Below are 144,179 nucleotides of genomic sequence, written 5' to 3'. Positions count from 1 at the left end.
CTCATACATGTTAAACATGTTAAAGTATATCTTAAATACAATATATGTGTACATATTTGTACAGTTCTCTTGTTGTGCAAGAAAAATTGGATTCAGAAAGTAAAAATAACCTGGGAAAAAAAACAAATATGCAAGTAGTTCACATTCATTTCTCAGTGTTCTTTCTCTGGGTGTAGCTGATTCTGTTCATCATTGATCAATTGGAACTGAATTAGATCTTCTAATTGTCGAAGAAATCCACTTCCATCAGAATACATCCTCATACAATATTGTTGTTGAAGTGTATAATGATCTCCTGATTCTGCTCATTTCACTAAGCATCTGTTCATGTAAGTCTCGCCAGTCTTCTCTGTATTCATCCTACTGGTCATTTCTTACAGAACAATTATATTCTATAACATTCATATACCACAATTTACTCCGCCATTCTCTAATTGATGGGCATCCATTCATTTTCCAATTTTTAGCCACTACAAACAGGCTGCCACAAACATTTTGGCACATACACGTCCCTTTCCCTTCTTTAGTATCTCTTTGGGGTATAAGCCCAGAAGTAACACTGCTGGATCAAAGGGTATGCACATTTTGATAACTTTTTGAGCATAGTTCCAAATTGCTCTCCAGAATGGTTAGATTCATTCACAACTCCACCAACAATGCATCAGTGTCCCAGTTTTCCTGCATCCCCTCCTACATTCATCCTTGTCTTTTCCTGTCATCTTAGCCAATCTGACAAGTGTGTAGTAGTATCTCAGAGTTATCTTAATTTGCATTTCTCTGATCAGTAGTGATTTGGAATACCCTTTCATATGAGTAGAAATAGTTTTAATTTCATCACCTAAAAATTCTCTGTTCATATCCTTTGACCATTTATCAATTGAAGAATGGATTGATTTCTTATAAATTAGGGTCAATTCTTTATATATTTTGGAAATGAGGCCTTTATCAGAACCTTTAACTGTAAAAATGTTTTCCCAGTTTGTTGCTTCCCTTCTAATTTTGTTTGCATTAGTTTTGTTTGTACAAAGACTTTTTAATTTGATGTAATCAAAAATTTCTATTTTGTGATCAATAATGATCTCTAGTTCATCTTTGGTCACAAATTTCTTCCTCCTCCACAAGTCTGAGAGGTAAACTATCCAATGTTCCTCTAATTTATTTATAATCTTGTTCTTATGCCTAAATTATGAACCCATTTTGATCTTATCTTGGTGTACAGTGTTAAGTGTGGGTCCATGCTTAGTTTTTGCCATACTAATTTCCAGTTTTCCCAGCAGTTTTTGTCAAATAGTGAATTCTTATCCCAAAAGTTGAGATCTTTGGGTTTGTCAAATACTAGATTGCTATAGTTATTGACTATTTTGTGCTGTGAACCTAACCTATTCCATTGATCAACTCATCTATTTCTTAGCCATATCAAATAGTTTTGGTGACTGCTGCTTTGTAATATAGTTTTAGATCAGGTACAGCTAGGCCACCTTCATTTGTTTTTTTGTTTTGTTTTGTTTTGTTTTTTTTCATTAGTTCCCTTGAAAGTCTTGACCTTTTTTTCTTCCATATAAATTTTGTTGTTATTTTTTCTAGGTTATTAAAATAATTTCTTGGGAGTCTGATTGGTATAGCACTAAATAAATAGATTAGTTTAGGTAGTATTGTCATCTTTATTATATTCCCTCGCCTATCCAAGAGTACTTAATATTTTTCCATTTTTTATATCTGACTTTATTTGTGTGGAAAGTGTTTTGTAGTTTTGCTCATATAGTTCCTAACTTTCCCTTGTCAGGTAGATTCCCAAATATTTTATACTATTGACAGTTATTTTAAATGGAATTTCTCTTTGTATCTCTTGCTGTTGGATTTTGTTGGTGACGTATAAAAATGCTGAGGATTTATGTGGATTTATTTTATATCCTGCAACTTTGCTAAAGTTGTGGATTATTTCTAATAGCTTTTTTGTAGAATCTCTGGGGTTTTCTAAGTATACCATCATATCATCTGCAGAGAGTGATAATTTGGTTTCCTCATTATCTACTCTAATTCCTTTAATCTCTTTCTCAACTCTTATGGCCAAAGCTAGTATTTCTAATACAATATTGAATAGTAATGGTGATAGTGGGCAATCTTGTTTCACTCCTGATCTTATTGGGAATGGTTCCAGAGTATGATGCTTACTGATGGTTTTAAACAGATGATCCTGCCTATTTTAAGGAAAAGTCCATTTATTTCTATACTCTCAAGTGTTTTTAATAGGTATGGATGTTGGATTTTATCAAATGCTTTTTCTGCATCAATTGAGATGATCATATGGTTTTTGTTAATTTGATTATTAATATGATCAATTACACTAATCGTTTTCTTAATATTAAACCAGCCCTGAATTCCAGGTATAAATCCTACTTGGTCATGGTGTATTATCCTTGGGATGATTTTTTGTAATCCTTTTACTAATATTTTATTTAAAATTTTTGCAACAATATTCATTAGGGAGATTGGGTCTATAATTTTCTTTCTCCGTTTTCAACCTACCTGGTTTAGGTTTCAGTACCATATCTGTGTTATAAAAGGAATTTGAATACCTTCACTATTTTAAGAAAACTGTAATCACATTGATTAGTATTGAATAGTAGAGAGGGTCTTCCTCCTAGTCATCTGATGAATTTTGATATTGCTATAATCTTAAATCCCAGCAGGAAAGAGGTCATCATCATCTTTAACATGAATCAGCAAAGGAATCAAACAAATGAGGGTTCTGGATAATGAGTATAATTACAATTTCTTTTAACTTGTAGTGTGTGGAGTTTGTTAAGAAGACAGAGCTTTGAGAAGTAAAAGGGATCAAGGGGAAGACTGCTTCATGGCAGCATCTCAGTTATTTCTCCAGATAGAGAATTTCCTCAATGGGTTCCTGACAATGCAAAGTTCACTTTAAAACAAATTTCCCAGAATAGAAGCATCTACAAATGTAGAATACAGAGAGGACAATTTCAAATTAGCTTGTACTCTGTGAAATATATATTTTAAATACAGAAAGTTGTCTCTTTGAAAGTGAACCATTCTGTAAACCTTTACATAAAGCAATTTTTATTTAATGTGAATTTACCTGTGAGATAGGGAAAGGGAGAAAGCAGGAATGGTGGGCCCAGGACAGTCATGCAGTACTTGAGCTGTTATTATTACTGTTTATCCTTCATTCTAGTTTTTTTTTTAATAATAATAGCTTTTTGTTTTTCAAAATATATACAAAGATAGTTTTTAACATTCACCCCTGCAAAAACTTGTGTTCCAAATTTTTCTCCCTCCCTTCCCCTCATCCTTCCTAGATATCAAGTAATCCATGTTAAATGTATGTAATTCTTCTATACATATTTCCATATTTATCATGATGCACAAGAAAAATCAGATCAAAAAGAGAAAAAAAATAAGAAAGAAAAAAAGCAAGCAAACAACAACAAAGTAGGTGAAAATACTATGTTGTAATCCATATTCAGTCCCACATTCCTCTTTCTGGATTCAGAAGGCTCACTCCATCACAAGTCTATTGGAATTGACCTGAATCACTTCATTGTTGACAAGAGCCAAGTCTATCAGAGTTGATCATCACATAATCTTGTTGTTGTGTACAATGTTCTCTTGGTTCCACTCACTTCATTTAGTATCATGTCTGTAATGTAAGTTTCTTCAGGCATTTCTGAATCATCCTCTTCATCATTTCTTACAGAGCAATAATATTCCATAACATTCATATACCATAACTTATTCAGTAGCCATTCTCCAATTGATGGGCATCCATTCAATTTCCAGTTCCTTGCCACTACAAAAAGGGCTGCTACAAACATTTTTGCACATGTGGGTCCTTTTCCTTTTTTTAAAGATCTTTTTGGGATAAAGATCTAGTAGAGACATTGATGGAGAAAGGACACCACTGGACAAAGGATCACAGTTTGATAGCCTTTTGGGCATAGTTCTAAATTGCTGTCCAGAATAGTTGGATCAGTTCACTGCTCTGTCAACAATGTGTCCCTGTTTTCTCAAATCCCCTCCAATATTTATCTTTCCCCATCATCTTAGCCAATCTGAGAGGTGTGAAGTTATCCTACATTCTCATAGAGTACCAATGACATTAGAAAGGTGATGTTTTAACTTGCAGGTGAATAGAATTTAAATGACACAGAGCTGTGTAATGTCATTAGACTCATTCTCTCCTCTAGAATTATCAGAGTCCAGTGGCAAGCCATGAGTCAGGACAATTGGCAATGGCCCAAGATACAGTGGGAGACCTTGGCCTTTTTAAACTAAGGTCGTTTCCTGGTTTTAGTTTGTCTGGGCCAATACCCATTCAATAAAGACTAGTTAAGAGTTAAGTCATAAGATAGCCATAGTTTGCCTTCAGAAAAAAAATCTGGGAGGTGAAGTGTTTATGAACTCACATCCAGAGAGTAGAAGCTCACACCTGTTACATGACTGGGTTGACACTTTTCATTTTCTGAGCTGCCTTGCTTGATCCAAAGAAATCTAAGTTTCCGTAAAAGAATACGAGGATACAGCTAAATTCTCTCAGATTCTCCTGCTGAAAGAGAATAGGGAACATGACATACAAATATTATATACATATAGATTATATTGCAGATAATCTCAGAGGGAAAACACTAACATTGAATAGGATAAGGAAAGTTTTCTCACAGATGTTGGGATTTTTGCTGAAATTTGAAAGAAGCTAGAAAGCTGAGATGAGCAGGGAGAGAGTTCCACAGGTAAAGAACAACCAGTGAAAATGTATGGAGTCCAGAAATAGTGTGTGACAAACAGCAAAGAGTCCAGTGTCACTGAAACCTAGGTATATGGAGGAAAATAAAGTATAAGAAGACTGGAAATGTAGCAAGAGGTCAGAATGTGAAAGATTTTAAAACTATACAAAGGATTTTATATTTTATCCTGTAGGTAATAGGGAAGTTTATTGGATATGGGGAACAGGAAGACCACATCATTACTTTAGGAAGATCACTTTGGTAGCTGAATATGGATTAGAGGAGGAGAAATTTGATTCAAGGAAACCAAACAAAAGGTGTTACATTATAAAAATATCATTAGTGATTCCATTTTGCCTTTATCCACCATTTTGTGAAGTGAAGTTTCAGCTACTTGTAAATGACCTAATTTTGGAGAAGTCACAGTATTGCTCCTTCTCCCAAAGATCACTTGATTTAAAGAATGTCACAAAACTACCCTTCTCCCTCTCACCTGATTGTCTCTCAATCCCCTCCATTAACCAGAAACCTCACCGGATATTTCAATCCCTATAATCCTATATTTTCTGTTTTTCACTCTCTCCAAATTGTATATTAACTATATAGAAATCAATGGTCAGTATCCTTGGCTACTGAAAGTCTTAAATTCAGTTTGTTTTTGCAGCCACATGAATTGCTAAATAAATTATTGTCTGGATGTTACTAATCAAGTTTCTTTATTACACCATAATAAAGTCTATTGTAATACTCAAGGCATGAAGTGATAATGAAGCAGGTTGTGGTCCCTTTAAGAAACTGTATTTCCTATTGATTTGTGATACCTTTCAGCTTATTCCCAGCCCCTCCTGGCTGAGGCATTTCTGTTCAGGAAACCAGGACCTTTGATTCACAAATCCTGGTCAAAAGCACTCCTTTGAATTCCAATAGGAGATCAGAGCTTGTCCCAGCCCCCACCAGATCTGAGCCAACTTGGGCTTTTTTAGCCCCGACCAGTTCTGATCTGCTCTGGCTATCCCAGCCCCCATTCTGATGATCTGCTTGGGTTTCCCAACCCCCACCAGGAGAAGCAATATAATGAGCTTCCATCAACCAAGGTCTTGGCAGATGGACCTTGACAATTCCCTTTACTGTCAGGATCTTTCTGCCCACTGAGAACTACATTCTCGGTGCAAAATTCCATTTTCCATAGATCTGCCCATTGGTAATATTATTTTCCAGTGCCAGTTCTCTTTATCCTCACCTATTTCCCTAACCAGACTTTATGCTTCCAATCCCCATAATAAACCTCTTTTATTAATCTAGGTTTTCGGGTCTGCAAATTCCTTTACAAGGAACTTCTGCGCCACCACAAGGGAGTCCCCAAAACTCCCTACCCTTGCGCCGAAACCTACCCTGAATCCTGAACTTGCCACTAGCTCTCATTTAACTCCCTGACCACCAGAAATTTCATTTGGATTCCCCAGATCTAAACCTCATCAATAAGAGTTTTAAGATATGTTATGAAGACAGAACAGACAGATTTTGATAACAGATTGGATATGGAATGGGGTGAGAGAAAATGAAACATTGAAAGCATCATGTAGCTTCAAGCCTAAGACAATGGAAAGATAGTGGTCTCTAGGACAGCAATGGAAACATTTTAGAGTAGGATTTAAGATGAGAAAATAGGGAGTTCAGTTTTAGACATGTTGAATGTCCATAGGACACCAAGTTTAAGATGTTGAATAGGCAGTTTGAAATGTGAGACTGGAGGTCAAGATAAGGCTATATAAAGATATCTGAGGGGCAGCTAGATGATACAGAGGATACCCTGTTGTTAGCCCTGGAGTCAGGAGAATCTGAATTCAAAATAGGTCTAGAAGCTTGTGTGACTGGCCAAGTCATTTAATCCCTAAAATAAATAAAAACTAAATTAATGAATAAATACAGCTGAGAATCATCTGCACTGAGATGATAATTAAATTTGAGGACATGTTATTATTGTTCAATAACAAGCAGTCACCTTAAAAACCAAGAATTTCCAAGCTCAATGAATCTGTTCTGGGACCAGCAACCCCCATGAGCTAGGGAATCCCTTATTAATATAAAGCAATGGGGGAAGGGAGGTCCTAGGTAGTTTGGCAACAATTGGCTATAGCCAGTCGGCTGGCATTCAGGCCAGGTTTATCATGCCATTCTCCAACAATAGAAGGAATGTTTCTGTTTTCTAGGACTTATCTGCCTCTTGTAATCCTAGCTAGGTTTGTTGTCCCCTTGAGGAAGATCAAGCCTCCCCTAATTACACAAGGATGAGCATGAACAGGCAAATAGTCAGTTAGGTGGATAGTACTGAGTTAAAGTGGTTGAAACTTACAGACAACAGATGTCCCCGGGACAAACTTTAAAAAAAAAAACAGTTTTAATTTAACTCAGAGAGAAAACTACATTTCTGCACAAGATAACAAGGAAGATATTAAGTCTAATATAAAAATCAATACAACATAAAATCAATTATATTGTAAAATCAGTAGAAATCAGAGGTAATAGTAATAAAGGAATAAACTCTGTTAGCTCTCTGCAGCAGAATTCGGTTATCCTCCAATTTGCCAATTAAGTTCTCAGAAAAGCAGTGACTGTATTCCAAGTATCAATGCTCCCACCAAAACATTTGCAAAACCTTCCTGTCAGTTCAGTTCCTATCAGCTTCTGTATTTTCATCTTGATAAGAAGTTTTTTTGTGGCTTCTGATTTCTGTCCTCAAGTTTTCCTGTATTATTTCTTTTTTTTTTTTCTGTGCTTTTTCTTACAGCTTTTTCCTGTAGCTTCTTATGCCTCAAATTTGTGCCTTTTAATTTGGTTGTGACATATTTCTAATTTATGACATAAACTCAACAATTCCAACTTTCTAGTAGGCATGACCTATAATAAGAGTCCTTGTGTAATCTTTCCAGTTTCCCAGTTGTCATTTGTTGTACAATTTTTCCGGTATAATCTTTAGAACTCTGAAAAGTTAAATAACTTGCTAATTAATACTTATGAAACTTTTCCACATATCAATTAAGTATTTAAGTCAGGTCTTCTTGAATACAAGTCCATTGATCTATCAACTACTCGCCTTTCCAATTGCTTTTGACTGTAAAATATATCTATATTAATTGTATTGGCAGTACATCATAGCTGAAGGCCTTTTTTTGTAAACTTAAAATTTTTATTATCTATTAAAGCTTTTGTAAAGGTTTTTTTTTTAATTTTATAATCTATTAAATTTTTTTGGTAAGCTATCAAATTGTGATTGCTATTAAATTGTGAAGGTTAAGAAGTATATAACTTGTACTTTTACATACAGATTTTTTGGGGATAGCAATCTGTGGACTCAATTGATCAGTACTTTGTTGTCTGTTTTAAAAGTTTAAAAGGATACTTGTTATCACCACTATTATTTAATATCATACTAGAAAAGTTAGATTTAGCAATAAGAAAAGAAAAATAAATTTGAAGCAATGAAGAAACAAAACTATCACTCTTTGCAGATGATATAATGGTATATTTAGAAGATCCTAGGAAATCAACTGAAAGCTACTTAAAATAATTAATAACATTAGCAAAGTTATAGGATATAAAATAAACCCACACAAATATTCAGCCCAGAAGCAAGAGATAAAAAGAAATTCCACTTAAAATAACTATGGACAACATAAAATTTGGGGAGTACATTTGCCAAGATAAACACAGTAACTATAAAAACATAATTACAAAACACTTTTCATACAAATAAAATCAGATCTAAACAATTGGAAAAATAACAATTGTCCATGAGTAGGCAGAGCTAAATGTAATAAAAATAATAATTCTACTTAAATTAATTCATTCAGTTCCATACTAACCAAATTACCAAAAGTTATTTGATAGAGCTAGAAAAAATGATAGAATTCCTCTGGAAAAACAAGAGGTCAAAATATCTAGGGAATTAATGGGGGGAAAAATGCGAAGGAAAGTGGCCCAGCCATACTAGGTCTAAAATTATATTATAAAATGGCAATCATCAAAACTATTTTGTATTAGCTAAGAAACAGAGTGATAGATCAGTGGAATAGATTAAATACACACGACACAGTAGTAAATAAATAAATATAGTAATCTACTGTTTGATAAACCCAAAGACTTCAGCTTCTTGAACAAAAACTGACTATTTGACAAAAACTGCTAGGAAAAATGAAAAGTAGTATGGCAGAAATACAAACAGACCAATATATCACACCATATGTCAAGATAAAGTCAAAACAAGTCCATGATTTATAACTTAAGAGTGTTACTATAGGCAAATTAGGGAAACATAAAATAGTTTACCTGTCAAAACTAAGGCTCTGAATAAATATAATATCATATATAAATAGAGCATTATGAAATGCAAATTGGATACTTTTTAATTACATGTAAAAATTTTTGCACAAACAAAGCCAATGCAACCAAAATTAAATGGAAAGCAGAAAGGTGGGAAATAATTTTTATAGCAAGTGTTTCTGATAAAGGTCTCATTTCTCAAATAGAAAACTGAGTCAAATTTATAAGAATACAAGTAATTCCCCAATTGATAAATGGTCAAAAGATATGAACAGGTAATTTTCTTTTTTTTTTTTTTTTTTTTTTTCAGGTAATTTTCAAATGAAGAAATTAAAACACTCTATAATTATTGATTAGAGTACCACCACATACCTATTGGATTGGCTAATATAATAGAAAAGAATGTTGGCAAATATTGGAGGGGATATAGGGAAATTGAGATACTAAGGCATTATTGTTAGAGTTGTAAACCAATATAACCTTTCCAGAATGTAATTTGGAACTCTGCCCAAAGGGCTATAAAACAGTGTATATCCTATGATCCGGTAATACAACTACTAGGTCTATAACCCAAACAAATCATAAAAAATGGAAAAAGACTTACATGTATAAAAACATTTATAGTACTTCTTTTTGAGGTGGCAAAAATTGCAAATTGGGGAGATGCACAAGAATTGGGGAATGATTGAATAAATTGTGGTATATGAATATAATGGATACTATTTTGCAGTAAGAAATGATGAACAGGCAGATTTCAGAAAAAACTGGAAAGACTTATATGAACTGATGCTGAATGAAGTGAGCAGAACCAGGAGAAAATTATACATCCTAAAAGCAACATTGTGCAATGATCAACTAAGATAGACTTAGCTCTTCTCAGTAATATAATGATTCAAGACAAATGCAAAACATCTTGATAGATAATGATATATACATCCAAAGAAAGAACTTATGGAGGCTGAGTGTAGATTGAATCATATTATTTTCACTTTGTTTTTTTACTATTTTCCCCATCTTTTGTTATGTTTCTTCTTTTACAACATAGCTAATGTGGAAATATGTTCATCATGATTGTATATATGCAATCTATATGAGATTGCTTGTTGTCTTGAAGTCAAGAACTATTGAGAACTCAAAATCTAATAAAAATGAATTTTAAAAACTATTTTACATGTAATTGGAACAAAATAAAATACAATTTAAAATAAATAAAAGTTCTGTGTAATTTAATTGTATTATTTCTATTCACATTCATGTTTTTTGTTGTGTCACATTTTTCTGATAATCTATTGTGTTATACATCTGTAATTCATGTCTTCATGGTCAGTCACTTTGGCTTGTAAAGACTGAATAGAGAGCAGGTAGGTGGCAGCTAGGTAGCACAGTGGATAGAGCATCAGCCTTGAATCCAGGACAACCTGAGTTCAAATCTGGTCTCAAACACTTAACACTTTCTAGCTATGTGACCCTGCTCACTTAACCCCAACTGCCTTATCGATTAAAAAAAAAAAAAAAAAGACAATATATTCTTTAGCATTTCATTGTTTTTGTTTTTCTAATGTCAAAATATATTCTGATGTTACTGCTTTTGTGTTAAAAAATCTTTTATTCTTTCTCTTTCAGAGCTTCTACCTCTTTCCAGAGGTTCTCCATTGTGTTTTCTACCATACTTTTGGTGGATTAAAAAAAAAATTCTTCAGTGAGGGGAGGATTCTGGGAAGAAGGTTAGAAAATTTCAAGCTCTCCAATTTCCCCCACAAACAAATTTGCACCTCAGGGAGAACATAGAGATAAAAAGCAAAAAGTCCTCCTGGGATAATCTGAAAAGACCTGAAGAAAGATGCCAGGAAAGGGTTTAACCAATATGAAGTGCAACCACTGCCAGGTTAGCTCCACAGAAAGAGCAAATGAAGAGCCATGTGGTTAGCTGAATTTGGCTGGAGCCTCAGCCTGAATCACAGGAACTTTCATCTTCTGGACAGCATGGGGAATTGAGGTCTGAGTTCAAGAAGATGAAGGAACCTCTGCTGATTAGGAATACCAGGCCTACCTGTACTGCAAAGATGCAGCCCTGGGAAAAAAAGGAATCAGTATACTCAGTGAATGCAAAAGCAGTGGGGCAGGAATGCTCATAACTGTGGGCACTTGCAGAAGAGTGGAGCTTTTGGTTTGGGGTTCCAGGTCAGAGGGGAGAGCTGAAGTGAAGCTAGATGCACCATCCATCTACCCTAGGATCAGAGGTGGCTACACTAATAGTTCTTATTTGAAAAAAAAAAAAAACTGATAAAGAAAAAAGAGACCAGTCATAAAAACTCACAATGAGATTAGGAAAAATCGGGGTTTATCTTCAGAAGAAAATAGTGAAGTAAAAAAAATAAATAAATAAATAAAAATAAAAAAAGCCTTTTCTACCCCAAAGAGTAACATTAAATAGCTATCTGCACAGAAATAATGTATAGAAAAAAACTCAAAAAAAAAAAAAAAAAGACTTTAAAAATTAAGTGAGACAATAACAAGATTATGTGATGATCAACTGTGATGGACTTGACTCTTTTCAATAAGGAGGTGATTCAAGGCAATTCTAAGAGACTTATGATAGAAAGTACCATCTGCATCCAGAGAAAGAATTATGGAGGCTGAATGTAAATCAAAGCATAGTATTTTTACTTTTTGTTGTTGTAGTTGCTGGCTAGTTTTTTTTTTTTTTTTCTTTCTCCTTTTTTTCCCCTTTTGATCTGATTTTTCTTGCACAGCATAATGAGTATGGAAATATATTTAGAAAATTTGTACGTGTTTCACCCATATCAGTTTGCTTGCTATCTTAGGGAGGGGAGAAAGAGGAAGGAGGGAGAAATTTTTGCAATACAAGATTTTGTAAAGGTGAATGTTGAAAACTATTTTTGCTTGTATTTGGAAAAAAAACCAAAATACTATTAAAGATCTTTAAAGAAATATTTTTTAAAAGTCAAGTGAAAGAGACTGAGGGAAAACTAAAAAAAAAAAAAAACTAAGAAAAAGAAAAAGAAGATTATGAAAAAAAGTTAATCAACTAGAAAAGGAAATAGAGTCTTAATGAAGAAAATAATTCTTTGAAAATTAGAATTGTAAAAGGGGAAGTTTGTGAAATTATAAGAAACAAGAAATAACAAAATAAAATATAAAGAATGAAAAAGAACACAAGGTGAAACATCTTATAAGAGAAATAGAAAATCTGGAGAAAATCTTCTATCAAGAAGAGAAAATATAGGAATACTTGAACTGACTAAAAGCTGTAACCAAAAAAAAGCTTGTGACCTTCATACAATAATACAAAAAATAATTAAAGAAAATTGTCCTGGAGTGATACAACAAGAGGGAAAAGAAATTAAAAAAAAAAAATCCACTAATTACCACTTCACAAAGATTCTTTGTGGAAAAAATATAAAATATTATGACCAAATTTCAAAAACCCCAGATCAAGGAGAAAATTTAGCAACAAACAAACAGCAATCAAAAGAATTAGGTTTGTGGCCAAACATATCATATCCAGCAACATTATCCATAACATTGAACCAAAAAAAAAAAAAAAAAAAAGAACATTCAATGAACTTGCAGCTTTTCAGAACTTTGTCTCAACCAAACCTTAACTTAATAAAAAATTTAACATAAAAGAGATGAAAGATTAATTTCAAGGAACTCAACATGGACAAATTATGTGTTGTGCATGGAAATATATATACCTAAGACTGACATCAGTAAATGAGTAGCTTAAAAGAAAGATTGGGACAGAGTTTACTATGATCTGATTTTAAAAATCAATATTGTCTAGAATAAGGTAAAAATAGTAATTATGTAATACAAATGAGATGCAGAAAAAGAACCAATAGAAAAATGTTAGAAGGGAGAGGAAGACTCATAGTTATGAAAAGCTACTTACACTGGGAAATTGGTAAAGTTTAATATTACATGTATATACCATGAAGGGTATAACACCCTCCAAAATCTACAAAGAAATAAGGGAAGAGAGAATAGGATATGGTAAGATATGGAAGGGTGTGAGGAGTAATGGTAGTGGAACAAGGTGTATAGATTAATGGAAATGGAATAAAGAGGGAAGCAAAGAGTGGGAGAAGAAAAGGAAGGGACCCATGAGTGGGGGGAGGTTATATAATAGCGAGGCAAGTTAAAGAGTAGAATTAAAGTAGAAGAGTTAGCAGGGATAGGAAATAAAAAATATACAAAAACACTACAACAAGGATCAGGAGGAAAAATTATTAGAAAAAAAAAGTAAGGCTTGTAATTATTGATCTTAGACAAAGTAAAACTTAAAGATTCAATCAATAAAAAAAAGCTACATTATATGACAGTCCTATTATTATTGTATTAGATGCATGTTTATATTTGGGTAAATGCATATGCATATATTTGGATGTTTATGTATGTGAGTATAAGTGGTATGTATCCATGTAGATCTATGTATGTGTGTATATAGATATATGTAAATGTGTGTGGGTCTGTGAGTGGGTGTGAATATATATATATATACATATATATATATGAAATTTTATTTTTATATATATTTTGAATCCTCCCTAATGTTCTGCTAGACACATAAAAATGTTTTGGAGGGGTTAAAATTTTCCTTTTCTTATTTTTTCTCATTTTGTATTTAATTCAATAAAAAATTCTTCAATGAGAGTTCTGAATTTTGACCTAATTCTATTTCTAGCAACTTCTTTTAAAATTTTAATTTCTTCAGACACACTGACTAAAAGCTTACCTAAGCTCTGCCCCACTACCAAGTAGTAGGTGCAAGAGAAAGTATTTGAACCTAAATTCTCTAAGTCTAAATTTTTTCCTTCTGGCACAGTGCTCCTTGTTTCAGGAAGAATATTGGTGTAATTAAAAGAATGAAAAATGTATACAGAAAAATAAATAGGCAAGAATATTAATGAGATCTTAGAGAAAAAAATCTTTGTGCAAGATTTCAAAATAACCCCTAAAACAAAAAAAGTATTAAATTTACACAGTAGTAAATAAAAAGTAGAAAACACAAAACAGAGTAGAGAATCAAAAAATAGAACAAATGTTTTCAGTTCAAAAATTTAGTGTTATGTTATATTTATGGATAAAGGAAGAATTGAGGACCAAACAAGAAAGAGAACATTATAAAATATAAAATGATAATTTTGATTATATAAAATTAAAATGGTTTTCCACAAACAAAATCAATACAACCAAAATTAGAAGGAAAGCAGAAAACTTGGAAAAAATCTATAGCAAGTTTCTCTGATAAACTCTCATTTCTCAAATATATAGAAAACTGAGTCAAATTTATAAGACTACAATTTATTCCCCAGTTAAAATAGTCAAGTAGTTTTCAAACAACAAAACTAAATTGACTAAAGAAACATGAAATGTATAAAAAATGCTCAAATAAAATGAGCTCAAATAATAAAATGACCCTGGAACAACTTGCATGAATTGATGTTGAATGAAGTGAGCAGAACCAAGAGAACATTGTACACAGTAACAAGATTATGTAATGATCAACTATGATGGACTTGGCTCTTTTCAATAATTCTAATAGACTTCTGATGGAAAATGTCATCTCCATCTAGAGAGAACTATGGAGACTGAATGTGTGTCAAAGCCTAATATTTTCATCTTTTTTGTTGCTGCTGTTTGTTTTTTCTTTCTCTCTTGATCTGATTTTTCTTGCATAGCATAACAAATGTGAAAATATGTTTAAAAGAATTGCACATATTTAACTTATAACAGATTGCTTTCTGTCTTGGGAAGAAGGGACATAAGGAAGGTACAAAGAAAATTTGTACAAAATTTTGCTAAAATGATTGTTGAAAACTATCTTTCATGTACTTGGAAAAATAAAATATTATTGAAATAAAAACCTGGTCCAGCAACTGGAAGAAAAATTGAGTGACTTGTGCCAGGGTACCTATAGAAATTGTTTTAAAGACCAGAAAGATGGCTATTGAAAAACTGAAGGAAGCTAAATGAGTCAGGCAGGCTATCATCACAGCACTCCAGACTTCCTACTGAGCTCTTCAGGACATACATATTTATGGATAAAAGAATGTTAGATTTTCCTAGAGTGATTAAATCTATGTTGTGTTTTAAAAAAAAAAATCTGTCTTATATGGGATAACTCTTAGGGAAAGTGATATTAGAAGAAATTTTGGTGATTAACAAAACAAAAGGCAACAATAAATGTATATTTTTAAGATGTACAAAAGGGAATGAAATGAAGTTCAGAGGGAAACACAAACAAGGAAGCCTTTAAAAAGCAAGTGTTTATATGCTATTAAAAAAAAAATCAATCAGTCATGGAAAGAATGGATGAATAGTTTACTAAGATCATACAGAATGCAGATTTTCTTTCCCAAGATTATATGAAGCATCTCAAGACAAGACTTGTGCTCGTTCAATTATTAAATGCATTCAACACGAGCTGCCAAAAAAAAAAAAAAAAAGAATGTCTGAGAATATCTGCTTTATCTGAAGAGGAAGAACATTTTTCATTCTCATTTTTCTCAATGTCTTCATCAGCAGACTGCTAAGAGTTCTGCTTAGAGCTAGTTGGTGATCTGGGCTTCATGATCCCAATTATATTTATGAATTTTCTGTCACATAGTGCTCAGAACTTTTGCAATATTTTTAGATCATTGAGATAGTCCTGCAGATGAACCACTATGTAGCTGTAGAATTGGGGCACACCCTCTTTGCCTAAAACACTCTTGGTCTAAAACAGAAATGAAAAACACTGGCAAATGCCTCAAATTTCTCAAAACATTTAGTGACATCCCAAATTTTCATGGCATTACAGATGTTTTGGAAAAAAAGGTTAGCTCCTCAAATCATTCATTTCTATGATTGTTAATAGTCTACAATGCTTTTAGTACTATTTGTTCATATCCTTTGACTACTTATCTACTGGGCAATAGCTTTTTGATTTTACAGATATTAACATATCTTGTATATCAAACCCATATTGGAGAAGTTTGATATAAAGGTTTTTTTTGTTTGTTTGTTTTTTATACTTTATCACTTTCCTTCTTGTCCTAGGTACATTAATTTTGTTTTTATGGAAGTTATTTAGTTTCATGTAATCAAAGTTATCTATTTTATCTTTTGTAATTGCCTTCATCTCTTGTTTAACTAAGAATATGTCTTTTGCTTACAGCTCTGACAAGTGTATAGATTGCTTATTTTCTATTTTTTATAGTATGATTTTTAATATTAAGATCACATATCTACTTAGAATGTATTGTATACATACACATATAAAGTATATATAGTATTGGCCTAATATAAAATATTGGCCTAAATCTAATTTCTGCCAGACTAAATTCCAATTGAATAGGCTAAATTGGGAAATTCTGTAGACAAAGAGAAGGTTTTTGAGTGTCAAGAGAGTATAATGGTTAGGTCTGTATAAAGATTTTTTATTATTATTATTATTTTTGGCAGTGCTATGCTTAATAGATCTGAGATGAAAAACAGAGCCCGGAGGCAGGGAAGAAGAAACATCTGCATTGTTGTTCACTGAAAAGAGTTCTAAAGTCAAAGTATATGTTTTCAACTCCCAGTTACTTAACTGTGAGTTCTTGGACAAGTTATTTTAAGTTTATTCAGTTTCCTTGGATTATGATGATTAGTTTGAGGATATATATCATGAGGATAATTTTCTAACTTCCATGTTAGTTATGAGAATAATATTTTTTAATTATAAAAATGATACAGATATTGAAATTACTATTACTATTATTATTATATGTGAAAGATCTAGCAAAGAGACTCGGCATAAATCTGCATATGTTAGCTAAAAGAATTGAGATTTTCCATTGTATAGTCAGTCAGATAGTTAACAAGAATTTATTAAGCACTCATTATCCATTAGGTACTGTGCTAAGTGCTAGTGATGTAAACTATGTCCCCCTAATCTTTGCTGGGGGGTGGGGAGGCATGGATCTGGGTTAGAGAAATCTTAAAATCTCAACCCCTCCTGACCTTTGGGAGGGGCTCCACCCCCCTGTTCTTAGGGGAAACTCCCATGGGGATCTCCACCTATAATTCCATTGGAGTTCTTGGCCTGGGGCATAATCACCATCCTTTATTGAATTGAAAATTAGTCCTTAATCTCCCTAGCCTCAAATCTTAAAAGATGACTCAGCACCCCAAACCTTTGCTAAAAATTCTTTCAGGCCCACTGGAAAGTTGTTTTTCAGTGTAATAAGCTCTTTTTTTTTTTTTTTTTTGCCAAAAACCTTGCCTGCAGTTTGGGACTGAGAATTCTTTTGCAAAAAAGCCTGCAACACTGGCCTGGGTAATCTCTCACCCCTTATTTCTCATACCTCAACATTTAGTAGCCCATTACCAGGATCCCCGAAATTTTGGCCAAGGTAAGCCTTTTCTTACTGTTAGTCTGTTCTATAGCTGGGACACCCAAATACCTGGGAAGATTTGGTCTGTCAGGAGCTTTACACTCAGGCAATTCCTTGACTGGAGTCACCCAGAATTGGAATTCCTGTGTCTTGTATCAGAAGTACCCTTAATCAGGGAACTTCTGTCACCTGTCTCCCACCTGAGAGGATGGGGCCATATAGAATCCAGAAAATCTAAGACTTGTGGCAAAAAAAAAAAAAAGGGACAATCCACCTGTGTCTCTATTCCTAGGATTCTCCCTTAAGCTATCTCTTAAACAGAGACAAATTTGGCTTAAAAGATCTCAAAACAAAAAACTTAAAAACAGCACTGCAGGATGCTAATAAAATTTCCTGGAGGGAAATCAAAATTAGATACTAACCTTTTAAATAACACCCTCCTTCCTACTCCTCTAGGTACACAGGGATCCTCTGAATCCCCTTCAGACCTACCTCCTTACCAAAGACAGGACCTTATGTCCAACAATATTTCTTTAACTCTGTCCTTCTTGCCTCCTGAATCAGATCCTGAGACTTCCCAGTCCCCACTTCTCATTCCCTCTGATACAAGGAGTGGGACCCCTTTTTTCCCCCTCAGGATACTGATTCAGCCACCTCTTCTAACCTCTGCCCCCTAGGTGAAGCAGCAAACATTCAAGATAGAGGCACCTCTTTCAATGTCAAATCTCTTCTGAGATTAAGGAAAAACCTGGCCATTACTCTGAGGACCCTATTCACTTTTTTGAGAGGTCCAGCGCCAGTGCCCTTCTTGATCTTTCCTGGGGATATGTTAATATTAAACAATCTGCCCCATATATATGGAGGAAGCTGTAGAAAACAGCTTTGGTTCTTCTCCAACTCAGCTGTTAGAAACAGCTTTTGGAGTCTTTAATAATAGGGACCAAACTGCAGCAGAAGAGGAAGTCCGCAGAGTCAGGGCAAGAAACAAAGAATAGGCCCAAATTTTAGCTGCTGCCATATCTGGGAAACATAGGGGTTCATGCTTCAGGTATCATGGACTGGGCCCAAACTGTCCTTGGAGGAAACTCCCCAGTCCTTACCCAGAGAACAACCAGGAGGGGCACTGGAGGAGAAACTGCTCACAGGGGACAAGCTGCCCCCACGATGCCCTGCCCTCCTGCAGGAGTTTGGATCTTGGTCAAGCTCCCCCTCGCTCCATCATGACAGCGGAACCCCGGGTATCCTAGGATGTGGCTCCCTCCAATGTGGCTGGTAAGACTATTGAATTTCTTTTTGATACAGGGACTTTTTTTTTCATCTTGCTCTGGCACTCTGGTCTTACTCACCCCTCCCCCCCATAGGATAAAGGGAAACTTAAGAATTGTTTTGAAATTTTCCCTCTGCCTTGCCAGTTTGGTGAACTGATATTTAAACTCTTGTTTCTTATTATTCCCTCCTATCCTGTTCTCTTATTGGGGCGTTATTTAATGGTGAAATTGGGGCCCAATTTTCTCTTCTCAGACCTCCAGATGATGTTTTTGTGCTGCTTTCAAAACCCTCCCCCATTCCCTCTGAAATCTGGGAGAAAATAGATTTCTCTCTCTGGGACCAAGGAATCCCTGGTTGAGCTAAAGATTTAAGAGATTTGGAGTTGCTTAACAGCAGTCACATCTTGATCTGCAGCTCCACAAGAGAGGCTTCCTTAGACGCAGCCATAAAAACTTAAATTTTCCGACCTCTAGGGGCTAAAGGCTCTCCTTATTTAAAGCCTACATTACCTGCCAGTCTGCCCTAAAAGCCAAACTGATTCCTGTCCCTGCCCTGGCTCTACCCAATTTAGAAAAGTCTTTCACTGTGTATGTAGATGAAAGCCGGGGCCAGGCCCTGGGGGTCTTAACTCAGGCTCTTGGACCTGATCCCAGCCTGGTTGTCTACTTCTCAAAGAAACTGGACTCAGTTTCCCTAGAATGGCCCTCTTGCTTTAGAGCAGTAGCTGATACAGCCCTTCTAATTGAAGAAGCCTCAGAACTTACCTTAGGGCATCAGACTCACTCTCTGAGTGAGTTACACTCTTAACCCTGCCACTCTGCTCCCTGACAAAATTATTCATAATTGTGAGGAAGCTTTAGATTCTGCCTACTCCAGCTGATCTGACTTGAGGGACATTTCTCTTGACAACCCAAATGATGAATGGTTTAAAGATGGGTCGAGCTTTCTTGAAAATGGGGAAAGAAAGGCAGATTATTCTGTGGTCACTCTCAATGGCACCACTGCCTCCGGGGACTTCTGCCCAGAAAACTGAACTCATTGTCTTAATCAGAGTTTTGGAAGTGGGGAAGGGAATGAGAGTGAACATCTATACTCACTCCAAGTATGCTTTTCATATTTTGTATGCTCATGGGGCTATATGGAAAGAAAGGGGATACACCCTTTCTCCTTCTGGCTGGTTTCAAACACCCTCAAGCCAAGTTTTAATCCCAGAAGCAAGTCAATGGATCCAGAACAGCATCTGGCCACTCAGTTTGCCATACAGCTTGGTGCAGTCCAGAAAGCCTTTTCTGAATACGCAAAGAGCATCTCCCTAAACCTACAGCCATCCCTATAAAATGGAAAGGACAATATAAGGTCATTTTGACTACTCCAACATCAGTCAAACTGGGAAGGATTCCCCAGTTGGACTCGTATTTCTAGGATTAAAAATGCTGCTTCTGTTAGCTCTCCCTCAAATATTTCAGAATATTCCTATATAGAGGACCTAAAGCTACTCTTCCACAGGACCCTTGAAAACACTCTGGAAAAAGAAGGGTGAAATTGTCTGTGTCCTTCTTTCCCTCACTTTCACTCTTCTTCCTAACTCCTCCCCACTCCCCACCCCCCCTCCGCTCCCAAGGATGAGAATTTTGCCCCTAGCATTTTCTCTCCAACTTTCTTGATGTCATTCTATGGTCCCTGCCAGTAGTTAACTCCTTAGCTTTTCAGCTAGAGAGATTTGTGGGCAGTGGGGGTGATCAGGATTTTCCGATGGGCCATCAGCATCCTCAGTACAGCCCACAGGTGGGGCCTGATGCTTTATTTGCAAAGGTCCCATTCCCAAATGTCATCATCTCCACCCTGGATACCTTCCCACCTGCTCCTGAGATTTGTTTCCTCCAGGCCCTAAGCTATGAACTTCCAGCTACTTGTTCAGTCTGAAGATCATTGGACAACTGACTTGGACACTCAACATCCCCTGGATGTTGCTGCTGCCACCTTCAGATAGCACTTCTCCTCTGGCCTGAACCCCCATTGAAAATAAATTGAACATAAGGACAGCTCTATGGCCTTTGTCAGCTTGAAGCAGCTCCAGAAGATAAGACCTTTTGCCCCAAATGAATTTGGGGTGACTGAGGGGGGAATGATGTAAATTGTGTTCCCCTGATCTTTGGGGGGTGGACATAGGTTAGAAAAACTCTAAAATCTCCACCTCTCCAGACCTATGAGAGGGGCCCTACCCTCCTGTTTCTAGGGGAAACTCCCTTGGAGATCTCACCTACAATTTAATTGGAGATCTTGACCTAGGGCATAATCACCACCCTGTATTGAATTGAAAATTAGCCCTCGATCTCCCTGGCCTCAACCTTGGAAGGTTAATAAAAAACTGAGTACCTCAAACCTTTGCTTAAAGTCCTTTCAGAATTTAGTGCAAGGAAAAGTTGTTTCTCAGTGTAATAAATCCTTTTTTTTTTTTTTTTTGCCAAAATCCTTGCCTGCAGGTGGGAATACAAATTCTTTTGCAAAAAAGCCTGCAATACTGGCCTGGGTAATCTCTCATCCCTCATTTCTCATACCTCAACACTAATAAATATAAATAAAAAGACAGCTTGTGTCTTTAAGAAGTTTACATCCTAATGGGAAAAGTTAACATATAATAGGAAGTTGAAAGAAGATAAGGGAAGGTAGAATGGAGGCATTGTGGAGAGGTTCAGGAGAATATAGCATGGTGGAGAAAAAAGGAATAGCAGCCAGACACTGTTCTTAAATAGAGGTTTAAATAGAGTTCTCCAACCTCTAATCACAGGGAAATACAATAGAAAGAATACTGGATTTAGACTTAAAGGATGGAGATTCAAAACTTGGTTGTGTTATTTAATAACTGAAATCTTGGGCAAATCATATCATCTCTATGAGCTGCAATTTATCTGAAAAGTTAAGGGTTTGTTTAAATGGTATTCTAGTTCTTATCCTTTTCACTGCTATGCTGGAATGATCGCATTTAGCCTATTTTTACTAGAAATGGGGAGAGAAATATTTGTCAAGAAACAAATGTTATTATCTTTTACCATTTAGTACTGGCTAAGAAACAGAGTAGTAAATCAGTGGAATGGCTTGGTTCAGAAGAAATGATAGTCAATGACTATAGTAATCTAGTGTTTGATAAACCCAAAGATTCCAGTTTCTGGGATAAGAACTTAGTATTTGACAAAAATTTCTGGGACATTTTCTTGGTCATATCTTGACATAATCCACCACCTGGTGTCTAGTTTGAATATTGCATGTCCTGAACTTGATGCACTAGATAACTTAAGACATTTTATGGGGTCAAGTATACTTGACAATAAATTTATCAATTCACTGAACAAATATTTATTAAATATCTACTGTGTACAGAAAATTATACTAAGTGTTTGGGGCAGATAAACTTACATAATACAAAATCCTTATCCTAATCTAGTACAGAAATACAACTAACAGCATTGCAAGGGAGGAGAGGGGGGGAAAGTCTAGTAGATAAAGCACTAACCTCAAGAATTAAGAGATAAGTTTAAAAATTACTTTGCTTTAAGAGTCAACATGGGCCTGAACTAAGGTGGTAAATGTGGCAGAAGAGACAATGGGTACAATGCGAGAGAAGCCATGGAGACAGTAATTGCAGGATCTGGCAATAATTACGTAGATGTGTTAGGTAAGAGAGAGTGAGAAGTTGAGAATAATGCTAAAATACAAACTTGAAAATCAGAAAGAATGGTGGTACTTTCAATAGAAACACCCAAGTTTGTAAGTAGAATGCGTTTTGGGGAAAAAATAGTTATTTCTATTCTGAATATATTGAATGAAGATGTCACACAGGTTGAAATTTCCAATTTCTAGGCAGATTATGTTGTAACACTGGTTTGAATGAGAATGACAGGCAGAATATAGAAATCCATGAATTATCTGCATAGAGATATAATTAAGTCCATGAAAACTGATGAAGCATGTGTGTGCATGTATATGTTTCTATATGTGAGAGAGACAAAGACAAAGATAAAGCCATAAAGAAAGACACAAAAAAAGAGAAAGGAGAAAAGAGAAAAGATGGTACTAAATAGACCCACTGGGATACATCAAGAATTAGAAGGTATCATAGGTCTGATAATTTATGAAAAGAGACTGAGGAGGACCTTCAAGACAGATTAAGTGAGAACCAAGAGACAACAGTACCACAAAAACCCAGAGGAGAAGGAATATAGGAAGAAAATTGGTCAATAGTGTCAAATGCTACAGAGATGCCAAGAAGAACAAGAACTGAAGGGAGAAATCAGATAAGACAATTAAGAACTCAATGATATTTTCAGAGAGCCTTTTCAAATTAGTAATGAGCTCATAAGCCTAAATGTCAAGGAACTAGTGAGAGGTGAATAAGACAATTTTTTAGTAGTTTGATCGAGAAAGAAGATATATGATGATAGCAGAGGATATAGTAAAGTCTAGTGAAAGTTTTTTCAAGGATGAGAAGATTTTGAAGGTAGTGGGGAAAGAACCAGTAGAGAGGGTGAAATTGAAGTTAAGATGATGGTAGTCATGGTTGTAGTGAGGAATCATGATACCATGGGTTCATGTAGAGGAGTTAACTAGGAAAGGAAGAGTCTTCTCATTACTCTAGTAAATGGAAGAAAGGACATTAGAATGTAGGATGTTGAATGAGATTTTGGGATGAAGAAAAAGAGAAAGGAATTACAGTAAATAGTAAAAAAAAAGTAAAAAAACTTAAAAAAAACCTATCAACTAGGGAGATGTTAAAGGATTGCCTTGGTGAGATGAGGGCTAGTTGGCATTCAAAGACATAGATTTGTAGTGTAATCAATTAGCTAATTTGCATATTTTTTTCAAGCAGTGTTCAACCATAAATATGTAGGACATTATTTGTTCTTGAAAAGGACCATGACATCAAGGAAGTGATGCCATGACATGCAAATGAATTGGATTTAAGTAAGGGTGGGCTGTGCAAGGTCACCTTCCTCACTTTGTTCTCAGGAGCCATCTCAGGTCTAGTAGCAAGAGATAGATCAGGATGACTAGAGATGAACCTGGATTCATATAGTAGATAGTGAGAGTAATCCAAAAATTTGGAATTTGGTCAGGGATAAGAAGAAATAAGACAAGGGATGAAACAATTCAAGATAAAAGGTCAGTGTAGAGTTGAACTGGTAAATTACAAGGTGAAGGTAAATTATAAGTAAAGTTAGTGTAGTCTTGAAAAAATACAAGGATGTAAAAAGCTTGAAGGTTTCCATCTAATTTTCTATCTCTCCTTCCACAGAAGTTATTCTGAATCTTCTCTTCTCTTCTTCAGTCCCAAATATCTCCTTCCTCCAGCCCATTCTGTACATTATTGCCATAAAAAAAATTTTTTAGGTGCAGATATGACTATATGATTCCTCCATTCAACCACTTCCAGGGGCTTCCTCTTTCCTCTAGAATAAAGTATGAGCAACTTATTTTTCCAACCTCATTAGACATTGCTTTCCATCTGGAGGGGAGATCTGGCCTTCTCTCTGTTCCTCACTCATGATATTAAATCTCCTATCCTTTTGGTCATTTCCCATGCCTAAAATGCATTCCCTCCTCACATCTATCTCAGAGTCTCTCGCTTTTTTTAAGATACAGCTCAGACACCTGCATAAAGCCTTCCCTGATCTACCAATCAGTGACTTCTCTCAGATCCCACCTTTAACTGTATCTCATATTTAAGCTATATATATAAAGAGAGAGAGAGAGTTTATATATATATAATATACATGCATGTATATTATATATATATATTTGACAAATATATTCAGGTGTGGAATATCTTGAAAATAGAGAAGGAACAAGTGGTCAGTAATCAAGAGTCTTAATCTGTGTACCAGGAAATATTTTAATATAATGAACTCCAAAAGAGAAGTTACTGAGTAAGGGTGGTAAAGAGATATTCTGGAAGAGGTTCATAAACCTTCATTTAGAATTTAGGGTGACAGTTTATGAAGGGAAAAACTAACCAGTGGAGTCTGGATAGAGATGGATTCTTTACCCAGATGGCTAGAGGCAGCTGAGTCTCATGATTAAATCACTCTTTGTAGGAAAGGCTGAAGACTTATTGCTCATCTTCTCATTAATATGTCTATCCCCTTGGGGTAGCTAAGTGATGCAATGGATAAGAGCACCAGCCTTGAATTCAGGAGGACTGAGTCCAAATCTGGAATCAAACACTTAATACTTCCGGACATGAGTCCAAATCTGGAATCAGACACTTAACACTTCTTCAATGTGTGATCCTGGTCAAGTCACTTAACCCCAATTGCCTCAGCAAAAAAAAAAAAAAAGTCTAGTCCCCCATTAATTGTTAACCAATCAGAACTGATTTCTTTAGGTACACACCTTTTCCAAAGGCTTTTTAAGCATTCTGAGGCCCTAGAGATTCTTCTTTGATGAAAGCCAAATGGCCTTATTATTCTCTAGCCAAAATTAATTTATTATGCAGAAACTGTCTCTTAAACATTTCATAAGTCACAAAACTAGACATATGGATATATACTATTGACTTAAATGGATTTCTTTGTTATTTTATGTTCATTGTAAAACTGGTATTTGGTGGGACAAGGATTCACCTTTGAATTTTGTAAAGCTGGGGTTGCCTATCCTCCTTAAGAAATAGCAATCATGTGTTTAGTTTGAATCTAAAACTTATATACCCTAGAAAATCATGTTTAAAGGATCAGATAAATGTAATTTTACACCAGTACTCCCTTTCTCTGAGGAAAGCGGAGTGCTTCTCTTGCCACAAATTAGTCTCCCTTGGAAAAGGAGTAGGAATAGAGATGCTAGAGATGTATATTCTTGCCTCCTTGTTAGGCACTAGTACACACTCTTCTTCATTGTATGTATGTCTGTCTATATGTCTATCTTAAGGCTTTTGAGAGAGGATTAGATGACATAATGGTTCATGAAGTTCTTTAGAATAATTAAGGCACAATACAAATGTGAGCTATTATTTGGCGAGTATCCTGGGTGAATGAAAAAGCATATTTTTGGTTGGGAAGCACTAGGCAAGTCTTGGTAAATAATGAACTATAGATGTTAATTCTTAATTGTATTTACCTTCAGTGCTATGCATTACCTTGGAAAGCACTGGTATGGTACTTCTTGAAGTTTAAGTCCTCTATTCTTTTTTCAAAAAATATTTTTATTTTATTAAAATTTACTGATTACATGTAAAAAATTAATAATAATTTCATAAAATTTTGAATACTAAATTCTCTCTTCTGCCCCTCCCCCATCCAATTTGATGGCAAGGAATTTGATTTCCATTGTATATATAGGTCATGCAAAACATATTTTCATATTAGCTATGTTCCAAAAGAAAACACAAATTAAAATAACAAAATGTTTTTAAAAAGAGTATGCCTCAATCTGTATTCAGAATTCATCAGTTCTCTCTCTGGAAGTGGATAACATTTTTCATCATGGGTCCTTTGGAAATTTCCTAGATCAATACTTTGATCAGAGTAGTTAAATTTTTCACAGCGGATTATCTTTACAATATCTTATTTTGTAAGGTGTTCATCTGGTTCTGCTTACTTCGCCTTGCTTCAGTTCATATGTCTTTTCAGGTTTTTCTGAAAATCATCCTGCTTATCATTTCTTATAGCACAATAGTATTACATCACAATCATATATTACAACTTATTCAATCATTCCCCAATTGATGGGATTGATGTAATATGATTTTCCCTGATTTTAGAAGGGTTTCTATTCTAATAAATCAATAATCCCAAATCTTCTGGCTTTGGAGCCTCAGGAACTTCCCACACTCCCACTTTAAGAAAAACAAACTGTCTGATTCTGAGTAGACCACTCCTCAATTCATTGCTGACTGTCAGCTTCTGGTTTTAGGATAGTCCCAAGGACCAAATTCTTCAGACAATAGTGCTAATCTTGTCAGTGATAACCAAATTCCAGAGACCACTCCTGAGCCATAGAATTAACATGTCAGTGATAGAAAGCTGAATAAATGTGTTTCCTTGCTTCTGTTTCTGTGCTGAATTCTCTTAGAATCCAATCCACTTGTAAAAGCATTACAATTACAATAAACTTTGCCCCTATGCTAAAGAGATGGGTTTGAGCCTGCAAATTCTTTTGAGACACCTTGTGACATGGGTCTATGACCCTAAACTTTTGGGGCTCCTTTCACAACCTCAAAAGGATCCCCTTGATTTTTAATTCTTTTCCACCATAAAAAGAGCAATTGTAAATATTTTCGTACAAATAGGTTCTTTCCTTTTTCTTTGATCTTTTTGGGATATAAACCTAGTAGTGATATTATTGAGTCAAAAGATTTGTATAATTTTATAATCCTTTGGGTGTAATTCCAGATTGTTCTCCATAATGATGGAACTTATTTACAACTCCACCATCAACACATTAATGTCCCAATTTTTTCCATATGCCCTCCAGCATTTGTCTTTTTTCTTTTCTGTCAAGTTGGCCAATCTGATGGATGTGAGGTAGAATCTTAAGAGTTGTTTTAATTTACATTTCCCTAAAGTGATTTAGAGCATTTTAAAATTTGAATATTAGCATTGATTTATTTTTCTGACAATTGCCTGTTCACATCCTTTTGACCATTTATCAATTGGAGAAATGGATTTTATTTTTATAAATTTAGCTCATTTCCCTATATATTTCAGAAATGAAGACTTCATCACGGAAACATGATGCAAAAATTTCCCTCAGTTTCCTGTTTTCCTTCAAGCCTTCTATTCTCAAGATCATTCATTCACAAAAGGGGAATTTTTTTTTTCTACATAAGATTTTTTACATAAGAGGGTTGGGCATACAAATTCAGAAATTCAAAGAAAGGATATATTACCATAGTCTAATAAGAGTAATGCAGAGAAAAATGCCTGTGGCCAATAAATTAAGGGATATTTATACTGCCAGAAAAAGAAATGGAATTGAAATCAGTGGATCTGAATTCAAATCCCAATACTGCTCTTTATAAAATGGACAAATCCCTCCTTTCTGCCTCGGGCCAGCAGAAGAAAGTTTGCTTAGTTAGATTGGGTTTTTCTTTTGTATTTCAAAAGACCGGGTCAACAATGCCCTTAAGGTTATCTGTTCCAGGTGGGTGGTGCTCGGGTGGTGCACAAGACTGATCTATTTATGCAGCAGAATACCTACTCCCACATTGTTGTAAAATGCTAATCATAGATTCCAATGTAACATAGCCGAACAAAGAAAAACGCATATAAAAGCTGTCCTTAGTGTTGTAAGGGTACGGAATTCGATTAGAACTCCCGATCCGACCTCGGTACCAAATAAATCCTAAATCTACCTCATTGCGGCTGTCTCGAATTTTATTGCCTGGGCTATTTCATTTACTAAGTGTGACATTAGGACAGGCAAGTGACCCTTTAATAAATCAACCAATAAGTATTCATTAACCATTTATTATATACCAGACAAATGGGATATAAATACAAAGTATGACAGCACTCCTTACTCATAAGTTTACTCTCCTAAGAGAGGGTGGATAGACAATACCTTAAGATTCCTTCTAAGGTATAGATTCTATGAAAATTTAGGTTGACACATTTTAGTAAATAGATGTATTAAAGGATTTAAAAAGGGAAAGGGTTTATAAAACATTAGGAGAGGAGCCCATCTAGTCCAATTGTCCCATTTTACAGATGGGGAAATCGGGGCCCAAGGAAGAGAAAGAAGTAGTAGAGACATCTGAGGTCCCGTCTTAATCTGAGATTTCACATCTAAGAGGCTGTGCTGAGGTTTCCATAGAGAACCTTGTGACACTGACAAAATCCTGTGCTTCCTTCGATACCCGGCACATAGTAGGCGCTTAATAAATGTTGTTGGGTTGACTGAAGAAATCACAGGACAATCCAATCCACTCGTTCTGAAGAAGAGAAGAATGAAATGATGGGACAAGCACTCCTATCTCCCATCTCCTTGGTCTTGACTTTTCATCGAGTTGACTCCACCTATGCCAAATCCTTCTCCATTTTACAGATGCGAAAAGTTGAGACCCAGAGAAAGCGGGTGACCTTCCCAAGATTTCACAGAGCATTGGTAGATCGCAGGGTCAGTAACTAACTCACACTTCCTTCCTTCCCAAACAATTTAACAACCATATCCACCACACTCAACATGGTGTCTTCGCTAGTCCTCGCGACGCCACTCCTAACATGGCAGCACAGACTACCCCGCCCCGGAAGTGGCCCTGGTCAGAGGCGGAAAAGGAAGCGGCGCGGCGGGGGAGTCGGAAGTGTTTGCCGGGGTTCTCTCTCCCTCCCCCTTCCCGAGCCACAATAACAGACAGGAGGCCGCCGGGCAGGTGAGGCACCGGCAAAGCCTCCGGAGACTCCAGGTCCGGGTGTGGTGGGGCGGCTGCACCTCTGTTGAGCCCGTGTCTCCTCTTGTGTCTCCTTCACAGACGCAGCCGCAGCCTCGGAGCTGGAACATGGTTCTGCCGCGGGCCCATCCCCGCGCAGCCTTCGCCGCAGCCTCGGCCTCCGGGCGCCCGGTAATGGGGGAGGGAGATCCCCGCTGTCACGCCCGGGAGAAGTCGGGGAAGTGGGGAGGGCATGCGCCGGGGTCTCCCTCGGGCTAAGAGAGCCTTAGACATGCCGGGGGCGGTGGTGTGGGGAATGGGAGACCTAGGTCAGCCTTAGGTACCTAGGTGGGAGAAGGGCATTGGCAGGGCGGAGGAACAGGCGGGGATAGGGACAGTGGACAGTGGCCCCTGAACCCTTTGTGGGGCGAAGAAGGAGAATGGGAAATTGTGAAAAACACAAGTGGGAGAAGGATTCAAAGTCGGGCGGGGGGACACACTGACTGGGATACATAGGGAGGGAAGCACTGAGACCAAGTACAAGAAAAGTGTGATCCTCGTAATCAACGTGTTGAGGAAATCTTGGAGCAAAATTATGAAAATGTGTTATAAGTGATATTTTTTGAAAAAAAAATACGTCATTTCATCATTATGAAAACTATCATAAGTCTTGAAACTTTTGCCAAGAACTCTCCCTTACCTTGCATGGAACAGAGTTTAGGAAATGGTGGACCAGATGGTCTTAAAGGTCGCTTCTAGAACTGATGTTCTATGGGCTTCTGTGACAATTTCATTAGTTGAAATTTCAACCTTCCTTCAAGGTCCAGTTCATATGGCACCTCCTGGTAGTATTTTGTGAGTTTTCATTATGAGATAGAAGCCTTATCTTTATTCTTTTTAAATTTGGAAGTACCATTCTTCCATATTTACATTATTTTCTGGGTATTTCTGTCTTTCACTATACTATAAGCTCCAGAAAGCAGAGATTATCTTTATCTCCTTAAAGATCTTTTGTTTATTAATAAATGCTGCTGTTTATATAACATTGACCCTTTGTAACTCTTTAAGTTTGAGCTAAAAACTAACTTCAGGGGACCTTAGTTATCTCTTTCCATTAAAAAAAAAAAAGAAAAGGGAAAAAAATAAGGTAAGCTGTCCTCATTTCATTTAAATTTAAAATTGTAAAGTGTGTGTATGAGGGGGGCACAGTGATTCTAGTGGCACTGACTTTGGACTTAATGACAATGTAATAAACTGGGCAAAGAAACAAAAACTAAGTAACCAATAGACAGGACAATTTACTTGTTTTGTTTTGTTTTGTTTTGTTTTTTAAAGAATATTTACTAAAAAGATCAGGGAATAGAGAATCATAGGTCTAGACATTTATTAATCCTAATAATAATCTTGGTAATAAATATCTCTCCTCCACTTAAAAACTTCAGAAGTCGTGAGTCCCTACCTCCAAAATAGCTTTTGTATTATTAGAATAATACAAAATAGGAAGTTCCTTATATTGAGCTCTAATCTACCATCATATAATTTCTACTAATTAGTTCCAATTCTGTTCTTTGTATATAGGTAATATTTTTCTAATCCCTTTTTCAGTTGAAGCACATTGAAAGTAGTAATAGGCTATTGGTATGAATTAGTACTGGAAAAAACAAAGGAATAGATAATAAGCATCTGGAATTTCTAAGTTCACTAGTTGAACAATATGTTTGTTTGCTTTAAATTTTGAAACATTTGTGTTAATATAAGGCAGTCAAACCTGAGGAATTGTTATTATGTGAATGAGGGAGCATTAAATTGAGAAAGTTGAAAATGGATAATATTAAGGTAAGAGTGTGCCTATATTTGATTTGGGGAAATTGTAGACATCTTGAAATGCAGAAAACATTATGCGAAAGGAGATAGTCTTACTACAGTAGTAGAGGGTTGAACTGATGTAGTGGAGAGGGGAATATATTTTAAATCAAAAGACCTAGGCTTGAATTCCTAGCTCTGATATAATAAGCCCAGGTAAGTGACTTATCCTCTCTGGGCCTCATATTCTTCATTTATAAAGTAGGGAGGTTATACCACTTAATCATCTGGCTCTAAATTCTATTACCTTCTGAACTGTTTCCAGAATGAAAGAGAATTAGGAGAAATGACAAGCAGAATAACCTGACATAGCTGTGAAAAATAGTGCTTTAGAAGCTATAACAATCTATATGAATGTGAACACTTATTATCATTATTGATAATTTTATAAGATAGAGGGATGTGAGTTTTTGGTAGAGGAGACATAATCTGGATTGTCAATCATTAAGCATTATGATTGATATGGACCTTGAAAGAATAGTATAAAAAATCAGCAACTTTAAGCAGGGTGGGAAAGATAATTTTTTTCCAAGCTCACTAGAATAGGATAACTGTTTTCAAAAAAAATAGGAAGAAAAATTATGTTTTGAAAGTCTTGCTTTATAATTAAGTGGAGAAACCTAAAATGTCATTTCATTATCACAGAAGTAATAGTTCTGAGCCCATATTTCTTTTTCTTTTTTTCTTTTTTTTGCTGAGGCAATTGGGGTTAAGTGACTTTCCCAGGGTCACACAGCTAGGAAATGTCTAAGTGTCTAAGGCTAGATTTGAACCGAGAACTTCAGGACTGGTGCTCTATCTCTGCTCCACCTAGCTGCTCCAATCCATTTTTCTTAAACAACAAATCTTCCCCTTTTTGAAAATAGAGCCGTTACTTTCCATCTCCAGTCCTTGGGACACCTCCTCATTCAATCATGATTTCTTTCAGTACTTAAGGCTAGAATTTAAGTAGGCCTGATGTCTTGAACATGTTGAGGAAAACTAAATGCTAACTTAAGATCTCACTTAGTGTTTGACTTCCTTTCTTAAGAGCATGAAAAGACTGGAAGGAAAATTTAGAGGTCATGCTGAAAGTGAAAAGATCAGGAGTAGGTAAATATAACGAATAGGAGAGTCTGATTACAGAGTAGACTCATGAGTTCAGGGAGAAGTTGTATGGATGAATAGCAACAATCAGGATATTCAAAGTATTATATGTATGAATGTTGATATCTGCAAGAGTGATAGAGGTCTTCAGGAAGAGACTGTCATGGAGGACATGTATTTATTTTACAAGTTCATCTATCTAATATGCCTTCTCTTTCAATTCTAATTTTGTAATGGTAGAATTTGTGGTAGAGTTTGAAGAGTATAATTTGAGTCCTTAAGGAAATTTAAAGGATATCTTTTGAGGTTTGCCGTGACAAGTATCTGAACAAGTTATAATTCTGGTTTTATTCTCAAAATGATCTTTATTTGAGTATGAGTCATGCCCCTGAAATGATGGGCCTTCAAGGAGAAAACAACACACACATGTGCTCACATATATCCACACCCAAAAAACAGAGAGGTAGGTTTGATAGGAGTCAAATTTGGAGAGAAAGTATGGGCTAGATTTGTACTGATAGGATTTATGCTTCTAATAATAGCTTGAAGGGAAGAACATGTGGTCATACATACAAAGCGAATTGCTTTGTATTGATGATTCTCTTTTGGTGAAGCCTCTTTCCATTTTGGTTTATAGGAATCTAATCATATCATGTAGAAGCTGGAAGGAATAATAAGGCAGTTGACTTTCCTCACATCATATTGGTAAACCAAAGTTTGGAATTTGAATCCAGATATTATTTCTCCTGTGCTATGATTACACAGTGAGTTAAATCTTGGATATAAGAAGGCAATGGATGGTCTTTATGCTTAGCAGTAGTTGAAGGGCAGATGGCTTCTTTTATAGTAAGATGGTGGTAGGGTAAAAAGGGGACACTATAATGGCTCAGTCAACACAAAGGATATTAATTAGGATTTGTGACCACATTGAGAGATGTGAGTTAATCAGATGACTTGTGGATAGAGAATACAAACATTTTGAAGAATAAAGTTATCTTAATAAGCAAAAATAAGCCTAGCAATCTCTTGCTTGTCTCATTTGTAGATAAGGGTCCTCAGACATATAAAGCAAATGTTAAATCCTAGTAGTTTCCTTTGAGGTGACATTTAAGTCCTTCCTCAGGGCCTAAGTAATACTATTTTAGCATATTTCTTATCAGCTCAGTTATCTGATTTTATAGGGTATAGTAGATTAGAAGCAGAAAATGAATTAAAGGATAAAAGGGAGAATGAAGAGTATTGCTAGAACTAAGCATTGATTAGTGCCTTCAAGCAGCAAATAGAGATTGCTGGCAGACCATTAACAAATAGGTGCACAAACTCAGGACACAATCACGTGGAGCTATTTATTTAGGACAAAGACACCTAAAAAGCTTCTGAGGGAGATTTTTTTTTGTGTGTTATAACATAGACATTTTAGATTCTCTGTTGGAAGGGCTGTATTTGTACTTGAGTCCCTTTTATAGTATCCTTGAGAGGTAGCCATCCATCTACTACTTTTCTACTTGGAAGATGTTTCATCTTAAGGAAGCCATTGCTTCATGAGGTAGTACATTCCACTTTTGGTCATGTATATTTGGTGAAGTTTTTCCTCATATCAAACTAAAACTTGTATCCCTGTAACTCATACTCATTGCTTCTAACTTTGGAGACCAAAAAGAACAACTCTAATCTCCCTTCATCTATTTGCTTCTCCTCTAATGCTCCCTAGTTTGTCCAGTTGATCTATATAGCACAATTTTCAGTTCCTGTAACATCCTTGGTGCCTTCCTCTGGATGCATGTTAGTTTCTTAATGTTATTCTTGAAATGTATTGCCCAGAACTGTGAAGATGACTACAAAAAGGGTCTAAGCAGGGCCATCTGTGTTGGGACTTTCTTTAATGGATCAAAAATCACATTAGTTAAGGTTTTCCCTATACCAGAACAGATCCTATCTTCCTTATCCTGAGTTATTCTACATCTTTTCATGAAAACTCTTTTATTTTAGTATTTATTATCTGTAAGTCCATGTACATATCTTTGATTTTTCAGAGAAGCAACAGAAGGCTAACACTGAGAGTCTGGACCTGGACTTGAATATCCTATCACTTTGTACTTGTATAATCCTGGGCATATTACTTTTCTGATTCTTCATCTGCATAATGGGGATGATATCAATAGCCTCCACCTCATAATTATTGTGAGGCTTTCTTATGATAATACACTTTAAGTACTTTATAAGCATCATTTTCTATTGCCTTTCAAATCACCTGTAATTTAGATTCTTCTCAAAGCATGGGGATCATTGAAAATACTACATAGTTTTTCCATTTCCAATCTAATCTGTCCTCTTCCTATGCCATATAATCCATCTCTTAATGCCTTTCAAGATATATGTACTGATGAACTAACTTAGGAATGCCTAGATCTCTGGGTGTCATAATTTGGGCAATATGCATTCTTCATAAGCTTAATTGCATATTAACTTTTTTTTTTTTTGATTGTCCCATTGAAGCTTCTAAATGATTTTGGTGCTTTTTATTTTGCAATCTATACAATATCATCTGCAGATAAAAACCTAGAAACTTTGCATAGGGCATCCTCTATGATATTGATAGCTCCTTTTTATTTTTATTTAGTGTTAATAATCAGAAATCATAGAAGCTATCTTTCTGGACAACTTTATTGAATAATCTAGGTAATCATAATACAGTCAGTTCTGTTATAACAATATGTATTCCTAAATGTCCCTATACTCTTTTAAATTATGCAATAAAAATCATGCTTAAGGGAAAATGGGATTAGGAAAGCAATATTTAAAAACTTCATGAGTGACATAATAAGAAAAAGATGAGAAAGTAAAAATGATAACAGTTTTATGGCTATGTGTTGGCTAAGAAATAAATACTCCAGTGGTGGTCTCATCATTTGAGAGGGCTATGCAAATTCTCTTCCACCCACAGCTTACCAAAAGATACACTGTAAATATATTACTTTATTGTGAAAAATACCTGACATTTGCTTTTGGAAGTGAACTTTGGCAGTGTTCCAGTTTCTGACTTGTGAACTGATAAATTTTTTGTATGTATTCTCACTGTTCTTCTAAGATGAAATATTATATAAGTAAACTAAAAATTCAAGATCTCACATTTTTCCCTAATATATCAATTAGATTGAAACATTTGCTTTTTCAAAACAGGCATTATAGCAGAACAACTCTCAAGGGAGAAGGTTTGTTAGAAAAGAAACTTTAAGGTTGCATTTTGTTTATATTTGCACATATATATGTATTGTCTTCATCATTGAACTATTTTCTATGGACAACTATGTAATTAAACATGTGGTCTTTTGTAGAAAGTTATTTATAAAACTTTATTGTACCAATTTCATATTTTTACCTAATATATCATTGATATGAGTATAGATAAAGTGAGCAAATGGATTAGAACTTTCATTTATCTTCTCAGAAGTTTTAAAAATGGTCCAAAAAATCCTGTCTTTGTTTTTTCTTTTGGAAACTTCTATCTAGATATCTATAAGATATCTCAAAAATTAGTACATTTTTCAAATCGTATGACAGCCTAGGTTTTTTCTCTCTGGCTCTCTTTCTCTTTGTTTTTTGAGGTCTAGCTGTTGCATCTTCTGAATTAATGTTTCTTCTTTGTAGTGTAAAAAGATTTAGTATTAACATGGTAGACTCCAAATTTGGTGCTGGTACTGTCACTGATGATAAAAACAGATCACTGTAGAAATGCTGGCAAATGTCTACTTATCCTTCTAGTTTCATTTATAAATTCTATAAAGTTCTACCTAGATTTTTTGTCATTGCTGTTGTTTTTCTTCTATTATTTGTTACTGATTTTTTTTTTTTTCTTTTGAGATAAATCTGCTTTACAGCCTTACAGTATGCATGTGTCAGCTTTGCTTAACAGCTTGTTAAATTTTTGGCTTTCAGATCTAAAACATACAGATCTTTATTTACATAATTTGTTGCCTTACTATAATACCCACTTAACCTCACTATAATACCTTGTTATAACACCCTCATTATTGGATAACTCACCAAAATACCTTGTTTTGTGATTGAATTCATCTGTTTAACTCATGAAAGACTTTTCCATAATCCTGTTAAATCTTAATAGAATTATCCACTAAATCAGTTTCTCCCCCCCCCACAAAATCACCAGGAAGACTTAATAATACTCTTTTTGTTTATAATATGGAGAAAGGTGAACTAGCTAGTAGTATAGTTTAAGTGGATTTGATTCTTTGGATCCTAAGAGCAATCCTTAATGACTGCATGTCATCTTGGAAGAATGTCTCTAATACAGTGAGTAAAAAGGCATAAATGACAAACACATCAAGTTTTCTAATAGCACTATTGCAAATTTATTGGATGGGAAAACTTAGATTCACAACCATGTTGTTTGTTCTTGACATCAGGGATATCTCTTAATTGACATCTTTTTTCTTAGATTGATTCATTGTTTGTCCTTCAGTCAAGAATTATACCATGATATTAGGAAGGGGATGTCATGACATGAAAGTGAATTGGATTTAAATAAGGGAGAGCTGTACAAGATCACCTGCTTCACTTTGTTCTCTAGAGTCACCTGGGTTCAGTAGCCAGATATGGATCAGGAGGAGACCTTGATCTTTTTTAAGCTAAGATCCGTAACTGGTCTCAGTTTGACTGAGGCCATACTCATTCAGTGATTAAGATTAGGTAGCAATTTAGGCAAAGGACAGTCTTTTTCAATCTATTCCCCCTTTCCCACCCCCTCACTCCCCCTCCCTCCCCACCCTTTGCTTTCTCTCCCCCCCCCAAAAGAAATCCAAACAAATCAATAAATCTAGAAGGAAAAAACCCTTAGGGTTTCTTGTCAAAACTGAAATTATTGCCATTTACATTCATTCTTGAGTCAATCTGGACCAAAATAATGACCAGTGGCAGCTTGACCTGGAAATATTATCGGCCAGTCTTTGTGAGTTTTGGTTTAAGGCAGTTCCTTTAGAAAGAAATCTAGCCAGTAAATCCTCCAAAGTATCTTGTGAGGGTTCTGCAATCCAAAAAAACTAAACCAAAACAAATTGTTAACCACAACAGATTAGATAGCTGAATCACGTTTAATAAAATGAAATTCAGTCAAAATAAAGGTAATTTTTAATACTAGGAATTTTAAAAATCAGTTTTACAAGTACTAAATTCTCATATATAGCAAGTTGTTTGAATGACACATGAATAGGGAGATATTAATGGTTTATAGGCTTAATGTTATGATAGAGGATTTAGAAAATATGCCCAGTATTACAGAGTTGATAACCCTAATAGCAGTTTTTCCTAGTTAAACTACTTCTGTTTAGTTTTAATTTCCACATTTTAAAGATGACATTGAAAGGTTGGAAAATTCAGAGGAAAAATAGTTAAAATGGTAGATGATCTCTCTTATCATAGATTTAGAACTTCTAAAAGCCTTGGAAGTCACTTAGTTCAATTTTCTCATTTTATAATTGAAGAAACTGAGGCCCAGAGTTTTGACTAATCCTGAGTCAGACAAGTAGTAATTAGAATGACTGGAATTCCAGTCATTACCAGATTACAGGGCCAACAATTCATAATACTATATATTGTGAACCTTTTTAATTGTTTGATACAACATTAAAATTGATTAGAACAATAGGAAAATACAAAACTTATCTGTCATTGCTTTATATGCTTAGGCATTAGGATCATTTAATCCAAGGGAAATCTATTTTGGAATGCCATCATCATAACTTTAATAACAAGCTGTAAAAGTTACAATATCACAAATTGCCATACTTAGGAAATTTGCAATTTAAACATGAATCTCAATTTTTTTTTTTCTGAAGTGGAGAGACCAGATCTCCTGTGATAGTTTGGGTGAAGTGATAATGGGAATTGTAAGGTAGAATAAGACTGGACTCAAACTCAAATTTGGGGTTTGGAGTTTGGGGTCAAACAGACCATTGAACCTAAGAATCTCTACATAAGAATCTCCACAGAAACATATTGATTTAAAGAACCACATTGACATTATCATAGTTTTATTGTATTTTTCTTTTTTTTGTGTGTAAAATCACATTTTAATCTTATGCTCATTACCTTTGGAAGTATTGCAGGCTGGCTGTTTGACATGTCTGGTGTAAGATATGTTGGATCAATATATGGAGCTAATGGAAGGAGAAATTATAAGTTTTGTTTTAGTTATGTTGAGATGGAAGTACTGATAGGACATCTGTTTGTATTTATCATACAGTATTCATTTGCAAATGGGAATTTGGCACTCAAGAAGGGTATTAGGCCTGAAAGTATAGAGTTAAGGAGCCATAGTGATAGAGAAAATATATGAAATAATTGAAGTGGCCTTAAAGTCTAAGAATTTTAGTCAGATGGGTCTTGAGATCATTTAACTCTGCTAATCTGAAGCATGAATATTTAGTCTGCTTGTCAGATGGTCTGATAAGTAGCCATCTGGCTTACACTTCCTTACATTGCTCACTTCTGTATTTCGTATTGCCTAAGCTTATTTTGGACTCCTTCCATGAAGGTTTGGTCACCAAAGAAAGATATTAGAGAACAGAAAAGTATGCTCTACATACTGTAAATAACTGATAAATATTTGTCAAATTCACTTGCTTGTTTGAGGACATACACATTGAGGATAAAAGTATTCACTAGTTATATGTTATCTTTTTATTCATTTTAGGAAATCCTGGTTCATTTCATTAAAATGTCTATTTTGATGGGACTTTTTTATGGATTATTTTAGTTTTGTGAATTTACTATAATATGAATTCCCATGTTTTTCATGATATACAAAGTGTCAAAATATTAAGCCTATCACAATAATTTTAGATATACAGATTCAAGTTTCAGATGCCCCTTAAAATAGAATTGAGGGCATTTGACTAGTTGAAAGAGCACTGGAAACATTTTAACTCTGTCTCATAAGTGCCTCTAGCTCTAAAATTCTGTAATTTTCAGGTATTTTCATTCATTTGGTAACTTATAGCCAACTTAATTCTTGATAGCAAGTAGTAGGCTTTAGATAAACTGTATTCACATGTGATTCACTAACCTTCATTTTAGCTATAATTTTTGATCATCCGTTTCCTCAAACCTTCTGTAGAAGGTGTTAATAAGTAATATTTAAATCCAAACTAATACTTACTTACAATACTTATATTGTAACCACTACTACCAACCCCCCTCCCCACCCCTCACCCCCCCAGTTCTTCCTTATCCTTCTTATCTTGAGATATGAAATAATCTTAAGCGATTTCCTCATCTAGGGGATCTCTTTTTCTAATCATAATATCCTTGGTTATGTCTTTCTACTGTTTCTTGATCAGATGATATTTTGATATTATGTTTTAGTATCCTTATAACTACCATGAGTTGTTAAAATACCCACTGGGTCACTTAACAGTTTTGATTCCTCTGGGATGTGATATTCAATTATTCAATAGTGATGGAACATTAAGATTTGGAGCTGGAGAAGATTTTAAAAGCATCTAATTCTATCTTGTCATTTTACGAAAGAGAAACTTGAGGTCTAAATGCAGTTAGTTTGTATCTCTGAGGGTATATTACCTCTAAAGTTAAAGGCTTTTTAAGCAGCATTCATCCTGAAAGTAATGAAAGCACCAGACATTTATCCAAATAATAACTCATAGTATATACTTAAACATGCAACATTTATTTATTTGCTTGCCTACTCATTTATTTATTTGTGTTATATATTTAATTTATTATTTATATATTTATACACACACACACACATACATACATATACATACTTCTGTTCTTTTGAACTTCCTCACTTTGGTCATCTTAGTTCTGCTCACTTACACAGCATATATCTCCATTGCTTTATGTGATATTTTCAATATTTTAGAGAGCATTGTGTTTGATATATCATAGCTATAGCTACATTAGTAGAATATTGATATAAGGATGAAGTGAACTTTAACATCTGAGAGAAGTTTAAAGTTATTAAAGGATCTTTGTGATTTGCTGCAGGCAATTCACTTTATTCTCTTCTTGCTCTTCAGTTCAACTTACCCATTTTACAATGTATCAGATATATATATATATTCAAGTAGATAATAGTAGTAGATTGACCATCTACTTGCATGCCGTAGTTCAATCCATAGATAAGCTTCACCCATTTAGCCTGAAGTGATACAAGTTTACTCTCATAGTGTCACTGAAAAGAAGAATTTTAGTAGCTCAAAAGAAACACGAGTTATACAAATTTAGACATATCTCCACTCCAAATATTCATACAGACTACTTGTGTCTGATCTGGAGTAGAACCTTCTGATCCTCATATTAATCTGATCAGTCACAGACATAGTGATGCCATTTTGGTTCTTTTAAGAGCACGAAGGACAACAACCAACTATGGAATAGTTAGGACAACTTTCTTGAGTGCTTACAGATCATTTCCAGGAGATGGTTGTGTTTTAGGGTTTGCAAATAACACAAGGTCAGTTTTAAAGAGTAGCATAAATAGAGCCTAACTATTAACAAGAAGTCTCTTTTCCACATGGACTTTACTTACATCATAGAGATATACATTATTTGGTACTTGGGTTTTATGTCTTACCTGATGTTTATGATCTGAGACTTGTTGAACCTGAAAAATTGTTCAAGATTCTTCAAAAGATATAACAAAGACAATTTTGATATAGGAAAAGGACATTGTTGGAAGTGAGCTTTTAAGGCAGTGTTTTTCTCTACTGAATGAATTGTTTTTTCATAACCCATAAATAGTACAATGGGATCTTGTACTACATCTTTTAAGAGGACTTATATACATATTTTTTGTTCACTATACAGTATCACTTTCTGCCTTCCTCTTAGCAGAAAATTAGGGGAAAATTTTTTACATCCAAAGTCTCTATATAAAAGCCTCATTTGTAAAACATAAAATAAAAAAGAATTGACCCAAATTTACAAAAATACAAGCTGTTCCCCAAATGATAAAGGGTCAAAAGATATGAACAGATTATTTTCAGATAAAGAAAGCTATTTCTAGTCATATGAAAACATGCTCTAAATTACTATTGATTAAAGAAATGCAAATGAAAATAATTGACATGCCCCCTCACACCTATGAGATTAACTAAGATGACAGCTTGATGTTTGAGATGTGGTAAAAATAAAACACTAATGTATTGTTGGTAGAGTTGTGAACTGATCTAGCTATTTGGAACTATGCCCAAAGAGCTATCACACTGTGCATACCTTTTGATCCAGTAGTGTTTCTACTAAGTCTGTATCCCAAAGAGATTATATAAAAAAGAAAAAAGTCTCACATGTACAAAAATATTTATAGCAGCCCTTTCTGTAGTGGCAAGGAATTGGGAATTGAGCCTATCAGTTAGGGAATGGTTGGATAAGTTATGATAGTATTATGAATGTAATGGAACATTATTGTTCTAATAAGCGATCAGCAGACTGATTTCAAAAAGGCTTGGAGAGAATTTATATAAGTGAAGTGAGTAGAACCAAGAGAACAGCAACAAGAAGATTATATGATGATCAACTGTGATGGACTTGGCTCTTTTCAATGATGAGGTGATGCAAGGCAATTCCAATAGACTTGTGATGGACAAAGCCATCTGCATCCAGAGAAGGGATTGTGGGGACTGAATGTGAGTCAAGACATAGCATTTTCACCTTTGTTGTTGTTTGCTTTTTTTTCTTATTCTTTTCCTTTTGATCTGATTTTTCTTGTGCAGCATTATAAATGTAGAAATATGTTTAGAAAAATTACACGTTTAACCTATATTGGGTTACTTGCTTTCTAGAAGAGGGCAGAGGGAGGGAAAGAGGGGGAAAAAATTGAAATACAAGGTTTTTCAAGAGGGAATATTGAAAACTATCTTTGTGTATTTTGAAAAATAAGAAGCTAAAAAACCTTCCTGGGGGCAGCTAGGTGATGCAGTGGATAGAGTACCAGCCCTGAAGTGAAGAGAACCTGAGTTCAAATCTGGCCTCAGACATTTTACACTTCGTAGTTGTGTGATCCTGGGCAAGTCACTTAGCCCCAATTGCCTCAGCAAAAAACAAACAAACAAATAAATAAATAAATAAATCTTCCTGTTACTAATATCACAATTATGTAAAAAAAAATTTTTTTGTATGGATAAAAAAGTGTCCAGATCAGTAGTTGTTGGTAATCTCTTTAATAGCCCTTTTTCTGTTTTTTATAAAATTGAGATTTTTCTCATGGCTCTACTATCTGCTCTTCCATCCAATACTTTTTAAGTCAGTTCCTCAAAACCCTCATAGTTATATTGCCTCTAGTTTGGCTCTCCTCTTGTTATACTTGATCCAGTATGAAATTGTTCCCATCTTTATTTTCTTTAGTACTATTTCGTCTATAAGCACATCTGGGATTGTGATTTTTAAAAATTCTGTATATAGTGATTCTACTCTCTTTGATGAAGACTTATAAAAATCTTTGCCAATCTCTTCCACTTTTCTTCTTTTTGTTATCATATTTTTATCTACATATGCTTTTGAGATCACCCTGCTTGGGTCTCTTGCCAACTTTGAGTTAAACTGGTTTTGCTCTCTGTAGCTTCTCCGTTTGATGAGGAAGCATTGCTTATAAACTTTTATCATCCTTTTCTATAAGATTTTATATGAACTTATATTTTAAACCATTGTTGCCTTTGAATGCCATTGCTCCTTGGCAAGTAAGTCAAACATGACTAATGTACTTTTTAGCTTTGTTTAGCCTCCTTGTTGAGGAAATTGAATTATACTAATTAAAATTCTTTGTAAAATGATTATAATTATTGTTGATGATATTTCTATTGTGAATAACCTATTTTTTCTTAGAATAAGTTGCTTAAGTCAATTAGAAGTGAGTTGTTTTACTTACATGTAATATTTTATTCCTTCAACTAGCTTTTTACCAATTATAATATTTGTTACGTCAGTGTTGTGACTTCATTTTAATAGATCATTAAAGAATGATATATCAGTAATGAGACTCTTTTTCTAATATAATCAATTTCATGTTCTCTTTTGTTATTTGTTACCTATCATATCTAGTAACTATTAAAATTTTTTTTGAAAAATTAACAGCATAATATTTCTTTTACCCTTCTAATTTCTTATTGTTAATGTGTGCTTTTCTGCTATATTTTTCGCCATCCTCATCTAATTTCAAAAAGTATATATTAATTTAATTTAGAGAAATTTATATGGTTCTTCATAAAATTTCTTCTATATTGGATGTTGGTACATAAACTGCAGTTTTTTTGCATCCCATGAGTAGTTAATGAAGTACTTGATTCTTGTTACTTTAAAGAACTTAATAAACTAACTCTACCAGTTTCTTAGCTTCTCCAAGCATAATCTGTTGAGTCATTCTTCTGCTTAGTTGCATCTTCCTTTTTTCAGGTGTCATTTATAGTTAGAATATCAAAACTAAAATGGTTTGTTTCCTGCTGTTGCTGAGTATGTTTTTACTCATTGGCCATTAGAGAAAGAAAGATTTTTGTGTTCATAGTATTTTAAGAACTTGTTTAAAATTTTCAGTCTAAAAACTGGTTATTAGCCCTTTCTGCCCTCATTTCCATCACCATTAGTGTTACTGCCAAAACATTAGGGAACCATACAGGAATGAGAGCTAGATTATTCGATTTTTTTACCCCTTGTGAATTTTTCATAATTTCACAGGTTGCTTAGTGGTCAGCTTACTGATGAAGAGTCTCTCCATACTTGGGTAGGCTATTCCTCAGAAGTATCATTTTGTCCCTGGGACTATAATTTTATTTCACAAATGAGGAGATAGAAAATATTTGAAATAACTTATTTTGGGTCATATGACTTGTCATTGTCAGAATTGTTTTTTCTGCCTTCCAAGGGTGCTGTTTTTTCTACTTTTTACCATCATTTGTAATTTGATGCTTATGAAATGATCAGTAGGTGGATGGTACATAACAAGAGTAGAGGAGGGCAAGGATAAATCATCAATTCCATTGATTGGAAGTATTTCCAAATGCATAGTTTGTAGTTTCAATATGTATTAGTATAAAAGACTTATATTTTAGATTTTACCAATTTTATATTTACAGTACACAGGACAGACTATAGCTATGTTATGTACCTCTGAAAATCATTACAAAATGGATCTTTTTTTTTTTTTTTCAAACAGGCAATAAAATTTAAAGGATTTGCCTAGGCTCATAATGCTAGTAAGAGTCTGAGACTGCATTTGAATTCAGGTCCTCCTGACTCCAGGGTTGTAATCTAAAGTTGTATCCATTGCAGCAACTAGCTGCCCCCAAAATGATCATAGAAGCATATAATTTAAAAGCTGGAAGGACTTTATGGACCATTTGGTTCAACCTCCCTCATTTTACAGACAAGAATATATAATACCTAAAGAAAGTAAATGGCTCGTATTAGTAGAAATCTTGGGATTCCTTATTCCTGATCCATTATGCTTTACATAAATCGTGCTATATGCTATCTTCCCTGCTTGTGAGGATTTGATCATCAGAGTGGTTTTTCCCTAGTAATGCATTAGCCTCAGGGACAGCATTATGTCTTTGATGGGTATGTGATTGGAAATAAAGCCAAATATTAACTTATGTTGCAACATTTGTCAGTTCATTGTTTCCCTGTTCATAACATAGATTTAATTTGTAACTTTCTGCAGAAAATATAAAGAGAACAGTATCTTTTGTCTAGTCTTCTCATTTATTTGCTCTTGAAGAATAGATAATGTGGAAAATCTAGAAAACTTTGTGTAGTTTTCAGTTTGTTGATTTGGAAATATGTTTCTATACTTGAATCTGGTTATAATTTTTCTGATGTTGAGGAATTGAAGAAATTAGTGACACCATAATGTTAAAACCAGCCTCAGAGGCTTGAATGCTATCTTTTTTATCCTTCGCTTTACCTATCAATCAGTCAAGCTGGGAATAGATAGCATCATCTTGCTGACATAGTCAAAGTATCAAACAAAGTAAGGGACATCATTCTCTAGTCTTTTTTTTAATAACTGAGAGGAAGCTATACCTTAGTTTCAAAAGGTGTTCCTTTTAGGAAAACATTGATAGAATAGGAATTAAACAAATATTTATTAGTAGCTTGCTTTATGCAGAATTCAGCTAAGACTAAAAGAAAAACAAAGGTTAGATAAGACATATTACCTAATAGTCTTTTAAGGGAATGACTTTCCAAGAAATAACTTGGATTTCTCAAAACTTTTTTTTAGTATCATGTGCCAGTTACCAAGTTGGCCTCTGAGAACACAAAGACAGAAATAAAAATTTCCACTTTGAAGGAGCTTATATCCTATTGCACAATATTATACATACAGATAAAAAATAAAATATATTTACAAATTAATTTTATAAGTGTTTCAATATCACAGAAGACCAAGAGAGGTTTTAATTAGTACAACCTTAGAAGGAAGTTATGAATTCTGAAAAGCAAGATGCCAAAGAAGAACATCTGTTCAGAGCCATGAAATGACATATCTACAGGCCACAATTAGCAAGCCAGTTTGATGAATGGAAATTGCATGAAGGAGAGAAATATGAAATAAGCTTAGGAATATAGTTTGCATCAGATGCTGGAAGCCTTTAGATGCTAGAAGCATTTAGATGCTAGACTGAGAATTACGTTTTTAATCTTAGAGGCAATATGTTGAAAAATTTTTGTTAAAAAATATGTCAGACTTGGAGAGACTTAGATGAACTGATGTTACGTGAAATGAGAAGAATCAGGAGATCACTATACTCTGGCAAAAATAAGATTATATGATGATCATTTCAGATGAACATGTCTTTGATGGGTATTTTGTCAACAATGAGATGATTTAGCCCAGTTCCAATGGTCTTGTGATAGAAAAAATCATCTGCACCCAGAGAGAGGATTGTGGGGACCCTGTCGATCATAAAGCAGTACTTTCAACTTTTTGTTTGTTGTTTGCTTGCATTTTGTTGTTCTCATTTTTGTCCTTTTTGATCTGATTTTTCTTGTGCAGAATGATACTTGTGGAAATAGGTATAGAAGAATTACATGCGTTTAACATATATTGGATCACTTACTGTCTAGGGGAAGGGATGAGGAGAAGAGAGGGAAAAAAATTAGAGCACATAGTTTTGTAAGAATGAATGTTAAAAATTATCCATGTATGTATTTTGAAAATAAAAAGCTTTAATTTTTAAAAAAGTAATAACTAATCCATTAATCAAGGCAGGAAATGATATGTCTGTCTTTCCTTTATGTGTATTCATTTGATTGCTTTATGAGGAATAGTTTGGAGAGGGGAGAGAGATTAAAAGCAGGTACACTTATTTGGAAGCTTTAAAATAGTCCAGGTGAGAGATGATAAATCAGAATAAGGCTTACAGTTATTATTACTGACTAGAGGATTAAAGAAGACTTTGTGGAAGAGATGGCATTTGAACTGATTTTTAAAGCAGTATTTTCCAATGCCAACTCTTCAATAAGAAGAAATATTGATTTGTCTACCTTCAATAAAAATTTATTAAGTGCCCTTTTTTGGAATACATTTTGCAGCAATTTTTCTGTCTTTTGTTTCTGTATATGTGAGCTTTTTAAATAGAAGAACAGTATAACTGTCTTACAGTTGACTTAATGAACTACCTACTGAGAAATAACCATTTAAGATACTTGGAATGTTGGTCTACTGGTTCCCAAAGTACCATAGGAAGAGTCTGTTTCTCTCTCTCTCTCTCTCTCTCTCTCTCTCTCTCTCTCTCTCTCTGTCTCTGTCTCTGTCTCTCTTTTTCTCTTTCTCCTGGTTTTTGTAGTTTGCAGTAGACTAACACTAGGTCATATTTTATAGGAAAAACTGAGGCAAACTGCAATATTTTATATTACCTAAATTTTTTATTGTAAGGCTACTTAAAACATTTCTTAAATCTGCAAGTATCTTGAAAGTATGATTTCAGTATGTCAGACAAAAGTCAGATTGTTCCATTTGTTGGCCTTACCATATGTTGGCCATACCATTAAAATGACACTTTTAAAAAATGCCAGTCACTGAGTAAGTACTGAGGCTATAAGACAAGGCAAAAGACAATTCCTGCTCAAGTCTAATGGGAGAGATATCATGCAAACAAGCTGCGTACAGATGGAAATAATAATAGAGGAAAGAGTAAAAGTAATGGAGATCAGAAAAAGCTTTCTGTAAAAAGTAGGATTTTAGCTGGGACTATAAGGAAATCGGAAGTAGATGATGCATGAAGAGCAACCATTGCAAATGCTTAGAGTTAGAAGATAGTGTGGATTGTTAGAGGAACAGCAAAGAGGTCAGTGATATTGAATTACAGAGTACTTAGATTAGGGGAGAAATAAAAGATGTAAGAAGATTATAAGAGGGGAGATGGTTAGGAAGAACTCTAAATGTCAAACAGGCTGGACTCCCCCACTATTGCCTTATAATAATTTTCTGAATCTGGCATTAGAGACTACAACCTAAGTTGAGAATCAAGAGATGGAGGATGGAGCAGGGGAGGGAGTATAAATATGGGTGGGAATCAGGCTTTAGTAGAAAGAACATCAAAGTTAAGAGTCAGAGGTCCTCCATTTGATTTTCAGCCCTTTTCTAACTACATTCTTTGAATTCCCTGGGTCTTGGCTTCCTCAAAGAAAATTTGACTAGATCTTCTCCAAGACTTTTGATATGAGCAAATTTTTAAATTAAGTTAGGAAATAAGGACCTTTGGAGATGGAAAGTTTTGTAGATTACTATAAATTTGCCAAAGAATGGTTGTGGAAAACCTTGGTTTAAAGGATGGATAGAATTTCAACAGGGAAAGTATTGACATTGTAGGCATAGGAAATAGAGTGAGCAAAGTTTTTGAGGCGGGAAAGGAGAAAACAATTTGTTTTGGAATATAGATAGAAGTATTGAGAAATAGAGCTGGAAAGGTCTAGTGATGGGAGCTGGTTAGAGAACTTTGAATCCTAAGATGAAAAGTTTGTACTTTATCTGTAATGAAAGAACCCATGATAGAGAGATAGAAGACTTGGTTTTAAGTGATTTCATATGATCTTGAGCAAATCATGATCCACTTCACTTCACTGAACCTCACCTGCAAAATGGAGATAATTCTCACATATAATACTGTTGTGAATAAAGTGTTTTGTAAACAATAAGGCATTAGAGATATTAGCTGTTGAGTAGTCAATGTGCTAGCATTTGATAAGAACTTGGAAGCAAATTTTTGCTTTTTCAGAAGCATGTTTTTCAATGATTAAAACTATCATTTATACTTGTCACAAGTCTGACCCCTGTGTGACTTTGATGGAAAAGAAATGACTAGATAGTTTGTTTACATTATTAAATTAGATGATGGCTCTGGACATACATTACAACATCCCTTTGTGGTCATGAATTTTATTGCCCTGTATAATTGTTTGTGTTAGTACTTTATTACAACTAACAAAACTAACAAAATAGTTTTATGAGAAGAACAGCATATTATAGAAGTGAGTCTCTATTTGTCAGGAAGCTGTAGCTTCTAGTTCAGTATTTATATTGTTTGGTACTTGTTTTGGCTATTACAAATTCCAAAGAGGACTCTAGCGACACATATTTATTGGTAGATGAATTAATAAGAAGATTATTATTTCTAGCAGCTTTAATTTATATTAGATTCTTTTAAACTATTTGATTACTTTAGTATTTTTCCTTCCCCCATCACCAGATAAAAAACTCTCAGAAAACATTAGGAGACTACCATGTGCAATATTCTTGCTATTAGACGTGAACCTGGATCTTGGTGGATATGCTGGTGAAACCTAACTTCTGACAGGTCCTTCTAGGCTTAAACATCTTTTGATAAAGACGTAGCAATGAACTTTGTCCATATCCTCCTAGCAAGATACAGAGAGACTTATTGCCAGGCTAGTAGATGTTGGTGAGGTCTTTTTGTGTGGGGGAGGGTTGGGGAAAGAATGAAGAAGTTGGATAAAGCTAGTATTTCATCAAGGAATTAATCTACCAAGTTCAGGTAGGCATTATCCCAGTGGTTAGAAGGAATACCACACTCATGGAATAGCTCATAGAGTCATATACTTTAGCTCTGGAAGGTGTATTAGAGATGAGTTCATTCTATCTTTAAATTTATATGTCATGAAACAGAGTTCCAGAAAAGAGATGTGATTTATTATGAAGTATATACAAAGTAGTAAATGTCTAAAGCAGGATTTTATATATATTTGAAATATGTGTGTTGTGAATGATTAGAGGAGATAAAAAGCTAAATGAGCCATTGTCCTTGTTCTTGACTGATTTAATTATTCAGTTTGAGTCTTCTTTCCAAATTTACTAGTGATCTCTTAATTGCTCTAATGTCTTTCCTTAGTCTTCAAATTTTAACTTGATCACACTCTTTCCTTTTGTATTTTCTATTTATTCATTGATCTATTTATCTATTTTTATGACACTACTCTCCCGGCTTTCATAACCTGTCTGACCTATTTTTGCATCTTCATCCAGTTCACAAAACTACCTGCCTTGTTGCTGAAGGGTTAGTTTTGTGCCTTCTCTTCTCTCCCTCTCCCCTCTCATCTTATTGGCTCCCATGGATTCTTTTTTTCTCTATATAAAATATTCTCAGATATATTTATCCAGTTCTAGACTCTTTCCTTACTTCAACTCTTATATCACCAAATAATACCTGTTCAAAATCTTAAATTGAATGTCCTGTAGACGACGTAAATTGATTGTATTCAAAACAAAACTCATCTTTTTTTTTTAATCTTTTTATTTTCAGAACATATGTATAGTTTTCAACATCACCCTTACAAAACCTTGTATTCCAAGGTTTTTTTTCCTTCCTTTCCTCCAGCCCCCTCTTCTAGACAACAAGTAATCTAATATACGTTAAACACGTGCAGTTCTTTTATACACATTTAGACAATTATCATGCTGCACAAGAAAAATGAGATCAAAAAGGACAAAAATGAGAAAGAAAACAAAATGCAAGCAAACAACAATCAGAAAGTGAAAGTACTGTCTTGTGATCGACACTCAGTCCCCACAGTCCTCTTTCTAGGTGCATATGACTCTTTCCATCACAAGACCATTGGAAGTGGCCTGAATTACCTTGCTGTTGAAGAGCCATGTCCATCAGAATTGATAATCATATAATCTTGTTGCTATGTACAACGTCCTTTGTTTTGCTCACTTCATGAGCATCAGTTCATGTAAGCCTCTCCAGGCCTCTCTGAAATCATCCTGCTGATCATTTCTTACAGAACAATAATATTCCATAATATTCATGTATTGTAACTTATTCAGCCATTCTCCAGCTGATGGGCATCCACTCAGTTTCTAGTTTCTTGCCACTACAAAAAGGGCTGTCATGAACATTTTTGCACGTGTGGGTTCTTTTTCCTCCTTTAAGAGCTCTTTGGGATATAAATCTAGTAGAAATACTGCTGGATCAAAGGGTATGCCTTTGGGCATAGTTCCAAACTGCTCTCCAGAATGGTTGGATCCGTTCACAGTTCCACCAACAATGTATCAGTGTCCCAGTTTTCCCACATCCCCGCCAACATTTGTTATTATCTTTTCCTGTCATCTAAGCCAATCTGAGAGATGTGTAGTGATATCTCAGAGTTATCTTAATTTGCATTTCTCTGATCAATAGTGATTTAGAGCATTTTTTTCATATGTCTAGAAATGGCTTCAATTTCTTCATCTGAAAATTGTTCATATCCTTTGACCATTTATCAATTGGAGAATAGCTTGTATTCTTATAAATTTCAATCACTTGAGATCTTTATAAGAACACTTGGATGTAAAAATTTTTCCCCAGACTGCTGCAAAAAATTTTTGTCTGCATTGGTTTTTAAAATTCATTATCTTTTCCCCAAATCCCCCCCTTTTCTGAACTTCCATATTTCATTGAAGGTACTACCATCTTCCTAGTTACCCAAGCTCACAACCTTGGTCTCATCTTTGATTTCTCACTTGCATTCATAAAACATTTTATCTTTAATTGAATCTTGTCATTTCTGCCATCACATTTCTGAGATGGGTCCCCTTATCTCCACTTAACATAGTCACCATACTTATAAAAGCTCTTGTCATATCATACTTGGACTATTGTAACAGTCTGCTGGTTGGTCTTCCTGCTTCAAAATTCTCCCTACTCCAGTCCACTTCCACTTAATTACTCAAATGATCTTTCCGAAATATAGGACTGAGAGTATTACTTCCTTGTTTGATAAACTTCAATGGCTTCATATTGTTGTTACCTTCATAATCAAATATAAAATTCTCTCTGGTTTGTAAAATCTATCTCAACTTGGCCCCTTCCTACCTTTCCAGTCTTTTTGTGCTTATTGCTCCTCCTAATATTCAGTGAGCAAACAATCCTGTGAAACTTGTTGTTTCACACTCCATCTGTGACTTTTAATTGGCTCACAGACCTGGAATATTCTTCACCTGTCTTTTGGCTTTCTTTAAAACTCAGTTCAAGTTCTATATGTCTTGTATGTACATAGTTATTTATATATTTTCTTCTCCATTGAAATATGGGGACATGGGTTATGTTCTTGTGTGTCTTTTTTTATCACTAACATTTAGTATAGTGCTTCATAACTGCTTAAATGCCAATTGAAGGAGGGAATAAGCATTCATATGTTATTCACCATATGCCAGGTATTATGCCAAGTGATTTAAAAACAATCTCTTTTCATACAACAGCCCTGAAAATAGGTATTAATATTATCCCCATTTTACAGTTATGGAAAATGAGATTGGAAGAAGTTAAGTGACTTGCTTAGAGTCCCACAGCTACTAAGTGGACTAGATTTGAACTTATTTCTTCCTGACTCCGGATCCGATGATCTGTCCATTATGTCATCAACTTTCTTGCTGTTGAATAATTGACAATATTTTGTGTGATAAGACTGTGTGTGTGTGTGTGTGTGTATAAAATGTAACAATAAATTAAATTATGTAATAGTAGATTGGTTATTATAGATATTAGATACTATAAACATAAAATATAAGAAAGTAGTAAGAATTAAAGTGAAGGAAAGATTACTTCTTGGTGGATGAGATTCAAGAAAAATCTCAGAGATGTGAAATTTAAATAGAGCTTTGGAGAATGAGGATTGTGTCAATAGTTAGAAATGGAGTTAGAGAGCATGAAAGTTCATGAAGAAAGAACTGTGATTTGATTAGAGGGAAAGATCACATCATCCTCAGGGCAAGAAGGATTGTTCATAAGAAGATAGAATTTGAGCTGGACTGACTTGGACTATAGCTGAAAGACATGTGAAGAAGGAGTTTGGGAATGTATCTTAATAGTGAAAAACTGGGGATTCTAAGCTAATGTGTTAGGTGTTACGTAGCAGATAATAAGGAGCTTGGGGAAATTGTGGGGGTAAGGGAAATAATCGTGATAAAATTACTTTATTAGGGAGATCAGTCTGACAGTACTTTGTCAATTGGATGTGAGAAGGGAAATAATTAGAAACTGTTGAGGTGAAAAATGATGAAGATTTAGTAACTCATCAATATATTGACTAACCACAATTCCAGAGAACCTGGTAATGCCTGTTCCCCATCTCCTGATAGAGAGGCAATTGGCTCTGGACATATGTATGTTTTTGGATGTAACTAATTTTGTTTTTCAGGACTTTTCGTTTTTTACTGATGGACAGAAGAAAGAAAAAATAAATTTTTGTTAATTGAAGAAAATGTTTTTAAGGCATTCTAAAGAGGGAATGAATAAAAGAAATATTTGGACATTTTCCCTCAATTTCAAGAGGTCTCTCCCTTCTCTGAATTCTTAAAGTACTTCCTGTCATTGTCTAGGCATCTTACCTAATGTGAATTTAAAAAAAAAATTTGTTGTGGTTTTCTTGAACTTCTAATTAACTTCTTAGCATGATTTTATCTTTTCTCTAATCTTTGATTTTTAACGTCCTTGAACCATCTTTAATTAGGGATTTAGCAAATAATAGTAATTGCACTTATTTTGTGTATTCCACACAAATTTGTGAGTTGTATGTAATCCAGTATTATTTTCCTTGTTTTATAGATAACTGGTAAGGTTCTGGTGGCCTCAAGTAGTTTGTCCCAAGTCACCAAAATATTAAGTTGTAAAATCAGAATTTATTCTCAAATGTCCTTCTTTCAAGTCCATTCTGCTTCTTTAGTAGCATACATTCTACATGAGAATATCTAAAATCATTGATTATATAAATGTAAGCCTTTCCTTTCTTATAGCTACTCCACTTAATTTCCTTGAGCATTTGTTTACTTGTCTCCTAAACTGATGTCAGGCTACATGTTCTCTAAAGACTTTTGTATTTTAATATTAGAGATTCAGTGATGTTTGACTTAAGGACACTAATAAAGACATCGTACATATGAAATACCCTGGAAAGAGTATTTGATGATCTGATTTTGTATATCTTTATTATACTATTGTTTTCCCTCTTTTCATGAGACAGAGCAGTTGCTCTTTTGATTTTGTAACCTTGAACTAGAAAGATAGCAGATCTGGATGGAACCTCATTTACTTTTCTCCGAAACCTCATTTTATTGGTGAGAAAACTGGGGCTAATAGAGGTCCTATGACTTATCCAAGGCTGCATGGCTTTTAGTAGAAGACTGAATAAGAATCAACTCCTTCTTGATTCCCAAACTGTCTTTGACATAAATCCTGCTCCTTTTTATGCTAAGTAAAGCTAGTTTCATAAAAATCATTGATCAATCTTTCCTTCTCAAAATGCCAAGATATTTTACTAGCTAACTTCTTGTCATTTTATTTGAATGTCCTCATTAAAAAAAAAATATTTTACAGGGTTATGTTTCAGGTTCTAACTCTTCAATTCTCTCATTTCTATTTGTTTTTAGCAACTTTGAACTCAACTAACGTGCAACTGGTCATTTTCTCCTGGAGTCATCATAAGGATGGGCCCACGAAGGAAAACTGTGAAACCATGTCTCCTAAGTAAGGAAAGCCCCGAGGTGACAAAATCAAATGAAACAAAAGATTACATGAACCAGCTCTCACATGAAGTACTCTGCCACATCTTTAGGTAAGAGATTGTTTATTTTTTTTTTCCTTGCATATATGTATATTGAGAACAGTTACAGGACCTTTGTTATAAAAAAAATCATATAATTGGTGTATGGCTTAGTTATATCAATAAAAACTTTTATAAAAAAATCTTACAGACTCATCAGAATAGTTGTTGTTTCTCAAGTAGTATATGTGGACATCAGTTAATAAACATTTATTAAGCACTTACTATGTGCTAGACAATGTGGTAAGTCCTGGAGTTACAAAGAAAAGTAAAAGATAAGCCCTATCTTCAAAGAACTCAAAATATAATGGTGAGACATGTAAATTTGTGTGTGTGTGTGTGTGTGTGTGTGTGTGTGTGTGTGTAAGATAATTAGAAAAAAATTTCAGCTAAGTGAAGATAGTAGACATAAGTGGGATTGGGAAATACTTCCTGTAAAAATGGAGTTTTAGCTTGGACTTGAAGGAAGCCAGGAGGTAGAGATAGGAACTGATAGAATTCAAGGCATGAGGGACAGACAGCTAGAGAAAATGACCAGAATTAAGAGATAGAATCTTGTTTGAATAATAGGAAGCCAGTCAGTATTAATGAATCAAAGAGTACATTGTCAGGAGGAATGTTAAAGTTAAAGAAGAATGGAAAGGTTTGAGGTAGATATCTCTCTCAAATTTGAGAGATGGTACTGAGGTACAAGCTACAGACTTGAAGATGAGGAGAGGGTGATAATGCCTTTAATAGTAATAGGGAAATATGGAGAGGAGAGAGTTTGGAAGGATTGTGAATTGTGAATTCAATTATGGATATATTGAGTTTATGATTAGTCAGTTAATAACAGACATTTATTTTTTTCTTTATATTTTATTTTATTATTATTATTATTTTTATTATAGTTTTTTATTTACAAGTTATATGCATGGGTAATTTTATAGTATTGACAATTGCCAAACCTTTTGTTCCAATTTTTCCCCTCCTTCCCCCCATACCCTCCCCAAGGTGACAGGTTGACCAATACATGTTAAATACATTAAAGTATAAATTAAATACAAAATAAGTATACATGTCTAAACCGTTATTTTGCTGTACAGAAAGAATAGGACTCTGAAATATTGTACAATTAGCCTATGAAGGAAATCAAAAATGCAGGCAGACAAAAGTAGAGGGATTGGGAATTCTATGTAATGGTTCATAGTCATCTCCCAGAGTTCTTTTCTGGGTGTAGCTGGTTCAATTCATTACTGCTCTATTGGAACTGATTTGATTCATCTCATTGCTGAGGATGGCCAGGTCCATCAGAATTGATCATCATATAGTATTGTTGTTGAAATATATAATGATCTCCTGGTCCTGCTCGTTTCACTCAGCATCAATTCATGTAAATCTCTCCAGGCCTTTCTGAAATCATCCTGCTGGTCATTTCTTACTGAACAATAATATTCCATAATATTCATATACCACAATTTATTCAGCCATTCTTCAATTGATGGGCATCCATTCAGTTTCCAGTTTCTGGCCACTACAAAGAGACCTGCCACAAGCATTCTTGCACATACTTTCCCTTCTTTAAGATTTCTTTAGGATATAAGCCCAGTAGAAACACTGCTGCATCAAAGGGTATGCTTTTTTTTTTTTTTTTGATAACTTTTTGAGCATAGTTCCAGATTGCTCTCCAGAATGGCTGGATGTATTCACAATTCCACCAACAATGTATCAGTGTCCCCGTTTTTCCACATCCCCTCCAACATTCTGCATTATCTTTCCCTGTCATTCTAGCCAATCTGATTGGTGTGCAGTGGTATCTCAGTGTTGTCTTAATTTGCATTTCTCTGTTTAATAATGATTTGGAGCATCTTTTCATATGGCTAGAAATAATTTCAATTTCTTCATCTGAGAATTGTCTGTTCATATCCTTTGACCATTTATCAATTGGACAATGGCTTGATTTCTTATAAATTAGAGTCAATTTTCTATATATTTTGGAAATGAGGCCTTTATCAGAATCTTTGACTATAAAAATGTTTTCTAAGTTTATTGCTTCCCTTCTAATCTTGTCTGCATTGGTTTTGTTTGTACAAAAACTTTTCAAATTGATATAATCAAAATTTTTCTATTTTGTGATCAATAATGATCTTTAGTTCTTCTTTGGTCATAAATTCCTTCTTCTTCCACAGGTCTGAGAGGTAAACTATGTTCTTCCAATTTATTTATAATCTCATTCTTTATGCCTAAGTCATGAACCATTTTGACCTTATCTTGGTGTATGATGAATAACAGGCATTTATTAAGCATTTACTATATAATAGGCACTGTGCTAAGCTCTAGGGATACATAAAGAGGCAAAAGATAGTCCCTTCTCTCAAGGATTTTATAATGAAAAAGACAACAAACAAGTTACATTCAGAATAAATAGGAAGTATCTGAGGGGTTGAAGAAAGAAAGGCGACTTTTATCAGAGTCCTGTGGAACACTCATGATTAATGGGTATGATCCGGATGAAGATAAAGCAAAGGATATGAGAAGAGATGAACCAAAAGAGAACAGGGTTCTGAAAACCAAGAGACAAGAGATTTACAAGAAAAAAAGATCAGCAGTGTCAGAAGCTACAAAACAGTTAACAAAAAACAGTTAAAAAAGATAAGAATTAAGAAATGGCCTTTGGAGTTGACTCAAGGACTAGAAGCATTTTAGGTTGAATGATGAGATGGAAAGCCTGATTTTACATTTTGAGAGAGTGAGAAAAGAGGAAGTTTACTTATTATAAGTTAAACTTTTCATGGAGTTCAGTCATAAAGGGAAAACAAGACATGAGGTGATAGTTAATGGGTTGGATAGCTTTGGGGTGATATATTGTAGGAGCAAAGGTTCAGGAGAGTGAGAATAAGGAATCAGGTAGGAAGAATGGGGAATAGGGTTTGAATGTGACCATTTAAAATTACTGGGATGGAGAGGCTATGACAAATCATTAAAAGAAAATTTTAGAAAAAAAAAGAGATCACTGTTAGTATTATTATGATCTTAGATTAGAGTTTTTCAGAGTCTTAGGCAGTTCAGACTTGAGAACAAGAACTTGGAGAAGGAATGGTGTCGTTGTTCTTACCCCAAGGCAGGAGATGAGGCTAGAAACTTGATGAATTGGTGCTCTGTCCCCTCATACAGTTCCCATCATATTATGTCCCCTTCAATTATGACAGTACTTTATTTCATTAAATATTTCATTGACTTTGTTTTCTGAATCATAAGTCTAAAATCTCTGAAGGGAAAAGGGAAAGATCTCAGTAGCAGCTTGAAACACGTAGAATAAAACTGAGTCTATAGACATTCATCTTGGTTTGGCTTCCTCTGGTGTGTTTACAACTGTACCCTGCTTGTTTTTGCCTACCCAGGTAGAAAAAGGGGTTCTGCTGTTACCTCTGATTGAGTTGTTTACACATCAAGAGTATAATCCTTGCACCTTATGGTGAGCTAGTAAAAATATATACCAAGGAAGGTGACTCAACCACCACAATCTAGTATCTCTCATTCCTCTTTGTTTTCTCATAAATGTAGTATTTTTCATTCTGCTGAGCAGAATTGTTTTCCACTCTAGATAGCAATAAAAGGTTACTGTTTAACCACACAAACTGCCCTTAAATTCCCTAGGGTTCCATCACACATTAGATCAGCATTTAACATTTCCTAGAATCTATACATGTATACTTATCACAGCCTTGACTCCAGGGTGCCAGAGTACCTATTCTTAGAAAAGGAAAAATAGTTGGAAAGTGTTCACATTCATATAATTCCTATATAAAGGACATGAAGGGAACTACTTCTTTTGAGAAGAGTAGTCCAACAAAGTCAAATAAGGGAAGTCAAATGTATAGTTGAAAGTAGTAGAGAAGGAAATTATAGCAGAAGGCAATATGAGAATGATGAAGAATGGTTCCATATAATAGCAAGAACCTTGAATTGGTAGGATCCTACCATATGCTAGTAAAGAAAAACTGAAGGAAGGTATAAGAGAGTAAGATTAAGATGGGGATAGATGAAGCTTCAAGCAGGTCACAGTTGGCAAAAATATACCAGAGGAAGCCAAAGATGAATGACTACAGACTCAGTTTTATTCTACATTTCAAACTGCTACTGAGACCTTTCCCCTTTTCCTACTTCAAAGGTTTTAGATTCATGATTCAGGAAATGTTTTTGAGTGTCTGCAATAATATCCTGTGCTAGATGTAACAAAAATAAATGTGGCACAAGTCCTTTTTTTGAAAGAAAGGGATAAAGGGAGGCAGGAGGATACAGAGTATAACATGTTACAAAGTGGCAGGAGAAATTTGAAGGCAAGAGACCTCACTTCTCAGAGGTGTGTGTGTGTATATGCTTGCACATTCATGCAAAAAAATTCCAATGTATGTGAATACATAGCATGTCCTTGGAGAAAAAGAGGACAACAAGGTCAGTGTGGAATAATTAGGCCTTAAAGAAACTGGGAGGAACATGAACAAGGAGAATCTGAAGGTGTCATTTCCTTGTCCCTTCCATTTGTGGAGTGTGGTATAAATAAAAGAGATTGGAGAAAGTAAGATACAAGGGGAGCATTCAATTTTGACTGAAACAATTCATGAATTCATTATGGAACAGGAAATTATACATTATGTGGACCTTGGACAACCACTGAATATTTTTTAGTGGAGTACTCTCATGATCAGGATAGTACATTAAGAAGATTGCTGAGGAACTATTGTGAAAGATAAATAGGAGAGTCCTAGAAGGCTAGGAGACAATATAATAGTCTGGGCAGAAAGAAGGAAAGTTTGGGGAGGAAATGAGGGAAATTAAATGCAGAAGTTGCCTTAAAAAGTTTGTTTAAATGCCTACTAGATACAAAGTCAGAATGAAACACATCCTAATCTCAAATGGCTTACATTCTATTGGTAGGAAACAATAACAAACTAGATAAATAAATACTGAGTAAACCCAAAGTAATTGGGGCTCATGTGTTGAGGAAGAGTGTTGCTAACATTTGAGAGGATCAGGACAGCTTTCCTCTAGGAAATGGAACAATGAACTAAGGTTGGAGTTAGGAATTCTAAGAGGTCAGAGTGAGGAAGGAGAACATTCCAGGTATAAAGGGGGGTAACAAAAATGGTGGTAAATCTAGTGAGTATAAAAGCCAGATCTAGAATCCAGAGATCTTGTCAGGCTAAAATATTAGGTTTAGAATAACTTGGAATTTAATAAGAATCAGTTAAAATTTTGCACTAAGTTAAACATGTCAACTTCACAATTATAAGAACAAGTCACCTTTTAAAGATATGGGAATCTCCCTGTGCCCAATTACTTTGTACTTAGTATTTCTGTGATCTTAAATGCTTTCAGAGAGGAATAGTATCTTGGACTAGGGAAGTCCATTCTTCACCATTAGTACGGTTCTTGGCACAGAGTAGGTACTTAACAAATGCCTATTTCTATCCCCTTCCTTCCTTCCTTCCTTCATTCTACTTCATTCGTAGTATTATAATCAATTCTGGGCACAATCTTTTAGGAAGGGTGTTGACAAATTAGACAGTGTCCATAGGAGGACAATCAGGATGGAGAAGTCTTTTGAGATAGTGCCATGAAAGAAGTAGGAATATTAGGTTTGGAGTATAGGAACACTTAAGTGAAATGGAGGACTCAGTAGACTTTTTCAGGAATTTGAAGATTTTTCATATGGAGAAGAGATTAAATTAATCATTAGTTTGGCCTCAGAGGCAGGTTAGGAACTATGGGTAGAAATTGCAAAAATTCCAATTTAGGCTTAATTTAAAGTGAAATTTCTTAGAAATAGGATTGGTTGCTTCTAAGGGAAATGGATTTCTACTTATTCTACTTTTAAAACATTTTAAAAATGCCCTTTTGGAATGTGGTGAAGATTCTTTTTCAAATACAGATAGGATCCCTAAGCAGCCCTGAGATTCTGTATTGACTGCAAGTTTAGTACTTTTTCCAATTTACACTCCATGACTAGGCTTTTACAGAACAGGAAGAAGTTAGGAGTGAGTAAGACTAGTGGATATTACAATATAAGCTTTGCAATGTTGCTTTACAATGAATTAAAAAAGATGAATGATAGTATTATAGTTGATTGACAATATAGAGTTTTTTGGATTGTAGACATATATAGGGCAGTGCATATTTGCATTACAAGAATCAATAAATTAAATAACACCAGGTGTTTATTGGACATTCAAATTAGGGCATAGATAGTAGGCCTAATAAATTTACAGATGAAATAAATCTTGGAGCAATAGATAATAAATGAACTAGAAAAATAGCTTGAATCCAATAAGGTGAAAATTATTAAGTTTAAATGTTCCTGCACTAGGATTAAGAAAAATCAATTTAAAAGTGCAAAGTTGTTATGGGCCAGAACTCTGAACTTAAAACAAAGGATTCTTACAAGGTATTAAGTCAGTGGAATTGATAGAAACAATAGTTATCTAATTTAGCATGGTTCAGTATGATTGATTTAATCCTACAAAGAGATGCTATGGGCTAGAACTTGAAACAAGGTACTAAGTGGAATTGAGGAGATAATAGTTAAATCTAGTTTAGCATTGATTTAATCCTACAACATATAATGGTTTCATAGTGATATAATGATTGGTATATAGTCAGTGTGGAATATATAAGGAAGAAGCTCTCAGGGCCCAAAAGGGACAAGCGCATTAAAAGCTCTCAGAGGCTGAAACAGATTCATTCCATCATCCACCTTTGTGATGGCTGCAGGCTGAAGCACAAACCTTTGGAGTCGGGGAGATTCAGAAGCTAGAGAAGGCAAGTAGGAGCTCAAGCTCTTGGAACCAAGGAGAGAGAGAGGCCGCCAGAAAACTAGCTGAGCCCCAAGTAAAGGAGAGAAGACTTTGAAAGAGATAATAAAGGATTTTGACTTTATCACCTGGCTGCACTCGTGGTGATTACTAAACTGAAAGGAAGGCTACTCCCAGAGGCCCCAAGGAAACTGAAACAGAGAACATTTCATTTTAGAGAGAATATTACACAAAGTGAGGAAGGTGTGGCTAGACAACATTTCGTGTAAAGCCTTGAAGGTTTAGAAAACTATTCAGTTCAGTGTGAGTTACCAATATATAACCTAAAAGAGCTAGAATCATTGATTGCCATTAATAGAAGTCATGGAGATTATAAGATTTGTCTTTTCTCCTCAGCAGAATACATCTGGGAATCAGTTAACAAGCCTTTACAAATAACACTGTGCTAAGTGATGGAAACTTAAAAAAAAAAGGTAGAAACACTCCTCACATTCAAATGGGCATGACAACATGTAAATAACTAGGTAAATTCCAAATTGAATACAGAGAAGTGGAAGGTTAACTCAGAGGGGAAGGCAGCCACAGTGAGAGAGACTGAGAACGCTTTCCTACAGACAGTGAGATTTGTTCTGAGCCTTAAAGAAAGTCAGAGTGGCTTAGGCAGAACTGAGGACAGAAACATTCCATACCTAGGGACATCTAATGTTCAGAGGCACAGGGATAAGAGATGGAGTATCATGTTAGAAAAGTTGGAAAGTAAACCAGTGTAGCTTGATCATAGAGCATGTAGAGAGGAATAAGGTATAAGAAAACTGAAAAGATAGGAAGGACCCATGTTATGAAGTACTTTTAATGCCAAAACAGGAATTTATTATCTTGGAGGTAATAGGGAACCATTGGAGTTTATTGAGGGGTGGCAGGAGAAAAGAAGAAGGAAAGTTTGAAATGGTTAGTCAGCTCCATAGAGTTGATAATTTAATACATGGAAACTGATGAGATCACCATATAAAATAGCATGTCATGAGAACAGATGAAGGTCCATAACAGGATGTTGGTGAATGCCCATAATTAGTTGATATGACATATATGAAGAACTACCAAGTTAAGACCAAGGAGTTGTGAAAAAGACAAAAAGAGAACCAGGAGAGAGCAGTGTCAGAATAGTAGAAAGGACAGAGTTTCCAGGAGAGATGAGCATTATCAAATGCTTTAGAAAGGTCAAGAAAAGAATGAGGTTTGGTCATTTGATAATTAGTTGATCATTGGTAACTTTAAAAAGAACATTTTTAATTTGTGTTCATATTATAGAAAGGGAAACAGTTTGATAGAAGTAAAGAAGACTTATAAACTAGACAGCATTTTGAACCCAACATACTCAGCTGCTTAAGTCCAGTTTTATTTTTATGTTCTCAAAGTTTGAATATGTCATCATATGGGAGCTGTTGGCCTCTTTTCATTAAACTATCAAAACCCTTGCTTTGTCTTGAAATCAAGTCATATTGGATCATTTGAGCTAATTGCATTTAATATTTTTAATATCCTTTTGTTTTTTAAAAATTAAACTCCTTTGCTTTAGTGCTATAACCTATCCTATCTTTAAACCTTTTCTCTTGCTTTCATCTTCCCAAAGTGCTTCCTTCCCTCTCTCCTTGTCTACTCTTTCTTTATTCCACCTCCATCTGTCAGAATCCTTCCTTTTTCCCTTACCAGAATCCATCTAAAGCCCTTTCCTTTATAGAATTTTCTTGCATAAGCATATTTGACTAGGTAAAAGTCACACGTGTCAAAGTACTTTGCTTGGACCTTTTATTTTTATTTTTGTATGTCTTTCCCATTAATTATTGGAACTTTTTAAGAGTAGGACTTGTGCCATGTGTATCTTTGTATTCCCATTAACTAGCACAGGAGTACCTTGGATGTAGTAGATATTTAATAAGTATTTGTTGAATTGACTTAGAAATTATAATTTAAGTTTTTTTTTATTAAAGTGCTTTTTTTAAAAAATAAAACTTCTATTGCCATCATCCGAAGTAGTTTATGTAAAATAGTTAAAATTTAAAGTGTGAAAGTTCCATGTATCATTGTGGAATAAATTTTTGAGAGAAACAGTAACTAGGAATACAATCAAGAAGAAGATTAGTATCTAATTAGAAGTTATAAATCTGTATCTAAAGCTTTAATTTAAATCTCAATTTAAATTCTCATGTAACCAAAGATTACTTTATTATTAGTTTAATGTTTTGGTGGGAAATATATAAATCATGTTCTGTAATCCTAGACAGCATTTTATGAAAGAGCTGACCTTTTTGACCACAGAGCTATAATTTAGGTGTCCTCAGTCACTTGGTGCCAGCCCCTCAATTTGGATATATAGTACTTAGGAGGTAATAAAAAAGTCCATGTATTATACATATAAATCCAAATCTATAAAAGAAGGGAGAAAAGAAAAAGGCAAAAATGTAACCCATTAATGAATGGGAACTGTTTATTCACTTGATAAATGTGAGTTTCTTTCTCTCACAAAGGTACCTCCCTCTGCAGGATATCATGTGTATGGAATGCCTTTCTCGGAAGCTGAAGGAAGCAGTGACCCTGTATCTGAGGGTAGTGAAGATTGTAGATCTTTGTGCAGGCCGCTGGTGGGAATATATGCCAACTGGTGAGTGATGACTTTATTAGCTAACATATGGTTGAATCTCTTTATATGACAGTATTATGGGAAAGATAATGATCTATTTGTCAGAAAAATTTCTCTGTTTATGGGCAAGTATAATAGAGAAGTGATTTGAATTGCTATATGATTGTCTCAATAATATAATGGGATGTTTAAAATAAATTGAGGCTACAGTTTAATATAATGATTTAATAATTTAATTCTTTCCAAGTAAATAGCTCCATCTGATTGTGCCATAAGTAGATAACTTTATTGGCAAACAACTTAAGAATTTGCAGCAGGGAGTAGAAATTGCAGCATCAGAACTAGACTTGATGTTAGGATAAGTTTCCTAACCGTGGATGGTCCTCAGAATAGAATGTTTGCAAGTTCACTCTCATTTGAAGTATTTAGACAGTAACTGAATGACCACTTGTCAGGGGTTTGTATGTCATCTCTCTAAGCCTCACTTTCTACCCCATTAAAATAGGGATCATGATAATTTATATAGTGATTATAAAAATAAAATACTTAGCAAGATACAAAATATTATATAAGATGAATTATTATTGTTCTGTATATTACTGTTAATATCTAAAATTTCCTATTTTTGTCTTTGATCCTGACCTTCCCTATTTTAGTGTTCTCAATTTATTTTCTTTTTCCTTATTTTTAAAAATCTTGGCATCCATTTTCCTACCAGATCTTTTAAGTCTAGCTAAAATATTCCTTTCTGAATAAAGCCTTTTCTACTTCCTGTTAGTAGTAATATTTGTCTCATCTGATCTTTTAACACCTTGTACTTTGCTTATGGCAGCTTGGCCTAGTTCCTAGTTATGTGAACCTAGGCAAGTCATTTAACTTTATTTGCCTTAGTTTCCTCTTCTGCACAATGAGCTAGAGAAGGAATTGATAGAACATTGCAATATCTCTTATCAGACTTTGAGAGGAGGCAGGAACCTTGCCTGATTTACTTTGTGTTCTCTAGGTGCCCAAGATAACATATGGTACACCAACAAATATTTTGGAGTGAATAAGTTATTGAGCGAATTTATGCATTCTTATATTTTGCCATCCTAAAACCATAATGACTTATTCCTCATATTGCCAGACCCTTTAAAAGGTAATTTACAAATCCTTTTTCTACTTTGAAGTCAGAAGTTTAAGTATTATTGATAACATTTTGCAGAAGAGAAATCTAAGGTTAAGAGAAGGGAAGCGACTTGCCCCAAACAAGAAATTTTATTAGAGATAAACGTACTTGCCGGATAACTATCCTGTGTGACTTAACAATAATTTTTGGAAAATCTGAATATTTTAGTGGACTCAGTGTGATTCAGTAATGTGATATAGCAACCAATGAAGCTTAATGGACTTTTAAGCTACAGAAAAAAAAGGTATATCATCCTGGAATAGAGTGGTGGTAGTTCTGCTATGCTCTGTCCTGTTAAATTATATCTGAAATATTATGTTCAAGTGTGGGTGCCATAATGTAGGAAGACAGTAGATAATCCAGAGACCATCTAGAGAAGATTGTGCATGATAATGAAGGAGGTGGAAATATTTAGAGAGAAAAAAAATATGGTGTAAAGAGAAGTATTAATTGTCATGTGGAAGAGAATTTTGTGTGTGTGTGTGTGTGTGTGTGTATGTATATATATTAGTCATAGAAGTGGGTACTAGATTTTGAACCAAATATTTGATTACAAATCTTAATTTTCCTTCTTAATATTTTTATTATCCTGTCACCTAATCTCTCTGGATCTCAGATTCCTCATCTGTAAAGTAAGGGATATGGACAGTGTAGTCTGTAAGATCATAATCCTGTGTTCTTGTCACCTTAAGAACAGAACATCCTAAGATGAGTCCCTTAACTTCTATGCCCAAAGCAAGATAATACATTGGTGGTAGCATTCTGTTAGAAGCTTGTGATTTTCAGATGGTCCAAGTTGGGTTGGACCAAAGGAAGACCACCTAAAACTCTGTAGAAATAGCAATTTAAAATAAATTAGCATTTTCCCAATATGAGAGCTTATTCACTAAAAGCATAGTAAATGAATTACATCAATGAGGCATTGTACTCACTAATGGAAATATATAATCAAGTGTCCTTCCAAATGAGGAAAGTGAGATTCAGCGAAAAGGCTGATTCAAGTTTGTTGATAGTAGTTCTTGCAAGGCCCAGATTTGATTTTAGGTCTTTTTGCTTCACATCCAACACTTAAGCACTTTCCCATCATACCACAATACCAAAACTAGAATTGGAATCCAGGTCTTTGGCTCCCAAGTCCAGCCTTCCTTTACCAGGCTTATTTAAACTTATTTATTAAAACAAGTTTATTTGCTCTCAAAGTTTTGCTTTACCTTGACACAGGTCCTGGTAAAAATAAGATTTAGTTATCTGTTGCCTCTTTTAAAATTCATGAAAACAAAATTTTCACTTGGTGTTTAGCAGATGCCATTCAACTAGTCTTCATCACCACTGCTGTGACTGTTAAAGTCTTAGGATCTCCTTATTTGCTGGTCAGTTTTTGCTATGGAACTAGCCTGGCTCTGCCATTTCCTTTCTTGTGTTTTCTGGGGAATCTAGGAACAGCTAAGATAGGACTACTCTCACGAATACTTGGCTCAGCCAGTTAAGAAGCCTCTGTTTAGACCCTCTCTAATTTAGATTACGTAGCATCTTCCTACCCTTTTAGAGTTTTGAGAAAATTAGTACTGTGCCTAAAGTCAGTACAAATTGGTTTTCAATTCCTGTACCTATCAGCCATATGGCCCTCTAAATATCCATTTCTTTATCTGCCAAATAAGAATGGTAATATTTGGACTTTTTGCCATGACAGCATTGTCATGAAAAAAGCACCGTGTGAACTTTTAAAGGCAGTATAAATTGAGTTGTTTCTTCTTAGCATCAAAAGAATTATTTGTCTGAAACAGTAGGAGACAGGATTATGAAATGAGTTGAAAAGTAAAAAGCAACTTAGGGTAGACAAGATAGAATTCCTGAGAAGAAAGATTGTCACTTTACTCACTTTACTGTTAAGAGAAATTTTACCCCTGTGTGGTCTTTTTTGTTATGCCCATCATATCCTTCATTTCCTTTAAACTCTGACTTTAGAACTTAATACTTCAAAAGGTGCATAATCTTAAGAATAGCAGAGTCATCTCCATTCGTTCTGATCTCTGTTTTGCCATTGGACCCAGGTTAAATCCAATTCACATAAGAGGTCATGATACCCCTTTTCTGTCAAGGTCCATTTCTAGAATGAAGTATGAACAATGAACGAATAAGTCTAAGAAGAAAGGAGGCATACTTAGGCAGAGAGTTCCTACCATGCCATTAATTAACCCGATAATATTGGGTAAACTATTTCCCTTCTTTACATCTCATTTGCTTCATTGGCATAATAGGGATAATAATCTCTGCCCTGTCAACAACACAGGGTTGTTGTGAATACCAAATAAGAAAATTAATGTGGATTTTATTCGAAAGTTATTTTAAAAAATGTCACATTGATAGGTTCCAGTATACTTTTCTCATAAAAACCTGGTATAGTGATAATGATGTTAATAATCATGTTATATCACCGTACAGGATGCTACTGTAGGAATAAATAAAGCTTATTGTTGTGCTATGGGAGCCACCTATCAGTGGCTGCTGGAGGTTTAACTTCAGCATGGATCTCTTCATGTAAGAGGATGATGATGGTGATGATATAAGGAGACTGAGAGGCAGTTGCTATTCTCTGACCTCTAAAACAAAAGAAAGTGGGAGATGTAGAGGGCTGCAGATAGTGGGGGGAACTCTGGGTAAGATGTAAGACTCTTCAGCCCAGAGTTCCCCACTATCTGTGGCCCTCTACATCTATCTCTAACACAACTTCCAATATGTGTTGGGAAAGGGTGTAAGTGTATTCCTTCAGCTTATAAGTTTGATTTCTTTCCCTTTTTCTTTTTGCACTTAATAGTATTTTATTTTTCCAGTTACATGTGAAGATAGTTTTAAGCACTTGTCTTTAAGATTTTGAGTTGCAAACTTCTTGCCCTCCTCCTTTCACCTCTCCCTCCTCAAGACAGCAATCAATCTGTTGTGCTTTATATAATCATTTAAAACATTTCTACATTACTTATGTTGGGAAAGAAAAATCAGAATAAAAGGAAAAAAACACAAGAAAGAAAAAAACAAAGAAGATGAAAATAGTATGCTTTGATCCACATTCAGTCTTCATAGGTCTCTCTTTGGATGCATATGACATTGTCATCCCAGGTCTGTTGGAATTATCTTGGATCACTGTAATGCTGAGAAAAGCTAAGTCTATCACAGTTGATCATCACATAATCTTCTTGTTACTGTGAACAAGTTCTTCTGGTTCTGCTTACTTTAATCAGCATCAGTTCTTTTTTTTTTTTTTTTTAAATAACTTTATTGACAGAACCCATGCCAAGGTAATTTTTTACAGCATTATCTCTTGCAATCACTTCTGTTCCGATTTTTCTCCTCCCTTCACCCCCTCCCCCAGATGGCAAGCAGTCCTTTACATGTTAAATAGATTACAGTATATCCTAGATACAATATATGTGTGCAAAACCGAACAGTTTTCTTGTTGCACAGGGAGAATTGCATTCAGAAGGTATAAATAACCTGGGGAAAAAAACAAAAATGAAACAGTTTATATTCATTTGTCAGTGTTCTTTCTTTGGGTGTAGCTGCTTCTGTCCATCCTTGATCAATTGAAACTGAATTAACTCTCTTTATCGAAGAGATCCACTTCCATCAGAATACATCCTCAAACAGTATCGTTGTTGAGGTATATAATGATCTCCTGGTTCTGCTCATTTCACTTACCATCAGTTCATGTAAGTCTCGCCAATCCTCTCTGTATTCATCCTACTGGTCATTTCTTACAGAACAATAATATTCCATAACATTTATATACCACAATTTACTCAACCATTCATTTTCCAGCTTCTAGCCACTACAAACAGGGCTGCCACAAACATTTTGTCAGCATCAGTTCTTGCAAATAAATCTCTCCAAGCTTTTCTGAAACTAGCCTACTCATCATTTCTTATAGATAAATAATATTCCATTACATTCACGTACCATAATTTACTGCCATTCCCTAATTTGTGGGCATTCACTCAATTTCCAATCCTTGCCACCACAAAAAGAACTGCATTAGCCATTTTTGCACATGGGTCCTTTTCCCGTTTTTGTGACCACATTGGTTTACAGACCCAGCAATGACAATGCTAGAACGAAGAGAATTCATAATTTTATAGCCTTTTGCACATGGTTCCAAATAACTCTTCAGAATGGTTGGATCAATTCACAACTCCAGCAGCAATGCATTAGTGATATAGTTTTCCCACATCTCTTCCAGCATTTATCGCTATCTTTTCCTATCATTTTAGCCAATTTCATAAGTATTTAGGGTATGTCAGAGTTGTTTTCATCTGCAGTTCTTTAATCAATTGTGATTTAGAGCATTTTTTTTCATATAATTAGAGATGGCTTTAATTTCTTTATCTGAAAATTCTCTTAATATCCTTTGGTCATTTATCATTTGTGGCAATGACTTGTGTTCTTATAAATTTGACTCAATTCTCTATAGTTTAGAAATGAGGACTTTATTAAAAACATATGCTGTAAAAATTATTTCCTAGCTTTCTGCTTCCCTTCAAATCTTGGCTGCATTGGGTTTTTTTGTGTAAAACCTTTTTAAGTTTAATTTAATTAAAATTAACCTTTTTAAATTTCATAATATTTTCTATTTTTTGTTTGGTCATAAATTCCTCCTTACTCCAACAATCTGATAGGTAAACTGTTCCTTGGCTCTCCTAATTTGCTTATAGTGTCACCTTCTAGTTCCTGCTTTTTCTTGGCAGATAGACTCATAAATATTTTATGTCTACAGTTATTTTAAAGTTAAATTAAATTTTAAATTTAAATTAAATGGAATTTTTTTTTTTTATCTCTTGATGCTAGGTTTTGTTAGTGATATGTAGAATTGCGAGTTTATTTATGTGGGTTCATTTTATATTCTGCAATTTTGATAAACTTAAATGTTTCAAGTAGTTTTTTTCTGTTGATTCTCTAGGATTCTTTAAATATCAAATCATCTGCTAAGAGTGATAGTTTTATTTCCTCATTGCATATTATAATTCCTTCAATATGTTTTTATTCTCTTATTGCTAAAACTAATATTTCTAGAACAGTATGACTGATAGTGGTGATAATGGCCATTGTTTCAACCCTGATTTTATTAGGAATGCTTCTAATTTACCTCCATTACATATAATACTTGCTGATGATTTTAAATAGATATTTACTTGTCATTTTAAGAAAAATTTCCATTTATTCTTATGTTTTCTAGTGTTTTTAAGATTTTTGCATCAATATTCATTAGGAAAATTGGTCTATAATTTCTTTTTCTATTTTGGCCCTTCCTCGTTTAGGTGTCAGCAACCATATCTATGTCATAAAAGAAATTTGCTACAACTCCTCCTTCACCTATTTTTTCAAATAGTTTATATAGAATTAGTTATTCTTTAAATATTTGGTAGAATTCACTAGTAAATCCATCTGGCACTGGAGGTTTGTTCTTAGAGATTTCTTGTTCAATTTCTTTTTCTAAAATGGGTTATTTAAATATTTTATTTTCTCTTCTGTTAATCTGGGCAATTTATATTTTTGTAAATATTCATTCCTTTCACTTAGATTGTCCTATTTATTGGCATATAATTTGGCATAATGACTCCTAATTATGCTTTAATTTCCTCTTCATTGGTGTGTTAAGTTCACCCTTTTCTTTTTTTGATAATGGTAATTTGATTTTCTTCTTTCCTTTTTCTAATCAAATTAACCAGTCAATTCTCTCTCTCTCTCTCTTTTTTTTTTTTAGGAGTTGCTTTGTTTTTGTTCTTGTTTCTCTAAGTTCTTTTAAAAAAAAAAAAAAAAAAAAAAGCTGTTGGCTTTCCCCCCCCATAATTCTCCTGCATAGCTTTCATTTCTTTTCTATAATTTTTCTTCTACCTCTCTTACCTGATTCATAAAATCTTTTGAACTCTTTCAGGAGAACCTTTTGAGCCTGAGATCAGTTCAAATTCCTCTTTGAGGTTCCACATGTTCCACATATACATGCATTTTGACACAGCTGTTTTCTTCTGAGTTTGTGTTCTGATCTTTTCTGTTGCCATAGGTAGCTTTCTGTGGTCATGTCTCTTCTTTCCTTTTTTGGCTCATTTTTAAAGGGTGAGCTTTGCTCCCACAGCTCAAGGAATGCTGTCCTAATCTTTCATAGGACAATCTTGGCTTTCTGAGCTGAGGCCAGAAGTGCTGCCACCTTTCTTACTATACTGGGTTGTGGCCTGGCTTAGTCAGGCCTATCATGCTTAGATGTAGGAGCTTACAGTTTGTTTTCTGCAGTGGTGCTAGAGATTTTATAACTGGCATGTTGAGCCAGGACAGTGTGGCCTTGGATGCTGATCTGTGTTGTGACTAACAACCTCCTGCTAGATTCCCTGCATTGTGCTTTTGGTAGGCCGTGCTCCTCTTTTACCCAAGCGACACAGAATCTTTTCTGAATTCTTCTAAGTTATCTTAAGCTAGAATATTGTTTCACTCCATCTTTTATGTGGATTCTGTTGCTCCAGAATCCATTTAAAGGCCTGATTTAGCATTGTTTCTCGGGGAAACTGGGGAGGACTCGGGCAACTTCCTGGTCCCTCTTCCATCTTGGTCTCTTGACTCCACCTTTATAAACTATGATTACACTGAAGTCTGTGCCTTAGGTGGTTTCATGAGTTATTGTTATTTTTTGAAAAAAATCATCTGGTAGCTGTCCTTATGGGGACCGGAGGTGGAAATGTTTATACATTCTTTTATGATGTTATTTACCATAGGTACACTCATGTTCATTAATTCAGCAAATACTTAGTGCATGTTCTGTGCAGATAGGGTTTAATACCTTTTGTTTCTAATCCCCTTGCACAGTTAATTTTATTTGATAATTTTATTCAAACAAAAAAAGCAGAATGATGAGGTATGAAAAGAATATATTAGATTTGGAATCAAAGGACCTAGGTTCAAATTTGACTCTACTTCTTACTATGAAGCTTGATGTGAGTGTTTTAGTATTATTTGGTTTCTCTTTCTTCATCTGTAAGATTTGAACTTAATGACTTCTTAAATTGTACTCCAGCCCTAAAACTTTGCTCTTATGAAGATTCTCCATTTTGTTAAGTTCTCTTAGGTACTAATTTAACATTAGACATAAATTTAATGTTCAAATAGGATGAGATCTAAGAGACCATTTAATTCAAATACCTTATTTTACAGAATCAGAAATGGAAGTCCAAGTTGGGAAAGGGACTTAGCTGGAGTCAAAGAGTAGGCTGATCCTGGTGATAGTTTCCAGTAATTTTAGAGCATACTTAATGAGGAAAAAACAAAAAATGACTATGTAGTGGGAATATTATATATCAGAAAGAGGAATCTACTTTAGTGTAAAGGATGTGAGCATAAAATGATCTCAGTACATTAAGAGACCTACATAGGAGGTAGATGGGATATATCCATTTTTTTTTTTCCTGTATATTTCATATCCCTAGGAAATCTTACTTCTTGTCTTCCACAGGTAGTCAAGAAATAATATTAGAAGATAACAGCATTGATGACTTATTTCTAACTTCTCATAAACTTCTCAGGCTTTACTGATTCCAGTTTTCTAAAACTGCTCAAGAAGATGCCAGACATAGAGCAGCTCTATGGCCTTCACCCTAGATATCTTGAGAGGCGACGGGTTCGTGGCCATGAGGCCTTTAGCATTCCTGGTGTGCTAGAAGCCTTGCAGGCTTGCCCAAACTTGCTGGTGAGTATATTATCCTCAAGAGCTCTCTGGGTATCTTTGAGTAAAACGGTATTAACAAATTTCATTATTTCAATGGAAATAACATCTGTACTGCTTATTGCTCTACCATGTTGTTAGGAGAATTTCATAAGTTATTTTTTTAACTTTATAAATGTTTTATAAAGTAAAATATAACTGCATTTTACTTTATAAAAAATATTAATATGAAGTTAGATTTTGTTGTTGAGTTGTTTGGTCATGCCCACTTCTTCATGGACCATAGTATGCTAGTACCTTCTATTCTCCACTATTTCCTGACATTTGTCCAAGCTCATTAAATTAAATACAAAGGTTTTTATTATCTGAGAATTACTGGCATCAGAAAAAGGACTTTTAAAATAATAAGCATAACTCCTTAAAATAGGAAACAGCATTTTATAATTAATGATTGAAAAGTGATTTGATTATTATCTTGAAATTATGAAGATATTTTTCTTTTTTTGGTAAATTGCTTTCATTCATTTTAAACTTAAATACAGAGGTAGCTAGTTGGTGTAGTGGATAGAGTGCCAGCCCTGAAGTCAGAAGGACCTGAGTTCAAATTTGACCTCAGACATTTAACACTTCCTGGTTGTGTGGGCAAGTCACTTAGCCCCAATTGTCTCTGCAAAAAATAACAAAGAAACCTTCTCAAAAATGAGAAAACATAAAAAAAGACTTTGTGCCATATTCTGCGTGTATACAGCAGAACATGAGAGAATTCAGTCTGAAATAATACATTTCCATCCCAAGAAAATCTACATAATAAATACTTAACATTGTTTTCAAAACTTCCCAGCTTTTCTTTGTTTCCTTGAAGATTTTCTTTTATTCTCTCCTGTGTACTTTTTACTTTTTCCTCTTCCTCTTCCCCCCAAGAAATCTACAGTTAAATACAGATATAAATCTGAACACATTAATACAAATATACACCTGCATGTGTAAAACCATGCTCTGTATGTTTCCACTTGCCATCTCTTTTTTTTGAAGATGTATATAGTATGTTCCTTTTTAAGTTTGTCTTTACATGTTTTTCTAAGTCAGCCACCTCATCATTTCCTATATTATAGCAGTATTCCAAATCAATCACATCTTATTTGAGAGATTTTCCATGAAAATTTTCTCCCAGTTTTCTGTATTCCTTCTATTCTTGGCTGTCTTGGCTATTTTAATTTAAAATATAGAAATTAACCATTTTACACTTCAACAGGGCTGTCACATTATACCATAAAGTCTGATAATACAGAATCTGCTTCCTTTACATGTTTTCTCTGATTTCTTTGAAATTCCCAATCGTTTCTTCTTCCAAATGAACTTTGTTCTTATTTTTTCTAACTCAGGAAGATAATTTTTTAAATAATTTATATGGCATTGGATAAATAGATTAGTTAAGTAGAATGATGATTTTTAAAAATTATATTGATGTTACCTGTCCATAAACGATAAATATTACTCCAGTTATTTATATCTGAGTTTATTTGTAGTAGGTCTTTTATGTTTATATTCATATAGTTCCTATGTCTGTTTTGGCAGATATCTTCTTAGGTATTTTTATAGTCTTTATTTATTTTAAATGGTCTAAAATAATATTAAATAATATTACTGACATATTGTATAGTTTCTTTTCTCTTTTAAGTCTGTTTTATCTGTAACTTTGAAATATAATTACTGCCCCTGCTTTTTATATATATATATAATAAATCCTACACTTGTCCTTTATTTTACCTTTGTATCTCTCATTTTTATAGTGTTTTCTGAAAGTAACGTATTGTTGAATTCCAGAATTTTAATCTGCCATCTATTTTTGTTTTATGGGTAAATTAATTTCATTCACATTCTGAGCTGTAATTTCTTGTATATTTCCCTCCTCATTTTTTCTCACTCACCTTCTCACCATATTTACTCTATCCCTTCTCACTCCTATATAGGTTTTATTTCTAGACTCGCTACCTTAACCTTTTTATTCTTTAACCTATCTATCCCTTCAAGAATCCCTCCCTTACTCCACCTCCAGCTCTACCCTATCCCCTTGCCCTCTTATTTCTTTCTGAATTTAGACTTGTATATTCTTCTAGATTTATGTTATTCCCTATTTAACCCATTTTCAATGAGAATAGCACTACCTCCTCTCCTCCCATTAGCTTCTTCTGTATCAATTTTTTTCTTTTATGCCTCATTTATATGAGTTAATTGCTTGTTACTTTAATTATTTATTCTACTTATACAGATTTATTTTTTTAGAATGATCCCATCATAAACAGCTTAAGCCTTTCTTTCAAACTATAGGTATAAGTAGACATTTTGATTTTATTGAGTCCCTTATAATTGGTCTTTAATATTTACCTTATATTTCTCCTGGATTTCATATATATATATATATGAAATATATATATGTATATAATAAAAATATATATAATATATATATAATAAAAATTTTCCAGTTCTGCTGTTTCTGACAGAAATAACAGAAAATCTTGAAGTTCATTAAATGCCTAGTTATTCTTGGGCATAACTCCACTTTTGCTGTACAAGATGAGTATTCCAAGATCTTTAATTCTTCATTTTAGTAGCTGTGAGGTCTCATGTAATCCTTATTGTAGCTTCATGATATTTAAATTGCTTTTTTTTCTTGTTGTTTGCAATATTTTCTCCTTTAACCTGAGAGTTTTGAAACGACTATGATAATCCTTCAAATTTTCCTTTTGGTATCTCTTTTAGGTAGGGACCAATGGATTTTTTTCTATTTCTGCTTTGTTTTCTTGTAAAATTTCAGGGCAGTTGCCCTGATAATTTCTTATAATGTAATATATTAAGATTTTTTTTTTGATTATGTCTTTTAGGTAGTCTAACTATTGTTATATTATTTCTCCTAAACCTGTTCTATAGCTCAGTTGTTTTTCTGATGAGATGTTTCACATTTTCTTTTTTTTTTTTTTTTCCCTATTCTTTTGATTTTGATTTATTGTCTATCTTTTGGTTTCTTAGAATGCCATTAGCTTCCCTTACCCAGATTTAATTTTCAAATAATTATTTTCCTCAAGTTTTAATTCTCTATTTCAATTTGTTTGATTTTTTTTTTCATAATTTTTCTTGTTTTTCTTGGATTACTCTTATTATTTTTTAATTTTTCCTTGATCTCCTATCTAATTTTTAAAGTCCTTTTTAAGTTCTTGCAATAACTCTTTTTATGCCAGAGATCATTTGATATTTCTCATTGAAAAAGAAGAGAATTTTAAGCTCCATTATCTTCTTCTGAATATGAACCCACATCTTCTCTATCCCCATAATAACCATCTCTAGTTGAATTCTTTCTCCTTCACTCATTCATCTTTATTTATTTGTTTGCTTGCTTATTTTTCTGTTCATTGATTTATTCATCTATTTATACATCCATCCATTTATTTATTTTGTTGATGTATTCATTTATTTACTTTTAATAGCTATTAATATAATCAAGATCTAATCCCCAAGGTATGTGGAATAATTATTGACCCAAGTCTTAGGTCCTTCTTACTTATTTTTAAGATCAGTCTAGAGCCCACTCCTGGGCTCCTCTCTCCACTTCTAAGTCATAACTACTGCTGATAGTCATGGTATTCTACACGTGATCTTATTCTCTGTTCTCCCTTTGATGGCTGCAAACTACAACTGTCCTCTCTGCCCTGGATTCTGCTCTCTTGCAAGTGTTCATAGCCAGCAAAGTCCCAGCCTCTCTGCTTTTGTACTCATCTGGCTTGTGTGATCTCCTTTTCCCATTGCTGTAGTACAGGATTCATTTGTCAGGTACCCACATTCTACATGAGATGAAAGTTTTTAAGACTGAGGCTGCCTCTCAGTTCCCCTGCTCCTAGAATTTGTTGTTTGTTGATTCTACCCAGGCACCTGAAGATAATTGCACTTTACTTAGGCCAAACCTATTCCCTTATAGGTCTATTCTTTTCTGGGGTCTTCTCGAGTTATTCTAGGAAAACAACTGATTTACCCAATTTTTGTTTATTTTTGTTGTTCTTTGTTTCCTCCGATGCAGTGTTCTAAGTTGGGTGGGTTTTTTAGGAGGAAATTTGGAGAACTGGAAGTTTTCTGACCTATTTCTCAGAATCCTTCTGATATTTTTTCTTGTATTTATTTATTTTTAATTTTTTAATTTTTTTACTTATTTTTGCTGAGGCAATTGGGGTTGCCCAGGGTCACACAGCTAAGCTGTGTTATAAGTGTCTGAAGCCACATTTGAACTCAGGTCCTCCTCACTTCAAATCGGGTACTTGATTCACTGCACCACCTACCTGCCCCAGTATTTTTTCATATTAACAAAATTCAAGTTCATAATTTAAACTATACACTAATTATTAGAACCAACAAAAAAAATGAGGAACTTGTGGTTTAGTTTTTATGAAAAAAGTTTATGACAATTTCCGTAGACTTGTGATGGAAGAAGAAGAGTATGGGGACTGAATGTGGATCACAACATAGTATTTTCATCTTTTTTGTTGTTGTTCGCATGTGTTTTTTTCCTTTTTTCCCTTTTTGATCTGATTTTTCTTGTGTAGTATGGTAAATATATAAATATGTTTAGAACAATTGCACATGTTTAACTTATTGGATTACTTGCTGTCTATGGAAGGTGGCTGGGGGGAAAAGAGAAAAATTTGGAACACACGGTTTTACAAGGTTGAACATTGAAAACTATCTTTGCAAGTATTTTGAAAATAAAAAGCTATTATAAAAAAAATTGGGCAAGTGGAAACTAATGACTCCATGAGACATCAAAAAAAGTAAAACAAAATTAAAATAATGAAAAAAAATTTAAAATGTTTATGGCACAGTATGACATCCTTCACTTCTTATTTTGTTTTCATAATGTGACCATTAAGATGGTTATTTTTGTAAAAGTATTTGAGGGATGTGTCCCAAGGGTTTTTCTTAATCTTTTGCTATTTTACAAAACTCATCAGTAGAGGTGTTAATGTGGTGGTTATGAATATACATTAGTATAGAGTGGGAAGGTATATTTGAGTGTTAACTAATTTTGTAAGTGGTCAATTCATTAATTTTTTTGTTACAACTTTTTGCTACTCTTTATATTATTATAGAAAGGCATCATAGCATAGTGAATAAAAAGCTAACCTCAGATTCAGGAAGATATGGATTCAGGTTCCCTTTTCATATATATTACCAAATCATCTTACTTCTCACTGTCATACTCAACCTTAAGTTGCAAAATAGCTGCTTATCTGCTTTGGTAGAAGGCATTTTGTAATCAAGACTTCTCAAAGCTAGGCCCCCACTAAACCAAAGTGCTTGCTGGGACCTGTATAATGAATATTCATATATAAAATAGCCCCTGTACTTTATAATTTGCATCCATGATCTAATCAGTAATGATGTACTCTCCTTTCATTCAGACTGCTGTTCCTCTAGGCCCTATTCTCCTGTGTGCTTCTTTTTTTTTATATCCTCTGTTTTACTATCCTTTTGTCATACTAGAGACATTCCACTGGTTCTTAGATATTTTTATCAGATACTTATTAACATGTATCAATTTTTCTTTATAAGCTTAATGTTCTCTATTTTGTTCTGATATTTTCCCTACCACTAGACACTTTTTTTTACCATTTGGCAATTCCTGCCATATTTCAAGATGGAAAATGTGCTATGACTTATCTTAGATTAAGGATCATCAAGCCCAATATTTTAGCAGAGTCCTAGACTTGGAAGATCTAAATCTGAAAGTTATTGTATGAGTATGTTGCCTTTCCTTTAGAAATTTGGGCATTATTATTTAAGAAAACTAAGATCAGAGAGGTTGTTTGTTATTTCATTTATCTACTTAGTGGTACAATCTCAACTTGGAATTTGAAAGTAGTATAAAAATCAGAGTTATGATTTGTTTTATTTCAGCAGCAAATTTCAGGAAAGGAGGGAAGAAAATGCTTTTGATTTCAGTTGATTTAGTGTTTTACTTTGAAAAGAGAGTATATGCCTTCAGATGTTAACTACAAGTTTCTCTCCTGCTTATCTGTGCTACAATACAGGGCGTGGAAACCTCACATTTGGAGTTGGTGGAAGCCATCTGGACATATATGCCTCAAGTTCATATTTTGGGGAAGTTTCGTAATCGTAATGGAGCTTTTCCCATCCCTCCTGAAAACAAACTGAAAATTCCTATAGGAGCCAAAATCCAAATCTTGCATCTAGTGGGTGAGTGTACACTTCTACTGTTACTTAGAATCCTCCTTTTTCCAGTGCCATAAAATTTGCATTTCATATGAAGAAGATACCTGCCAGCTCTTATGGATTTCAGAAAATTGAGCAGAAATTTAGTTTTTTTTTAATCATCAAGTTTGCAAAGTACATTCTTTCTTTGCCTACCTTTTCAAACTTTTCAAAAATTCAGACAGTAATACTTTTCATTCTTATATTACAGTAAGTCTTTACATTACAGTTTGTCTTTACTTTGTGTCCACTTGTACTTTAGAAGTTATTTTGGCAGCTGAATATTTGGTGCCCAGTCTCCACTTCCTTGAGACCCTAAAGACAGCTATAATTGAGATTAATAAAATGGTCTCTTTGGGGCATATAATTTTGGGGGAAATATCCATGAGTTATTTGAAGCTATTGTTTTCCTTCCAAACTTGATTCTAAACTCTACAGTTTCACTCTCAAGTAATAGTGAGACTAGAAACTTTGGCATTGGCTTTGGAACATTCAAATAAATGCCCATCCTTCATTAAAGTCTTGCTTTCTCCTCTTTCCTGGTGGCCAATATACATGTAGCTTGTGTGACATTCATGTAGGAGTGTGAGGAAAATGCTTTGTAAAATTTAAATGTCATATAAATGTAAACTAATAGTTTTCTGTTTCTTTAAAGTCCTCTTCCATTGCCTCACAATGAAAAGCTGACTCCAGTTTCTCAATGGCTGTGCCAGCTGAGGGCAAGCTCTGACAGATTCTATCAAATTGGAAAGGTTTTAATTATAGTCTGGAAATTAGACTTGATCATCTAAAGTTTAGCCTAGCTAAGCCATCATTAGAAAGTTGGACTTGAGGTAATGAATTTTTTTTTCCTTAACAATTCCTGGATACCATGTAATAAAGTATGAAAGAAGAATTGTGATCTGTGTTGGACCCCCTCATAAAGTTATGATTACTTGAAGTTTAAATACAGTATATCCAAAACTGGTAACTCTATCCTGGACATGGTCATGTTCAAGAGGTTAAAACTTATGAAATTCAGATGTATTAAAGTGCTTTAATGTAAGAAAATCCAACTGGTTTTCTGACTGGGCCTCTCATGTTGATAAGACCTTAGTGGGAGCCACAGGTCTCTGAAATCTTGACCTCTGAAGTCTCAGAAATTTGCTTTTATTTAGTTTACCCTGAAGTTCTTAATCTCTTAGGATTCACACATCGAAACTTTAACTTAAAAGATATCCTTTGTAGGGGCAGCTAGGTGGCTCAGTGGAGAGAGCACCAGCCCTGAAGTAAGGAAGACCTGAGTTCAAATGTGGCCTCAGACACAACACTTTCTAGCTGTGTGATCCTGGGCAAGTCACTTATCCCTAATTGCCTTGGGGCGGGGAGGAGGATATCATTTTTATAAACCAGAATGCCAAGTTATTCATTGACAGTGTGAGTTTTATTTTGCAAGAAAGATGGTATAAGTGGTCCCTTCAGAGGATACTCCTCTGATGGAAGACTAAATTACTAAGAGTATTGCCTAATGAGCATGTATGTAATAATTCATTTCCTATGGTTTACAGAGCATTTGTCTCATGACCTTGTAAGATGGAAATAACATCTGATATTTGCGTAGCACTTTCTGGTTTCATTAATCTTTTTATTTGGTTCTCATAGCAGGTCTTACATAGCACAGATAATATTGTTTCATAGGTAAGGAAACAGATATAAAAATTAAAATTACTTGGGACTAGGACCATTCTTCTTACTTTTATGACTAATATTTTTTTCTACTATTTCACATAGAGCAAAAAGAATAAGTTCTCCTGGGATAGTTTTGTCAAGCAAGGGTAGCTTTGTGAATTAATTGCCTTTCAATCAGGCAAAAATTATTTTGCCTTATATCAAATAGTGTTAGAAACACACTGACATACTTACATAGTACCTTTCAGTCATATCTGTAGGTGCGTCATATTAAAAAATATTAAAAACAACTAAGGAGTTATTATTAGTGTCAATTTCAAAGGGGAACATTTTTAATGATGTTTTCCCCAATTTGCTAACTGTAGATCTGCCAAAGAAACATTTAGATTTGAGTCAGTTCTTGTTTTCCATACTGCCTCCCACCCTTCACCTTGTTACTATCATAACAGTCTTTCTTCTTTTACTTCTCCTGTCCCCAAGCACCGTGATTTGCTTTTCTTTATCTTTCATAAAGAAAGGAAAAGAGGAGAGGGGATATGGGATACAGATGAAGCCTTCTTCTAAAGATAGAGAAGAGTCTTCCTTAAATATTGCTACCTTTCAGATAAAATTTTTCTTCCTCAGATATCATATAATTCTTTGTGTCACATTCTACCCTGTCTCATATTTACTTGTATCTATATTGTTATATATCCCTTCCCTTGTGCCACAAACAAAAAGCTGTGAGCCCTTGGTTATTTTTCATTGCATTTTCCATGTTTTCTACCTTGCTTAATCATTTTTTAAAATTACATATTTAAAACTAAATACAAAATAAGGAAAAACCAAATAGAGAAAGACAGGAAAAAGAAAACAAAATAAAACATTGTTATGTGCCTAGTAGAACATCAGAAATATTCAAAATAAGTAACAATAAAATTCCATTTCAAGAAAGCCCATATTATAATAGAAGACTTTATATTTATAACTGCCCTTTTTTGCTTTGTTGTAGGTTATTCTTTTGTTCTCTGCTGTGCACATTTTACTTTATTTTTTCTCCTTTCATCCCCCACCTCCCATAAGGAAGCTATAGTTAAGCACAAATGTATTTATTTGTACATATGCATACACACATATAACATCCCTATATATACATATGCATTTATACATATGTAGACATGCATCTAAACAATATTAATATGGTTGAGGTACAATACGGATTTCTCTCATGATTGAATCTTTAAGTTTGACTTTATCTGAGAACAGTGATTGCCAGCCTTGTTTTTTTTTTTCCCCTAATGAATTCTACATTTGATCCTGGGTTATAATATTTGTGCATATCTCTATTTCCTATCCTTCCTAACTCTTCTACTTTTAGTTCTATTCTATTCTTTAACTTCCCTTGCTGTTACTTAACCTCTCCCACCCCATGCATTTCTCCCAGATCCTTTCTCTCTTCATTTATCCTATTCCCATTAATCTAAATACTCTTCTGTACTCCACCTTATCTCTTGCTATCCTTTCCTTCCTCTTTATCCTTTTCCCATTAATCTTTATATCATCCTACTCCCCTTAATCAACACACCCTTCTATAATTCACCTTATCCTATTCCCTCCTCCTTTATTTCTTTATGGTTTTTGGAGGGTGTAGAGCCTTTATGGTATATACATATATTGTTCCCTTTTTAACCCATTCCTGATTTGAGTAGCTTTTCAGACCTATGAGTCCTCCTCTCCCCTCTAATGTGTCTGTGTTAGTTCTTCCTCTGCACTTCATTCCTATGCATAATTTTTATCTTTTCCTAGGCAGTTTTAATTTTTTTAGTCAGAGTTCTGCCCCAATCTTTTTTTTTAACTACTAAGTTACTTATGTAACATTTCCACTTATAAAACATAAACAGTTTAACATTAACATTTGTTAATGAATAATGTTATATTAGGTTATGTTATATGTTAATATAAACAGTCCTTGTTAAGTCCCTTGAAATTAGTCTTTGATGTTGGGATTAAAAAAAAAAAATATATATATATATATATATATATACACATATTTTATATTTTATATATATATGTGTGTGTGTATATATATATACATATATATATATATATATATATATATATATATATAATTTTAGTATTATGGTTAGGTTTGCTAGATATATTTTTGGCTGCAGGTCTAGTTCTTTTGATTGATGAGTTATAATATTTCAGGACTTGTTGACTTTTATTGTAACTACTGACAAATACCATACAACTCTTAATTTTTTGTTTCTTGTAAAGTTTTTGATTTGAGGATTTCAAAATTTGGCAATAATATTCCTATGTATTTTTCACAAAGGATTTCTTTCAAGTGGTGCTTTTGCATTCACTAAGTATACTGGTTTCTTCTTGCTTAGAGCAGGGTCTCAGCAGCACAGCTTAGCCTGATATTCCCAATCAAGAAAAGTTCCCTCATTTTTTGGGACTCAGATCCCAATCTACCCATGCTATCTGTCCTGGAGGTAAAAGTTGTTATAGTTGTGGCTGGGGTTCTAGCCAAACACAGCTAGTCTCAGAGCATCTCCCTTGCTATTTCAGTGGAGTTAGGCTAGAGGGATCTACATTTCACACTGGTTAAACAAATCCTGGGCTATTTCTTTAGGTCTTCTGGTGTTGTCCCAAGAGGACTTCTGTTTTGTCCCAAGTCTTATTTGTTTTTCACAGGTCAATATTCACTCTGAGGCACAATTTCTTTTGTTTGGGGGGCATAATTTTCTGACTTACTCTGTCATCTTCCCAGAATCCTCCCTCATTGCTTAATCATTTTTTTAAAAATTGATATTCATATTAGTTTCAGAAAAAAATGAGAAATATGATTAGATTAATGGTGGTCTATTTTAAAGTAAGTGTGTCTATGTGGTTGAGATTTACTTTAAATAGACCATATTTAATATGTATCTGTAAGATGAATTACAGATGTTGAAGTATCCTAGAATGGTAAATGAGGTTCAGTTAGAAAATACATTCTTGAACTTGCTTGTAGAATAAAGGATTATATTTTAATGAATTCTTGACTGTTTCCTTCCTTTAGGGGTTAATGTTCCTGAAATTCCTTGTATTCCAATGTTAAGGCACCTTTATTTGAAGTGGGTGAGACTCACCAAGCCCCAGCCTTTTAAAGATTTCCTTTGCATCAGCTTACGCACTTTTGTCATGAGGAACTGTGCAGGTAATGATATGATTGATTGACAGAATCATAATAAGTCGCATACATGAAAAGAATTCTAACGTGAAATTTAGTATTTCGTGTGTGTGTGTGTGTGTGTGTGTGTGTGTGTGTGTATGTGTGTGTGTGTGTGTGTGTGTGTATACATATATAGTATTATATATTATATTGAGCTTAATAAAGCATTTTTATATCCTATTAAGTATTATCTCCTCAAGATAAATAAGTTCATGGCTTCAGAGATAGAAGGACTGTTAGAGATCAACTAATATAATACCTTCTTTTGTCATTTTCTTAGGCAGATGAAGGAAACAGGTACAGAGATTTGGAAAATTTTGTCCAAAGTCACACATAATAAATAATGGAGTTGAAGTTTGAGCTAGGTGCTTTTATTTCATTCATTCATTCAAAAAACAAAGAATGTTTTTTGTATTCTAGTATTCTCCTTTGTGTTTGTTTTTTTTTTTTTAATTTCAAAAAAGTGTTGGGGAAAATCATGACAAGTATATTTAACTTTATTTTTCCAATTATATGCAAAAAGAATTTTTAAAAAATTTTGAGCTCCAAATTCTTTCTGTACTTCGCTCTCTCCAAAAATAAGGCAAGCAATTTAATACAAGTTACAAAATAAATGTACAGAATGCAAAACTTTTTCATATAAGTCATGTTGTGAAAGAATACAAGAAGTATATTAATAAAAGGCACTCCCAAAATAAAAGAAAAGGTGACATGCTTCTGTCTGCATTGAGATTCCATTAGTTCTTTCTCTAGATACCACTTTTCACCATAAGTCCTTTGGAATTATCTTGGATCATTGTATCACTCAGAATAACTAAGTTATTTAGTTGATTATCATATAATATTGCTGTTCCTTTGTAAGTTTTACTCGTTCTGCTTATTTCACTTTGGTAATGTAAGTCTCTTTGTCTGAAAAGTTGTTTCTTATAACACAATAATATTCCCATCATAATCATATACTACGTCTTTTTTCAGCCACTCCCAAATTGATGGGCACTCTTCAATTTCCAATTGCCTTCACAAAAATACAGTTTTTTAGGTCCTTTTTCTTTTCATTTTAAATTCTTTTAAAGATGTAGTTAATATGTGCGCACAGTTTTATAGCCCTTGGACATGGATCCAATTTGTTTTTCAATATGGTTAACTCAGTTCACAACTCTAACAATGCATTAATGTCCTAATTTCACCATATCTTCTCCAACTTTATCATTTTTTCTGTCATATTAATCAGTCTGATAGATATAAGGTGACACCTCATAGTTGTTTTAATTTTCATTTCTCTAACAGTGATTTAGAGTATTTTTTCATAAGAAAATAAGATTGATTTTATTCATCCAAAATTTTTCTTTTCATAACCTTTGGCTATTTATCATTTGGGGAATGACTCATAAATTTGACTCAGTTGAGAAATTAAGTCTGTATTATAGAAACTTGCTGTAATTTTTTTTTTTTTCAGTTTTCTGCTTTCCTTTTAATCTTGGTTGTATTTTATTTGTGTAAATTGGAAAAATAAAATTATTTAGACAGTGGACAAATAAGGTTAAATATACTTATTATGATTACCCCCCAAATTTCTTTCAAATTAAAAAAAGGGAAGAATTATGAAATACAAAGAACGTTGTTGGAATGAAATAAGAGCACCTGACTCAAATCTCAACTCCACTACTTATATGTGACTTTCTTTTGTCAGATAATAAGTTGTCCCCAAAACTGGCGTCTTTGGGTTTATCAAATACTGGATTACTGTGGTCATTACTCACCGTGTGTTGTGTATTCATTCTCTTCCACAATTCTTATTTCTTGGCCAGTTCCAGATTTTTTTGGTGATTACCACTTTGTAATATAGTTTGAAATTGAGTATGGCTCGACTATCTTCCTTCACAATTTTCCTCCTTATTCCCTTGATATTCTTGATTGTTTTTTGTTCTTCCAGATAAGTTTTGCTAGTTTTTTTTTTTTTGTGTGTGATTTATAAAATAATTTTTGATAGTTTAATTGATATGGCACTGAATAAGTAAATTGATTTAGGTAAAATTGTCATCTTTATCATATTGGTTCAACCTCTATATGAGCAGTTAATATATTTTTTCAATAGTATTTTATTTTTCCAAATGTAAAGATAGTTTTCAATATTCATTTTTTAAAAATTAACACCTTTTATTGACAGAACCCATGCCTGGGTAATTTTTTACAACATTATCCCTTGCACTCACTTCTGTTCCGACTTTTCCCCTCCCTTTTTCCACCCCCTTCCCCACATGGCAAGCGGTCCTATTCAATATTCATTTTTGTAAGACTGTGTTCCAGATTTTTCTCTCTTCTTTACCTCTCTCCTAAACAATCTGATATTAAATGTGTGTAATTTTTAAACATATTTCCATATTTGCCATGCTGTACAAGAAAAATCAAATCAAAAGAGAAAAAAAAAATGAGAGAGAAAAAGCCAAAAAACAAAAATGATGAAAATATTATACTTCAAATAACATTCAGTCTCCATAATTCTCTCTCTAAATGTGGATGGCATTTACCATCCAAAGTCTATCGGAATTTTCTTGGATCACAGCATTGCTGAATAGAGCTAACTTTAGTATAGGTGATCATCACACAATCTGAGCAGTTAATATTTTTCCAGTTGTTTAGAGCTGATTTATTTGTGTGAAAAGTTTTTGTAATTGTATTGGTATGGTTCTTGGGTTTTTCTTGGCAAACAGATTCCCATATATTTTATAATGTCTATAGTTATTTAAATGGAATTTCTCTTTCTATCTCTTTTTCTTACTGCTGGATTTTATTATAGAAATGCTGATGGTTTAAGTTGATTTATTTTATGTTCAGCAACTTGGCTAAAGTTATTTATTTCAGGTTGTTTTTCCTTTGCTCCTTTAGGATTCTTCAAGTATTCCATCATCATTTACAGAGTGATGGTTGTTTTTCTTCATTGCCCATTCTGATTCCATCAACTTCTTTTTCTTGTCTTATTGCTGTAACCAGCATTTCTAGTAAAGTATGGAACATATTTTGAACCTTTTAAAAGGAAATCTGTCAAACCATGTTTCATGTGTCTCCCTTAATTCCATTCCAGTTTGCTGCACTCTGATCTGAGCTTTTTATCATTTTATCCTGAAATAACTTCCTACTTAGGTTCCATATTCTGTTCTGCTTTATCTAGTCCATTTTCCAGTATACATTTTCCTAACTAGTTTGTCTTAAGCAGTATTTTTATCATGTCACTTCTCTGTTTAGAAATCTTAAGTGACTCTTTTAGTTCTGGCATTAGAGTGAAACACTTTTGCTTATTTTCCTGGGTCCTATTCTTTCATAGTTATTTTCTCCTACTTAACATTCACTTTTTTCCCCTACTTTATTGAATTTTATTTTATACAATTCCAAATTTTCTCCCTCTGTCTGTTGATAAGGCAGAAATTACAATATCACTTATAAAAAAGCAAGTGATGTTAGAATAGTTTCCTCATTATCCATGTGCTGGACACCCTCTGTGTCTTTTGTTTTTCTTTCTTTGATTTGTATCTGATCTTGTGACCCTGAGAATCATAACATGCTAATGTTGTCCGTGGAGATTTTTGGACAAAAATATTTGAATAGTTTGCTATTTTTCTCCTGTATTAAGTCAAACAAAGATTAAGTGACTTGCCTAGGGTCATTTGGTAGTGGCTAAGGCTGGCTTTGAACTTAGGTCTCCCTGACTCCCAGGACTCTATCCCCTGAACTACCTCCATCTACCTTCTGCTTTAGTCTAATCTCTTCATTATCCCCTGCATGGCCCTATTGGTTCTGACCTTATCTGCCTAGAATTATGTTGTTCTGTTTTTACTTTGCTGCTAACTCACAAGGTAGCCTTTGGACACTTAATCATACTTGGCCTTGATTTTCTTAACTGTATAATACGTATGTTAGAATAGATAAGTTCCATTTATCTGGAACAGTCATATTGCCTCTTCCATGAAGTTTTCTGTCACTGCCTTTTCTTTTGTAATGCCGGAGAAACTGAGGCAAGACAAAGATTAGTTTTTAAATATTTTAATTGTAGAGAATTTGGACTAGTCAGTCGCATGGGACTCATGTCCAAAAGACATCCCACCCCCAGCAACTGAGCCAGAGGCCTTTTATATTTTTTTAGCTATGCAGGATAGATGGCAGATAAGGGGCCGGAGAGGTCAGGGATATTAGGTGGAGGACAAGCCATGATTCCAGGAAAGGATCATAACTTAGTCCTGACAGGATGGGGTCAAGATAAGAAGGTCAGAGGGCAAGAAGAGCAGTACTCAAAGGAGGGGGAATTATCTCAGCAGACATTTGAAATAAGGCATCTGGCGTTTTATGACTCATGGCATTTCAGGGCCTCTTTTCTAATTTAATTTCCCCAGTCCTAAGGAACAAAGGCATGGAGCTGTAATAATTTTATTCAGGGCTTAATAATTCAGGGGAAACTGAGGCATAACATTTTCCCATAATAATTCTGGGGAAACTGAAGCATAACATTTTGAACTCTAATAGTACTTTAGAGTCAGGCAATCATGGCATATTACAGTTGGAAAGGATCATAGGTCATCTAATTAAAAATTATTGGCATTTTATATTTTGACAGTGGGTTATTTATATCATGTTGTTTGTTGATAATTGTTTTAGAGTATTTTAGTATTTTAGAGTATTTAGTATTTAGAGTATTAATCAATATTCTTATCCTGCTAGCATCTAATTGTTCAAAAACGTTTTTATTGTTCACTTTCTTGGTATGTAAAATGGTGTATAGAATCATAATTGCAATTGTGCTGAAGGGATATTGAGGGAATACCATAGATAGTCTTCATATTTCACTCAAAGTTGTTTTTGCATATTTAAAATAGGGTCAGGCAGACTAACTAAAAACCTGAGATTTTAGAGCAGAAAGGGATAGTAGAGATCATTTAATTCTGATTTTTATCGTAGTGGGGAGGAAATTGGAGCCTCAAGAGAAGTACCTGGTTCAAGGTACTTATGAGTAAATGGCAGAGCCAGAATTAATATCCGAAGACTTCTGACTCCTAGTCTAGTGTCTTTCATTTATTTACTGCAAGGAAGAATTCTGAAGACCCAGGCACTTTGGTGTCATTTTGAGAAAATTATTTTAAAAGAGGTCTAGACTTAGGGCAGCAAATTGAGGCTGGAAATGTGAGCAGTCAGATCATTTCATCTTTTGGGTCAGTAGTTCCTGGATATGCAAAATGAGAAGTTTGTAGGCATAAATTTGAAAATCCTAAAAGGGCAATGTTTAGTGTTCATCTTAAAATTATATAAAAGCAGGTAAGTGGCTGTATTTAACCTTGAAAAACCTGAATTCAAATCTGATCTCAGATACTTACTTAGCTATATGAGCCTGGGAATGTGACTTAATCTCTATCTGCCTGCCTCAGTTTCTTCCCCAACTGAACAGATAATAATAATACCTACTTCCCAGAGTAGTTGTGAGGATAAAATAAGAAAATATTTGTAAAATGCTTTGGAAATCTTAAAGTACTATATAAATGCTAGCTATTACCACCATCATGATATAATTATATTGTGGTTTTTTTTTTTGTTTTGTTTTGTTTTTTCTTTAGGGCCTACAAATTCTTTGAAGTATGTCCCGTTGGTAACAGGATTAGCCTCTGCCCGAAACCTAGAACAATTAGAATTGGTTCGAGTTCCTTTTCTTGGAGGTCTCATCCAACATGTAGTTGAAGACAGTTGGCGATCAGGTATAGTCTTTCATTTTCCCTTAACTATTGCACAGTCCAAAGGTTAGTCCAAAGACTACCTTTTAAAATAAAATTTAAAAAATTAATTCCTCTTGCAGTTTTATTATTTTAAAAGGTCATTCATTTTGAATACTATAAAAATCAATTGTTAGTAATCACCTTTCTTGTGTCGTTATATATCTAGTTGAGAAGCAGTATAGGTTAGTAACTATAGAGTTAGCTTTCAAGTCAGGAAGACTTGTGTTTAAGACTCATCACTTACTCCTGATGACCATATGGTTCTTGGAGAAGGCACTTAATCTGTCAGTATTCTAGACAGACTTCTAATACTGTATGTTACAGAAAAATTGCTGGTCTTCATTAGTAAAAAACAGTTTTCTTACCAGAATCTTTCATCATGGAAGATATCCTAGGTTCTGAACCACCCTCAATCCCTAACTCCTTACCTCCCAAATGTGCTTGGTTAGGAAGTAAGACAAAGGAAATAGGCTTCCTAGTCGCAGAATAGGATATTTAGGTATTAGTAAGCTATTCAAACCCAGTACCGTAAAACTGATAATAAAAGTTCAAATTTGATGTTTTGTTGTTTTAAGTTTTACAAACTTTCCTCACAACTTTGTTCTGAAGATAGTGTAAGTGCTGTTTTTCTCATCTTGAAAATGAAGCTAAGATTAAGTGACTTGACCATGGTCCCATAACTAATAAATGTGAGTTGTGATTCAAGCTTAAGTCTACTGATTCCAAGCCTACTACTCTTTCTGCAGTGCTGTAACTTAGATTGATAACTAAATAGTAAGCTCAGAGAGCTGAGATTCCACATGAGGACCTCATAAGAAAGACAGATAACCAACTTTGATTAATACTTTTAAATAATTAAAGTTCTATTTAAATCCTCCAAAAGGGATTGAACATTCTGAAATGCTATAGCAGTTGTGTAAACACTAGATGGCTACTATCAAGGGAAAAGAGCTTCACAATTGGGCCTAGGTATAGATATTGTGACTATGATTTAAGTTTTTGCTTAAATACAGAAGTATTCATCACCAGAATATTGTCCTGTAGGATATTGTGCTAAAAACTTTGGAGCTAAAAAAAATCTTTTTTTTTGGCCACAGCAATCCATGGAGATCGGTTATTTAAAAGTATAAGAGAAAGTTGCCATCTATGTCAGTAATATTGAAGTTAAAGTATTCCAATAAAGGGAAGCTTCTAGATTTGTAAAACTTCCTTGAGGGCTAGAACTTGTTGATTTTTTCCTTGCTCTGAACATGAGGCTTAATAATGCTCTTTTGAATGAGTGAGATCCATATCAGATATGGGGTTAGAGAGTTGATAATTATTATTGATCTTGTTGCAACAGTGGTCAAATTTTGACTCAGAAGTGACCATCTCCAATTCCTCACTTTTTTTACCTTCCCATATCCAAAATGTTACCAAGTCCTGTTGATCTTATCTTCATAATATCCCTTCTGTCTTGGCATGGTTGCCAGTAGCAGGATCTGGTACAGAGACCTCATCACCTCATGCCTGGACTATTGCATAGCTTTCTAGTAGTCTTGCCTCAAATCTCTTATTCCAGTTCATCTTCCATTCACCTATCAGATTGATCTTCCTAAAGCAAAGTTCTGACCATATCATCCTTTTGCCCCCATTCAGTAAATTGCAGTGATTTTCTATTACCTCCAAAATCATATGATAAATTCTTTTGTTTAGCATTAAAAGCCCTTCATAATATATTTCCTGCTTATCTTCTCAGTCTTTTTATACCTTTCTTCCCTCTGTGTACTCTGAAAGTCGATCTTAGTAACCTCTTTTCTGTTCCTTACATATAATACTCCATCTTCTGACTCCAAGTAGTTCCATTGGCCACCTTTAATACTTCTTATCTCTTGCCTCCTTGTTTCTCTGATTTACTAATCCCAATAATTTCACTTATCCCACCTTTTACAAGAAGCCTTTTCCTGAACTCTAACCTTAGTCCCATTACCCTCAGATTATCTCTAATTTATCCTTAATTCATCTTATTTGTAAATAATTTTGCCCCTTCCTTCCTCTCCCCCCCAGTTTTTAGCGTAGTTCCTGGCACGTAATTAGTGCTTGCTGACTTATGATTCACACATTACCCAAAAGTCTGCAGATTTCTGAAATTCCTATTTAAATTTCCAAATTGCTTGACAAATTTACTAGCATTCTTTAGGAGCCATTATATAGTGTCCATTTTTGACATTTTTTAGAAAGTATTCTTTATTGTAACCAGCTTAAACAGGAATACTGGTTTAATTTCCACTGACTATAAAAATTTTCTGTATATACCATTATTTTGCCTCAAATGAAAAGTTTGAAGAAATAGCTAATTGGTCAAAAGAAAAGCATATTTTAAATTTTCTCTTTTCTCCCCTGCCTTGTCCAGGTGGTTTTAGAAATTTGCACACTATTGTTTTGGGAGCTTGCAAGAATGCTCTTGAAGTAGATCTTGGCTACCTCATCATCACTGCTGCTCGAAGGTATGCCTTCTTTTCTCCTCTCATGTTTCCCTTGTAGAAATTATTTACCTTTTTCTTTTAGACTGCTAATAGAAGAGTTTTTCAAGTAGGACATAATCATAGGTTCTGAAAAGTACTGTTTAAGTTACTAAGGAAAAAAGATATTAGTTCACAGGTGACTTAGCTGCTTTATAAGAATTATGAAGAGTGACTAGCTGAGACTATTCTTACTAAAGTAGCACCTTCTTATGTTGAAAGGGGAAAATCAAATATAACTATTTTCTTCATGGTTTCTCAGTGTTCTCATTCTTATCATGAATTGTGAGAAGTCTAGTAATCATTCTGAGGATTTATCTTTTGTATTTTATTTGGCTTGGCTTGTATGATATAATCCTTAGAAATTATTATTTTCATAATTGATGCACAAAAGCAGTCTATGATTTGAGTAAACCCTTTCTTGACTTTCTTTGATGTTGTCTTTGTATCCTTTTTTTTTTTTTTTTTTTTTTAAGGTTACATGAAGTTAGAATCCAGCCTTCTCTAACCAAAGATGGCGTTTTTTCTGCACTCAAGATGGCAGAATTGGAGTTCCCACAATTCGAAACCCTCCACCTGGGATATGTAGATGAGTTTTTACTGCAGTGTAAGACTATTCTACTTTTGTTTTATCCCTAAGACTGCTTCTCTTGAACCTTACCAGTTGAAACCTAAAGTTTTGATATACCGTATTGTCCCATATATAAGGTGATCTCAAACCTAATAGAATTTTACTTTTCAAAGAAGTTTCTTTATCTGTAAAATGAAGGAGTTGGACTGAATGATCTTTAAGGTCTCTTCTAACTCTAAATCTTATTTTAGGAAAACATTGTAAAATTAGAGTATTTGGTGGGTTTCTGTATTAGCTGTGGAACCATCATATGAAACATCAAAATGTTAATCAGTATAGCATCACCAACAAACAACAGATAAGCAGAAGAGAGTTGTTTGCAAATGTTGCTTGCACAGTTTTCTTATTTTCTCTCATTGCATAAACCCTTTTGCCATGAAGCTTCCTTTCCCCACAGTTTGTCTTTCATTTGCATTTATTATGCTGCATTTCTTGAAGTCTTTAATAGTATTCTCAAATAAGCATCCATTCCATGCCTGCAGTAGCCATTCACACAGTAAGCCCACTGAGGGTTTCTTGACTTTTCCAGATGGTGTTAGAGTATGATCTTCAGTGAGCAACCAGTCCATACGCTCTTTCTGCAGGTTGTCTTTGAAAGGCTTGTTCACAGCAACAACCTAGAACCTGCAGTTGGGAAGTCATCCCTTCAGGTATACTCATCAAAGTCATTATACATTGCACGAACTTATTTTCTTACCACATTGGTTAAATGCTCAGGAAAAACATTTTCTTTTATTTTGCAAGAACTCTGTACCTTCTCACCCATATTTTTAACCAGTCTCAAAAAAAAAAAAAAAAAAAAAAAGACCAAGAGTTAATTCACTGTTTTTCTTGAAATTCAAACCTAGCATTCTATTTGGTTACTATCTTGCCACTTTAAAGTGATGCAATTCAATTCATATTTTAAAAAGGTCTGAAAAGGGTTCTGAGGTCATTGATCATTATTGGGAGAGGGATTAGTGATTATTTTCAGTGTAGCAGTCTATATAGATTTCCCCTCCTCCCCCCCCCCAAAAAAAAAAAAAAAAGTTAGTGATGTTAACCTTGAGAATTTAAGCTCCTTGAGCATTGTTTTTGTTCTTGTAATCCCTGTTTTGTGCACTTAATAAATTTGTTGAATTGAATTGAGAAGGAAAGCCTGGGAGAAAATAGGAGTCAGAAATTACAGTCCAGGAAGCTGAATTAGAGTAGTAACTGCAAAGGACAGATTTAGTTTTGATGTAAGGGAAAACTTTGTAATGATTTAAATTGAGATGGCCCACTTTGGGAGGCAAAGTCAGTGGGTCCTTTCTAAGAAGTCTCTAAGTGGAGGCTTTGTGTATACCTGTCAGAGATGTAGAATTTTTTTGTTTTTGATAATAGGTTGGATAAAGGTGGATTTTGAAGTACCTTCCAATTCCCAAATTCTATATTCCACTGATTTATTACAAGCCTACTATGTGCAAAGTATCACTTGGATACCAGATACAACAAATTTGAATTCAGATATCTTCCTTGCCCTCATGATGTTTTCAGTATAATTAAGGGAGTAGGTTGCAAAAACAACTTATATATCTCATGTTGCATGAGTATAAAAAAGAGGTAGAAGCAAAATTCTGTCTAAGTTCTAAGGTGTAAAAAGTTCATAATTGATTAAAAGAGATAAGGCATTGTTTTAAAAAATGGTGAGAATTCAGTAGATAGAATGGAGGACAGTCTAGGCATAAGGAAAAGAAAAGCATGAACCGAAATTGGAAAAGCATAGTATGTGCAGTAATGATGGCCATTTGTATATTATGGTTACAGTGTAAAATTGGTGGGTGCAATAAGACAGGAAAGATGCAGTAATACTAACTTATCTAGGACTTTGAATGCCAAGCTAAGGAAGTTGAATTTTACTTAGTAGGAGGTTAGAGGAGAGATTTTAGGTTTCTGAGCAGATGAAGTAATAGGATAAGACTTACGCTAGTGGTACAAAAGAGGGAGTTTAGTTCCCTAGATTTAAACTGAACATTGTTCTGTATCCTCCTTACCTTCTGGTAGATTTTTACAAATTATTTATTATCTTTTTTTGTTGTATTTCTAGTTATAAAGTGATATTAGTAAAAAGTGTAACATCTGGTCAGCATTCAGAATTTAATTATGTCTTTTTTTATAAAATGAGAATGTAACATTAGATGGAAAAACAGATCTCTTTCTAAATATTCTGGAAGATATTGCTCAAAGCTAGTCTTCCAAAGATCAAATCCCCTTTAATCCTTCATCCTTTTACACCATCCTGGACTGTTTCTGAATTGGGATTTGGACTGTGCATCTGTTAACAATCTCCTTCGGAGCTTTGTATCTTTTTATAACTCCAAAACAATTTTAAAAGTGACCAGATATTTGACACTTGGATCTTAAAATTGGCATTGTGATTTCTTTGATATTTTGACTTTGTTATAATTTCATTCTTTTCTGCACAATCCTTGCAAACAGATTTGGCCAGTTTTGGAAACTGGACTTCCAAACTTTAAATTCTCATCTCTCAGTTCTCCACATTTCTTTCCTTCTCCATCCCTAAAGTCTTCCTAAGTGTCTCCCTCCTGAGATAGGTTCTAGAAAAGCTTTTGAGTCCATATGACCAGAAAAGGGCATCTGATCTCACTCCTCCAGAATATACGTAATATAGCGGACTTGCAGCTCTGTCACTTACAATACAACTGAAATACAACCCTCACAGGCAAGTCACTTAATATCCTGGGACCTTGGTTTAATTCTCTACAAAAGGGGAAACAAGATGATCTGTAAGGTCCTTTCTAACCCAAAATCTTATAATAATAACTGTGGGGATCTCATGTTTACACAATACCTTTTTAATTAATAGCCTTATAAAAATTATTAATAATTTTTTAGATGAGGAAATTAAAGCCCAGAGAGATGAATTGAAAATATTTCACCCAAGTTTACACAACCAATTTGAATTTGAATCCTTGTCTTTTGATGCCAAGTCCAGTGTTCTTTCTGTTAGATCATTTTGCTGTTCCCCCACCCCTTAAAAATTCTCCCATCTAGTCTTACCTTTTAAATATCCTACTTTAATCCCCATTCCCTCAACCCCACTTTTAGGAAGAAAAGATTAATTAAAAAGCCCTGGGAAAGAGGGTAACAAATTACATTCTTCCCTTCCATCCTCACCCCTACCTATTAAGGGGGGGAAATGTTATAGACAGAGTAGTCTATGCAGACTGATTATATTGTATTGCATATTGTCAGTGGTTCAAATAAGTTAATGCTTAAAAATGTCATCTCTCTCACCTCCATGCCTTTGACAAAGTCTGTCCCTTATTCCAGGATTGTATTTTCTCATCTGTATCCTTAAGAATCTTTAGATTCTATTAAAGTATCACTTCCTACAGGAAGACTGCACAGACTTCTCAGATTATTATCCTTGGAAAGGAGCATAGTATTCATTTTACCCAGTTCCCTCATTTAGCATGTGAAGAAGCTAAATCCCAGAAAGAAAACACTGCTGGGCCAAGGTCCTATCGGAACTTTGTAGGATAATCAAATCTTGATCTTCTAACTTCACATTTATTATTCTATCTGTTCTGTCGCACCTGCCTATTAGAATAGAATCATATGCTACATACTTAAGGAAAACATTGAACATTGTAGCTCAAGAAGTCACTTGGGTACTGGATGATTGAAATTAATTATGGAGAAAAGAAAATCAAGTTGTGTTGAGAATGAGGACAGACTTGTAGATATTGGGACAAGTGAAGATTGAAGGAGCTGAAAAAGCATATTTTCTCCCTGAAAGTAAAGGACAAGTCAGTTATTCACTCAGGGGTCCTCAAACTTTTTAAATAGGGGGTCAATTCACTGTCCCTCAAGCTATTGGAGGGCTGCACTATAGTAAAAACAAACACTTTGTTTTGTGGGCCTTTAAATAAAAAAACTTCATAAGCTTGGGTAAGGGGGATAATCGTCCCCAGCTGCTGCGTCTGACCCACATGCCGTAGTTTGAGGACCCCTGCCTTAGTTTCCTAATCTTTAAAATGAAGGCACTAAACGACATGGAAAGGTTATTTCTAGTTCTCATATTATTTAGATTATATAGTTAACTTCAACTAGTTGCACACTACTGTGCTGTAATTCTCTACTAGTGAACAGATTCTCAGAAGCCTGTGATGACCCTGGCTTCCACAGATGTTTTATTTTCACTCCACTGGATCCTGGTGGAAGAAAGCTACCTAAAGCAAGTGAGGCAACAATCTTTTGTTTGGGGGCTGTCCTGGGCACCTCTTTTATTACAGAGGGAATAATTGTAGCTGCATTTTCATGGGGACTTTAGAAGTGTTCTTAGTCTCCTGTTTTGTAATATGAATATTAGATTCCCAAGATCATAATTCTTGAATGTGAGCATAGTTATATTATTAGAATATTATTTTTTATTTTTTTAAGCCAGAACTGAAAACCTCACCTTATATTTTGGCCAATACGGTATATATATGTGTGTATATATGTATATATATATACATTTTTTTTTTATCTATTCTTTGGGGCCTCTCAGATGAGATGTCACATTCATTTTCTGTCTTCAATTTTATTGCTTTTATGATTGGAAATTAAAATTTTCTTACTTATATTTCTCAATATTAGGAATTTTTGTCCCATTTCTCATTATAGTGTGAAGATGTGCCTCATATGTTAGGATTAGTTTAGCTAAATGTGGAAAGGTTTGTCACTGGGCATTAACTATTAAATGATAAATTTATTTGTCCATAGCAACTCATAGAGGGATGTTAGGAGGACTTTTTATAATATGTATGAAATATTGGTATGGAGTTTAGCCACCAAGTTGAAATTTGGGATCCTTGAAATATTGAAGTATTATTAAAATTAGGTTTTTATATTATAAAAGAAACCTCCATGTAGGATAGGCTGAAGGTAGGAAATAGATTTTTTTTTGGTCTCCTAGAGTTTGACTTTCTGACATTAGTTTCTCATTCCAGGCAAAATGACCAATGCTGATTTGGTGAAGTATGGCTTGGCTGATGTTGTAGAAAATCCTGGCATCATCACAGATATTGGGATGAAGGCTGTCAATGAGGTTTTTTCCTGTATCAAATATCTACTCATTTATAATTGTCCTCATCTGCATAACCCAAATAATTGGATCACAGGTACTATAAACTTAAAGATGTAATTGTTATTGTGTAGACAAAATAAAATGACATCATCTCGAATCTATACTTCTAGAAGCCATTTCCTATTGGTTCAACCACATGGTCCATATTCATCTTGCTTTGTCCAGGAGCTACAGCTTCTTAGTATCCCCCTGTCAGAGACTAAAGGCACTTTTCATTTATGTCATGCTTTCTTCACACTAGTCCTCTGAATTAGTGCAAATATAATTCCTCACATCTATCAAATCAACTTAATAAAACATTTATTTTCCTTGAAGTAATCTCATGAAGTAAGTAACAATAGCTGACATTTATACAGTTCTTTAAAGCCAACAGATCTTATAACCTGTGACATATGTGGCTAAGTATCAGTTCAACTATTGCTACCTGGTTAGAGCAAATTACTTCATAGGATTTAGAACAGGAAGAGACTTGCGAGATGAATTTTCCTAACTCTGTTTTACAGATGAAGAAACTGAATGCCAATGAGGTTAAGTGATGTGTGCCCAAAGACATATGATATTCAGATTCAGATCTTCTGACTTAAAATGCAGTGCTTTTTCTACCATAGCATAATCCTTTAACCATAACCTATTTTAGGTTAATTAATATACCACAGTTATGCTTATTTTAAGTCAGTATAGGTTTGGGGGGGACTTTTTCCACATTTCTTCACAGCAGATCTCTAACCAATAAGTATGTTCCCTCTCTGTGGGGATCAGGGTCTTTGGTTTGGGGACACTGTGTTTAAAATTTACAAAGACTTGTCATCCAGACATTTATATACCAGAAATTAGATTCTAACAGACACATATCCCTAGAGAATTATAAAGAGACTTTTGGGATACCTTGACATTTGGTTGCTCTAGTAATGGAGCATGCTTAAATTGATGTTGGTATAGAAAGGTATTAAAAAGACTAGCTTTTGCCAATCTTTTATTTATTTATTTATTTTGTGGTGGTCGTTTAAAGAAGTATCATAGATAAGAGCTGCAGAAGCAGTTTGTAGTATAGTAATGTTGCATTTATAGTGAAAGATCTGAAGTCTCATCTCTTTTTTATAGATGGAATAGAGTGGTGAGGACTGGGCAAAGGAAAGGGAAATAATAGGAATGTGGGATCCTATTTTAGTGTAAAGAGCACAAGATTTAGAGGCAAAAGACATAAGTATGAATCCTACCTCTGTTATTACAGTTGTATCCTGCCAATTACAATTATATGATTTGCATATTAGAACCATCTTGACTTTAGACAAATTAATATCTCTTGCCCAAAGTTTCTTCATCTACTAAGAGGTTGGAATGGATGATCTTTGTAGTTCTTAAACTTCTAAAATTTGTCTGATTTATGACCTTTTCTTACTATGCTATGTTATTATGATAATACAACCTTTTAGCAGTCTGAATGCGTAGCAAGACTAAGGAAGCTTAAAACTTGAAATTATTCATTATTTCCTTCTGTAGACCATTCAAGATGGACACGGCTGGTTGACCTCACCTTGGTGAGATGTCATGCAGTTAAGCTTGAATCTTTCAGTCAATTCATTGAGTTGTTGCCAAGCCTGGAGTTCATCTCTCTGGACCAGATGTTTCGAGAACCACCTAAGGTAGATCATACTGGGATTAATTTTTTGGCTTGTTTTGAAGCTCAGGAATGAAACAAAACAATGTAATATAAAACAAGTATTCTGAAAATAGGTTCTTTTTTTTTTTTCTTTTTTTGGTGAAAGTTATAATCAAAGAATAGTTTTCCTTGAATGGAAAATTCTGTGAAAGTCACACACACAGATACAAAGTTTAGGCAACATAATGTTAGTGGAAGAAACTATAAACTGGAAATCAATAAACTTAGATTTTACTGTTGATTCTCCAAGTAGCATGCTGCATGACTAAGCCAGTTTCCCCTTTTTGTTTTCAGTTTCCTCATCTCTATATGGGGATTAGGTTAAATTATGTCTAAGTTCTAAGCAGGTTTATTATATATGCAGCTTGTAGGAATTATCAAAGAGAAAAACAGAAGAAAGAAGAGCACTTGGAGAAGTTAGAAACAGGCTAGAACTCTGAACTTTTCTGTTCATTTTGATGGCAGAAAACTTAAAGGTCCATTTCCATTCAAGTTATGGTGAAAGCCCTGATCTGCCTGTCTGCCATGCTTACTGATCCATCCTGAAAACCCTGTTCTTAGACAAAAGAGTTGAAGGCTAAAATGCCCAGTTGTGCTGAAACTTGACAACTTATGGGGAAGTTTATCTGATTAGCCCTTTCTTTTCTATAAGCAAAGAGTTTGACAAATGGTCTCCAGTATTCTTCCAGCTCCAAAATTCTACAACTAAGGAAATTCAACTTTTAAAGGTTTTTTGTTTGTTTGTTTATTTTACCCCTGAGAAAACTGAACCTACAGTTTAAATATACACATACCAGCTGATGATGCTTTCGTCATGTGGTCTGAACTATTACTATTCCTATGAGCATTCTGACCATACCAAGCTATAATATAATGTAGTTTAAAGATCATATATTTGGAGGTAGATTATCTTGTTTATATAGTTCTGAATCTTCTTCCCTTTGTGCCATTGGGAAAGTCGCTAATATTTTCTAGGCCTGAGTTTTCTTCCCTATAAAATGAGCAGGTTGGACTAGAGGTAGGTTTCTTTACCTGGTTAATATTGCAGGAAGTCTATGAATTTGGGTTGGGAGTAGTAGGGATGGAATATAAATTATTTTATCTAACTTCCTATTGAAATTTAATATTTCCTTCAAATATGATTTTTTAAGAATTGTTCTGAGATGGGGGATATAGCCTCACTAGACAGGAGCCTGTGACAGAAAAAAGGTTAAGAATTCCTGGCCTAGATGATCGCAAAGGTCCTTTCAGCTTTGAAATTATATGATTCTATGTAGCTTGAATGATACTGTTTTGGAGTATGACTTGCTGGATAAAGGGCAAATATTTGGAATAAAAACAGAATTGCTGTAAGAAGTCAATGCGGAATTGGATTTGATATTGGCACTCTGGAATAAGAAGTAGGGCCTTTATTGTTGTGGGAATTTCTTTGTCGTTGCCACAATAATCATAACAATAATGATAGTCTATTTCTGTCATGCTTTTAGTGTTCACAGAGTACTTCTTCCATGATGTAGTTTATACATATATTCTTTCCATGTTACATATGAAAAAAACAAGGTTCAGAAACTGATTGCCTTGCTCATAATCATACAGCTAAGTCATTTTTGGATCCAGGCCTTGAATACAGATTTCCTGCTTAAAATACAATTTTTTCCCTATGGTACTAATTGCCATATCCTTTGTCCTTGAAAATCAGAGGCAATACAGTCACATAAAATATATAAAAGAATACTAAGCTGAATCATATGCAATTTCAATATAAAAAAACCTGCAGCTCAAAAATTATCTTTTCATATTTAAACCATTAAATTCTTTTGCGGGGATATGTAACATTTAGAATAGTTTAGTATCAGGAAAAAGTTAGGAGATAAAAATAATTTGAATTTTCACTTTACTAGGTATTTGGAGTAATTATCCCCTTGTCATTGATATCTGGCTATCTGTTTCCTTAGGGTTGTGCACGTGTTGGTCTGAGTGCAGGTACAGGGATTGGTGTTTCATCAGCCCTTGTGAGCAACCAGAATTCCAACAATGAAAATGACAATCATCAAAACAACAACCCCAATGTACCCAACAATAATCCCCAACAGGCCAATGATCAGAATGAGGAGAATGAGATGCACCAGGATGGACAGGCTGAAGAACAGCAGATTGCAGCTGAGGGTAACCCTGACCTTTTGTGAGCTCCAAACAGAAATGGTTTTTATTTTGCAATTTATCTTTCTCCTCAGGTCCCACCCACCTTTTTTCCTTTTTCATTCCTGGAAATCATCACCTTTTACTTGTAGGTTCGCAGATGGAGCAGATGGGGGAATAAACATTCCTTGTTTTGTTTGCCTTTGCAAAACCACAGACTTGACAGGAGTTCATTTAAAAAGGGCCGTTCGTCTGAAAAGGGCCATCCTGTTCTGATTAACTGCAGGCTCTCTAGTACCATATATTAGAACACAGTAGCTAAAGAAAAACCTAATGTGATTTGTAAGAGTTTGACTTTGGGAAGTCACTTAACTTTCTCCTTGGTCCAATTTCCCCATCTGTAAAATGAAAAGATTAGATTCGACAAACTCTGAAGTGCTTTCCAGCTCTAGATCTTTGATTTAGAAACAAATATCTCGACAACAAGAGGAATTTAACCACGTCACACTATATCTGGAATAATGTGATCACTTTGTAATGCACTACATGCTACTGACAGTGTAGACAGAAAATGAGATTCTATAAGAATTAATGAAAGAAACTAGGGGTGTTCAGTTTGGACTAAGGAGATAAGGGAAGAAATGGGAGCATGCTTTTGTAACTTTTGAATGTATGAAGAGTTGTCATATGAAAGAGGAGTGGGATTTGTTCCACTCGGTCCCTTTAGTCCAAGAGACCAGAACTAAGACATTGCAGAGAGATTATATAGAGATATATTTTATCTTAATATAATGGAAAACTTTATGACAGTTGTTCTAAAGTGGAATGGATGAACTTAGAAATTAGAATTCCTTCTCTCTTTTGGTCTTCTAGAAAAGGCTGGGTAATCTTACATTTGCAGAGATTGTAGAGAGAATTAATTCTACATTTGGGTGGGAGGTTGGATGTTATCTTTCAGACCTTAGATTGAGCAACTCCAGCTATTCTCACAGTAGTTAGTGAATATGTAGATGCAGGGATATAAGAAGGGGATGAAGTATAGGAAGTCACAAATGGAATTGACCATTATTGAGAAGGGAAGAAGTTGAAAGTTCTTACAGGGATAGGGGTTGAAATGTGTAAGCAAAGGTAATTAATATAGAAGGTTGGCAAGAATTTGGTCTAGTTTAGTTTAGCTCTACATTATAAAAATTAGGCATGATGCTATCTTTTACTTCCTCCTCACAGTGGGGAAGAATAACATTGTTTTCTATGGACACTGAACATCAGGTAAATCTTGTCATACATATGGAGATTGCAAAGAAGGGTCTTCATAAGGGACTTAGGAATTGGACACATGAAAATTTGAGTGTACCTGCTCTTTCTTTTGTCTCTCTGTCTTCCCATAAATTACGTGCAGTAAGTTTATTCTCTTAACCTTTCCCCCCCCCAATTTGACCATTTGAGCTGTGAAGAGACTCATTTCTCCTGGATATTTTGTGTTGTGTACCTACAAGAACTTACTTCACCTCAGAGTCTTTAGTGGGGACAGATCACCATACTGTTATGTAAACTGACTTCATAATATTATTCTTTTATTGTCTTGTGTCTGATATAGTCTTAATTCTTGACTGAGCCAAAAGATAAACTTACTTAGTCTTGTAATTAAACATTTGCACAGACTATAGACTAGTTTGCCTGCTTTTAGAATAGACTAGCGTGTCTACTTATACAGTAAATTATAAAAGAGATTTGAGTTTTTAACTTCATTAGTTGTCAAGGACTTAGATGTCTATGTTCTGTTCTAAAGCATGCCTCTTTTTTGTTTCAGATACATATTTTAATAGTAATTTTGTGCATTTAAATTTAAAAAATAATTTTAATTTTTTTTTTTCAATTAACAATCATTTGCTGTCTTCCACTCCCTGATTCCCCAGAAACATGCACACACCTGCAACAAATATACATTATTAAGCAAAACACATTCCCACATCAGTCATCTGCAAAAAATGTGCATCTCATTCAACAAACAGTCCATTACCAGTCAGTCGACCTTGTTCTAAACTGTTGGTTATCTGGAATTAAAACAGCAAAACACTTTCAAATATTTCATTTTATTCAATTTCTATGCCCCTTATTGAAGTAGTTCTTAGGGGATGCATATGTCATTTTTACTTTTTACTCCCATTTCAAACATAGCTTTCAAAAATATATTTACCTCTGTTTTTTTTTTCTCATAATTATATTTTAAACTTTCAATCTGACTTTAGTCTTTTCATCAGTAATGCTTGAAAGTCTTCTATTTCACTAAAAAACTAGTTTTTTTGAACTTTGTTGTAAGCCTATATCTTTGGTCTTTCAGAATATGGTATGCCATGCTCTTTGCTTTTTTTATGGTGGTAACTTCTGAATCTTAAGTGATTCTGCTCTGCTTCCTCTCTTTTTTAAAAATGCATTCTTGCTGTCAGCTTGCAGAAATTTTTTCTTTAACATGTATGCACTTGATTTTAACTGTGACATTACTAGGAGTTTTCATTTTAGGAACTGAGAAGATGACATTGAATTCTTTATATTTTCATTTTGCCTCTTTGTTCTGAAAAAATGAAGGCAATTATCTTTCATGATTTCTTGATCTTTTTTTGGTTGTGGCTTTAAATAGTGTCGTGATTCCTACATTATCACCCCATTATCTGTTTTCCAGATGCTTTATTTTTAATATGTGACATCTTATATTTTCTTCAATTTTTTAAAATCTCATTTTAATATTTCTTTTTTCAAGGAGTCTAATCAATTCTAACTTTCAAGTAGTCTATTAACTTAGATAAGTTTTTGCAAATCTTCTTCCAAACTATTAATTCTCTTTCCAAGTTTCTTCTCCTTAATTTGCATTTCTCTTCTAATTCTTTCCTCTGTTACTCATTTAATTTAGTGTTATTTAAAAACATTTTTAAACCCTTGTATCATTTTTTTTCAAAGAATTCTAATTGATCTTGTAGGCAAATTGTGCTTTTGCTTATAGGCATTTTACAATTATTCCCTTTTTTCTGAGTTTGTTCCTTGAATATGTCTAATCTCATAGTGCTCTTTATCGAGTGTATTTTTTTGGGGGTGGGTGTTGTCGTTTGATTTTTAATCTTTATTTACCTTTTAGCAGTGTGCTCTGAGTAATCTAACATTTTTTGGTTTAGCGGGAAGGGGGGTGAGGTCGGGGTTGTGTTGTCTCCTTGGCAGATCAATATGCTGCTGCCTTGGAAAAGGATTTCATCCACAAACTGTTCTGGGTAACCTGATGCATGGGATTCTGAGTATTGAATTAAGGCTTCTGGATCTTCCAGGTGACCTTGCTGTTTGCATCAGCCCTATAGCTTGAATCCTTGATAAACTCTGGATATTTCTGTACTTCTGCCCTCTGAGTGCTGAGTCTTACTATTTCATCTTCATACTGAGAGGTTTAGACTCAGTCTCTTAAAATTTCTTCTATCTCAAGCCTTCTATAAATCCAAAAGGAAGGGACATGAAACAGATGAGCCAAGAAGTACTCATCATATATGTTCTCAAACTACTGTGAAGTCTTTTTTTAGCCACTAGAATTCTCCAATAAATTCTGTCTCTTCTGAATGCCTGCTGCACTCATTTGGTTAATAAATAGAAGATTCTTTTTCCCCATATATAAATGTCTCATTCTCAAGTAAAGATAATAATTGTTTCTTCTACTTATTTGCATCTTTCCTACAGATATTTATTTGCAGGTACTCAGATATTTGATTAATTATATATAGGTATTTTAAGATATATATGATTAGACTCTTCTGCCTGCTTCCTCCTCTGAAACAGATCTCATTTGGCTTCTTATATTATTCAGTTCTTAATCTATTGTCTTTTTTCTGTAAGTCTTCCATAGAGGGTCCATCCAAAGCACTATGAACTTTGTTCTGATCATCTTGAAATCTCACTAGATCAACACCTTGCCTGCAGGTGAATGTGTGTGTGTGTGTGTGTGTGTGTGTGTGTGTGTGTGTGTGTGAGAGAGATATGTGATATGATGTATTAGAACATGGAAGAGTACATGAAAATAGAGGATGGAAATAAGGGGAACAAAAAGAAAATGTTGGTTTGCTAGGATAGTTCAAGGACTATCAGTGAGAGGAAGGTGATAGTAGTGGTTTCCAAGAACAAACTGTAGGGGAGTAGGTGAATGTGAGGAGAAGAAAGATTGAAAAGAAGTAGGAAAGGAAGGAGACCTTACTTTGGTGGTGGCACAATGTTCTACTGATGAATGCTCCTATGAAATAGTTTATTAAGGAAGATAGCAACTTAAAAAGTCTATTTGTCCTCCATTGGCAGAGAGAAGGGATTTGGAACTCCTGGGGCTAGCTAACATCTGGGAAATAGGTGAACATGAACTCAGGGAGGAGATTTTGAGACAAATTTTTAAAAAAGAAACCATAAGAGGACATAGGTCAGTGGGTTTCATGACCTGGGATGTGGTGGGAGAGAGGCCCAAGCATGGGATAATTTCTACGTTGATATCTACAAAAGCATTTTGTGAGGAGTGAGGCAAAAAGAAATAGAAGAATCTATGAGGCAAGCTCTCAAAAGCAAATGGCATAAAGTACCTAGAGAGGAGAGCCTAGAATGGATATCTTAGAAGATTTGATTGCATGAATATTGAGAAAAGAAAGAGACCAGATAATTAAAGAGTTCACAAATCAGAGGATAAAGGTCTAGTGCAAAGTTTCTTAAAGTTGTGAGTTGTGACCCCATTTGGGATCATGTAACTGAATGTAGGAATTCACACAATTATGGTTTATGTTTGTTTGTTTGTAATTGTTTGATTTATATACCTGGTGTATTGTAAAGCTTTCTCAGGCAAAAGGGGATCATAATTAGAAAGTTTAAGAAGCCCTAGACTAGAGTATTCAGAAAGAGAGAATAGATAATGAAGAGATGAGAGAAATCCTTCTTTTTGAAAAGGGGAGTGAAATCAGAAGTTTAAAGAATGAGTGAATAGAACTAATTGATGGGAAGGAGAAGGAGGAAAGTACTTGATGGATAGAGATAAAAACAGCAGAAGAAGGGTAAGAATTGTATAACCAGATAAAAAAGCAGGTGAGAAAAAGGAACTAGTATGTAAAACTTCATGGTAAAAACTTTCAACAGAATGAGAAGAAAGTTAGTAGAAACCTGAAATTTCAATATGTTTCTCTCAATTTTGAATGTTAAGAGAAAGATAAGAATAGGGAAAATAAGGAATTAAAATTGTCCTTCAAATGGCACAGTATAAGAATATACATAATTCTTAGAATCACATGGAACTTTTATAAAAATTGACTATATATTAAAGTACAGAGTTATTTCAAATAAGTGTTAAAAGGCAGAAATAGTCACTATATCCTTTACAGACCATGATGCAATAAGTATAGAAATTGATTCTGTGGCTACACACAAAAAATTTACAGATCCAAATGGAGACTTCATTGAAGTCTTAAATAATGAGGAGGTTAAACTAATTATAACAATGTTTAAAAAATGATAATGATGGAACAAATATATATTTCTGGGATATAAATGAAGCAGGCTGTAAGAGGAAAATCTTCTTATACACATTTGTAAAAAATGAAAAAATTAGAGTAATGAACTAAATATGAGTTTTTAAAAATTAGTCAACAAAGAACTAAGCATAAAAAAGATATGTTAAAAATTAGAGAAAAAATAAATAAATTGAAAACAACCTTAGAAATAATAAACTGAAAGCTGGTTCTTTGAAAATGATAATAAAAGATATAATTTTTGCTAATTTGGTTAAAAAGAGGAAAGCAGAATATCAAATTGATAAAATAGCAAATGAGCAAAAAGTAGAAGAAATGAAAAGTAATCAAAAATATTTTGTACATCTTTATGCTAACAAAACTGAAAATATGAAAGAGGAATACATAAAAAATATAAAATACTCAGACCATCAGAAGATAAGATAGAGCTCTTAAATAACTCAGTCTGGAGTGGGAAGAAAATAGATTTATATGTAAAGAGCTACCAAATGGGAGGGGAGTGGGGGAATCTTGAGCCTGATGGATTCCCCAGAGAATTCTGTCAAACTTTTAGAGAACAATTAGTACTCATACTTCACAATTTACTCTCAAAAATTGAAGAAGAAAAAAATCTCCTTGCCAGTATCCTTTATGAGACAAATATAGACTTGATGCCTAAATTAGAGAAAGAAAACAATGAACATTGAGTCAAAATTTTAAAATTAAAACCTCAAAGACTTCAGCAATTTATCTAGGAAATCATTTGTCATGACCAATTGATATTTATGCCAAGATTGCAAGCAAAGATGGTTCAGTATTAGGAAAATAATCAAAGCAATTAGATTAAAAATCAAAACATTGAAAACCACGTGGTCATTCAATTGATGCAGTACAAATTTTTTTTAATGCTAAATACTCAACAAAGTATTGAAATAAGCATCTGTCTAAAGCCAAAAGTAAGCATCACATTTAACCTTTTTTCCACTAAAAATGAGAGTGAAACAAGGATTTCCACTTTTCCAACTATTATTTAATAAGAGTTTTTGAAAAGGTAAGCACAGTAATAAGACAAGAGAGAGTAAAAAGGAGATAAAACATCCTTGTTTGTTGGTGATCTGATGGTTTACTTGGAAAAATGTAGAGAACGAGTAAAAATAATTCATGAGACTATAGCGTTAACAAAATTACAGACTACAAAATAAGCCCTCAAAATCTTAACATTTTATATGATAATAATATTCAAAAAATAATAGAAGGGAATTCACATTCCAAATAACTGCAAAATACATAAAATATCTGGGAATCAATCTCCCAAAACCACATAAAAGACTTATATAGGATTTGGTTATAAAACACTTCTTAAAGAGATAAGGAAAAACCTAAGTAGTTAAGAATAATATCCTGTGCTTATGGCTAGACATTGTGGCAATATAATAAAAATAGCATTATGAACAGAATTAATTTACATTTTTAATGCTTAACAGATTACTAAGGAGATATTTTAGAAATATAACTTGATAAAATTAAAAGACCTATGTGGCAAGGGAAATGATGAAAAGAAAAGAAATGGGAACAAAGAGGGAATATCATCACCAGACCTCAAATAGTATTATAGAGAAAGAATAGGTCAATGGAAGATTAGACAAAATAAATTTAAAAACAAGAGAATTCAGCATCTTAGTGTTTGATAAAATGGAAAACAGTAATTATCTTAGGATTTGATAAAATTCTTGATTAAAAAAAAAAAAAAACTTGGGAAAATTGGAATATAGTCTGTCAGAAATTAAGCTTTAAACTATACCTTATACCATATTCCTCCACAAAATATAAATGACTGTGACCCTAAATAGCATACTATAGAAAAATTAAAAGAGAAATATAATATCAAATAATTGTGATTACATAGAACTGAAAAGCTTCTAAATAAATAATATTAAAACATTAGGAGAAGGCAAGTGGGTTACATGTGTGGGCAGGAGTACAGGTGTGGGATAAGAGAGAAAGGTAGATGAAGGAGGGAGTCTTTGTATCACATTTCTTAATTAGGGTTAAGTGACTTGCCCAGGGTCACACAGCCAGGAAGTGTTGTGTCTGAGTCCAGATTTGAACTCAGGGCCTTCTGACTTCAGGGCTGGTGCTCTATCCACTGTGATACCTACCTGCCCCCCACATCTTTTAAAATAAGGTATTGGTATCCAAAATGCAGAGGCAGCTAGAAGTCTCATGGATTGAACACCAGGTCTAGAGTCAGGAAGATCTGAGTTCAGATTGGCTTCAGATACTTATTAACAAGTCACGTAACAGTATTTGCTTCAATTTTCTCATTTCCAAAATGAGCTGGAGAAACCACTCCAGTATCTTTGCCAAAAAAACCTCCAATACAATAGCAACTTCTTCTAAAAATGAGAGATCTTATATTACAGTATTCCAAAAGGCAAAAGAAATAGGCTCAAAAACAATTTACTCTGCAAAGAGTAATGCCTAATGAAATAGATAATTTTCAAATTTTCTGATGAAAACACCTGAATTGAGAAAGAACTTTGAAATATAAAGAGGCCAGAAAAACTTACGAAAGTAAATTTATTTTAGCAAATAGAATGAAATATATAATTATTCAAATTAAATAATTAAGTATTATGATAAGGGAGAAGAGGTGCATCTTTTTAGAACTTTAATATCTTTGTAGGATATTGAGTTAGATTAAAAAAAAAAAAAGAATGATTTGTGGGTGGTTAGACTGTGTCTCTTCTGAGAATGGAAAAAGAAAGGGGAAGGCGTAAAAGAACCCACTAGCATATATAGGAGGGGAACTTGCACTTTCTCATTAATGGGATACAAAGAAGTATGCAAAAAGAGGTGAGAGTTATCTTCAGATGAACCTCACAACTTAGCTTTTCCAGAAATGTAAGACATTCCTTGCTAGGCATTAATTACTTATAATGGAGATTTAAATTCAAATAAATGATTTGAATTGATATTAGAAATATAAGGAGGATTCATATTAATTTTTTGGTTTTGTGAACCACATCTAGAATGCCCCTAAAACGGCTCCAAGACTTTTGAAACATCCTGTATTATGCTGTTTTTGATTCTAAACTCTAGATGGCAGTAATGATAAAGTAAAGTAGCTCTATTTATTATATACTCTTCTGGTTGATCCTGTATTTACACTCTTGTCCCTCACTTGTTCCCCAAATACTTCCAAACACTACTAGATCCATGATTATTAAGAGACATTCTGGAATAATGACTTGATTCCTAGATTTCCAGTCATAAATACTCTCTTCCAGTCCAGGCCTAGTTATTAACTATTCACATGGCCTTAGGCATGTTACTTCTCTAGTACTCTTTTTGATCTTTAAAATGAAGATATTGAGCAATAATATTTCTAAGTCCCTCTTAACTTCTAAATCATATTCTATAATCATTCTACCATGCTATTCATAGATGATTTGGTAAGTGATAAAGGGGAGAAGATAGGATATGGAGGTCAAGTTTGGAAGGAAATGTAAATTGTGAACCTGGTACCTAAAAATGTTTCTTTCTATTCCCAAACCAGTCAACTTTCTTTAAACACCTGTCTATGACTTTGCTACCAAGTGCTCTTACACTCTTCGTCCTTTGCTTGATCAGTCTGGATAACAGTGGAGTCTTCTTGTCTCAAACTCCCACTTAACATTATCTTATTTGTGTCAGTTGGCCATGTCACATGTGATACAAGCTATATTCCCTACAGAATCTGAATTGGAAGGACCTTAGAAGTCACTCAATCTATCCCCTGAATAGGAGTCTATCCTATTTCAAGCTCCAATATTTCCAATAAGTCATCATCTATCCTCTGCTGAAGGCCTACACGGATAAAATAGCTCACTTTATACAGAATATCTCACCATATCTTAAAGTCATTCCATTCCACTTTTAATTATTAATTAGGTTAATTATTAGGAATTATTTTCCTTAATAACAAGCCAGAAATCTGTTCCTCTGCAACTTTTTTCTCCTTTGTTCTTCATTTTGCTCTCTGAATGATAAGTCAAGCTAAACTAATCCTTCTTCCTATAATGAACAGTGTGGAACTAATTGCAGAGCTTTTTAGGATTGGTAGTGTGATTTGATATAGTATACTTAAATATTTGCCCCTCATGTTTTCATATTCCCTTGATCTTACTTTGACATTGTGTCTCTTTTCAGCATTGAATGAGATGGAAGAAATGCCTCAGGAAGATAGAGAGAGTAGAAATGAAGGTCCAACTCATAACCAGGCTGTTTTTCCCATGGAGGTTGATGAAGAGCAAGCAGGTAATCTCAAATCTCCACTCCCTCCCTCTCCCATTATTGCTAGTCTCTGACAAATAGATTCTAGTTACTACTGTCAACAACAAAATGTTGCTAGGAGTGACCACTCATTCTATTGACTTAATGCCTCTAAACGTATGACTACAATGATCTCTTCAATCTGAAACCTATTGCGGCCTTTTTTGGGGGGTTTTCCCCAGTTTATATGTCTGCTTTAGAATGAATTGGCCTCCATTTCTTTTCCCTTTTTCATGTTGTTTATTGTCATAATATAATGGGTTTTCAAATATATTGCTCAATTTGAGTAAATGTTTAGAATGTCCTATTGAGATGTTTTTGGTAACTGTAGTATACTGGAAAGAGCATTGAATTTGTAATTGGGAGACTTGGGTTTAAATTGCTTTGTTACCTACTAGGCGTGACACTTTGGACAAGTATCTTAACCTTTTCATTTATGAAATGATAACATAAGCTTGCCTTACCCACCTTATGGGACTGTTGTGAGGAAAGATATATCTTGAAGACATTATATAAAACTACATAATGTACTACTTTTTTGCCAAATTAAGTACATTTTAATGTTTCATTTCTTTAAATTTATATTTACTTATTTATTTTGGATAAGTGTTGCTTTATGAATCATTTAGGAGAGAAAAATCAGAACAAAAGGGAGAAACCATAGGAGAAGAAATTAAAAAACAGAGAAAATAAAGTGAACATAATATGTGTTGATTTCCATTCAATCTCCATAAGTTGTTTTTCTCAATACATATGGCATTTTCTATTTAAAGTCTATTGGGATTGTCTTGGGTAAATGTCCTATTGTTAATAACAATAATAATATTTTTTTGTTCTGGACTCCAACATACCTACCAAATATAGATGCCTGTACAAGTTTAGCAGTCTTTCCATTATACCGTGCTGCCTATTACATCTTTTGGCTAAAAGAACAGTATACCAAGTAGTTCCCTCATTTCATGACACTCAACCTATAACTGGAAAATAGTCTATTTTAAACTATCTTCCTTGCACCATAGTAATTTGGCCCTCACTTTTTGTTTTAGGACCCAGTGGTCTTCAGCCTGCTGCAAAAGCACCACCAATTACTGTTCACGATTCAGACAGTGAAGATGAGGAAGAGAGTATGGGAGCCCCTGGAAGCTTCATTGCTAAAAACAGTTCTCAAAACTACAGTGACAAAGAAGACAAAATCAGAGAGCCGGTAGAATCCAGGCAACCCCCAGGTGAATGGCCAGCTGACATTTATAGTGTTTTCCCTATTAGGAAACTTGACCCGAATTAATTCCCAACTAATGTTTGTAGTCTTCACTAAAAGTTTAAACCTGATATTTTATAGTTAAAGCTATTCCAGCAGACCATAAACTCTTAACAGGTCCTATTGAGCTAAGACCATGATTTATAAAATTTAGGTAACTAGAACACACTTTTCCAGCCAATTAATAAAACAGATTAAAACCCAGCTTAACACCCTTCCACCGTCTTACACAGTAACCATTCTATTCAGTGTTTCTTAAGCCTTATTCATTCAGCAAATAAAGCATAATTCCTGCTTTCATAGATCTTAGTCTAATAGGAGAATCAGACATAATTGTAGATAACAAAGTTGTATGTCAGTTTGGAAGACTTACTTAGCTCATTTCTGAGCTTACCAGAAGAGATTGGTGTTTTTTGTTATTTTTAGTTGTCCCCTTAAAGATAGACTAGGCCTTCAGTAGATGGTAGCAGTAAATGTGAGCAAAGGCATGTAGGCAAAATGGTGTCTGGCACATTTAGGCAACTACATGTTAGGTATCAATATGGAAAAAACTAAAATTTGACCTTTAGAGAAGAGTGGAAAGAAAGATCAACCATAAATTGTGAAGGGCCACACAAGTGCCAGAAGGAAGAATCTGTGCCTTACTCAGTAGGTGATAAAGCTCCATTGAAGATTTTTAGTGGGAAAATGTCATTATTAGATGTCTGCATGAAAAGACAATTTTTATATGGATTGTGGAGTAAGGCTACATGACTTGGGGGTAGAAAAGGCAAAAAGACCTGTTAAGCAACAACTGCAATACTAATGAAGGGAAGGGGGAGTAAATAAGCACTTATCTTTTATTTGTTCATTTGTAATTATTATTTATAATAATTTATATATGATTATAAATTATTATTTATTATAAATAAGCTATAAGATAGCATTTATCTATAGCCCAATATTTGCTAAGCAATTAGCTAAACATTTTATAAATATTATCTCATTTAAACCTCATAACAATGTTGCAAGATAGGTGCTTTTATTAGCCCCAATTTTTCACATGAGAAAACTGAGGCAAATAGGTTAAATCTTTTGAGATGATGCTTGAATTTGGGGCTTCCTTTCTCCAGACCTAGAGCTCTATGCACTAAGGTGCCATGAATGACTGAATTAGGATCTTGTTGGTGTGATTAGAGGAAGGAATCAAAATAAACAGAATATACATTAATGAGGAGTCCCCTTTTTGATATGAGAGGTGTTCTCACTCTTAACTGAATGTTTCTTTTTTTTTCTGTAATCAGTGAGTGGAAAAGGTAAGACGCCACTTCGAAAGAGATGCAACTCCTCTCATCAAATGGGCCAGTTGAAGTCGTCCTCCATTGAGGAAAATAGCTGTGAGAAGGGCTGCCAGGTCACAAGTGAACAGATTAAAGCAGATATGAAAGCAGCCAGCGACATGCCTGAGAAGAAGAAAAGCAAAGATGTTTATCCCAGTTGTGGCAATAGCCCAGGCTCTGTGGGTAACTCCCCTTCATGCAATGCTGCTCCTCAAAGCCCTGACTTTGTAAGGACCGTAACTGGCAACTCTGGTGAGCCCGGCACCCCAGCCCCAGATACATCACAGCCGTGCGTCTGCTCTCCTTGTAAGACTGAGGGTTCAGGGCCAGTTGATAGAGAAAACTCAGTTTCTTCCAGGTGCTCCTGCAGTAGGCCTCAGGGATCGCAGAACAGAACTAGCAGATGTTCTGATGAGGAACGACCTTCCACCAGCAGAGCCTGTGTTGTAAATGGTCCCAATGGCATAGGATCAGAATTCTCCTTTAGGACTCTCCCACATGGTGGGTCTCGAAGCCCAGCCAATGACGAGAGGACTAATGGGAATGTCTATGGGGATGACAGGAGAGGAAGCTCCCAATCTGAGAATTTTGAAATGGAATATGATGAAGACTATCCTCGAAGACCTCTAACAAGAGCCAGAAGCAAACTTTCCCATGTACCACTGGTATCTGAGTCAGGTATGGTTCTATTCTCAGCCCCTGCTGCAGCCTTGGTAAAGGTTATCATTTCATTCACCAGTTCTATAAGTTTTCTGGCATCTGGCACAAGCCGTTTTGGCAAATTAAACTTAATTCTCTCATATTTTGAAGTATAAGGGATCTGGAATTGTGTAAAGATCATGGCATAGTCAGAGAGCCTGAGGAAGATCTCAGCCCTGTCACTACTTCTGGGATCTTTGATTTGTCACTTTTCTTCTTTGATTCTTAGTTTTTTTCTCTTTAAAATGAATGACTTGGGGAAGATTATTTCTGATCATCCCTCCTAATTCAGGATGCCTTGCATCTCATGATAAAATAGGTTATGGTTCTCTGAAAATATCTGCAACTTTGTTGAATTTAAATAATTAAAAATTAAACTTTTTTTTAAAGAAATATCTCACTGAAGCTCATCAGATGGGCACATGTAGCTGTGCATTAGCCTAGGAAAAAAACTGTTTCAACAGATGTTTATCAAATCTATACAGCATATAAAGCCCTGAGACAGAGCACAGAATGCATTTTCTAGTGCTTTAAAAAAAAAAAAAAAACAACTTAAGCACCTGCTGCCCTGAATGTCCATGGAGAGACAAAATTGAATTGCTATGTTGTCCCTAACTTCATGGAGCTCATAGTCTATTAAGGAGTCTATAATCGATATGTAGATAACAATAATGTTTAGTCAATAATTAGTGTATCAGAGAAACTAAGGTATTGCATGAAATTCAGGGATCATGATGAGGGTTGAAGGGTGAGAAGGGATAGGAACAGAGCTAAGAAAGGGGAGAGAAGGAAAGAAGTTGTAAAAGAAGGACTTCATGGTCAGGTGTCTTTAAAGGCTTAATAGGAATTTAGGTGAAGAGAGGAAAGGAAATATATTCAAGACATTAGTAAATGGCATAAACGAAGTTATAGTAAGAGCAAAGGAATGTAGTCGTGTTAGGCAAGAGCATGGAGTTTATAGATTAAGATAATATAGTATGAAGAAGGAGTAAGGTCAGGCTTTGAATACTGAGTTAAGGAGATGAAACATTGTATAGTTCAAACTGGAGAGGCACTGAAGGATTGTAAGTAGAGTTTGGACAAGATCACATGTATTCATTAAAGAAATTATTTGTTACAGTGATATTTCAGGAACTCTTGAAAAACAGAGAAATTATATGTGACCATTCACTCCCACTAGTACTTATGTTATCTTTCCCTATCTCCTGTAGCCCACATTCTCTTTTTGAGGACATAAAAAAGATGAGGGCATTCACACATTAATACTTTTCCTTCATGTATATTATATGTTTGCTGATGTTGTAATAACTTTTGATTTGCTAAGTTGCAAGTGTCATGGCAGATGATAAACTACTTGGGTTTTTAAATTTTTATTTTCTACAATAACAATGATTCACATTTGCATGACTCCTTACAATTACAAAGTGTATTTTATCTCACTTAGTTCTTATTAAAAATAAAAACCTGAGGCAAACAGGTCAAGAATTTTAGAAACATGGGCTTTAGAGTAGTTTAAATATATTAAAGCTAGAAATGTAATTCATTTCTGAAGTCTGGAGTTTTTTGTACTGCACTTTTTCTTTTTTTTTGATGGTAACAATACAGTCTAATGTCAGCCATAAGGGAGACTTAATAACTTATAGATAATTTAGGGCTTTGTTTATATTTCTGTTGAGCTATGACCTTGAGATTCAAAATGCCTTTCACTAAATGAAAACACATTGAATTTGAATTGAAATATGCTAGTTTGAAGTACTTTGTCAATTTTTATTTATGGTTCTAACCAAGTCATCCCATATATTGTGATTCATTATGGTGGGATTATAAACAAATTCCTAATTGAATAATGAGTATGCTAATTATTCTTGACTGTAGAATACATTTTTTAATATGCTTGTTAAAATATATTGCTTTTCATCTAGATTCCTTGAAATTCCTAACAAATATCAATTTGCCATGTCCCATTGCTTTGAGAATAAAAATATATTGTTAGTAATGTTATTGATAAATTTTTCACATTTGTAAAGTACTTTAAGGTTTGCAAAATACTTTTGTTGGTGAAGACCTATAATATAGTTGCTAAAGTATTATATATATTTTACAAGTGAGAAAACTGAGGTATAGAAAGGTTAGATGGTTTGAGTCACATAGCTAGCAAATGATAGATCTCAAGCCCAGATTTTCTGGCTATAATTCCAGTACTCTTAATATGTCTCATTGACAGATTTTTGTATTCAAGTTTGTTTCTGATGTATATTAATGTTAATAAAACTTCCTCTTCTCTCCTTCCTTATGGTTGCCTGAATTTTCAGATAAATACTTAATGGAAAAAAGACAGCCATGCTTCTGTGGTGTGACTTCCCCCACGTCTCCTTGTTTGCTAAGCACAGTAAAGATTAAGTTATTTTCTGGGTCAGATATCACAGTAACTTATTTGCTTAGCACTTTTAAAGGTTTTAGAGCAATATAGGTATTGGTTCTTGTTTTTAAGGAGGAACTCCTAAAACATTTTTAATGTATTAAAATTCTGTAGAAATAACCATTTGCACTCATGACTCCATAGGCAGAATAACTCATAAGGGAAAGAACATTGGATTTGGTCAGAAGATAGAGATTAGAATCCCATTTAGAAATTTTATAATCTTAGTTAAGCTATTTAAAATTCTTAATATTTAAATTGGTAATAACTTATTTTTATTATTTGGGAGAAGCAGCAGCATGGTACAGGGGAAAGGATTCTCTGCATTGTAATCAGAAGACATGAATTGGAATACCATATTGCTATTTACTAGCTTTATGACCTTGATCAAATCCTCTTTGTCCTTTTGCCAAGCAAGAGGCTTGGACTTAAATGTTTTGTAAGCTGTCTTCTCCCTCTAACACAATATGATTCTATAATGTTAGCTGTGTAATCTTTAAAGCAAATTAGGGCCTGATCAGTTTTGCAAGGCTTTTAAGAAAAGACACCTTAATTAACAAGGAGTGAGCTTTCTCCTGTTACAGTTTGGCCTTTTGTGTTCCTGTTGCACTTGATAGCCCAGTGAAAAGCAGAAATTTTATAGTTGTTTTAGACCTTCTAAAATGTTTATTCTAATCTTGTGGTGCTTTTGCTTTGTGAAAAATTTAAGTGTTCTTACTCATAACAGGGCCATTGGTCCCCACTGTGTTATGTTTTTTAAAAAGCCAGTTCTCCTTGGAACAGGAAGATTAGCAAAAATATGTCATTAATATTTGAGAATCTTCTTATTTTAGGATTTCACAATGTGGTGGGAAATCACATAAGGTTTAGAGACAGCTAGGGTTACAGTGTTCGACTTGGAGCCAGGAATACTTGAGTTCAAATCCAGCCTCAGATTACTTAGAAGTGTATGCTCCTGGGCAAGTCTCTTAGTCTTCGAACTACTGTTTGCTTCCCAATCTGTAAAATAATATCTACCTCACGAGCTTGTTTTAAGACTTAATTAAGATTTAAAAACTCTTTAAATGCCAGCTATCATCATCATTAAATGCCACATGAAACTATCAAAAATTATCCCCAAAGAAGATGGAATGAAGGAAGGAAAAAATAATTACTTTGTTTTACTTTTGTCTTTTGTCTTGAGAAATACCAATTGTTTTAGACCAATCAGTTTGGACTAATGAATGTCCTTTTTTTTTTTTTTTTTAATCAAAGTGTTGCTTGCCTATGGAGCACCATCAACAAAATCATCTGACAGTGCTTCCATTAGTGACTTAGCTATATTGTCAAAGTCAAGAACATCCCAGATTCCCATTTCTTTATACAATAAAAGCATCTTTTTCTATAGTTGGGAGTGAGGAGAATGCTATCTCTGTATAATATAAGCCCTGCTCCATTTTTATCCATCTTACCATTTATTTATGATTCTTCAGAACACATACAGATATATTTCTTAAGGAAAGCTTCAGTTGCAGGAGAAATCCTAAAGCTGCTACAGTGGCTACCATAATCACTGAGGAGTTACTTGTTGTAAGTATTTTGTCTTTGGCTTCCAAAGATCCAAACTTAGCAACATGACAAAGAGACAACAAAATCACTAACACTTGAGAAATTAGAATTTGAAAGTTTTTGTGCCAATTTTGGGTAATTTCAAAGTGATTGCTATAATAGTAGCTGGAGTAGAGACCTTTAAGGTCCCTTCCAATGATAAGATTCTAAACATGCCATTTTTTCTTTGAAGCAGAAATGGGGACCAGTATTTCAAATGAAGGTCATATACATATATATTTGTGTGTATATATATGTGTTGAGTGTGTGTGTATGTGTGTGTGTGTGTGTGTGTGTGTGTGTATACAGAGCAAGCAATTTGCAATATTTAGCGAAATATAAAATACCAATATGAAACTTTAAAAATTAAGAACAGAAAATACAAATAATACATTTTTAACAAATATTTTAAATACTTCACTTCTACATTAGGCTAGTTTTTGGCACCTATAAATGTAATGTTTGGGCTAGCTTTCTGGAGGTCCTCCAGACAGTCCTTGGTCTCAGCAGGATAGACACCACAAGAATGATCAGGAATAGAATCTAGAGTCTTTATTGTGGCCCAGTCTTGATCTTAGTGGAGGAGTTCAGGATGCAGGAGAACCACCAGGAGGATGGTCAAAAATGGAACGTTTCATTTCCAGTCCTTCTCAGCCCTTAAATACTTTCGTATGATTACATCATTACAGCACACTATGTATGTGTGAACTAGAGAACCATTACATCATCATGCTAAGTATTAAATATATGTATACTAAAGAACCATCATCTCAGTAATTCCACTGAGTTAATACCTTGTTTTGTAAGTATCCTTGTTTCAAGTATACTTCTCCAAAGTTCTGGCCCTCTACATCAGTTGACTGTAACATAGAATTAAAATACTCTTTTTTTAGGGTTTAGGAGAGAAGGAAGACAGGAGCATTAATGAGCTTGAGACATCTAGAAACCAAGTCATAGGAAGAATAATTGTAGAAGCTAGTGGTATTTGGACTGAAGACATGAATTCTAAAAGGACACATAAGCCCTGGCTTCTAACACAAGGAAAAAAAAGGGTTTTAATAGCCAAAGCAATAGATCTTGAAAGGACTTATGTTTCCTTGTCAGCTAAAAATTGAGTAACTGCTTATGGACTTTGAGGGAAGGTATTGCAGTTTTTATCTTGATGAGGATTCTGAAACTCAGAGAAATGAGTGACTTATACCAAGGTCATACAACCAGGATGTGACAGAGCAAGGACTTGGACTCAGCTCTTCTGATAGAGAATTCAGGCCTTTTTTCCCCCTATGCCAAGAGTTCTTAATCTAAAGAGCATAAATTTGTTTTTTATTTTCACTGGTTTAGTATCTTTATTTCTGTTTAATTTGCTTCCTTTGTAGTCTATTTTATGCATTTAAAAATGTTATTCTAAGGAGTCCATCAATTCCCCAGAATTCAAAGAGGTTCATGACAAACAAAAGGCTTAAAGCCTTGAGCTCTTCTACCATGTGCCTCTTGAAGGGACATTGTAGTCACAATTCCTTAATTGAGTAGGATGTGGGGGCACTTGACTTTTAAGGCCCCTTCTAACTTTGAGCATAAGATGACCTATTCTTCCATTCTCTTTAATCCTCCTTGACCCCAAAATACATTTATGCTAGTGATCTTCAGGGAACCCAAACAAGGACCGCATAGTTCATGGTCTTCAGAAGCAGTGTTCTAAGTAGCCACAAAATGAAACTTCACCAAAGACAGACCCATTTGATTTGAAATATGTGCTAGAATCCATTTTCTAGGATGAAAGATTTTTAAACAAAAAAAATAGAATAGTTCAAAAATTATTGTACATTTCTAAAAACATTTTTCACTTGCAGAAATTAGGTTTTTAGATGAAATGAATGAACCTCAATTTATATAGAAATTCTCATGATATATAGTCATATAGGAACACCTTTCACCCTCTTTTTTTTTTTTTTTTAATTTCAGAAGGCCTGTGATTTCATCAGTGAGTAAGTTCCTCTATTATCACAATTTGATACCTTCTCTGCAACTTAGACTCTTTTACAAAGATGCTTGGGCCATTGAGAATTTTACTAAATTGTTCAACATTACTGAACCTCTGGATAGCTCAGGTTTTCTTGATTCAGAGACCAGTTCTTTCTCCACCCAACTTCTGCTCATCTTGAGCACTATATGTGATTTTTTTCTTGTTCTTCCCTCCCAAAACAAAAGATAGTATTAGGGGATAACTTCAGGAATTTTATAGTTAAAATCTCAGGGGCATATAGACCTTAGGTTTGGATGATGGCTTATGCATATCATTAGTCCAAGCTGATCATTTCTACCTCAATTTGGAATCCCTTTCATTGCTCCCTCAGAAGGCTTTCAATCATAGATTTCTAAGTATCATCACAGAAGTCAGTCAAATCTTTATTTGGTTTTTTTGAATAAATGAATGAAAGCCAAACTCCACTACTTCCTTCCCAAAACAATAAAAAACAATAGACCTCATTGCTCATAAATTAGAGAATGTTATTTCTAGATGTTAAGGGTGGTGAAGAATTGTTGTTCACCTAAGGCTTTCAGAAGAAAGTAATCTATGTTTCCTACTGGAGCATTATATTTAATAGTGCAAGACAGCATCATATTGTAGGTTTGCAGTCTGAAAGGCTTGAGTTCAAATCCTACTTCTGTAATTTAGAAGCTATATGGCCATAGACAAATTACTTAACCTGTCTGAATCTGTTTCCTCATGTGTTAAAGGGGTATATAATACATGTAGAGTTTATTTCACAGGTTTGTTGTTACAAGATCAAAGAAGTAGCTCTGAAAGAGATATTAAGAAACCATCTAGTCCAATCTTTTAATTTTAAAGATGAGGAAACTAAGGCACAAAGAGGTTATAACCTTCAGAGACTAGTGTCAGGCAGAATTTTGAACCCCACTATTCTATATCTCTTGCACACTATTATCAATTATACCAGGATGTCTTTGTGAAATAATGTTGAAAAGTTTCTTGAAGTCTTTAAAGCAACATGTAATTGGGATCTATAATTATTATTGTTGCTATTGAGGATACAAAGAGATATCAAATAGGTCTTGTTCTCAAAGAATTTATAATATGGGGAGAAAAATGTAGAATATGTAACATGCAAAGAAAGAAAGACAAAAGGGTTAGGCAGAGAACAAGAACAAAGTGAAGGAGAGAAAAGTAACAACATGGGAAGGAAGAAGACACTTGTGAGCTAGGTCCTAAAGAAAGGGATCAACTTCATATGAAAACAGGAAGCATATTTTAGGATTGAAGGATGGAATGAGCTAAGAGGGAGACTAGAGAGGGTAGGACAAGAATGGGAAGTCTGAAAAATAAGAAGATTAGCATAAAATAAAAGCAGACCTGGTGGATATGAGAAAGTATTTGGAGGAACTGCAAGGTTTGTTTAAGAAAAAGAAAAAAAATTAGGATTCTCCCTCCTACTATAGGAAGTTTATGCCTTGATAAGAAAACAACTGAAGTTTGGGGAGCTCATTTACTAAGACATCCCTTTTTATAGTGAATCTTTGCCACTGGTGAATATGAACTACTATCTCCCCCCTCCCCGCTTCAATGTCTTAAGTAACCTCATGGCAAAGTTCTACTTGAAGGTTACTACATTTAGGCCAACTTGAAAAACTGATTGATTACAGCAACAATATAATATTACTCCTCTTGATCATTCTTATGGGCTTATTGTCAGCTCAGTGAGTCAAGGAATGATAGTTTGTTGATTTCTCAGGTACTTTTTTAATCCTGGACCATGTACAGAACAACAATCTTGCGTGTAAAGGCAGTAGGACTAGATGACTCAAAGAATTCTTAATTCCAACTCTGATTCCATGAACTCTAATTACATGTAATCTCATCATATGGCTCATTTACATCAAACTAAATGGTACTTTGAAACTTAAGTTCTGTTTTTTTTAGGTTCCTTATGAATTGGGATGTATTCCTTTTCTCCAAAATAATTAGGCCATAAGTTGTGTGAAGAGAAGTAGTCTATGTTAAGTCTGAAAATGTAGGTTGGGACTATATTGGGAAGCACTTGAAATGTTGAACAGAGGTTGAAAATTGATCCTAAAGGTAACAGGGATCCATTGGAGTGACTAGTCAGATCTCTGCTTTAGGAAAATCATTGACAGTTATATATGGGATAGTTTGGGAAGGGGAGGGAGAGTTGTGACAAGGAAAACAAAGAATGCACTGGTCTAGGTAAGAGTAGATGAAAGAAATGGATGTGAGATGTTGAGGAGGTAAAAATGGAAAGATTTGGAAATTGGATACTGACTCAGCTGTTAGCAACTTAGGTAACTAGATGAATGTTGGTATCCTTGATAGAAAAAAGAGAAATTTAGAAGAGCTATGAGCTTTAGGGAAGAACTAGTGAATTCTGTTTTAGACATGTTAAGTTTAAGATATCAATGAAATTTCCAGGTGGAAATGTCTAAATATTGGTGGTGTTGGAGCTCAAGAGAGCTAGTTTGAGAGACCAATGAAACATCCAAGTGGAAATGTCTGTGGAGAGAAACTAGGACCAAATATAAATCTGAGACTTGTTTGCATAATAGAGTTTATTGGACCTATAGGAGCTGATGAGGTCATTAATCAAAAAGTACCTCTTAAGCACTGTCTATACACTGTGCTAATTACTAGGAATTTAAGAAAGTCAAAACAGTTCCTATCAATGCACACATGTTCTTATGTGAGATTTATGTTACTCAGAGCTTACCCCCTCTCTTGGGGCAAGACATGGATGCTTATGTGAGAAATATCTTGCACAAAGCTTATCCTCACTATTAGGTAACAAGACATGGATGATAATTCATCAAAATAAATGAAGAAGCTGTTGTACAGGTAGGAAGAAAACCAAGAAAGAGCTGTATTACAAAAACCCATAGAGAAGAGAGTGGTCAGTAGCATCAGATTCTGCAGAAAGGTCAAGATGGATGAAGATTGAGAAAAGAATACCAGATTTGGCAGTTAAGAGATCATTGGTAACTTGGGAAAGAGAAATTTCAGGTGAGTGAAATTGGAAACAGCAAATTTAAGAGTAAAATTTTTTTGATTTGTATCATATCAATGGATATTTATTAAATACCTATTATGCCTGGCACCAAGGTCAATACACAATTCCCTTAAGAACTTAAATTCTAGTAAGGGAGATGACACATAGATAACTAAAATATGAAATCATATATGTTCTCAGTACATAAATGAGGTGCAACTAAATTATTCTAATGGGTTCTGATGAGGAAAGAGTCATAATTAATCAAGAGAGTCAGGAAGTTCAGTGAAGGAAATGGCATTCACAATTGGCTCTTAAAAGGCAGGTAGAAGAGATGGGGAATCAAGGCAGTAGTAAAGCCAATAAGCATATTTAATATTATTATGTACCGGGCACTTTGCTATGCACTGAAGATATAAAAAAGGGGGAAAACAATAGTCTGCTCTCAAGAAACTTATAGACTTAATGGTATGGCATGAACAAAAGCATGGAGATAGGTAAAAATAGAGTGGATATGGGAGCTGCCAGCAGATCAATTAGGCAAGATTATGTAATGCAGAGAAGAGAATAATGTGAAATAAGCCTACAATAGAAGAGTGACATCAATTTGTGCAAAACCTTGAATATCAGTTTGAGAAATTTGAATTTTACCAAGTTAGCAACAGGGAATCACTGGAAGACTTCTGATCATTTTAGTCAACAGTGTGAAACTAACAAAACATACAGGACTAAAACCTGGAAATTTTGTTAAATAGCTTTGCTGGGGAAATGACTTATGTTAGAAAGAATAAGAGACTGAATAAATAAAAGACTGAATCAAAGAATGAGACCCCTGGTATTTTACTAATGCTTAAGACTTCAGGAATGTTACATTTCTAATTTTAGATTTCTGAAATACCAGTTTTACTACACAGAGAGTGTTGATAATTACTTGATTTTACCTTTTAATTGAATAAAATTCTTAGGATTGGGACGGGGCTTTCATAGGAATGTATGATTTAGAACTAGAATGAACCTTAGGGATCAACCAATCCATCCTTTTCACTTTACAGGTAAGGAAAACAGGCCAAAAGATGTCATGAGGCTTGCCAAGGTCATACAGGTACAAAGTAGTAAAGGGAGAGTAAAAATACAGATTCTGTGTTTTTAAATCCAATTTTCTTTTTACTGTGCCATACTACCTCTGTAATTATGCAAAATTTAGATCCACTTATTTGCTTCTCTACACACAGGGTTCTCTTAAGAAAATTAAGCTCAATGATAACATCTCTATACTATTTAGTTATTTTTTTAAAGAAATATTTGACTCCACCACAGTGCTATTCAGAGTAAAAGAAATAGTCTCTGAAATGAGAAATGGCCTTTTCCTCATCCTTTCTTTTTATTTATTTTGTTTATTTATTTATTTACTTATTTTGCTGAGGTAATTGGGGTTAAGAGACTTGCCCGGGGTCACACAGCTAGGAAGTGTCAAGTGTCTGAAATCAGATTTGAACTCAGGTCTTCCTGATTTCATTGATGGTGCTCTATCCACTGTCCCATCTAGCTGCTCCTCATCCTTTCTTTTTAAAAAGGGCCAAAGTATTCTCAGGCTGTAAAATTAGGGCCTAAAATCAGAGTATAATGTAATATTGGGAGTCAGAAAACTTGAAATCTACCTACCTACCTTTGCTGGTGTGTTGTAAAGAGAGAACTTGATAATCTAAAAACCCCATAGCAGTTAAAATTGCTGTTACACAGTTCTCTCTGTTAAGGAGTCATAAGTAAGTATAGTTTCGAAAACTCAAGATACCTGGGAGAAATTAAAATCTCTTACTTCAATCACTTTATTTTGTAAATAAGGAAATTGAGGCATAAAGGGATAAGGAACTGCAAGAGATGAGGCATTGAAGTAGTAAAGTACAAAATATATTCAAGTAGAAAATATCACCATTGCATCATAGATTTAGAGTTGAAAGGAGGTCATATATCCCTTTATTTTTCAGATGAGTAAGCAGACCTGGAGAAGTTAAGTAATTTTAGAAAGATCACACAGGTTGTGACAGAGGCAGGATTGGAAGTCAGGTGCTCTTAACTCCAAATCCAGTCCAGCTGTGATGTAGTATATGGAGAGAGAATGTGAAAGTTGTGAGAAATTTAAGAGTTGGAAAGGTCAAGACACAAGACTTTGTGGAAGGTATTAAATCTAATCTGGCAGCAATGCTTAAATAGAAGGGTAAGAAACTAGAGGCAAAAGACTAGTTCTGCAGATGCTTACTGTAATAAGTTAGGATGATGTGATTATGAATGATATACTAGGAGAGAATGAATGAAAAAACATTTATTAAATGCTTAACTATTAGCCAAAAACTGGTTTCTGAACCAGGTACACACAGTTTTTGCAATACAAAAAACTAGTAGGCAGTTCTAACACACTCCATGTAGAAGAGACAATACATAGAAGATCTGCAGGGTGAATAGAACAAGAAATGGTAAGGCCCAAGTCACCTGAGACATTGGGGCAAGTAGCAATGTTCCAGGTTTTTAAGGTGCATCAGCAAGTTGGATGAGAATGCCTAATGGTTGACCTAGCTATTCTAAAGGTAGGGCAGAAAGAAAGTCTTGGAGGTTCTTATAATTCATTGGCAGGACAAATAGGCTTAACAGTCACTAGAAGGATTGTAGTTGGTAATTTGAAGCCAATCAAGCAGAATGTAAGTTTGACTCATGTCACTGTTAGCCAAAATAAGAGGTGGGTTCGGAGGAAAATGGGAAGGAAGTTAAAGTCAAAGACGAAAATTAGAGTAAGACAGTAGATTAAGTAAATAAAGTAACAAAATAGATACCATTTACCATGCTATCTTCTATCCTGTTTCACAATCTCTGATTAAAAGGGTAACTCATCTTTTTTTTTTTTTTAATTTATTTAAAATTAAATAAAAAATAAGAAAATACACAAGAAAAAAGAAAGAAAAAAGGAAAAAATTTAAAAATCATTGTCATGTGTTCAGCAGAACATCAGGGAGGATTCAAAATAAGTAACCAATTTCCATTTCAAGAAAGCATATATAATAAAAGACATTATGTTAATGCCTGTCTATCTTTAGGAGTTATTCTTTTGTTTTCTGCTGTGCAGTTTTTACTTTATTCTTTTCCCCCTTTTCTTTCCCTCTACCTATTCCAAATAGGCTACAGCTAAGCATGGATACATTTTTACACACACACACACACACACACACACACACACACACACACACACACATATACATTTACATATTCATTTAAAACAATATAAATTTGACTGACATAATGTAGATTTCTCTCTTGATTGACTCTTATTGACTTTGAGATCAATGATTACTAGTCCTACTTTTTTTCCCTAATTAATTAGACTTCGGATCTTTGTTACTTTGTGTGTATCTCTTATTTTCTATCTCTGCTAACTCTTCTACTTTAAATAACAGTTAGACAAGTTGAGGAAAACTAAAGTAAAACGTCCCCCAACCCATGGATCCCTCCTTTACTTTCTACCTCCATTTTTTCCCTCCCTTTTTATCCCTTCCCCATTAATCTAATACTACTTATACCACTGTTGTAAATCTACACATTCTTCTATACCCTACCTTATCCTTTTCCCTCCCTCCTTATTTCTTTATAGATTTTGGAGGTGCTATGCCCTTCATGGTGTGTGTTTCTGTGTATATATAAAATGTATATATGTTTATATGTATTGTTCCTTATTTAACCATTACATTGCTGATGTGAGTAGGTTTTCAGGACTACTAGCTCTACTACCCCATCTAATGCCTCTGTGTCATTTCTTCTCTGCAACTCATTCATATGGCATAATTACTATTTTTATCTTTTCCTAGACAATTTGCTTTTTAGGGTCAGATCATACTCACCTATGCCCCAATCTTTCTTTTGACATACCCAGTTACCAATGTCAGTTTTAGATGTATGGTTTATATTTCCATGTATACAACATAAAGTTTATTCTTAATGAGTCCCTTGAAATGTCTTTGATGTTGACTTTTACATGTTAAATTTTCTATTGAGTTCAGGTTGAGTTCTTGAGACAAAATCTTGAAAACCTTTGAGTTCACTGATTGTTGGTATATAATATTGTAGGAATTACAGTTTTGTAGCTGCTAACAAATCCTGTACTCTTTTAATTATAGCCCCAGAATATTTTAATTGTTTTTGTTTGTTTCTTTTAAAATTTTCTTTTTGATCTAGGGATTTTGAAATTTAGCAATAATGCTCCTATGTGTTTTCCTTTTAGGATCTCTTTGAGGTAGTGATCTTTTTTTTTCTTCTATTTCTACTTTGTCCTTTTATTACTTGTATTACTGTATCAGGGTTGTTTTGTTTTGTTTTTTTTTTTTTAAAGTTTTCCCCCAATCTCTCTCATTTGATTTTTCATCTTTTTTGAGTTCTTTTGGAAATTCTTTCTGGGCAAGTAGCCATTATTCTTTGGGTAAGGAGAGGCTTTTTTTCTTCAATGTCCTCCTCTAAAAATGAACCCTTAGTTTTCCCTATTGCCATAGTAAGTTTTTGTGATTGGGTTTTTTCTCTTTTGCCTGCTTTTTTTTTTTTTTTAAATAGGAACTTATTAGTATAAGCACCTCTAATCCTGGGGTGGGGAGAATAGTGCCTCTGGCTTTCACTTCTGCTCTTCCTTCTGGCCTGGAACCTCAAAGAATTCTACCCTCTTGCAAGTGCCCATAGCTAGCAGCTTCCCTACCCTATTGCTTCTGTGCTCACCTGGTATGTTGGTTCCCTCTTTCCCTGGACTGTGTCTCTGTAGCATAGCTGGGCCTAGCATTCCTTATCAAGAGAGGTTCCCTCAGGTTTCTAGGACTCAGATCCCAGACTCCTCAGGCAGGTGGTTAAAGTTCCTGTGGTTGGGGCTGAGCCTACCTTTAGACCCAGGGAGCCCCAAGGCTGTTAGATTGCTGTTTCTGCATAGGTATTTACACTTCATACAGGTTAAAACTCTGTCCTGGATTCTCTATTTGGGTTTTCACTAGTTGTTCCTAGAAGGATTCTTGTTCTGCCTTAAGTCTTATTTGTTTTTTGTAGGTCTGTGTTTTGCCTTGGGAGATGATGTGGAGAATTTGGAATTTTCTGATATATTCCACCATTTTCTCAGAATTTTCCTTAAAGAGTTCATCTTGCCAAGACTGGCCCTTCTATGCATATTCTTGATTCTGCCCTCTTTAGTCTCCTCAGAGTTTCTTTAGTGTCTCCTCACCTCTCCATTATTTACTGATTCCTTCTCTACTGTATATGTCCAGACCTCCCCTATCCTTAAAAGAATCTTCACTAGACTTGTCACTCTATAGCTTTTCTCTTGTTCACAGATAAACTCCTCAAAAGAATACATTAAATTCATTCATACCATTGTAGATGGGTTTCCAATCCTCCAGTGAAACTACTCTCTTTAAGATTATAAATAACCTTTTAATTCTTAAATCTATTTGACTTATTTATCAGTTCTCATCCTTGAATCCTTAAGTAGCTTTTAATACTGTTGATCTCTCCCTTCTTTTAAAACTCTTCACTTAGCTTCCATAAACAGTTCTTTTTCCTGGTTCTTTTGTCTATTTAAATGCTACTTCTTTGTAGTACATTATTTAGCAGCTCCTACTTTCTTTCTCATTTTCTCTCATTTCTAAGGACTTATAGAAAGTATTCTATCAGATGAATGTTTGGATTACAAAATCTTTAAAATCCCTTTCAGCTCTGTGATTCTTTGAAAGTATGGAAGATTGGTGTAAAGGAGGATTGAGTGGTCCCAAATTTTTGAATATAAAGAATTAGAATAATGGTGGTATTAATCAGGAGGAGAAAATAGATTGGTGAGGAGGAAGACAATAAGTTTAGTTTTTAAAATGTTGAATTGAAGGTGTCACTAGTTTTTGTAGCTAGAATTGCAAGTACGGACTTATCTAGTGAGAATATTCTTCTTGGATGTGATCATTGAAGACATAGGAGTGGATGAGGTCAGCAAGGGAGAGAATGTAAAAGAGGAGACACTGAAATATATTTTTATTTTCTTCCCCTTCCAGAGGTTGCCAAACCAAAGCCACGTCATGCAATGAAGCGGAAAAGGACAGCTGATAAATCCACGAGCACTAGTGATCCTGTTATTGAGGATGATCATGTGCAGGTGACATCCTTTTTGTTTGTTTGTTTTTTTGGTTTTTTTGATTTTAAGCAATAAGTTGTATTTTTCTTGTACCATATAGTGAAGGTTTAGTTGCATTGCACACTAGTGAGAAAGTATCTGTATCATTTCTTTGTCTTGAAGAGAAAATATAAATGTAATGTAGAAGAAAGAAAACTAAATTTGTAATCCGAGGATCTTAGATTGTAGAGGATCCTAAATGCTCTATAAATTTAATTATCCTCTAAGTAATTATTTTTCCAGTATATCTTCTTTTGGCTTGAAAGTGACTCTGAGTTCTCAGAGGCTTCTGTTGCAGAAAGCAAAATCCAGCAGCTCCTATCAAGCAGGAAGATATTGGAAATATAGACACAGTGATAGATTTTTATCTGTTGCCTTAAAACTAACTTAGCTCGGTTCAGAGAGGCTCATTACTAGAAGAATTACCATTGGGTAGTGGTTTTTGGAGTTACATATGTCAATGAAGGTATTAAAAATACTTTTGAAATCATGGGGTTTTGTAGTATATGTTAAACTCTCACATATAGTGTGGACTGTACTGGAGTGTCAATGCGCTCCAGGGACAAAAATATGGTTAATAATAAAATAACAATTTAGATAAGGGCTTGTAGTAGAGATTGCACATAAAGAATAAAAGGAAGAACTTTAGTAGCTGAAAGTAGATGTTAAGAGCTCTATTCTAGGTTATGGAGGGTATCATGAACATAAAACTAGAGAAGGCAAGATAAGAATGGGGGATGGAGAGCAGTCTCTTTGGATTGAAAATTTATACAGAAAAGGAGACTAATATGAGAAGGCATTAAAAATAAAAAATTTGGAGTGAAAGACTGAATACCAACATCAGTTCTTTATTTATTAAGCATTAGTACACTACTGTAGGTTTTCATATAGAGGAGTAATAATGATCAAGGAATGCATTAGAAATGATTACTGTCAAAGTTTTCTGAAAAAATGTGATCAGTGATAGGAGAGTCTGGTTATAGGAAGACCATTTAGAAGTTTTTTAGAACAGTCCAGTCAATAAAAGATAAAGGTCTGGATTAGAATTGGCCAATGATGTTGGAAAAGAGAACACAGAGTACTTATTTTGGTGGTGGAATCAACAAAACTTTTTGGGTGTGGTGGGAAAAGGAAAAGATAAAAATGATTCTAGGGTTATAAGGGAATATAGCATTTAAAAAAATATTACTATAAATAAATTGAAATTTAAATTTGTTTTGTATAAATTTTGTCTTTCATTATCAACAGGTTCTTGTCTTAAAATCCAAAAATCTTGTTGGAATCACATTGACCAACTGTGGAATTACAGACTTAGTATTAAAAGATTGTCCTAAGATGATGTTCATTCATGGTAGGTTTTTATATCCAAAGTTTGGAGTATTTACTCTGTTAGTATTAGGAGCTAAATATTAGATCATTGTGTTATGAACAGAAGCATCTTTAAAAAGTGAAGTCTCATATGCATGATTGATAATTAAGTAGTGAACAATAATATTTTAACTAAGAGAAGAGAGAATTTACAGTTTTAGCTGTTGCTAACTTTAGATTCTGAATTTTGTCATAAGGAAAAAAAAGCTTCTGGTACTTCCTTTTAGATGTAGGTGGTTTCATACCCTGAGGAATGTCTTTTCAAACTCTTATCAAAGAATAATCCTGGCTTCCATCATTCCTAATCATATCTTTGTACCTGAAATGATTGTTCTTTAGTGATTATGTTGAGGTTCATATATAGAAATTTTCTTGTTTTGCCTATAGAGAATCATAGGTCTTCTTATAATTACCTCAAATAGCAGCATCCTATGAAATTATTATTCCCAAATTAAGTTATTTATATTTGTGATTAGCAATAAAGGCTTATTTTGAAATCATCTACAATTTTCTTGATCATGTGGTTTAAAGAAAAATAATCCTCAGTTCTCAAAGACTGTATCAGCTGAACACCATCTTCATTAGGGCTTACAAATGGAAAGTCATCTTGTATGGGCCTGGCAAAAGACTGTATAATGGACCAGGTGATCTTTAAGATTTCTTTCAGCTTTCTAATGATGGGTTTTTCCCTGTGACCCATGTATTTCTGGACTAACCTAATGGAAACAGGATAGCCACATGGGCAATTCTTATTTCCTGTTATCATCTTTATTTGTGAATAAGGCCAGAGAAGAGATCATATGATTATAAAAATGGATAAGTATTATTAGAAGTAATCTAGTCCAACTTTCTCAGCCATGTTCTAGAATCCTCTCAACAGCACCTTTGACCAGAGATTACTTTTGAACACTTCATTGATTAGGCAGTCATGACCTCTAGAGGCAACCCATTCCTGATTTATACAGTTCTGATTTATAGATAATTATCCCTTAAGTTATCTTCCCCATTTCCCTATAATTTCCAGCCAAGGTCTTAATTATGTCTCAGAGGTATATAAAATATCTCTCTTAGAGCTATTTCACCCATGAGGTAAAGACTTATATATAAATCAGAGGACTGAATAGAAAAAGAACTTCTACATGAGAGCTCAGCAACATTTATTTAATACCTATCATTTGCATAGATACCCATATACAGTGCAAGGCAAAGAGGTCCATCTTTGGAGTCAGAAAAACCTGGTAAGTGCTTCTGGCATTTACTGGCTACAGGGCTCTTTCTCCAAGTTGGCATTTAATGGTTTTTTTCCATATTGGGAAAGTAGGAGGGCATGACTTCTTTTATAGGTTCCACGGGTACTCTATAGATTTAGACCTAAACTTCACTGATATTGAGGCACCCTTCCAGGGAGATCATTTCATCAATGGCAACTCATAATTCTATTATTTCAGTTCCATAATATCTTTGTGCTGCTCTTCATTCTTCTGTCTGGTACTATACTAAGTATCAGGCTTAGCTTTTTAAAGCCACAAGATTGTAATCATTCTTCTTTTAGCCAATACCAAACTTAGTTCAGTCAGATAAAAAGATTTATGTTTTACAAGGTGATAACAGGATAGACTTTTTTTTTTGGTGATTATATCAACTAGACTGGGTTTGAAATCAATTCTCCTTTTCTCTGTTACCTTACTATATAGTAACAGATCCTTCAGCTACTGTCTATCATATACTGCCAGTGTGAAGCTAGACAAATGATTTAGCTCCTCAGTGTCCCGGGTAATTCTCCAATTCTGCAGTTGCATAGAAGAGCTCCCTAATTGATAGGTTTTAACTTCCCAGAAATGTGCAAATGTTTAGGTAATTATGGAGTTAAGAGTAACTTTACAGGCTTATAGAAAGCCTTTTAATTAAGTTTAGTTGTCCAGATTTCAGGTTGCATTCAAATATTTGGGGGGGGGTTGTGGCTTGATTTCTGTTTTTTTTGCTGAGGCAGTTAGGGTTAAGTGACTTGCCTACTGTCACACAGCTAGGGTTAAGTGGCTAAGGTCAAATTTGAACTCGGGTCCTCTTGACTCCAGGTCCAATGCTCAATCTACTGTGCCACCTACCTGCCCCTCCCAGTTATACTCTCAAATTTCTTTGCCCATCTCTTCCTGCCAAATTCCTTGGATTTAATAACTCAAGAACTCAGACTCTATTCAACATATCATTTTGTTTATGCTTTTGAATCACAATCTGGTACATATTCTATCTTCCCCAGGAGAGTTCTTGGGCCCTTTATATTGGCTTCTGATACTAGTGTGGATCATCCCTTATCCTTTATATAACAAGGAAAGGGTCAGGAATGCTTCTGTTGTTTTATCAATGTCTCACACCAAGACTAAATCTAGGGCCTGTCAAGAGGAAGATGGAATTTTTCGAATTATTGACAAGATGCTGGTTATCTCACACAGACTTTCCACTCAACACAGAACATACTAGCTTTGCCCTTCTTATTCTGTTAGTACCATTTTAGTGTTGGTATAAATGTGGACAAAAACTATTTTATGAGAACTTGCTTTTTGTTCATCTAGTTCTTTCCATGAAATTGTATGGAATAGGACTCAAATACCAATATTTTCATATATTCATTCATTAAAGAAACACTCATTGAGCATGAACTATTTAGGACCTTGTGTTAAGTGCTGAATTTTCAACTCTGCTTTAACTTTTTTAAAAATTAAACTACATAGTGATTTGCCCTATTATTGGAAGCCTAGAAGAAACTGATTATCAATGTTGAGGATATTGTTGAAGAGATTCCTGTTCAAATTGGTCTTGTTAGCCTCTGAGATCCCTTTCAGCTCTGAGTCAAGGATTAAAGAGATTCTCATGGCTTTGCTCAGCCCCTGTGGGGGTATGGCTGATACCCATACCTAAAGTTCTGACATCTCTCCCCAACTTTAAAATGTCTTGATTTCTATATGATTATTTTTTAACAACTTCTGGTATTTATTTGTTGTGAAGTTTTTATTGAAGTTTTTTTGGGCTGTGTGATTGATCTAAAGAAATAATTTGGTATGCTGGAATCCTGGAATCAAAAAAACTGCTCGTGCACTAACTGTCACACACTAGTTTTGTGACTTTTTACTAAGTCCTCACCTAGCCTCAGTTTTCTCACCTGTAATATGTATACAATGCTGTGAGATTAAGTTGAAATGATCAAGGATTTTGCAGCCATAAAATATTTCACAAATGAGTGATAATAATAGATCATAGAAATAGAGATGGAAGTAACCTTACAGGCCATCTAATCTTGCCCCAGGTCATATAGGACATGTAAATAAGAGAACTAGAATTTGAGCTTAGTTTCTCTAGCTCCAAATCCAGCACATTTTCTGCTTTACTTATTTACTTACTTTATCTTAGTCTAAAAAGATTGTGACTAGTCTTTGAAATGAGTCAGAACAAGCCATGTTTCTGTGTTACTTTGATTATATTATTGGAACTTTAGAACTTTATGTTTTCTTTTGTAGCTACAAGATGTCGAGTCTTGAAGCACTTGAAAGTTGAAAATGCACCAATTGTGAATCGATTTGACTATGCTCAGTGCAAGAAACTGAACATGGATCAGGTACTAGATCAAATCCTAAGGATGCCTGCAGAAAGAAATCGGATTATATACCTTCGCCCAATGCAGCAGGTAGAGCCAACTCCATTTTTGACTAATGGGGTTACTTTTTGATTACCTTACTCTTATGCATTCACTTTTTAAATCTTTGCATTTATACTGTTCCCCCCCCCCCCCCCCCCATATTTTTCTTAAGAATGAACCCTATAGACTATCATTAAAGCTGCCATAGTAGAGATTCTCTAAGCAGTTACGTTTGACCAAGCAGAGGAAGATTGGCATTGTTGCAAATCCCTGTTGCCTCCCTCCATTGTTGCCTCTTTCCCTATCACTTAGATTGTTGCAGTGGTCTGACATCTCATTTTCTTCATTCTCTTTTGTCTAATTTATCTTACACTTGTTGCCAGATTGATCTTGATGGTATACAATTGAAAGAGAGAAAAAGAGAGAATGAGAGTGTATATGTAATATGTGTATCACTTCATCGTTCAAAGACTTTTTAAGGATCTTTTATGGTTTCTAAACAAAGATGAAGTCATGATTTAGAACTAGAATGAGTCTTTTCCACATAGCCCAACCCCTTCATTTTTTGATGAGGACACAAGGCCCCAGAAAGATTAAATGACTTTTCCAAGATTACACAAAATAGTCAGTAGTAGAGGTCAAATTTTAACACAGGGACTAACATCTAGGGTCATTCAGGATCTGTCTTTAAATTACCTTTCCAGCTTTGTCTCTTGCTACACCTCCTCACCTATTATACATTCTAGCCAAACTGAACTACTTGCCACCTTTATAATGATTCCATAATTCCCTTTTCCATATCTTTATTCATACTCTGCCCTATACCTCTAATGCCTTCTTCATCTATTACCCAGTGAAGTGGGTAGTTAGCTTTGCTTTTAATTAATGGTATACATTTTGATCCCTCCAGCCTCATACATTCACCTCTTAGATCTTAGCCCATAAATTTGTACCCATCCTTCAAGGCCCAGCTCAAATAGTACCTTTGTCCCTTCATTTGAAAGTGATTTCTCCATCTCATAGCACTTTTTACTTCTCTTGTTCTTTTTTCATACTTCAATGAATCTCTGATTTCATTGATGCAGGTATCGCCTCCCATGGTGCAAATTATAATCCATCCATGCCTTCTCATCCTATCTAACTCTTATCCATGCCATCCTACCGTAAATCTCCTACCTGCAGAATGTTGGGAACCTCTCCCTAAATTTCTTGACATTTCATGGATTCTTACGGTGCATGTGGGCTGTCGCTGTTATCTCTCACTCATCATACGTCTAGCCATCCTTCTTTTCCAATTCTTTGTCTCTCAGATGATGATGCCCTTTATACTGCCTCTGCCCAACTCTTTTGGTAATAAGATACAGCTATCATGCTTGTCATATATCTTAGCATATTTGAGAATAAAAGTTACATATTTACCCTACTATATTTTGTAGCTTCTTAAAGACCTGGACTGTCTTTGTTTTTTTATATCCCTTATCTCTTAACCCAAATCATTTGCACATAGTAGGTTCAAAATTATGAGCTATTTATTTTAGTAAATGAGTAATAGACATTTACTGTTGGTAAACATGTGCCAAATACTATGCTTGATACTAAGGGGAAAGTAAATCAAAGACATGAACTCTGCCTTTAACAAGCTTATAATCTAAAGGTAAGAGTATAGGTGTCAAAGAATTTAGGACTGGAAGAGATCTTAAAGATAGTTTAGTTCAGCCCTTTAATTTTTCTAGATTAGCATTTTGAGGCCCGAAGAGATGTCCTTTGCATCAGGTCACAAAGTTAGCTAAATGGCAGAGGCAAAATTCTAACCAGCCCCTTCTTATAGTCCAGGGCTTTTTCCATACCATGTTGCTTCCTAACAAGACCCTGAATTTCTCTAGCTGAACAAAATGCCTTCCTCACAGGAACCCTATGAAGTACAGATGGTAAGTGATATTATTCCCACTTTGCAGCTGAGTAAACTCTAAGGCTCAGAGAGCAGGAGGTATTTCCACACCTGTAGAGCTGGCTAAGTGACAGTGCTCAGATAGAATCCAAGGGCTGTCTTGTATTCATAGCCCATCTCTGAGAGGTAGTTCTGCTGTTCCTCTGGCTCTCCCTTTCTGACCCATCTTGGCTCTGAGCCCTCCATCTGTATCCTTCCCCTTAGGTCGACACACTGACTTTGGAGCAGAAGATATTCAGCGGCCCTTATCCCTATCACATCTGTATCATTCACGAATTCAGTAACCCTCCCAATGTGCGGAACAAAGTTCGCATTCGCAGTTGGATGGACACAATAGCAAACATCAATCAGTAAGTATCCATCTGCACAGAGGCCTAGAGAGGCCTGAAGATTTTCCCACCTTTGAGAAGTAGTGCCCACAAGTGATTCAAGGTCATAGTCCAATGAGACAGTCCCATTACAGAAACAAGACCCTCAGTGGTCACTTAATCCAACTCCTCTTTTTGTAACTGAAAAAACTGAGGCCCAGAGAGGTTGCCTAAAGCCATACATATAGGTAATGTCAGAGTCAGGATTCAAACTTAGACCTTTTGACTCCAAAGTCAGTTTTCTTTTCCCTGAACCACTCTGCCTGTTTCTGTAGGACACTCACATAAAGCCTCTTTAGATAAGTGATAGGTAATGATTTTTTTCAACTTAGATTGAAAAGTAATGACACCTACAAGCAGCCATCTTATTTTTTTAGTTGTCCCTGAGCCAGTCATGAACAGTATTCAATCTGTACTTTAGGAATTCTATCCTGCTTTCCTTCTTTCTTGAATTAATAACTCCTATTTCTGAACTTTTTTAAGATTCATAAAATACTTTCCTTACAACTCTATGGGATAGGTTTTTCAGGTATTATTATTCCCATCACTCATAGCTAATAAGTGTCAGGGCCAGGACTTGGACCAGGTCTTTTGACTAGAAAATCATTTCTTTTTCCATGTTACCACATTTGCCTCTTGAATTCTGCCTATATCTAACCATGAATTCTACCTATATCTAACCATTGCTTGATAGCTAAAGCCACACTCTTAGGATCATAGGATACTAGGATTGAAAGCGACCTTATAGATCACTTGAAACTAAGGCCTAGAAAGGTTGAGTGACTTGCCTGAAGGAATCCTCAGCCTTTGTCATGTGACCACAAATCTTCATTGCTGTTTCACCCTGTACCTTAGGTACTCAATCTTTTATATTCCCCCAAGCCATATTGAGATTTTTGGTAAAGGTGTTTATGTACAGGGAAAAAAATAATAATTTATAAGTAAAAAGTGTATGAAAATTAGAGCATTCCACAAGTACTTGACCAATAGTAACTGAATAAGGCTAAACTTTTTCATTTAAATTCATTTCTTACCTTGTCTGGAATTCAGAAGTGACCCTTTATATGCCTATGATTTCCATCATGTTTAAGGGGTATACTGAAGACAGTTTTAACAAACTGATTATTAAATTTTCAGCATGAGAGTTTTACACTAGAAATCAGTAAGCACTATCCTAAATCATGGATTAACCTATTCTTTTGTTAATTATCTCGATTTGAAAAGGAATTAATAATGCAGATTAAATTTAAAAGGGTGTACATACAATTTTTTTTCTGATGAGTAAAACATTAAAACTCTGTATTAGTAAAACACCAAAACTCTGTATTGCTCTTTAAACATTGCTTGAGCTCAGCAGAAGGTTAAGGGAATGAAGGTATCATCAGGCTAATGACTTGATAATTCTAAGGTTTAAGAATAATAAGGGTAATAATAATAACGTACTTAAAAAGTGCTTTAAAGTTTTCAGAATGATTTACATATGTTATTTTATTTCAGCCCCACAATACCTCTGACCATAAATCAAATGCTCCCTCAGTCTGTTCCTAAACTTAGAATGGAGTCTCTCTCCCAGCATTCCTGTCCCTACCCAGTCTCTTAATTTGTCTCACAGTTCATTGGCTACAGTAAATACCATGTTCTTCTATTGGTTAGTAGGAAGTACTGGTACTTGTATGACCCTGGTGATCCCATACCCTTCTGTGTTCAATACCTCTCTGGCTAAAGAAGAGCTTCACACCATGACCACTACATATAATTTTTTTCAAAATAACTCACTCTTCAGAAGAATCCTTTTTCTTCAAAAACATAAAACAGCTTCTCTGAATATTTATTGTTATTTGTCTTTTGTAATAAATGTATAGAAGAGAGCTCATTTAGTTTAGAAATCTCAAACATTGTAATGTTTCTTGCAAAAACCCAGGACATAGAGAAAGGCTTTTTTTTTTGCTAATTTCTCTTCTTCTTAACCCTTAATAACAGCTCCTATTTCTAACATGCTTTAAGGCCTTTAAGTACTTACCTTATAAAAACATCAGTGCCTTCCTCGCCTTTTAAAAAGGAAGTAACTTGGCCAAAAGCATATTAGTGTGTGAAGGATCCAGGACAAATCCAAGCTTCCCAACTTAAAAGTCTAGCAATCTTTCCACTTTACAATACTCAGAATATGCTTGATATATGTGCATATAAATAGGTAGAATAGAATCAACCCTTCAGTTATAAGCAGTATTTTGAACATTCTCCTAAAATAATCTCATTTTTGTAATTTGCATTGTGTTTTTCCCCTTGTTCTGCAGAGAACTCATTAAGTATGAGTTTTTTCCTGAAGCTACACGAAGTGAAGGAGACCTGAAGAAGTACACCAAATACCCTTGGGGAAGAGAGATTTATACTTTAGAAGGTAACTTTTGGAGACATACATACATACATACATACACATACACATACACACACGACATCTGTTTTCTTAACTGATAGAGCAAGACTTGATGCTTGTATGGGATTCATAGGCATTAGGTCAGCAATTATGATAAACTTCACAAAATCCACGGTTTAGATTGATGCTATATTCCTGCCAATAATAGGACATGAGGAATGATGACTGTTGGACTGCTTGTATACATTTTCATGAAAGGCCTTCACAGTAGTAGTACCTTGGCATAATTTAAAAGTTTGAGAATTGAACAAAACAGAGAATGCTAGAATAAGAAAAAGATTATAGAATATCAAATGTTAAGACTTAGAAAAAATCTTGGAGGACAGTTAAATGCATTCATTTTATAAAAGAAATTGAGGGCCAGAGGAAAAAGTGATTCCCCAAATCATACATTTAGCCCATAATAGGAGTAGGTCCATATCTCCTAATTATTAAACTCAATGATCCCTTCTTTCAGCCATAATATTTCTTAGATGGTAGGTCAATAGGGAGAACACACCTCAGATTCTCTTTTAATTGATATTCTTGTCATTGGCTCTGGAAAAATTGACCTCCTGTATGACCTCTTGTTTTAGGTGTTGTGGATGGAGCTCCATATTCCATGATTACAGACTTCCCATGGTTGAGATCACTACGAACAGCAGAGCCTAATAGCTATGCAAGATACGACTTTGAAGATGATGAAAGAAGTAATTACTGTTTGCAGTACCTTTCCTGTTTTATTATACTTGATTGCTTAGAGACCTCTGAATTTTAGTTGAATATTCTTCAAGAAATGTAAACTTTGAAATGTACTAAAATATTGAAGGTATTCTCCCCCATTTTCAAAAAAAGTCCTAATTTATATTTAAAAGAAGAAACTGTCAACATAAAGCATTTAATAGTTGCTGAGATTCATCCTCAAGAGGGAACAGATTTATTCTACTTAGATCAGAAAACAGAATTTAGAGATATAGGACAAAGCTCCAGGAAGACAGATTTTGGCTCACACAGGGAATCTAGAAATAAAATAGATGACCTCACAAGACAGTGGATTCTGTACTCCTGGAGGGTCTTTGTGGACGCTGTTTTAGAAAAGATTTCTGTTCAAGTGGGGCTTGGGTTTTGAACCCGCTATCCCTTTTACTTAGTCTAAAGTGCTGTGATTTTGATTTCCTCCACTAAGTTTTCATATTAACTCTGCTACTAAAAGTAAAACAAATATAATTTATAAATGACATGTTTGATTATTTAAAAATTTTCCTCAATATTTGTTCTTAAAATTAAAGAGGAATTAGTTTCATTGAAAGTCATTCAGGCTATTAGAAGTTTATATATTGTTGGACTTGGGTTGAATCAGATATTTCTTGATTGGGTATACTGTTCTTTTGTATATCCTTCTTGATATGAACTTATATATCCAATCAAATCATAATAAATATTCCTTAAAGGATCATAGAATTCTAGAATCAGGTCTAGAAAGGATTTCAGAGGTCAGTCATCTAATTACCAGACCCCTCATTTTTTCGCTTACAAAGCTAAGATCCAAATAGATTATAAAAGACATTTATAAGTACAGATAAAAAAATAGCAAATTCAAGTAGTATTTGAGTCTTCTAAGTATAAATACATTTCTCTTTGCTTATCATTCTCTTACTGCTTACCATTATGGTGTCTAACTATAGTGTATTTTCATGTGACTGGTCTTTTTGTTTTTTTTTGCTTTTGTGAAATGCTTTGCTATATAATAAAGCTGCCTCTAAGAAGACATGCAGAAACTGGATTATCCTAATAATCATGTCATTCTTCCCCCTTCTTTTTCTTCCCAGCCACCATTTATGCTCCTCGGAGGAAAGGGCAGCTCTCTGCTGATATCTGTATGGAAACAATAGGGGAGGAAATCTCAGAGCTGCGTCAAATGAAGAAGGGAGTTTTTCAGAGAGTGGTTGCCATTTTCATCCATTATTGTGATGTCAATGGAGAGCCAGTAGAAGATGACTACATATGATTGGGTTGCGTGTGCCCCACCAGCCACTGGTTACTCCCACTTTCCAGCTATTCCTCTGGTAGAAAACAAGAGGATGTGTTGGACTGCCTTAGTGCACTGCAATGTCTCAGGGCCAGGTTCTCAAAGGGGGTGGGGGATCCTGGCTTGATTTGGTGTAGAGTATGTAGTAAATGTATAAGGAACATTAACAGTGTGTACAAAGATTTGTACATAGCGGAAATATTGGGGTTGGGGGGGAAAGCTTCTTGGAGCTCAGACTTTATATCATATGTTTATAGCAATTTAATTTAAAAATCCATTTAAATGAAGGCAGGTAATACAGAAGAGTTGACACAGTTGTTTGTTTTTCTTGGCTTTTTCAGTTCCTAAGTGTCTCTTCATTTGCCAAGCCAAGACCTCAGTTGCTTCATTCAGAAAAATCATTGGCGTCTCCTTAAATCTGTGCCTTTTTCTTCCTGAGTGAGTCTGTTTGAGTAAATCTGTTGAGCAGTTTGTATGTCTCGAGTGCATTTAAAAAAAAAAAAAATCTGAGTGCTGTAGCATAGGAGAACACGATTGGAGAGGGTGGAATAAGATTTTCTGTACGAGACTGTACTTTCTATTTTTTTTAAAAACATTACAGTTTCCACATTTCTTAAAATCAAGTAAATAAAAAAAGGCTTATGGACTGAAATTCCCTGAGTTTGAAAACCTGAATTCCAAAGCATTTTCTAGTTATTTATTTCCACATTCAATTGTGTATTTGTTTTATCTTGGAATATGAAAATAAAACTTTATTACAAACTGGGTTACTTTATTATTTATTTTTTGTGGTTCTTGTTGTTTGCCTTGAAACCAGCAGGTGATACTACATGAAGACATAATGATTGCATGAATACTGAGATGATTTCTGGACTTTTATTTAGTTGAATTTTTTAACTCCCTGCAAAATAGGGGAAAAGGGAAAAAATGTTTTGCTAATCAGGTTTGTGGCATGCCACAGCAAATCATTTGAAGGAACTGGATATGGTTATTCTGGAAAAGAAGACAGTCTGGGACATGCTGGTCAACTACACATAACTTGAATGATCTGGTGAAATGGGGATTTGGACTTGCAATTGCCTGACTTCAGAGGTCAGAATTGTAACAATGAGTAGAAAATTCAGAGAGATACACAGATTTTGGCCCATTCTAAAGAAAAACTTCCTAACATTTTCAAAGTGCAAGTGGCTACCTCAGGAGACATAGGGGTTCCTGGTCACTGAATTGTCTAGTAGAAACAAGAGGATCACTCTAAGAAGAAGCAGTAGAAGGGTGGCTACTAAAGTATGGCAATGTAGGATTTATTCTAATAAGTTTACCCTGATTTTCCATGTCAAGTGTTAGCAAACACTTTCTCCATAGCAGTCTTGAAGGAGACTGTGAATGGATTATTTTCATCTTACAGATGGGGGATACATGTTCAGAAAAGCAAATGACTTGCCCGAGGCCACTCACATCAGTAACAGCCAGGACTGGAAAGAAGGTGCTCTGACACCAGAGCCAAGTATTTCCTATCACACCAAAAACTCCCTTCCTCTGTAGTTGACTTAGGATTCAGAGGTCATCCTAATCCAATCTCATCTTAAAGTGAGGAAAACAGGCTTAGAGTGGTGGTCATTTACCATATGTAAAATGGGGATACAACTTGCAGTACTTTTCCCCAGAAAAATTTCTGTAAGGTTGCAAAACTCTGAGCTGTCCATTGTTCATGAATGTGGCAGGTGAGGGGACTAGAAATTATGCCTGTGGAAGAGGGATATGATTAATTTCTTCAAACATGCCTAGTAAAGGTCTTAAAGAAGGGTGATAAACTGGAAGAAGGTGGTGAGGAGATATATTTTGGCTTATTTTAGTAACTTTCCAAGAAGAGAGGCATTGTGCTATGGAAGGAATAGTGGTGATCCTAAAGTTGAGATCTAGGCTTGAGTCTTGGTTCAGACGTTTAATGGCATAATTAAGTAAAATGAAGATGCTGTTATCACCCACCTCATAGGGTTATTTAGTAGTGTTCTTCAGATATTCAAACCTCTATAGAAATGGGGATTAACAGAGCTATTTGACAGTGACACTGGAGAAGAGCAACAGATGAAAACATTAAAGTCCTATTCCCAGTCTTTAGGGCAAGTTAAGACATGATTAAGGTGAGGCAAGTCTTAAGTGGTGCTTTAAGAGAGAAATTGAGGCAGAGAGAGATTATTTTTATGTGAGAGGCTCAGAGAAGGCTTCTTGATAAAATGCTAGCCTTGAAGTAAGGTTTTTAGGAGGGGTCAGATTTCAATACATTGGAGGTACATGGGAGGCAATTGCAGGTACAGGGAAGGGTGTAAGCAAAATCAAAGACACGAAAGCATTGAAGGGAGAAGGGTTTGCTTGCAGTTTAGTTTGGCTGTAGCACAGAGCATATACATTAAACTGAAATAACTCATATTTCTCTGTTTCGTGAAGCTCTGCTAAGTTTTCTTTTAAATAGTCCCATGTAGTAAATAGCATAGAAATGACCCAATTCCTTAGGAGATAAAATAATTGGCCCATTGTGACAAAACTGTAAGTGTTGGAAGTGGGCTTAAGATTCAGGTCTTCAGTTCAGAACAGTAACTTTTGTGTTACCCTGCTTCTTGCAGGAAAAAGTATAGTATATCATGTTTGTATCATGTTTCATCAAGCACCAGACCAATGTGCCTATGTACAGAGAATAATAAATTTTCTGAGCGGTGCTCTTTTCAGTCACTGGAGGGCACTGCTCTCTGATTTTTAGTGGCATTTAAAACTCTGAGCTTCTTGCATATTCCATATTTCCAGCAGCCTATCTGTATAAAAAT

General features: G+C 34.5%; 1 protein-coding gene across 1 annotated transcript; it reads left to right on the top strand.

Moving 5' to 3' along the window:
* Window positions 1-28,983: 28,983 nt before the first annotated feature.
* FBXO38 (F-box protein 38) lies at window positions 28,984-142,126 on the top strand. The gene is made up of 23 exons (XM_051978954.1): window positions 28,984-29,078; window positions 29,178-29,267; window positions 53,923-54,107; window positions 63,412-63,545; window positions 72,249-72,412; window positions 78,463-78,628; window positions 83,361-83,498; window positions 89,111-89,248; window positions 91,659-91,752; window positions 92,244-92,374; window positions 97,375-97,545; window positions 99,012-99,154; window positions 101,127-101,337; window positions 111,009-111,116; window positions 112,178-112,357; window positions 113,673-114,386; window positions 129,485-129,585; window positions 130,852-130,954; window positions 134,484-134,650; window positions 136,755-136,900; window positions 139,213-139,316; window positions 139,928-140,041; window positions 141,161-142,126. The coding sequence occupies exons 3-23, from the start codon at window positions 53,980-53,982 to the stop codon at window positions 141,337-141,339; spliced, it is 3,534 nt and encodes a 1,177-aa protein (XP_051834914.1). The 5' UTR covers window positions 28,984-29,078; window positions 29,178-29,267; window positions 53,923-53,979; the 3' UTR covers window positions 141,340-142,126.
* The last annotated feature ends 2,053 nt before the right edge of the window (window positions 142,127-144,179 follow it).

The sequence above is a fragment of the Antechinus flavipes genome, chromosome 2 (genome assembly GCF_016432865.1).
Source record: "Antechinus flavipes isolate AdamAnt ecotype Samford, QLD, Australia chromosome 2, AdamAnt_v2, whole genome shotgun sequence".
NCBI lineage: Eukaryota > Metazoa > Chordata > Mammalia > Dasyuromorphia > Dasyuridae > Antechinus > Antechinus flavipes.
This window is presented reverse-complemented; position numbering and strand designations above follow the sequence as displayed.

Excerpts from the sequence above, each read along its gene's own strand:
- FBXO38 (XM_051978954.1), top strand. The coding sequence starts at position 53,980 with ATGGGCCCACGAAGGAAAACTGTGAAACCATGTCTCCTAAGTAAGGAA. Across the intron at positions 91,753-92,243 it reads ATCATCACTGCTGCTCGAAG|GTTACATGAAGTTAGAATCC; the intron begins GTATGCCTTCTT and ends TTTTTTTTTAAG. Across the intron at positions 134,651-136,754 it reads ACCTTCGCCCAATGCAGCAG|GTCGACACACTGACTTTGGA; the intron begins GTAGAGCCAACT and ends CCTTCCCCTTAG.